The 144,179-nt window shown below is 39.9% G+C and overlaps 5 protein-coding genes and 4 long non-coding RNA genes across 9 annotated transcripts in view; 7 read left to right on the forward strand and 2 right to left on the reverse strand.

Annotated features, from left to right (window-relative positions):
- The first annotated feature begins 36,722 nt into the window (after positions 1-36,722).
- Positions 36,723-38,125, forward strand: LOC309492684. The gene is made up of 3 exons (XR_014203655.1): positions 36,723-36,852; positions 37,147-37,215; positions 37,739-38,125. It is a non-coding gene; the product is annotated as an uncharacterized lncRNA (long non-coding RNA).
- Positions 38,126-38,487: 362 nt separating this feature from the next.
- On the forward strand, positions 38,488-41,480 carry LOC309492945 (uncharacterized protein; the record flags this gene model as incomplete). The annotated part of the gene is made up of 5 exons (XM_082161980.1): positions 38,488-38,690; positions 39,004-39,114; positions 40,721-40,847; positions 40,958-41,169; positions 41,382-41,480. The coding sequence occupies exons 1-5, from the start codon at positions 38,562-38,564 to the stop codon at positions 41,478-41,480; spliced, it is 678 nt and encodes a 225-aa protein (XP_082018106.1). The 5' UTR covers positions 38,488-38,561.
- An 85-nt stretch (positions 41,481-41,565) lies between these two features.
- LOC309482240 (uncharacterized protein) lies at positions 41,566-44,436 on the forward strand. The gene is made up of 5 exons (XM_082147534.1): positions 41,566-41,653; positions 42,510-42,614; positions 42,723-42,908; positions 42,997-43,176; positions 43,939-44,436. The coding sequence occupies exons 3-5, from the start codon at positions 42,878-42,880 to the stop codon at positions 44,028-44,030; spliced, it is 303 nt and encodes a 100-aa protein (XP_082003660.1). The 5' UTR covers positions 41,566-41,653; positions 42,510-42,614; positions 42,723-42,877; the 3' UTR covers positions 44,031-44,436.
- A 9,015-nt stretch (positions 44,437-53,451) lies between these two features.
- Positions 53,452-100,032, forward strand: LOC309492947 (putative C-type lectin domain family 20 member A; the record flags this gene model as incomplete). Its single annotated transcript, XM_082161981.1, has 5 exons — positions 53,452-53,686; positions 79,983-80,354; positions 85,889-86,230; positions 98,345-98,430; positions 99,446-100,032. 5 exons carry the CDS (start codon positions 53,452-53,454, stop codon positions 99,557-99,559), a joined length of 1,149 nt encoding a protein of 382 aa, XP_082018107.1. The 3' UTR covers positions 99,560-100,032.
- A 2,792-nt stretch (positions 100,033-102,824) lies between these two features.
- On the reverse strand, positions 102,825-113,154 carry LOC309492948 (uncharacterized protein; the record flags this gene model as incomplete). The annotated part of the gene is made up of 5 exons (XM_082161982.1): positions 102,825-103,294; positions 108,617-108,850; positions 109,093-109,236; positions 109,433-109,493; positions 112,480-113,154. 5 exons carry the CDS (start codon positions 113,152-113,154, stop codon positions 102,993-102,995), a joined length of 1,416 nt encoding a protein of 471 aa, XP_082018108.1. The 3' UTR covers positions 102,825-102,992.
- LOC309493537 lies at positions 103,732-105,208 on the forward strand. The gene is made up of 3 exons (XR_014203972.1): positions 103,732-104,098; positions 104,604-104,678; positions 104,957-105,208. It is a non-coding gene; the product is annotated as an uncharacterized lncRNA (long non-coding RNA).
- On the reverse strand, positions 112,027-115,415 carry LOC309492949 (uncharacterized protein; the record flags this gene model as incomplete). The annotated part of the gene is made up of 2 exons (XM_082161983.1): positions 114,732-115,415; positions 112,027-114,626 (listed from the first exon to the last, which is right to left on the reverse strand). The coding sequence occupies exon 2, from the start codon at positions 113,161-113,163 to the stop codon at positions 112,027-112,029; it is 1,137 nt and encodes a 378-aa protein (XP_082018109.1). The 5' UTR covers positions 113,164-114,626; positions 114,732-115,415.
- A 22,214-nt stretch (positions 115,416-137,629) lies between these two features.
- Positions 137,630-140,778, forward strand: LOC309492640. Its single transcript, XR_014203628.1, has 3 exons — positions 137,630-137,708; positions 139,201-139,560; positions 140,682-140,778. It is a non-coding gene; the product is annotated as an uncharacterized lncRNA (long non-coding RNA).
- A 130-nt stretch (positions 140,779-140,908) lies between these two features.
- The window catches only part of LOC309483312, a 5,860-nt gene continuing 2,589 nt past the window's right edge, over positions 140,909-144,179 (forward strand). Inside the window, exon 1 of the long non-coding RNA XR_014200540.1 lies at positions 140,909-141,020. This is a non-coding gene — a long non-coding RNA (uncharacterized lncRNA). The remainder of the gene's footprint in view (positions 141,021-144,179) is intronic.

Genomic DNA, 144,179 nt, shown 5'->3' on the forward strand with positions numbered 1-144,179 from the left:
GTACAATTTTTTTTACTTTTTTTGGTCTCTGTGTTTTAGGTGTTCCACGATACAATGTGGTTTTTCCCAAGCATTCTAAGGAATGGGTGGCTAGGAAAATTTACGAACCCACAACCCAGAACTTTAGGGAGGAACTTCTGGTAAAAGTTATGGAGCGGCGCAGTGACCCCACTGTTGTTTTCAAGGACCCAACCTCGCAAGTTGTTGTTCCGGAATTACCACCGAGCATTGCTACAAAACCCAAAATGAACAAAGCAGCAGCAATTGAAAAGCATTTTTCAAGGTTTCAAAAGTAGACAAAAACACTTTTTTCCCGTTTTCTACAATTTTGCAGCACATACGTTTCGAGGTATTTTTGTAGGATACATTTCACAATGTAAAAAAAGAGTGCTGAGAGCACCAGATAACTGCATGTAAATATCTAAATACTTTTACTATGGATTGACTCTGATTGAAGTTGAATCTGCTATTGTAACAAAAGTTTTTGATGTATAGCCTCTAGGTAACAAACTGTACAACAGATAAATGTTTTTTTTATTTATTTTTTATTTAAATATTACAAAAATAAACTGTCCACATAAAGGGTTAGTCTTCAGTAACAAGAAAAATATAAAAATTATTCGAAAAAAATCAAATCAGTCCAAAAGCTTCTTCAGCTTCTTTGAAACCCACATACGTTCCAGATGATGATGGGTATCTTTCACGTATACTCCACACCACACACGATGGCAGAACTTTCCTGTTGTGTCTTCCCAGTTTTTCTCCTTTGAGTATCCACTCCAGTACAACACGGTATGCCACCAGTCTACACTGACTGTAAACGATAAAGAAGATAAATTGTTACTACAATGGTTGTATGTGTAACAAGTCATTGTAAAAAAAAAAAAAAAAAACATTAAATAAATACTTACTCTACAGTTAGTGTGCCACCTGGTCCTTCCGGCCTCGGTCGTTGCTTCCAATTCACTTTAGGTAAGTGAAAAAACACATCTAAAACACTGCGGCTCCGCAGGGGCGGAAAGCCGGTATCCTCCGTTATACAGTGCAATGCAGATGTCATCTCATCTGCTGAATGTTCCACATGTTCCAGCTGCGGCATTACTATGTCCCACTCGGTGCAGCGCAAGCTCTCCAGTTCTGTAGGCATCGTATGGCAATGAAGACATTTACACCACCAGATCTCCATTGCTCTTTGCCTTTCCGAAGCTTGTGACAGTGGTTGCTGCTGTGTAGGAGCTTCTTCCATTGCTCTTAGTTCGTCCGTGTATTTGGGTTCAAATAAATATGGCTGGGCAAAAAAATGCAAGTCTTCCTCTGTGTCGAAATCCTTAGACATGTTTGCGAAGATTGTTTTGTTTACAGCGTGCGTCTCCCTCAGACTGTAAACGAAGCTCGGGCGCACCAGATAACACGTCAGCAGCGTCACTGCGGAGTCGTGAACGTGGATTGACAACAGACCCGGAAGAGAATCCAATGCTGAATAAAGTCGTAGTTTTTGTTATTTTTGGACCAAAATGTATTTTCAATGCTTCAAAAAAATTCTAACTAACCCAATGATGTCACATGGACTACTTTGATGATGTCTTTAATACCTTTCTGGACATGGACAGTAGCCTACAGTACATACATTTTCAATGGAGGGACAGAAAGCTCTCGGACTAAATCTAAAATATCTTAAACTTTGTTCCGAAGATGAACGGAGGTCTTACGGGCTTGGAACGACATGAGGGTGAGTCATTAATGACATAATTTTCATTTTTGGGTGAACTAACATGGAAATCACTCGCGCCAGACGCTCTATTCGCGTTTGGTGTGAATGCAGCATAAGTGACTTTGGGGTTCAAGCTGTTCAAAATCCAGCTGTTCTTGCTTTATACAGGAGCTCCATCTGCTGAATATGAGATAGAAATGTTTTCTTTATAGAGATTATCCATGAGACTTTACTTTATAGTCTAAGTTATACTACGTGCAGTGTTTAATTCCTTAAAAATGCCTCCAAATGTGCAAGTCATTTTAGAAAATACTAATTATAAAGTTAAATTATTGTTTAAACATTTAGCAGTCGCCAAATGTATGTTGCAGGTCACTTTACAAAATTCTCTTGCTTAAACTGTATATAGTGAAATTTGCCATATTTCAAAACACACTCTTAGAAATAAAGTTTCCATGAACAACCTTTCAGTGATCAGTTCTTAAAAGATCCTTTTTGTATGTGAAGAACAATTTTTTTAACTCTTTCCAATATAAAGAAGCCTTTGTGAAATGGAAAGTTCCCACTGATGGTAAAGTTTCCACTGATGTTAAAGGCTCTTAATGGAAATAAGATTCAAATAAAGAACCTTTATTTTTAACCGTAGAATTTAAAAAAAGAAAAAAATGTATGTAATTTGTCAGGCAATCGAGGTAAGCGGCCGCTTTAAAGTGACTGACAGGATTGCATTAACAGATTCCCCCTGAACTTACATTTAAAAAGTTCATAAATATATAGCTGCCATTTTACTAATCATAAACTAATAAATAAATATCCATGATTCCTATCTGAACTATTAAGATTAAAACAATGGTTTAATTCAAAGAATTCAAAGGTTAACTCTTGATAAAACTGACTTATTATTGCATTTTTTAAGGTCATATGATATGGATCACACTTTGCAGACTTTGTTAGAGGAAGTAATTGGGATCATGCCTCTGTTCCCACAGCCCTATGTTCCCACAAATGGCCTACCCCTGACCCCACCCCTAAACCTACCCGTAACTGGGGTTTAGACAAAAAAAAAAAAAAAAAAAAAAAAAAATCTTTGAAATGTGGGAACATAGGGCTGTGGGAACATAGGGCTGACCCCAAGTAATTTATGACCAATTCATGCAAAACCTTGTGTTGTTTTAAAGATGCAAAATGTTTCCATCTGGACACACAGACACTGATTTCCATTCGACTTTGGTTCTTTATTTTGTATTCTGTACAATGTTTATACTTTTATAGTAAGATCGTGACCAAAAAAGCAACATTTAAAAAAAAATTTTTGGTGGCATTTCAGCTTCCTTGATCACACACTGCATGAAAATTGGGATTTCCGACCCCGTAAACGGCCGTAAATCTCCCTAATTTTCGGCAGTTAACGACAATTTACAGCCTGTGAACGTCGCGTTCGTCTGTGCCGAATATTGTCGGAAACGAACCATGACGTATGCAGAGCGCTCGCGCCGGAGGTGTGAATGGCTCTAATTACCATATGAATAGCAGCTCCCGCCAGAGAAAGGCTTGAATTTCCTCACTCACTATTGGTTGAACCCACGTGGTTTAAACAAGAAAAATCACTCGTGATTGGTTGGCAGATCTGTTACTATTGGTCACCCTCGCTCATTATAAATTCAAAAAATTATAATATTCATATAAATGATGATACATAAATTATTTTTTTATATTCATAATATGCTATTCTGTGGTATATTCATGTCATTGTTAACCTATGGACTACACTATTATTACCATCAAGGACATGAATTTATAAAGGAAAGGAAAATTTGCCAGGGACATGCTGTTTATTCAAAGAAAGAGCTTTATTAGCACAAACACAAAACAATATACACCTATGTACAAAGCATAGATCATCTGCACACACAACAAATTGGAAGCTCAGTGTCTGTTTTCATCTTCGGAGCTGTAGGTGACTAGCGGCGTTCTCTCTGAATTCGATCCACTTTGAAAACGTCTGTGGTGCGTTGCCCTGTATTTAGGAGTCGCCTCTAATCTCGACTGCAGCGTAGCACAGAGCTCTGTGAGCTCCTGGCTGGTGGTTGAACTTCATCGGACATCAGATCTATGGTGGCGCACTTCCAAATGCCCACGTCATCCTCACCTAGCACACCGTATCGCTTCTAGCAGCTGTAAAAACAACCAATACAGACAATCAGTACTGTGATGCACTGTGTATGGACACAAAACATCTATTAATGCACTTAAAAAATAGTCACATTGACTAAAAATCTTACCCTCTTTCTTCTCGCTCGACTCCGAGCTGAACTCTTCACAGCTTCGGCCTGCAGTGCCAGATCTGGTTGTTTGTACCTGAAGCTCCTGCGTACTGTCTCGTAGTACGTCTTACAGGCAGCTGGAAAACAATTAAATGAGAGTGATATGAATAAAAACAACGCAAGTCACAGTAAAATGAAACAAGGAGAAAATAGTCAAAGTTACTTATAATGTCGTCATGAAAATCTGGACTTGCAGACATAGCTCGGAGTAAATGTGAGGTTACGCCCTCGTTATGAGGCGAGGTTACTCTATGGAAACAAAATGTATGATTAAGATCGTAAACTATAACGGATCTATTTTCTTATACAAGAGAATGAAAGCATATTCTTTGAATCTTACCTTTAAAATGTTTGTAAGTTTTTATGAAAGTAAAAAAATAAAAGAATGTAAGATTCTTTTTTTTTTTTTACCTTGCTCCAGTTCGTAGCGCCCACAATTTGTCTCAGAGTTGAGAAGATGGCATACTGCTTCCTGTAAATTACAGGATTATTTACAATTATTAAACAAATAATAGCCATCACTCCCATGACCTCTTGCTTTATGATGAAATCATGAAAAACTGAATATTCTTACATTTCACAAGGCCTGACAAAATACAAAAGTGACCGATGAGATGAATACTTACTGGGTGTCAACAGGTCTTTGCTCAGAGGTGCGCTAGCATCTTAAGGGCGAAAAAAACAAAGAATATTCAAAAATGTACAATTATTGAAATCAAACAAAAAGGTAAGAATTGCCACACTCTGCTCTTCTAAGCAAGACTGTCTGAAACATGTCATTAAGCCAATAAAATAAACGGTTACCAAACTTGATTCTCAAGCAGTAAGTAAAGACCAATTTATAGTTATGCGTCGACCTCCCGCTGTAGCTACAGAGTAGGCTGTGTACATAGCGTACCCTTTAGCACACCCTGACGGGCACCTCTCCCAAAATGTAACAATGCGTCAATTTTACGTGGACGGAAGCGCTGTGATTGGTCTAGAACGCCTCCCTCGGGTTTCACAGGCTTCTTTCTGCATGTGTAATTGTGCGTCAACAGGGACAGCAATGCAGAAGTATAAATGAAACAGTGTAGCCTATAGCGTAGAGGCTCGGGCTTCGGTCTGACGCAAAAGTATAAATCAGCCTTAAAGGATTAGTTCACCTCAAAATGAACATTTCCTGATAATTTACTCACACTGAGTGACAAGATATCCATGTCTGTCTTTCCTCAGTGGAAAAGAAATTAAGTTTAAGGAAAACATTTCCATATTTTTAATGGCATATACTTTAATGGCAACCAAAGATCTCAATGTTCCAAGACGGTTCAAATGTCCGTCTCAATGCAGCTTCAGAGTCTCTACACAATCCCAGTCGAGAAATCAGGTTCTTATCTAGCAAAACCATCTGTCATTTTCTAAAATTATATATACACATTTATGTATTTTTTAAACAATTGTTTGTCTTGTGCTAGTCTGCTGGCATTACAGACATTTGAACCTTCTTTGAACATTGGGATTGTTGGTTGCCATTAAAGTATATGCCATTAAAAATATGGAAATGTTTTCCTTAAACTTAATTTATTTTCCACAGGTTGGGGCAACAGATAAAGTGAATACTCACTGGAAATTTCCTTGCGCTGAAATCTGGCTGCACATTTCTCCGGGTCAGAGAAGGCTTCCACAAGACATTCAAAGTTTGACTTAAGAGTCTGAAACACATGAGTCAGCCAGTAAGTACGGTCATGTTGCCTATACTAAATTAATAATGAAATACTGGAGTCATTACTACGCTTAATTAAGAGTGAGAAGAACCTACTCATCTTGAATGGACCAAAAAAAGCGAATGTTTTAGTTTCATCTTTCCATAGAACGTTTGTAAAAGTAACTGAAACTACTGGAACTTCAAACGGGCAGAGGGACGACCAGACTCTGACCATAGACCGCTGCCCGTTTGAAGCTCCAGTAGTGTCAGTTACTTTTACAAACGTTCTATGGAAAGATGAAACTAAAACATTCGCTTTTTTTGGTCCATTCAAGATGAGTAGGTTCTCACTCTTAATTAAGCGGCTTAAATAACTCTGACCAGCACTGTATATATTTAAAATAGATTATTCACAAGCAGTAAAAAACTACTTGTCTTGAATGGAGTGTGACTTTGTGCAGAGCAATGTTTTGTGCATGGGGAAAAGTACTTACCAGGAGTGGACATTTCACTGCCAGGACGCTCCACTTGGCTAGACATGGCACAATCTTTATTAGATAAAACACAAGAATAAGCCTGTGACTTATGTTGTACACAACACAATATTATGTTTAAGTTGTCATCAGTACTCACCAGTATTGTGCAACATGCTGGTGTCCTCAATGGGCTGCAGCTTCCTTCGTACATTATTGAAGGGGGTAACGTAATATCTTGACGCTTATACAGAGGTAATGTAAAATAAAATATATAAAGTTAAAGAATTTAATTTTTAAACTGCAATTATAAATGAAGAGAAAACGATTAACGTTACCCCTGATATTCTCATCCGAATCCAATAATACTGCAAAATGTTTGTATAAAATTTCAGTCCCAATTTGTATCAACCGATTTTATATTTCATCTAATCACCTCATCGTCCTTCTCCTCTGCCTGGTAACGTTGTTACGTTAGGTGTCACATTCACATTTATAAATTAGACAATTCACCTTTAAACCCACCTTGCATCATCTGTGAACCCCGTAGCAAGCTGCTATATGGACAAGCTAACTTAGTTAGCAAAGAGCTAAGTTAGCCAGTCAGACTCAGAACTCTATGCCATGCTGCTATCGGTTTACGTGCAGTTTAGTATCCCAAATTGACATAATCTCTCGTGTACAGCTAAAATAACATGGACACTGAACATGAACCATGAGCAGCAAGCTAACTTAAAAAAAAAAAAAAAAAAAAACGCCAAAAGCTAACGAGAAGTTGTTTACACCGAGAGTGCGCGCGCGCGACCGGCTCTCTCTCTCTCTGGTCGTTCTTTTAGTTAAAACATGCGCCCTGTCACAAACGCAGCCGTTCATCTACATTACTCACCGATCAAATAAGACTTTGGCGGGACAAAAATTCACTTTGGCAGGCGCTAAAACAAGTTCAATGCAGGAAAATTCATGCGTAAGTTTCCATTAGACTCGCACGGTAGCCAGGCAAATGGCGAGCTCAGCTGTTGTTGACGCTGTGTGTGCTTCAAGATTATGACGCAAGTGCTAAGATTCTGATTGGCCAAGAGAAAAAGTGCTAAGATTCCGATTGGCCCAGAGAAATGTAAATTATAAGATTTATCCAATAATGTTTCTCAATTCTAGCCTGCATGGCAGTTTACTGTGAGAATACAGGAATATATAATTGTTTGTGTTTTGTTAGCTTAAGTTTCAGTGTGGATTGTTTGTGTAACCTTTAGACATTAATGAAGATAATTTAATATTTTGTCTAAATCATGCAGAAAACCATCTATCTTTGGATAAAAGCGTCTGACAAATGGATAAATGTAAAATAATATATATTGCCACTGTACACTGTAAGTCCAGATGTTCCTTTATGAACAACAGCCTTTTAAAGTGGATTTTAATGTGGTTATTCAATTTGTCCCATTTTGTCTGTTTAATAATACTGCTATCACAAAAAGGGCAGTAAAAATTTCTGCAACATGTTGTGCATTGCTCCAAAAGTGGTAGCGCTATTCAAACTCCACTGGCTACCTGTCACATTCAGGATTGATTTTAAAATGTTACTATTTGTGTATAAAGCTCTTAACAAACCGGCCCCCCAATATCTGACCAATCTCCTCTGCCCGTACACTCCATCTCGTACTTTGAGATCCAGTGATCACTGTCTTCTTATCGTGCCCAGATCCAGACTTAAAAAACGAGGCGACTGCACTTTTGCGACTGCAGGCCCAAAACTTTGGAACAGTCTACCCCTCTATATCAGACTAGCTCCCTCAATTTCCATCTTCAAAACATCCTTGAAAACTTATTTATTTTCTCTTGCTTTTAATACCCCTTGACTATGATACAACTATTGCCTTTTTTTTATTTTAGTATTTTTTTTATTTTTTATTGTCCTGTTTCTGCCCTGCATTTTATCTATTGCCCTGTACAACACTTTGGTCAGCCTTGGCTGTTTTTAATTGTGCGTTATAAATAAATATTGTATTGTATTGTATTTTTTTTAGAATTAAGTTAATACCTTTTAGTCACCTGGGATAAAACTCCCCCTGCTACCCTCATTTGCATTTGTAAAGCTCACAGCAGTCTCATTTACATGTTAAAGCATTAGAGGGAGGGGGGTCACGGGGCAAGCAAGTCCCACGTCAATTTCCGACAATTTCCGACAGTTTGCAGTGTTGCCTGTAAATTGCCGTTTGCAGTCGTAAACCTGAACTTCCACGACAATCTACAGCGCCGGTAACTGTCGAAAATCCCACTTTTCATGCAGTGACAGTAGCTTGTAACAGTTTAAAGTTTGTAGTTCCTTAAGGATCAAGATATATACAAACAATACACAGCATAAAGGACATCTCCAATTTCGCTTTACACTGCAAAAAAATTATTTGTGTTTTCTAGTCCAAAAATTTGTTTTCCTTTTGAATTAAGTTTATTGGCAGATATTTATTCTTGTTTTGTGCTGAAACTAAGATTCCTCTTAGAAAGGGAACTCGTACTGCATCCTGAGACACTTTGGGGAACGCCTCAGCGTGACTGATGACTGGAGTACTGCGCTTCTTCTCTGGCCATAACCCACCAGCTCTTCCATAGAGCCTTCCATTCCTTCCCGACCTCCACTGTGAGGAAAAACGTACTCGGTTACCTAACGTAACCTCGGATCTCTCTAGAAGAGGGAACGAGTATTGCGCAAGTTGCTTACGCTACGGGTAAAGTTGTCTTTTCTCGAGATCTGAAGCCAAAAAATTATCCTTAATTTTGTATTTATTGTCAACGCAGTGCGGCAGAGAGCAGACCATGGCAGGCTGTATGAGCGTGCTCATTGGCAGTCCTGCGGCAACTGCAGCAGCCTACCAGTGAGCCCTGCGTGACGTCACGCCCAATGAGTCACGCTCCACGCGCCTGGCCCGCCAGAATGGGTGTGGCTAGCGTGTATAAAAGAAGGGCTCACAGGCTGGAATTCTGGTTTTCATAGACTGAAACGAATAAGCTCGTGGCGCGACACGGCAGGTTACGCAATACTCGTTCCCTCTTCTAGAGAGAACCGAGGTTACATTAGGTAACCGAGTACGTTCTCTTACGAGAGGTTCTCTCGTATTCCTTAAGTTGCTTACGCTACGGGAACCCTTTGTCAACGCCGTGCGCGCCGAGCATCAATGCATGATTCCCAGAACCCGGGGAAAATAACATGCGAGAACAGGCGGCCAGCAACGCGGGCCAGCACATGTCATAAGCACTTCATAAGGGTACAGAGCGGCACTGCCAGCAACGCGGGCCCGCACTAATACATCAGCGCATGATGGGGAAAAATACAGAGCGGAACCACCGGTCTGTATAAAGAGACTTTTATCCCTAGTGCAGCTTACCAGAAAAGCTAGTAATACATATGAGTAGTCTGCGCATAATAGATGGGCAGAACATACATCCCGCTTAGACTGATAACAGTTTAGCCTGCAAGGCGGGGACTTCCAGATTATAAAATCTCACGAATGCGGAGGGGGAGGCCCAGCCTGCCGCCATACATATGTCGTGAATAGAAATCCGGCTAGACCAAGCCCACGAAGAGGCCACGCCTCTGGTGGAATGGGCTCTGATGCCCATAGGGCACTGCAGGTGTTTGAATGCATATGCAGCTGCGATTGAGTCCACTATCCATCTGGACAGACTCTGTTTCGAGGCGGCGAGACCCTTGGTGCGCCCACCAAACGAAACGAAAAGCTGCTCGGAACGCCTGAAGGCGGCGGAGCGTGTGATGTACACTCTCAGCGCCCTGACGGGGCATAGGAGGTTATCACTATCATCACTGTCGGATGCAGGCAGAGCCGACAGGGAGATGATCTGCGCCCTAAAGGGAGTGCCAATCGCTTTTGGGACGTAAACATGTCTCGGTTTGAGGATGACTTTAGAGTCATTAGGTCCGAACTCGAGACACGCAGGGCTGACAGACAGCGCGTGTAAATCCCCCACGCGTTTTACTGATGCCAGAGCTATCAGAAAAACGGTTTTAAGCGAAAGGTATTTCAAATCCACGGAATCTAATGGTTCAAAGGGAAAAGCTTTCAGGGCCTCCAAGACCAAAGAAAGATCCCAGATAGGAACCGAGGGGGGCCGCGGGGGGTTCATCCTCCTGGCTCCCCTAAGGAAGCGGATAATGAGCTCATTTCTTCCTATTGCATGGCTGCGCGTCGTCTCAGCGAACGCTGCGATAGCCGCAACATATACTTTGAGCGTGGAGCGTGTAGCAACACTGGGTTGTACATTAATATTAATATTAGCTCAAATGATCTATAGGGAATTGTAATAATTAATCATGAATATGATTAATATTTTGCATATTACAGTTACGTTAATTTATTCGAAGTTGAAAATAGATCGATTTGTATGAATAATCAATCACAACGAATTCTAATTCATCATTCATATATCAATAATCCTATTTCAGATCGATTATGAGATAACCCTTAATGGAAAATTAATGTAATTACCGAACAGTCGTTTGTCCCGCAAACGACCATAAGATTAACTCACCAACTTTCTCATAAAAGTTACCACTTCTTATAATTCCAGAAAGATCAGTTTTCTGGCCATGAAAACTATTCTCCTGTCCTTATAAATTTAGGTTACTAAACCATAATCAAATTGTAAAGCCTGTAGCTAGATCAAACATTTCAGGGACTCGTAATGTGAGAATTATAGACAGGATCAATCAAGTATATAGGTTTTAATACAATTGAACTAATGAATACATAACTACGATTCACACAGAGTAAATATGTATGTATATACAGAACACGTAAACAAATACAAGACTAAACGGATAACAGATGAGAGAGGGAGAGGATGAAAGGGAGAAAGTGAAACTAAAGTTCAGGATGAGAGATCACCGAGATGATCTCAGCATGGAAAAATCACAGGCACTGTAACCTTGAGAGACAACAAGAAATCAGATTACATTAAAAGTTCAATAACTTATCTTGCAAAATGGTTCTCTTTGTTGCTGAAGAACGCCGAGTCGTGTTCGGGCGTGTGTCCTAAGAGCAGCGTGCGTGTTTCTTTAAGAAAGCAGGGCTTGCTTCTGTGAGTGCGGCCGCGGGATGTTCAAGTCTCTTTAAAGTTGAGGTTGCCGGCTACGTTCATTTCACTGAACGTAGGTAGAGTCCGAAGACGAAAATAAAGAAAAGACTTAAAGAAAAGAAAAGAGAAAACGGAGAATGCTCCCTAAAAGGGAGCCATATGGATCTTCTCGCTGACGAAGAGGGTTTGTAAAAGTGCTCGCTGAAGATTTCATGAGTCGGTCTTTTATGGAGAAGATGGGTTCACACCTACTCTGCGTACGCGGACCAATCACCTTAGAGCATCTTGGGCGGTAAGATTTTTCTTTGTCTTGTCAGACACGCCCACTTGAATGAGTCATGAGGAGATGAAAGTAAGCTGTTCAGCTCCAGAAATATGAAAAGTGTAAAACAATGTACATTATTGCATTCTGCTATCGAAATCCGACTCTGTTAGATTGCGAGGTTTACAGAGATATGAAACTTGTCATATGAAGATTATAGGAATACACAAAGTTACATAAGATATGCATAATTACACACATTTAAGGTTTGTTCATTCAAATAAACGTCATAAACGAAGTGAATATAACCTAGGAAAACACTCAGGAGTATATGAAAAATTACATGCTTATATTCTAAGTTTAATGTCCAAAGTTAGTGTATGTGTGTGCGTTAATGTGTGTGTTGGAATGTCTGTCACGTTGCGCTTCCCGTTATCTCTCGCAGAGAAGCTTTGGCTGCAGCTTCGTGCAGGGTCGTAAAGTGTTATCCTCTAGAAAGAGGAGTCGGGTTACGGAATGCGATTCCACTGGAAAGACATTCTTCAACAATACATTTCAGAGCTAGACACTAGAAAATCATATTATATGATCAAACAAACTAATAAAACATGCATAATGTACTTGTACTTATATTAAAGGATATTCTATCCTAATTTTAAACACAAAGGGATGTTTGTGTGTGTGTGGGGGTGTGATGTCACGTAGCAGGAGAAAGTTTCGTTATCTTCTTGGTACAGAAAGGAATGTTAGTTTCAGGTTCTGGAGTGTCTCTGAGGTGCAATTTAGTGTCGTAAAAGTCTATTTGCTCCAGTATCTCTGGAGCCGACGCATGATATATATTTGGGAGTCAGGTGGTTACAAGCTTTAGTAAGCTTAGCAAAGAACGTTTTGGGAAGGAATGTGCTTAGAAAACACAGAGAGTCCGAATTTGTTAATTCAGAATAAACGAACGAATGATTCAAATAGCCCAGTCGCTACAAGCGGGACCTGCCCTTGTCCAACAGCTCTTGTAGGAAGGAGAGCACCCGCGAAACCCCACATGTGCGTGGATCCAGGCTCCTAGTGGCGCACCATTTAGTGAACACTGACCATTTAGACGCGTAGAGTCTTCTCGTGGAAGGGGCTCTAGACTGCGTGATTGTGTTTATGACCCCTTCTGACAATTCAACAGGTATCCGTTGATTACCCACGTGTGCAGAGACCAGCGCTCTGGGTGGGGATGCCATATCGATCCGCCGGCTTGAGAGAGGAGATCTCTCTTGACTGGGATCGGCCAGGGGGGTGAGTGCGACAGCCTCACTAGCTCTGGGTACCAATTTGTTTCCCCCATCGCGGGGCTATGAGGAGCACTGAGTGGCGTGTTTTCCCTGACCCTCTTTATTACCTGTGGTAACAGAGAGATCGGAGGGAAAGCAAACAGCGGGCGGCTGGGCCAGGTTTGGGCCAATGCATCCTCGCTTTTGAGAAAAACCTCGGGCAATGAGCGTTGTCTTTTGACGCAAATAGGTCAACTTCCGCCCTGCCGAACAGGTGCCACAGCAGCTGGACTGTCTGAGGGTGCAGGGACCATTCTCCCGGGGGAATGTTGTACCTGGACAGTCTGTCTGGACCGACATTCAGGTGGCTCTCAGCGAGCGCAACGAGTGGTGAGCCCACACTAGAAGGCGCTTCGTCAGATTGCAGAGATTTCTGGATCTGACACCGCCCTGTCGGTTCACATAGGACACCACAGACATGTTGTCCGAACGGACTAGTACGTGGGGATCCCGTATATGTGGGAGGAAATGCTTGAGTGCGTTTTCGACCGCTATCATCTCCAAACAGTTTATATGGAGGCATTTTTCCTGGTCTGACCACAGGCCAAAGACCGGTTTGCCCTCGAACAGAGCGCCCCAACCTAAGTCGGATGCATCCGTCGAGATAACTTGCGGCGTGAAACGGCTCCCATTATCACTCCCTGCTGGTACCAATCGGCCGCTAACCAGGGTCTCAGCGCTGAAACGCAGCTCTGAGTCACTCTGATTCGTATGCCGCCGGCTGACGCCATATAACCCAGCATCCTCTGAAACGTTTTCAGGGGTACGGCGCTGTCCAGCTGGAAAGACGCGGCCAGGCGCTAGATACGGCGCGCACGCTATATCGACAGCCGGGCCGTCATTGCCACAGAGTCCAGTTCCAAGCCCAGAAAAGGGGTTGACTGACTGGGCAGTAATGAGCTCTTGGTCCAATTGACCGTGAGACCCAAGCTTTCCAGGTGGCTGAGAAGCACAGTTCTGTGGGAGATCAGTTCTTCCTCTGACTGTGCTAGAATCAGCCAATCGTCCAGATAGTTCAAAATTCGCATACCCTGACCTCTCAGGGCATGTGATGTGCAAAAAACGCATCTGCAGTCGCCTTTTAGGGGACTGACAGAGCGAAATGCTTTGACGGATCATATGCTCATAAAAACATTATTTTTATTTGCTGTCAAAGCCCGGATTCAAACCCGGGTCTCTGGCGCGAAAGCCTAGTGATCTGCCACTGTGCCACAGGGGGAGAACACATAAGCATTCAGTAAGCGCGAGCATATAAAAGAGCGTCCTGTTGTGTGTCAGCGTTCGTTTTGCAGGTGTGCGTGTGTTAAACAGGCTCGTTTACTGCAATATTAGTACAGCTAAGGGCAGAATGACCTCCGGGTTCCGATAGCCGTGATGCACGGGCTCGGGAACCTGATTCGGAGGCGCGGGCGCGGTGCGCGCGCTCTTGGTGCTTGAATACGGCGGCTCGCATACAGAGATGGCTGGCCGTTTTACACACATTGTCCCGGTGGCTTGGACAGGGAACATATTGTGCGAGGGACGGCGCGCAAAAGCGGCGCCGGGGGTGCAGTGTTTGTCAGTATGTGTGAGCGCTAGGGGCGGGCACAGGACTTACACACAGCGAGTGGCCGGTAGTGAGGGGCCGTGTAACAGAGCGGGCAGTGGGTAGGTGTGGGCACGGGGCTGTGGACACGTGACCTACATTCAATACTCGAGCGGCTTTTGTCCGCTTTATGAGAGGACTCAAAACACTCTCCCTTCCTAATTCCGCCAGTGATTGAGGCATTTTAGAGGCGGGTTCGCTTTCTGAAGTTAGAAAGCTGGCCGCGAGCTCGAAATGAACAGCATAATTTTTATTTGCTGTCAGAGCCCGGATACAAACACGGGTCTCTGGCGCGAAAGCCTAGTGTTCTGCCACTGTGCCACAGGGGGAGAACACATAAGCTTTCAGTAAGCGCGAGCATAAAGAGCGTCACATTTTGTGTCTGCGTTCGTTTTGCAGGCGCGCGTGTATTAAAACAGGCTCGTTCACTGCAATATTTGTATTTCCAGTAACCTGAACTTAGAGGGGACTGAGAAATGTGCGAGAATGGAGGTTGGCCCGGCCTCAGCGGGACTCAGAACACTCTCTTTCTCCTTTCGCGGGGTGCTGAACATTGCTCGTCGTGACGGCGTTTGTTTGCAGGCGTGCATGTATTTATAACAGGCTCGTTTACTGCAATATTGATGTTACCAGAGTGACGCGCGCGAACGGGGCGCGAGGTAGCTTTCTTGTAACGTAAAGGAAGCTATCCCGTGGCCGCCCGCTTTCTGACATATCTCTTGTGAGCGGCGCCGTTTGCGCGGCTCGAACAGAGGGGAGCTTACAGTGGCGGCGTCCTCGTCCGGCTCCTCTGCCTCATCCCCTGAAGTGGCGGCGGCGCGGGCGAGTGCCGGCGGCTGCGCGGCCGGGAGGGGGGGAGAGGGAAGCTCGAGGGAACGGATCCGGCGAGCTTTTCGTTGCCGCAACGGCCTCCAGTGGTCTCTGGGGGCGGCGCTTATTTCTGCGCAGAGACAGGCGGAGTGACAGCTTGCGTTGAAAGCTTCAAGTCGAGCCCGCAGGGTCGACATTGAGAGCTCTTCGCACTCAGGGAGTGCGGTGGCGGCATGCTAGCGGCCCAGGCAGAGAGCGCAGAAGACGTGGCGGTCTCTGTTGCTGAGCGGCACGAGCCACAGGAAAGACGAGGTATTTTTAGAAAAACGCCTCGTGCTCTTTTAGGAGAGAGAAAATGTGTGACGCAAAGGCGAACACACACAGCAGAGAAAGGATATGTCGCCAGATGGCGTAGCAGGCACGGAGGCTGAAGGCGGCGAAGACGGCCAGCTTCCTCAGACGCTTCCTAGGCTTGCTGGTCGCTTGTTTCAACGGCGGCGGCTCTCAAGATCCAGCGATGCGAAGAGCTTCGCTGAAGACATGAAAATCAGAATTCCAGCCTGTGAGCCCTTCTTTTATACACGCTAGCCACACCCATTCTGGCGGGCCAGGCGCGTGGAGGGCGCGAAGCGCCCTCATTGGGCGCGACGTCACGCAGGGTAGGCTGCTGCAGTTGCCGCAGGACAGCCAATGAGCACGCTCATACAGCCTGCCATGGTCTGCTGTCTGCCGCACTGCGTTGACAATAAATACAATATTATGGATAATTTTTTGGCTTCAGATCTCGAGAAAAGACAACTTTACCCGTAGCGTAAGCAACTTACGCAATACGAGAGAACCTCTCGTAAGAGAATCCGTATTCCTCTCGCATTCACCGCTTCCAACACTCACCTAAAGGATTATTAGGAACACCATACTAATACTGTGTTTGACCCCCTTTCGCCTCCAGAACTGCCTTAATTCTACGTGTCATTGATTCAACAAGGTGCTGAAAGCATTCTTTAGAAATGTTGGCCCATATTGATAGGATAGCATCTTGCAGTTGAAGGAGATTTGTGGGATGCACATCCAGGGCACGAAGCTCCCGTTCCACCACATCCCAAAGATGCTCTATTGGGTTGAGATCTGGTGACTGTGGGGGCCATTTTAGTACAGTGAACTCATTGTCATGTTCAAGAAACCAATTTGAAATGATTCGAGCTTTGTGACATGGTGCATTATCCTGCTGGAAGTAGCCATCAGAGGATGGGTACATGGTGGTCATAAAGGGATGGACATGGTCAGAGACAATGCTCAGGTAGGCTGTGGCATTTAAACGATGCCCAATTGGCACTAAGGGGCCTAAAGTGTGCCAATAAAACATCCCCCACACCATTACACCACCACCAGCAGCCTGCACAGTGGTAACAAGGCATGATGGATCCATGTTCTCATTCTGTTTACGCCAAATTCTGACTCTACCATCTGAATGTCTCAACAGAAATCGAGACTCATCAGACCAGGCAACATTTTTCCAGTCTTCAACTGTCCAATTTTGGTGAGCTCGTGCAAATTGTAGCCTCTTTTTCCTATTTGTAGTGGAGATGAGTGGTACCCGGTGGGGTCTTCTGCTGTTGTAACCCATCCGCCTCAAGGCTGTGCGTGTTGTGGCTTCACAAATGCTTTGCTGCATACCTCGGTTGTAACGAGTGGTTATTTCAGTCAAAGTTGCTCTTCTATCAGCTTGAATCAGTCGGCCCATTCTCCTCTGACCTCTAGCATCAACAAGGCATTTTCGCCCACAGGACTGCCGCATACTGGATGTTTTTCCCTTTTCACACCATTCTTTGTAAACCCTAGAAATGGTTGTGCGTGAAAATCCCAGTAACTGAGCAGATTGTGAAATACTCAGACCGGCCCGTCTGGCACCAACAACCATGCCACGCTCAAAATTGCTTAAATCACCTTTCTTTCCCATTCTGACATTCAGTTTGGAGTTCAGGAGATTGTCTTGACCAGGACCACACCCCTAAATGCATTGAAGCAACTGCCATGTGATTGGTTGATTAGATAATTGCATTAATGAGAAATTGAACTGGTGTTCCTAATAATCCTTTAGGTGAGTGTATGTCCTTTTTTTAATGTTATCATTATCGGCCTGATTATAAAATTTTGCCGATATATTAAAGTAGATAAATAATGGATTACTTCCTTCAGCTGAGACACTTCAGATGCGCACTGTTTGAATTGCGTAAAATATGATTGGAATCACTTAAAAAAAAAAAAATACAGTTAAGTGCCACAGTAGTCTTTCATATCGGCTACATAACATTATTATGAGAACATTATAATTGTAGCAACAATGACAACGACATCCTGCCAGATGGGTTCTGCATCAAGTGAATCATGGGGTTATCAAACAGACCCCCTCCTCAAAATCAACAAACCGCACCACGCGGTGAGCTTCAAACAAATACAAATCACACATCGGCTCCAGCTAGTCGCAACAAATGGTCGTTTCGCGACACTTTATGGCCCTTTTGAGGGTAAACTAGACACATGACACATCCCCCAGCCTTGCAAAGTTTCTGCATTCCAAGCCCCCATTTCTCTCTATGTGCAAAGAGATAACGAAACTCTATGCGACATTCCAGACTGAGAAGTCACCACACATAAACGCACAAATGTCCTTTGTATGAAACTCAGATGTTCTGAATTAGCGAATCATGATTTTCATACACAACCTCTTTTGTCAGAGGAGAAGACAAGAGCTTCTGTTTTGACCACCTTAGGGTTAATTCCCTAGTGCTGAAACCTTCCGCAGCACCGCGTGACTTTACACACACACACACACACACACACGTGTGGACTTTGAAACGGACATTTCCACACATACGATCCAATAGCAATGTTTTTGATATGTATTTTTATGTGTGTATAATTGGCCAGATAATGTCTGAGGTATCTATGCAACGTTATTATGTTAATCAAAATCACTATGCTAGTGATTATGAGGAAATTATGTAACCCTGTATTTCTTTCATGCAAAAACGTCATTCGAGGTGTCAATGCAGGGCTGGACTGGTAATCTGGCATACCGGGCAAATGCCCGGTGGGCCGACGTGCTTTTTGGGCCGATACATCTCATACTTTTTTTTTTTTTTTTACGGCCCATAAAACTCATACATCGGCGGCCCATTCGTTTTGTTTTGTTTAATTGACGGCGCTGGGTTAGTGCCGGTGTAATGCATTGGTCAAAAAAAAAAGTAAGCGTTAGGTTTTTTTTCCACTGACAGACCGGCCCATGAAACGCGTAAATCAGCGGCCCATTGGTTGTTTTCTTGATTGACACTGGGCTGGCCCAATCATATCTTTAAACACCTCCCCCTTTGGGCTTTGAGTGAGCGTGCAATGTCAGTGTGTATCTGTCAAAACAGTCTGAGACATGGAGAAGAAACGTAAGGAATGTGCAGAGAAATAGCGTGAAAAATAGATACAGGCCCTTCAAGCAGACGCTGTAAAATGTGTCAAAATATATGTTTTCTGCAGCAGCAGGACCTTCATCAGCTCCCGTGGCTGATGAGGAGGATAGTGAGGAGGATCAGGAGAGAGATGAGAAAGGGTAGAGTCTGCGGTAAGCAGAACTACGTTCAAAACACTTTGGCTATGAGTGTAGGAACCCATTACCCAGTTACGCATTATTTCCACATCTGCATAGTTGACGATTAAAGAAATTTACTAGAAGTTTAAAGAGACGCGTTTTTATCCATGTTTTCCGCCAAAATAAAAGCTTGATGCAGTTTCCGTCAAAAAAAAGATCATGTGCTTATCTCTTTCAAGTTTAGAAATTAGCACAAAACTAATTATGAAAGTTTTCTTTATTTTTCAGTGCATTTGTTTTACAATATATGGCTATTAGGCTACTCTCATGAGATTAATATTATAATTATTATTATGTAGTAGTGTAATATAGACAGACACTGTTACTGTTGCCTTTGGCTTGCTCAGTTGGGGATATTTTGGGGATATTTAATTTAATTTTATCAATCAATAAATTCCTCTTGAAACAAACTTTGTTGTATTATTTTAATTTAATACTGTGAAGCTGCTTTGATACAATCTGTATTGTGAAAAGCGCTATACAAATATACTTGACTTGACATGACTTGACTAAAAGAAGTTTGATTTTTTCTTTGTTTAATTTGCACACTGAATATGGGTTGGAGCTTTTAATTTCGAACCCTCAAACTGCACCAGATTGATGAATATAACATTAAAATGCACAAAATGTTCTTAGGGGGAGCCTGCCCCCAAACCCCCCTACACACAAAAAAAAAAAAGGTTCTTCAGCGGTTCTTTGCGGTGGTTAAGGTGCTATATAGCACCACTACCATTTAAAGAACCTGTTAAGCCCAGTTTGGTTCTTCAGCGGTTCTTTGGGGTGGTTAAGGTGCTATATGGCACCTCTTATGGTTCTACATAGCACCATTTGACAAAGGTAGGTGCTATATGGCACTTAAAGTGGTTCCCCTATGATTACAAGCCAATGAACCACTTCTAGTGCTATTTAGCACCATTTTTGTTTAGAGTGTAGAAGGACTGAGGTCCACCCACCACAGTTTTACCAAAAATCCTGTGAGAAACACTGGTATTGCTATGCCAATGCAGCTTATAGCTTGTTTTTTGGATGCATCACTGTGGAGTATAGTTCAATTGTATTAATAAATTACAATTTTGTACTTATTTCATCTGTTAACTCTCACTCGTTTATACTCACTCATTACATGGCATTAGTGGTTTTAATGAATAGGAGTTGAACAAAAACATATTCAAGGGCGTGCAAAGATGGATGGTGTTTATGATCATATGTAGTGGGCCAGTCTGGGCCAAAATGCCAGGGCCGATTTTCTGTCCCAGTCCAGCCCTGTGTCAATGTAATGGGAAAAATCTTGACTGCAAAGTACAATAATATGCATTTATTCCAGGAAATACCATATTTCTAAATATGAATGTTGTTTTCGATTTCTCACATGACAGTCAAAGTAGGGGTTTCTTCACAAACAAAGAAACCTCTTCCCGCTTCAGATCAGAAGATCTGATTCGCTGTCGCCACGAAAAAGGGGGCGTGGGACACTGCTCACGGGACACTGATAAAAGTCCAAACTTTCAGTTTGCTCGCTCTCTCAACTCTCAACCCTCACCTTCTTCTCCACGCTTCTCCTCCCAACGCAACCAGCTGGACAGGCCTTGGCTTCTCCTCTGGGACGCATGCCCGCGTCATGTAGAAGCTGCCGTTCTTTTGCAACTAAGTTCCTACTCGCCTTTCCCCTCCACAAGGGAAATGATCGGTAACGTTAAATTCAAGTGAGCTTTTACATCGTCTTGCGAAACGACCCAGAAGACGAAGCTAGACGCAAACCAGCCGGACTCGCGCACACGCGCACCCCCTCTTCAGCACCACACTGAAAGAGCACAGAATCTTGCAAGTAACGTTTTCTCTCTAAAAGCTGATTTCAGGTGTCCAGCTCTTAGGTCTGTGAATTAAGTTACCCTCTATCTCTTCTCTCTATTTCTCTCTTTCTTTCTTTCATTTCATTGTATTCTCTCTATCACGTTATGTTTTATGTTCTTGTTTTGGTTAAATGTTCGTTTGTTTTATTGTGTGCATTTTTACGTACGTTTATATTTGTAGCTCATATAATCTCTCTAGTGTGCATTTATTAAAAATCCATTTATACTTTAACTGTCTCTGTGTTTGAAAACCCACCTAATAAGTCAATGAAATCAAAGATCTAAGCTACAAGCTCGATATAGACTACCTTGAGTAGTTTTAATTCATAAACTCAGAAAGTTTGATGTTCGTGGCCAGAAGATGAATCTTTCTTGGAGTTTGTAAACAGGGATACTCCTTCTTAACTGATAATCTTACATTTATTCGCTGGACGAATGACTGATGACGAGACCAGTTACAGAACAAGGTATTTCTGAAAATTTATAAAGTAATGTATATGCGATTTATGAATTATGACCATGAGTTATGATTAGTAATATTTCCCAAATTCCCTATATTCTTGAGCTAATTCGCATTGACCCAGAGTCGTTTACGTTACATAATTGTGTGTTTGGGACATAGTGAGACTTTTGTTTTTGTAATCAGGCTCTCAAAAATATAAATTTTCTTTCCATTTAATTTTTTTTTTTTTTTTTTACCATCATCATGTCCCATAGTTTACCTATAAATAGCTTAGATTTATAGCCTCAAGCCATCAGATTCATCCGTACTGAAAACTGGCAATGAAGAACTACTCACATAATGACCAGAGCAATGCAGGTTTGAGAGGTGGCGCCCGACAAATCTCGCGAGAATCACGACTTGCTTTACGGCACGACGTCACACACATCAACAACATTTGAAGCAGCCTCTATGGAAGACACTAGCACGCATTTCAGACGTGGATCATGGCAGAGTCGACGAAGAAAGCGCGGTCGGAAGAGTGCAGAGACGGCTCTGCGCGAGTGGTTTTTACGACAGTAACGTTAAATACAAGACTCTAGGGGGCGCTGTTTGAGAAAAACGGAAACTGCATAGTGTGCCTTTAAGGGAATTATTTGGTTTTATTTGGTTCTTTAATTTGGCACAACTTAAGTTCCTTTTCCCTATAATTGTTGGTATGTTCTTTTTCCTTCTGTGTGTTTTCATTTACATTATACATATCTCTTGCACTGTATCTAGTGGCTTTGGGTTTTTGTAATAAATGATCACGTTTCCAACACTTAGTGTTTTCTATTCATGGTTCTTTCTGCTGTACCCAATCTACCAGCAGTAGTGTGATATCTGAATGTTGCGTTCCATCTCCCAGACCTTTAAAGATTGTAACAGAGAGTGTGTGTGTGTGTGTGTGTGTGTGTGTGTGTGTGTGTGTGTGTGTGTGTGTGTGTGTGCGTGTGCGTGTGTGTGTGTGTGTGTGCGTTTGATTTATATTACATTGTGGGAACCAAATGTCCCCACAAGGATAGTAAAACCTGAGATCACCTCCATTGTGGGGACCAGCCAGCGGTCCCCATGAGGGGAATGGGTAAATAAACATACTAAATTATATTTTTTTGAAAATGTAAAAATGCAGAAAGTGTTCTGTGATGGGTAGGTTTAGGGGTAGGGTTAGGCAAGGCAAGGCAAGGCAAGTTTATTTATATAGCACATTTCATACACAATGGCAATTCAAAGTGCTTTACATAGAAGAAATTAAAATAATGAAAAGAAATAAGAATAATTAAAACAGTTTAGAAAAAATAAAATAAAATACAGTACTTTTAAAAAATAAAAAAGAATATTTATTATAGATCTTTCTTTCAAAGGATTCCCTTAAGACTTAAATCTTTCAACCTTCTTTTAACCTTCAATCTTCTTACGACTTCCATCTATCAACTTTCCTTTAACTTTCTTTTCTCCCTCATTTACTCACACGTTCTTTTCACTTTCTTTAGCACTGCGTTCACATTCTTTCTCAGACGAAAACTTTAATATCGTCATTTAAATACTGTTCTACTTTCAAACCCACATTAATCACTTTCACATTATCACCTTCTGAGTGGGCATTTACAGTTTCGGGCTAAATGCCCTGCTGACATAGGAGAAATTAAAATAATTAAAAGAAATAAGAATAATTAAAACAGTTTAGAAAAATAGAGTAAAATACAGTACAGTACAAACAGTCGGACGAACAGCGGCACAGTGCTCATTCAGTAAATGCACAGCTAAACAGAAGTGTTTTGAGTCTGGATTTGAATGTGACCACTGTAGGAGCACATCTGATCTCTTCTGGAAGCTGGTTCCAGCTGCGGCTGGCATAATAGCTAAAAGCAGACTCACCATGTTTAGAATGAACCCTTGGTATTTCTAGCTGATATGATCCTAATGATCTGAGTGATCTGTTGGGTTTATATTCAGTGAGCATATCTGCAATGTATTGAGGTCCTAGGCCATTGAATGATTTATATACCAGTAATAATACTTTAAAATCAATCCTAAATCTAACTGGGAGCCAGTGTAAAGACCTGAGGACTGGTGTGATATGTTCATATTTTCTGGTTCTGCTCAGAATCCTGGCGGCAGCGTTCTGTATGAGCTGCAACTGTCTTATGGTCTTTTTGGGAAGGCCAGTGAGGAGTCCATTACAATAATCCACCCTGCTGGTGATGAAAGCATGCACAAGTTTCTCTAAGTCTTGTCTGGAAACAAAGCATCTGATTCTTGCAATATTTTTCAGATGATAGTATGCTGATTTAGTTATTGCTTTGACATGACTACTGAAACTAAGGTCTGACTCTAGTGTCACACCAAGATTCCTGACTTGATGTTTAGTTGTTTTACCCCTAGAGTGAAGGTATGCGTTCACCTTGAGAACTTCATCTTTGTTTCCAAACGCAATAACTTCAGTTTTGTCTTTGTTTAATTGAAGAAAGTTTTGACACATCCAACTGTTGACTTCGTCAATGCATCGGCACAGGGAGTCAATGGGGCTGTAATCGTTAGGCGATAGGGCTAAGTACAGCTGTGTGTCGTCTGCATAGCTGTGGTAAGCAATTTGGTTATTTCTCATTATTTGGCTCATTGGGAGCATATACAGGTTGAACAGGAGTGGCGCAAGAATTGAGCCTTGAGGGACTCCGCATGTCATGGATGTCCACTCAGACTTATGGTCTCCTATACTCACATAATAACCTCTCCCATCTAAGTATGACCTGAACCATTTTAGGACTATCCCAGAAAGCCCCACCCAGTTTTCCAGCCTGTCAAGAAGTATGTTGTGATCAACAGTGTCAAATGCAGCACTGAGGTCGAGTAGTACCAGCACTGATAATTTTCCTGAATCAGTATTTAAGCGAATATCGTTTATTATCTTTATGAGCGCTGTCTCTGTGCTGTGGTGCGGTCGGAAACCAGATTGAAAATTGTCAAAGTATCCATTCGAGCTTAAGAATTTGTTCAGCTGATTGAAGACAACTTTTTCAATGATCTTGCCTATGAAAGGAAGATTTGAGATCGGTCTATAGTTGCTTAATATGGTCTTATCCAGATTGCTCTTTTTCAGGAGGGGCTTGACAACTGCAGTTTTCAGGGAGTTTGGAAAACTCCCAGAGAGAAGTGAGGCATTTACCACTTCTAGAAGATCTGCTTCTAAACTGTTTAGCACAATTTTGAAGAAAGATGTGGGAAGTGTGTCAAGAGCGCATGTTGATGTTTTAAGGTGTTGTACGGTTTCTTCCAAAATTTTGCCATCAATTTCTTTGAAGTCAGACATAGTAACTACTTTCTCAGGTGGTCTGATCTGTCTGACCCCAGTGCAACTCAAGGATGTGCTGATCACCTTTCTGATATTATTGATTTTCTCAGAGAAGAAAGAAGCAAACTCACTGCACTTGCTGTTTGAGAGCATTTCACTGGGAATCTGGCTTGGGGGGTTTGTCAGTCTCTCTACAGTAGCAAAAAGAGTGCGTGTGTTGTTTAAATTGCTGTTTATAATATTTGAGAAGAAAGTCTGTCTAGCTTTGCCTAGTTCCATATTGAAAGCATGCAGGCTGTCTTTGTAGATGTTATAATGGACTACAAGTTTTGTCTTCCGCCACATGCGCTCTGCTTTTCTGCATTGTCTTTTCATATGTTGCACTGCTGTTGAGTTTCTCCAAGGTGCTTTTTGTCTGCCACTCTTCTTCCTGACTTTAACAGGAGCAATATCATCAATTATATTTTTAACTTTTGAGTTAAAAGAATCAAGGAGAAAATCAACAGAGTCAGCAGATATGCTTGGTGTTAAGGATATAGCCTTCATAAATAGTACACTAGTGTTCTCATTTAAGCATCTCTTCTTGACAGACACAGATCCAGCTTCAGTGGCAGGAGAGATTAATATATCAAAGAAAATACAGAAATGATCAGACAGTGCTACATCCTTTATAAAAATCGATGAAATGTTTAGACCCTTACTGATAAGTAAATCTAGAGTGTGTCCATGATTGTGTGTGGGTCCATGTACATGCTGAGTCAGATCAAAAGTTTTTAAAACAGTTTTGATTTCTTTTGTCATATTGTTTTCTGCATTATCTATGTGAATGTTAAAATCTCCAGCAATGGCAAAACAGTCAAACTCTGAGGTAATTGTTGATAACAGTTCTGTAAAGTCCTCAGCAAAGGCTGGAGAATATTTTGGAGGCCTGTAAATAATGATAAGTAAAATGCGAGGAGCACCTTTTAACACAGTACCCAGATATTCGAAAGACGGGTAATTCCCAAATGATATTTGCTTACATTGATAGATATCTTTAAAAAGAGCAGCTAGACCCCCACCTCTCTTTACAGCTCTGCAGACACTCATAAAAGTAAAGTTAGGAGGGGCTGTTTCATTGAGGATTGTTGCACTGCAGCTGTCTTCTAGCCAGGTCTCATTTTGAAGCATAAAATCCAGGTTGTTTGTGGTTATTAAGTCGTTGACTAGAAGTGATTTATTTTTAAGTGAGCGAATGTTTAAAAGTGCTAACTTAACAGTCTTACTTTTTGTCCCCACAGCAATCTTAGTTTGACATGTAGTAGGCACCAGATTAGTTGGGTTTGCTGTACGGCTATTGAAGGCCTTAGACTTTCTATCTTGTAATAGAACAGCAATAGAGAAAGATACAGGCACACTGGGTTCCCGCTTGTTCTGTAAACATTTGAGAAAGTTACTGTTATCATAACAGGAACCCAAAACACATCACTGAGAGCTGGTATCAGTTGTTTTTGGTTCACCTCGAGCAGATGGAGGAGGGTGTGGGCCCTGGCGTTTTGGCCGAAGAGGCCGAAGAGCTCTCACAGGAGGAGGGGGCGGGCGAGCTCGGCGCGCAGGCTTCGGTGTTTGAGGTGCCTGACGATTTTTGGTTGGTATCTGGGGGCTTGCAGCAAAAGAGTGGGATAGTCTGGTTCCAGCATGCACTAATTCTTCCATTTTCTGTGAGAAGCACAGGAGTGGAGTCGCTGGCGAGAGTGAGAAAGTATCTGGTGAAAGGGGCTGTTGCTCAGGTGTTATAGGAGGCTGTGATATGCTGTCCTGGCTTCCCTGGCTGTTTTCCAGGAAGTCGTCCTTGGGTGCTGAATCTTGGAGCAGTTCTAATATGTCTGTCTGTGGTGAGCTCTGTGGGCATGGCTCAGCTGAGATTGTGTCCGTGAGCAGAGGTTGTTGTGGCTCAGTGGTGTTATCATTGTCCTTGTGTGATATGTCAACCGCATGTCCATCTTGTTGCTGAAGTGAAGTCCCGTGTTCATTCATACTGTTTCCAGGTGTGTGTGTGTCGTTCAGATTGACACACACTGCAGAAGGATGATTGAGGGAGAAGTCGATATTGTCCTTTAACACTCTTGAACCAAGTTTGTTTGGGTGATGGCCATCCCGATGAAATAGTTGTCTCTGACTCCAGAAAAGATTGAAGTTGTCAATGAAGTTTACTCCTTTTATATTGCAGGTTTTTTGCAGCCATGTATTAATCCCAAGCAGCCGAGAAAACCTGTTTGTTCCTCTTGCTGGGAGTGGTCCACTGATGAATGTTTGAACTTTCAGTCTTTTAAGTGTTTCAAAAAGTTCATTGAAATCCTTCTTAAGGAGTTCTGACTGCTCTTTATGAATATCATTCTTCCCCACATGAATTATGAGTCGATTTGCAGTCTTATGTTTCATCAGAATGTTCTGAAGTTCCCTGTTTATATCAGAAGTTGTTGCTTGTGAAAGGCAGCATGTAGTTGTATCCCTGCTGCTAATGTTTCTGATTATGGAGTCTCCCACTATCAGAGTCCTGGGCTCGGCTGTGCTCTGAGCTGAGTGCCGCTGTCTGCTCGACCTTGAGCGCCAGTTAGCATCAGTGTTAGCTACTGGCTGATACAGTCTGTGTTCGATCACATTCATCACGTTTGGGGATTCCTCATTTACATTCATTAGTACTTCAAATCTGTTCTCAAGATGTATAGGTGTTGGTGGGAGACCAGTGTTTGCCATCCTTGTCAGAGCTGTATCTGGGGTAGAGGATGCTACTGCGGCAATATGTGGGGCTCGTGACAATCTGATGTCTCGAGTGCCTTTGGGTCTCGCTCCCTGTTTGTGCCATCGATTTGTAAGTCGATCGGCTTGTTTCTCTACCTGTCGAGGAGCACTAGTTTCATGGGACTCACCGGCTATATGCTGAGGGTGTCCATGACGAAGCTCTATTGTGTGTTCCGTCTGGTTTGGTGGTCCCGTAAATAACTTTGTTTCAAGAACTGCAATCCTTTGTAAAAGTCTGTGGCAGTTAGTGCAGCAAGTAGATTCCAGAAGAGGCATTTTCTCTCTTATCCTTGTAGGCAGTTGTGTTTTCCTTTCCCCGGAATGTAAGCTGGTCGGGTAGAAGAATTCTGCGTTTTTGTGGTAATCCAAACTTTGTCGTTTGAGCACTGTGCTGATTTGCTGAAGTTAAAATTAGGTGATAAAAGGAGCTAAACTATAAAAATATAGAAGATAAAATATAAAAGCGATAGAGCAAAGCGCGGAGCAGTAAGCAAGAGCGTCCGAACGGTAGCTGAGCTGAGCAGGAAAAAAGCTCAGCTACCGGTTAGTGTAAGGGGACAGAATATACAGTTTGTACTGTATAAAAAACATTAAGTCTATGGGGAGTCCCCACAAAGATAGTGAACCAGACGTGTGTGTGTGTGTGTGTGTGTGTGTGTGTGCGTGTTGTGGTGATATGTCACATATGCAGTATATCTCACAACACACAGAAACGCTGAAGTGCAAAATAATCCAATATCTCGAATCACACAATCAGACTCGTCTGGACTCGGGTTCATTAGAGAGTCACAGATGAACATTCGGACCGTCTGCATTAGTTTTAGACCTGAAGACAGCAGATTTGCAGATCAGAAGAAGGGGAAACACAATTCAGCAAACACTGGAGTGGATCAGGATCCTCCAGGATGGGTGTCTGCCGGTTCTGCTCGCTGGGCTCCTGTGTGTGACGGGCTTCAGGGTTCAGGGCCAGAACGGGAAAGCGTTTAGTGGTGTGTGACTCCGCTCCCACCTCGGAGCTGGCCGGGAACACGTTGGGAATGTCAGTGCGTTCGGGAAAGCGGACGGGTCGCATACTCAGCTGTCAGGAACAACAACCACGAGCCCTCGGAGATGAGCAACCGCACCATGACCATATACTTCGACCAGGTAGAGGGAATATGTGAGCCTGGACCACAAAACCAGTCACATGGGTCATTTTTTTTAAATTGAGATTTATGCATCATCTGAAAGCTGAATAAAAAAGCTTTCCATTGATGTATGGTTTGTTAGGATAGGACAATATTTGGCTGAGATAAAACTATTGAGGAACTATTTGAAAATCTGGAATCTGAGAGTGCAAAAAAATTGAAACATTGAAAAAAATCACCTTTAAAGGAACATGCCGACTGTTGGGGACTTTAGCTTATTCACCGTATCCCTGAGAGTTAGAGAAGTCCATACATACCCTTCTCATTTCCGTGCGTGCTGTAACTCTGTCTGACGCACCCACCGCTAGCCTAGCTTAGCACAAAGACTGGAGGTAAATGGCTCCAGCTAGCATACTGCTCCCAATAAGTGACAAAATAACGCCAACATTATCCTATTTACATGTTGTGATTTGTATAGTCACAGCGTGTACGAATAACAAGGTCACATGAGACACAGCCATCTAATAACCATATACATACTGGGAACTATATTCTCAGAAGGCGAAGCTAAGCTAAAGTCCCAAAAAGTTCCCTATGGTCCTGTTGCATGTTGGGTATACCTTATTTCATATTTATTTCATTGCATTCGGGCAACTTATTATATATCGTAGTATTTCATTTTTTAGATATTTCAAAATGGTATTACTGTAGAAATGTAGCAAATTTGAACAGTTTTGAAGAGTATGTAAACATGTGCAAATTGTCCTGTAGGTTCATTGAGTTTTGGCTGTGTTTGTGTTTGACTAGGGAAAAAAGATTTGATGTCATTTGAACAACGTCGTCACTGAATGTATTTTGTGTTGAAGCAAAGATAAATGATCCATAGATTAGCTCACAAGTTTTGAAAAAGTTATATTGAGAAATGTGTCCTAGCCATTGTAAACAAAAAAAAACCCAAAAAAAAACCCTGGAAATATTGTGAAATATAATATTACAATATCATTATGAGTTCGCTTAGGAAAGTTTTGAGTATTGCGAGTAAACTACTTGGTATCGCTCTAAGAGGTCTAGAACAAAGTCATCAAACCAGATGCCTAAGTAAAGCTGCAAAAATCATATCAGACAATAAGCATCCTCTGTTTGATAAATGTGAGAGATTACCATCGGGTCGGAGATTTAGGCCAGCGATTTTTAAAAACATGGGAGAAAAATCCAGTCAAATTCTTAAATGAAAGGTAGTGTTGTTGTTTACTGAGCGGGTCTCAGTTATGATTGTTTTTTGGGTGTTTTTCGTGTTTTTATATTTATGTACATTGTTGGTTCTTTGTGTGTTCGCATGTTGAAACACAAGCAACAAAAATGTCCCCATGGGGATAATAAAGTAATCAATCAATCAAGTCCTAACCTTCTGCCAGTCCGCCCAGGGGAGTCTGGTGTTGAACGGTTGGCCGGTGTTCTCAACGCTGGTCTGGTGACCATGGAGAGAGGAGATAAAGCCTCGCTCAAACTGGAGAGAGGAAACCTGATGGGCGGATGGAAATACTCCACCTTCTCGGGTTACTTGTTTTTCCCCTGTAGAAACAGAAGTTTGTGTGGAAAACACTGACAGAGACACTGATGAAAGAACTCATTCAGTAGAAGGACGTTTGTAGGAGTTCACAAGTGTGATGATTCTTCAGCCTTTTCTTTTCATTTAGGTCTACATACTTTCGCTGATGGACTTCTTCCTCTGCAACCTTTCTTTCTTTATGCATGAACCTGCTTCTTAATACATGATTAACAGGGCTATATGTAGAATTCAGAAACCCTTGTTATTAGCGACACCGGTGGTCATTACGTGAACTGCAGCAGCAACTTATTGTTCGCACTCGTAACAAATGTGATTCAAAGCCCTGATATACAGTATACACTGCAAAGTCTATTTTGTTCTTCTCTTAGAAGTAAAAAAAGTTGGAAATACATTTGTAGCGATATGCTGTTAACGAAAATCCCGACGCCGTCCACTGCTGAGAGATTTAGATGAATATGTGCTGCAGTTTTTCTCTCGATAACATAATAAACACACAACAAAAATGAGAAACAGCAGTTCAGAAAGTATGTGGATGTTTGCAGCAGCTCTGAGATTCACCGGCATCACGACGACAGATGAGGTTTAATTATTTATATATATAATTATTTATTTATCTATATGTAGAAACCCTTGTTATTAGCGACCCCGGTGGTCATTACATGAACTGCAGCAGCAGTCGCGCTCGTACTCGTGCACACGTAACACACAAGAGACTGGACGTGATTCGATATGCCGATATACTCATAGTGAAGGTCTTTTTTGTTCTTCTCTTAGAAGTAAAAAGATGTTGGAAATACCTTTGCAAGGATTTACTGTTAACAAGCAACCTGTCGCCGTCCACTGCTGAGAGCGAAGTTTAGATGAATATGTAAACAAGTGCTGTGCGCTTTCCTCTCAATAACAAAATAACACAAGACAAATAACAGCAGTGAGAAAACAGCAGTTCAGAAAGTATCTGATCGTAGAGATGTAGAAATGTTTGCAGAAGCTCTGAGATTCACCGGCATCACAACGACAGATGAGGTTTGATTATTTATTATAAAGTATATGTGAGACTATAGACTATATAGATCTGTCTCTGTGAGACTGTAGTTTGAATGAATCCCTTTTATTTGCATGGCACATTGACATTACAGTACAGAACGGCTCTTTCTGTGTTATCCTGAACATTGTATAAGCATTCGTTCGTTTTCATGTGTCATTGATTGGAGGAGAGGCTCTCGGGAGCGTAAACATCACATCCTTTTAATTTTCCCGCCAAAAACATCCCAAGTCCTTCACATAAAAATCAATCTACAGGCTTTCAAAGAGACACCGGGGAAGGTCTCATTTTTTCATATTTTTTCTTGCAAGCTGTTCACGCATTGGCATTAAAAAGCAATTAATACGTGAAAATTCATACATATTGCCCCTTTAACATGTTACATTGCACTTTCAGTGTACAAAATGGGATACAAAAAAAATAAGGATTAGTTTCACAAAGATGTCAAGACCTTCAGAAAAAAACAAGCTTCTTGAGAAACATTTACTGTTTTGGCCGGTTCATCTGTGACTTTCTGACTCTGGGATACTGAAACAACAATAAAAATTTGAGTAACAACTTCCAGTGTTTTTTACTTGTTGGAACTTGAAAAATGCAGCTTGACGAGTGACGTCAGAATAACCTCTGCGAGTTACAGTAAACACTCAGTTTGCTTATAAGGAAACAAACATCTTTGATCATAAAGGTGCACATGCAATTTTTCTCTGATTTAAAACAGCTACAGTATGTGCATACCTAAAGAAATGAATATAATGTGGTTTAACAACTATGATTATGTGTATTTCATAGCATCAGTGTCCAAAAAAAAGCTGTTTTATTCTGCATAAAACATAGTAGAGCAAAGTTTGTCCAAATCAGACTTAAAATGCACTTTGGTTATGTTGATTTAAACATGATGAAATACATATAACCAATTTAACTTGGCCAATTTACTCTTCTGAGAAATTATATATATATATATATATATATATATATATATATATATATATATATATATATATGACAATTACCTTCAAATAATTCTGTGTTTACAGTTTTTTCGATTGCTAAACGACAGTGAGCACAACTGGAGCTACATGTGCAAAACTCTAACTACAGTCTGCACTACCAACAGTCACCTGAGCTAAACAGTTCACATCACCTGCAAAACTCATTCCAAGCAACACAACTCTTAACACACGGCTCAAAACAGGCTCAGTGCAGCCAAACACTACACACAACCCTCACTGAGATAACACACACTGTCACACAGAACACACTGGCCCTCATTTATCATTCTTGCGTAGAAACGGGCGTATATGTTGGCGTAAGATTATGCTTACACTCCTCTCACCGCCTGATTTATGAAGCTGTGCGTACCTTTGAAATCCAGGAGTACGCAATACCTGCCCTTGATAAATGCCGCGGCTGAAAACGATCGTCATTAGAATAACACGCCCCTTTATATTCAAGTCTCCGCTTCCCCCACGCCCTATGGCAAGCCGTTTTAACATTTAATCATTTAAACCGACTAGTCTCTATTTTCATGCTACTAGTACTTATTTTTTAGATACTAGTATCTATTCCATTAAGTACACTGAAAAAAATTATTCTGACCCCTTGTAAATGTTGCATGTTTTTATCTGGTTAATTTCACTGATTTTAATGTGTTATTTAATCCTACTTATTTTGTATTATTAATTTTCAAATTCACTGCCCTTGTTTAAAACAAATTAATTTCATTCTATTAAAAGTAATTAGAAAAAAATAAGTTTAATTTAATTTCCATATACACTGTAAAATGAATATGCTATATCTACTCAGTAAAATTGTGCATATTACAAGCAATATTATTAATGAAATGTAACACATTAGAATTGAGTAATAATTAATCAAATTAATTCCTTAAAAGTTAACCATTTAAAAAAAATGTAAACAAAAATATCTGAATAACAGACAGACGTCAAAGAGGAATTAAGAACTCTTTATTTTGTACTGCCAACATTGAAGACACCTGATGTTAACAAGCAGAATCACTGAAGGAGAAAACCGTAATGTTAAAACCGTAATTTTAAGTTACCATCATGGGGATTAGTGTGTGTTTTAGTTGGGCTCTTGACCCTTAAATCATTGACTTTAGATTTTGTTTGGCTGCTGTACCTGAGTTATAACAGCTAGATGAACAAATAGAAAAGGTGATCTGATAGTGTTGGTTGTGATTTAACGTTATCATTATTTCACAATCATTTGAATCACTGAACTCATATAGAGCCCAAATTCTGAGTTAGGTTTACTTTATTAATTATAGCAGCACTGGCCTTGTACAGCATAATATTTTTTAGCCTTTTCAATGAAATCCAGGATCAAATCAATAATAAAAAAACTTCAAAAAAAGTTTTTATGTATGCACACACAGACATCAAGAATTTGCGTATGAATCTCAGAAATGGTGACAAACAGATCACCTCTGATCATAAGCTCATTATTTATTCATGCAGCAATGCATGATGGGAGCCATGAATGAGTTTTGATTGGTGGCACCCAGAATGCACTGCAACATGCTTTATAATTGTCACCATTGTTGAGATTCATAGGCTGATTCTTGGAAAAATTGAGTAAATTCAACTCAAAATAGTTTAGCTAAAATTATGAATAAAATTAATCTGAAATTACTTATAAAATATAAGTACAACCAATTTACAAAATATAAGTACACTCAAATTAAAAAATATATCTGGATTTAGATAAATTTATTTTGTGCAACCCCTTGACATAATAAAATTAAGTAAAGTCAACATAACATTTTTTTCAGTGTACTAGTGCTTATTCATTAGCTACTAGTGCTTATTCTTTAGATACTAGTGCTTATTCTTTAGATACTAGTGCTTATTCTTTAGGTACTAGTGCTTATTCTTTAGATACTAGTGCTTATTCTTTAGATACTAGTACTTATTCATTAGATACTCGTACTTATTCATTAGATACTAGTACCTATTAAATAGATACTAGTACTTATTCATTAGATACTAGTTCTTATTTATTAGATACTAGTACTTATTCATTAGTTACTAGTACTTATTATTAGATACTAGTACTTATTCATTAGATACTAGTACTTATTCCAATAGTGACTAGTAACTATTCGTTTGTTACTAGTAACAAATAACATTTTTTGCCATTGACTTCTATGGGGATCTGTCATTCGAGATATCAACTATTCAGTTCTGACTAGTATGTATTCCAATTGTGACTAGTACATATATATTAGATACTAGTAGTTATTCATTAGGTACTAGTAGTAGTTATTCATTAGGTACTAGTACTTATTTTTTAGATACCAGTACCTATTACTAGATACTAGTATGTATTCAATAAACACTAGTACTAAGTCATTAGATACTAGTACCTATTAAATAAATACTAGTACCTATTAAATAGATACTAGTACTTATTCATTAGATACTAGTAGTTATTCAGTAGATACTAGTACTTATTCATTAGATACTAGTACTTATTCAGTAGATACTAGTACTTATTCATTAGATACTAGTACTTATTCATTAGATACTAGTACTTATTCATTAGATACTAGTACTTATTCAGTAGATACTAGTACTTATTCATTAGATACTAGTACTTATTCATTAGATACTAGTACCTATTAATTAGATACTAGTACTTATAAATTAGCTACTAGTACTTATTCAATAGATACTAGTAACTATTTATTAGATACTAGTATTTATTCCAAATGTTACTAGTAAGATTTTTTATTTTACTAGTAAGATTTTTAATTGAACAGTCATAACATAAGACGAGTAAAAAAGCAGTTGTGACTAGTAAAATAAAAAATCTTACTAGTAACATTCGGAATAAATACTAGTATCTAATAAATAGGTACTAGTATCTATTGAATAAGTACTAGTAGCTAATTTATAAGTACTAGTATCTAATTAATAGGTACTAGTATCTAATGAATAAGTACTAGTATCTAATGAATAAGTACTAGTATCTATTGAATAAGTACTAGTATCTAATGAATAAGTACTAGTATCTAAAGAATAGGCACGAGTACCTAAAGAATAAGCACTAGTATCTAAAAAATAAGTACTAGTAGCATGAAAATAGAGACTAGTCGGTTTAAATGATTAAATGTTAAAACGGCTTGCCATACACGCCCTCATTTTACGCCATGGACACACGGAAGACGGCAAAGAAGAGAAACTTGGATGAGCAAATGACCTATCACAATGCATTATTTTACAGCACGTGTTTTGAAACAATTAGCATTTAATTTCGTATCACGTCACATGTATTGGGGTGTACAATAGTGATGATGATGTGATGTGGAGTACCATTCATTCACATTAATAATTCCATGACAATTTGTAATATTCTTCTTCTTATTATTATTATGATTTTTATTATTAATGACGCTTATTGTTATTTAGAAGAAGAATGTCGTTATTATTATTATTTGTAGTATTGTTATTATTATTATTATTTAAAAGAAGAAGAATGTCATTTTTATTATTTTGTCAGTCTGAATAATTTTTTGGTCATTGAAAGCCTTTCATTACTGAACCCAGTCCGTGCGCACCTGCCGGGCCTAACCCTGGCCTAACCATCGTTTCAAAGAATAGTACAACGGCGAGCGCGTCGAGAATAAACGCCTCGTCAGTTTGGGGAGGTGCGCGCGCAGTCTGCGGAGACTCGTGCTGCGGAGCCAGGCGAAAGTATAAACAAGGCTTGAAACGTCAGGTAAAGCGCACATGCTCGCAACTGAAGGAATACATATGCCTACAAATCAAATGCTTTGGTAAAGTCACACAAATTAAACATTGAAGTCCATGTTGCACAAAAATAAACACTGAAGTTTATAATTACTATATTGTTGTTGTTTTTTTCAGTGGGTCATAATATATCATATCTTTTAGTTTGTCAGTGCGTTTTGTGGTGTTAGGAATTGTTTTTTCAATTCCTAACCTCCTGAGCTGGCGTAGGATTTGAGCGTGCCGTACGCCAACGTCCATATTGATAAATCTCAAAGTCACCGTGGTTTTAGGTGTACGCCAGGTGTACGCTGGAAATTTGGTGTACGCACTTTTGATAAATGAGGGCCACTGAGAGTAAAAGCACTAGCATCAAACACCAATACAGAAAATACTAACTTTTCATCTTTACAGTTTGAACAATTTCAGTGACTTCATACAAAGTAATATTTTCTTCAAAGAAAAGAGTGACATTCTTTCACATGATTTATTTAAATTTTTTGAACATAACAATTCTTTAAGGTAAATGAAAATTAGCAGTTTGCTTCAATAGTCTGTAGTAATTTACGGAATTACAGTAATGAGAAAAAAAAGGTAGGAACTAAAAGTACTAAAATGTGTGTGTGTTCACTAACAAGTCTAAAACTAGACCCCTGCTTAGCCTTTCAGCTGAAATTGCAATCATCAGTGTTTGAAAGGCACAAGGCTGAAATCTATTCTGTTTTGAATGTGTGGTTCACAGTTTTGAGTACAATTAAGTACAATGTCAAGAGGAAATAAGAACAAACTAGAAGCTGTTCTTCAGCTCGGGGATGCATTTGTTGAAGAGATACAGGCAAGTTTCATTCTTGTTATACACAAATGTGTAATTAATGAACTCCAGTTAGTTAATGCCTATGTTTCACCCATCTACTTTTCATTACATGTGCATAAATAAACGTAACACAGAGTTACAAACTCAGAAGGCTGAAGTCACAGGACAATCTAAAGTGACCTGGTGGAAGAGGGACCGTGATGGGCAGCGTGTGACCACCAGCAAACGGAGGAAAAAAGGTTAATCTGCTGGTTAGTGTACATCTTATCAAATTGATGTCAAATACTTTAAATGGAGAGTGATGATGTGTGATTTAGAGTAGGTGCTGGTTTGATAATGCTTTTGTTACTCAATATTCTGTATGCTTGCACATTCATAATGTAAATGACATTATAATGCCAAATACATTTAGGTTTGATAGTTTCCATGTTGCAAGTTTGCCAAAGGTTTCAGCTTTTATTTTTGTACATCTGGCAAAGAGTTTGAAAGAATTGTACTCTAATAAGAATTCTAATGTGGTTTATGTTATTTTTACTTCCAAACAGTTGGTACCGGTACTTCTCCATGTGCTAGTTCCACCATCACAACTTCATGTACTAGCTACCAAGATCCTGGTAAGTAGAAAAACTACTTTAAAAACACTTTTCATAATATGGTATGCTTCAAATGAAAACAAGGAGTTACATAAAAAGGAAGCCTCATTATACCTGCACTTTTGCTATGTTTAGTAACTAGTCATCTAACGATGTTCCTTTTCTAAATGCTTTTTCCACAGTCCCCTAACATGCCTCAAATATTAAAGTTACCACAATTTGGTGCATCAAGCCCTGTCAACATGACAGAAATAGGAACACTTTAGACAATAGCATCACTGTTTCTCAGCAAAATCACATGGTTGTTGTTTAGTTTCACAATTAAGTGGGCAACACTACTGACAGCCAGCACCTACACAGAATCTTAAGGGTCATGGATTTGATTGCCCATTTCCAACTATCCTTTCACCCTCTGCCTTCTTTGCTATCACTGGACTGTCCCTGTATTAAAAGCAATGGAAATGCCTCAAAAGAAGTCAGTGGTAGTGGAATTGCAATGTTGGATTTCTAGTATGTTTTTATTTTTCTCTTTCTCTCTCTGAAGATTTTAATATGCAGAGGCTTGAGGACCTTCTACGGGATTCAGAGAGCATTGATGGGCAAGATTTTGCTCAGCAGCCATCTTTGTCCAGTTGGTGTCAAAGACAGAAAGGGGTCCAACATTGTTGGCAACAGGCGAGGCCACAAAACATTCACAACTTGTTGTCAGCTGAGAACATTGTCCAGATGAAGTGCAACCACTGTCACGTGACAGAAGCCATCATCCGTTGCAGGGAATGTTTGCCCTCAGAGTGGTTTTGTGCAGAGTGTGATCAATTGGTACATAAACGCCACACTCTGCACAGTAGGCAGACCACCATGTATGGCTTTTATAAATACATTCCCCCAACAGAGTTTGTGAAACTCCATGATGATAAGTACATCATCTGTGAACAAGTTGGGTGTCTCTTTTTCAGCTGATTTGCATTTTTTCATCAACACACAACATTATTAAATGATTCATTATGTTTTCCAAGTACTTGCTAACAATCCAAACATTCTTTAATGTCATCCTGATTGTCCTTTGCTCTTGCTCTTGCAGATTGTTTGCTGCCAACAGCCTTTCCTCAAAATATATGCTCCTGTGACACTGGTGATGTTGCAATCTCTGTTGGTAGATCCATCATACTGGTTTGCATAAATGGTAGGATTGAGTAAAAAAATATTGTTTATCTAACATTACTTTAGTTCCTTGTTAGTTATTTGTCTTTCATGCGCTGTCAGGCCGTTATAATCTTCACGTTCCGGTGCTAACATGCAAACATTGCAATAAGCAATGGGCTCCAGAAGTCAGTGACTTTGTAAGGAGTGGTTACTGGCCCGCTACCATGCAAGCACAGACACTTTTCCACCAAGATCTGTTCCATTCCTTTGAAGCTATGAAGACAACAGCTCCAGGAATGTCAGTGAAAGCCTTCACAGCAATGTTGGACCAGAGAACTAAGCGGTTTGGAAGAGTGAGTAAAAATTTGAAGCTGAAAGACAAATGCATTCGTTATTATTATAAGTAGCTGTAAGGCTGGACAGTATGGCAAAAAAAGTGTTCGAGTCCAAACAGGGTGCAAATTCAAATATACCCACATATGAAGTCAAGGTCCACAAGTGGCTGTAATATTTCAGGTTACTGAAATTAACTGAACTGAAGACCATATTAGACAGCATTGCCAATTGCATCCTTTCTTGGGTTTGAAAAGGTATATTGACAAAACATAAATGGGGTGACCTTGTAGTTCATTGTCATTTAAAGCTGTTCTATAAATTGTTTTTCAGACTGGCAAAGTGAATGCAGATGCTTTTCAGAGGAGCTTTCTGCAATTTGTGTACTGCAACTCTGAAGAGGACCAACTTCTGGAAAAGGAGCCATTTGTCTATGTAGTTAATGTATGTACTTGCTATTAACATTATCATAATAATATAGTTCTCATTTTGTTATTTAAAATTAAGCTGTTGATACTGTAGCGGTTGAATATAATGTCCATGTTAGACTTTGTAACCTTGTTTTAAAAAAAAGTGTCATATAAATACAATTATTATCATTTATTATTATTATGTAAAACTTCTTACTACAGTGGTTATCCAGAATACATTGTGTTGTAGGAGTGAAGAGCCAGGGTTCTTTGATGGAGTATTTTTATCCCAAGACTCTGAGGTGTCCAGTTTTGTTGAGGAAGTCCAGGGGGCTGTCAAGAGTGTACGTTTTCAATCAGGCTGAGCAGCGGGTATCTCTGGCTTATTTTATAACTAATTGGAAGTAAAGTTGGAAACACTGTAGCCTTATTTGGTGTTCGGATGAGGGAATCTTTGATCTGGGGCCTCATTTATAAAACTTTGCGTAGGATTTGCGTCAGAAATGGCGCACGGATGAAACATAGGACGTGCGTACGCACAGAAATATTCGGATTTATAAAACCGTGTGCACGCACATCCTATGCAGTTTTCCCTTAATAAATCACAATCAATTCTAAATGTAGCGCAACTTTTGCGGCTTCATGTCACGCCCATAGTTGCCCATAAATTGTCCGTGAAACACCCACAAGTTAATATTCATCGATTGCGAAATCATGGCAAACACAGAGAAGAAAACCAAGAAACGTAACTTTCATTACGTCATTACACATTGTGATGGCATCATGGCATTTTATTACCATCCATTTGATTGCATCTGACAAGCTACAGATGTGTTATGAGGATGAATTACATAACATGCCAATATTATTGCAGGACATACTTCACTTTTCTTTTTGCAAATATGTGTTCATTTGCATTTCTGTTATAATCTTCGTTTGATTTTGTGTGTTTTACACTGCAGATCGATCAAACGGGTGTTCGTGTAGGCTGTTAATTGTAAGACTTGTTTTGTGAAGTCTTCATGTTATTTATGAGAGGCAGTATTGCCATTTCTTTTACACAACGGTCTACAGTTTCACACACTTTCACGTGTTTCTTCCCTCTGCCAAAGGGTGTCGCCATTTCTCATTTCACCCGTTTTTGTGCGTACGCCTGGGTCAGAGTTTGCGTGAAGGACCGCACATTTTCCCGTCAAGTTTGCTTTTTATAAATACCAATTATTGCGTAGAGAGCAGCGTACGCCTTCTTTTGTGCGTACGCAACGTTTATAAATGAGGCCCCAGGTGTTGAGATGGCAATGGCAGGTTGCTGACGTTAGCAATGCAATCGGACTTTCACAAAGAGTGAAGTTGCAGAGCTGGATGAAAAAAATACAACTAGATTCTAATCCAGAGAGCACAGTATATCTATAGTATTGGTTGCCGCACATACAGTATATCTGACACAATTTCTGACAAAGTTAGACTATTGCAATTATCCTCCTCCATGCTAAATGGCAAATGATTTCAATTGGTTTGTTATACTCCAGGGAGTTGCAGATGGAAGATGGGTCAGGCAATCAAAGACAAAATCTAATCAGACTGTAATTGTTTGTGTGTGTGAGTGTGCAGCCCTGCTATTTAACTTTTCATTTTGGTAGACGGCAGGAAGAGTGATGTGTGGGGACTCCCACTGGACCGCAGCAAGAGAGACATTGAAGCAGGCCAACAAGTTGGATGAAGAAGGTGTAGAAATTGCTGTGTGCAGGCATGGATTCCTCCTCAAAGGTTGGTATTGGTCTTGATAAATTGCGATGAAAAATATTTGTAGATGAAACATCTGAAGCCTATTCTTCAGTGTGCAATGTGCTCTCTACTTATTTCTTTTTTTCCAAAAGGTCTGAATATGTATAGAGGAGAAATCTTTGCATATCCAATGTTTCTCCAAAAAGAGTTCCAGGGTGCTGCATTTTTGGCCATGGATGTGACCTGCCGTTATGTGCCATACCTGGAGAAGGTGTCAGAGGCCCTGACTCATCTGCAACCTCTTAAGAAAATGAAACATTGCTTGTCCGTGATGCATGCCAAAGCCCACAATACAAAATGCGAGGTGATGCTTTTAACTACTTTTACATCTCAGAGTGACGTAGCCAACAATTAACGTAAAGTACCACAATGAATGATGTTGTGACGCAAACAACAACCCAGGATTGTGTTTTGAGTTGTACATGAGCCCCTATGTGCTGTCCTCTACATCAATATTGCATCAATATTGATCACCCTGTTGTCCACCCTGTTTAACAAGTCCACTGCTTCCTGTAGATTCTGTGGAATGCAAGGAACCAGGAAGGTGCCGGAACCACTAGTTTTCTCTCCAGATGTGCCCTGACCACAAAGTACATGTCCAAGTCAGGTTTGTAAGCTTCTTTACCCCCTGCTCCCCTGCAAATGTACACATTAACATTTTACAATTTATTGTGATTTTTCTATTGTTCTTTACAGTAAGAACTTATATGCTTACTGTCCATGCTATTGGGTGGAATCAACGTAAAGAGGATGGCCTCCACATTGCCTTGTCTTCCAGATTCAAAAAGGTATGTTTGTACCCTGACGTGCACCTCTCCAAAAATATAACAACGTGTCAACTCTATGCGAACGCAAGCGCTTTGATTGGTCTGCTAGAACCCCTCCCTCGGGTTTCACATGCTCCCTCTGCATGTGTAATTGTGCGTCAACACGGACAACGACGCAGAAGTATAAATGAAAACCAACGCGTAGTCTGTAGTGTAGTGGCTCCAGCGTAGCTCCGACGCAGAAGTATAAATCAGCCTTAAGGCTCCATGTTTGCAGCATTCATGCATGCTCCGCTTGTAATTCTGATATTTTCAAAAGGCACTTGTTGGTTCTCATTATTGGTGCAAGTATCTCAGTTTTCTACAGATCTAGTTTCTGTTTCCAATGAGAAGCTATGAACCTAAGGATTTCACTTTTTGTCTTAATCCGCAAGAGCACCACGTGTTACTTCTGTCAGGTCAGAGGATATCTGGGTTTTTTTCATCTTTGAAAGTTTGGCCTATTGGTGGAGCTACAATAAAGGTCATGGGGTCACCAAATTCGATGTGTGGAATGGATAGGGGACATAATCCCCCATCAATGACTTTCATAAAGAAAGACTGTGGACTATGGACTCTCATAAACACAGACTCTTGAAAAGTGATGATAATAAAGATATCACACAGATTAGATGCCTATGCCTCTTGGCCTATGTTGCTTGGTCCCTAATTGTTGCTGAAACAGTGTCCAGTACGGTATGAGAAAAACATACGAGATAGATATCTCTATCCAAATTAAACATTGTCCTAAAGTGTGTCTGTTGCTGCTGTACTATGTACAATTAAGAAAACTTAAATGTGTTTGAAACATTTCTCTTTCTTCTTAACTTGAATTTAGGAAATGCAGCAGCCAGTTCTGTTGATGCTCGTGGTTTGCAGATCTCCATCGACGCACTCTTTGTGAGCATTTGTCAGAAGAAGCACTACCTTTATAGACAGAATGGTATGTATTAGTAAATGTATGTGATGTAGATGGAAGTTATATTGTTTCTGTTCATTAAATGCCATGGCAGCTCTTTTGTAATACCATTGTTTTTTGCTCTTATTACAGATCGCAACAAAAGGCGTCAGAAGATTACTCAGAAGATTGCCCAAGAAAAGAAGCGCTTGCTAGATGAGATCCAGAGATACAACCAACAACCTGATGGTGATCCTGTGGACACACACTCAGTTGTGCAGAAACTCTCCAACAAAGCTGCAGAGAGCATGATCTGGCCTTGGCAGGAACAGAACACAGGTGTTGTATTAATATTTAACTTTGTGTTTATTTAAAATGTATCATCATCAAATTAGTTTATTAATGTATGATCTTTTCATTCATTCAGATGGTATAGACATTCTCGCCAAGAAGAAGCTTTTTGACCAACTAATGCTGGTCTCACGACTGACAGAAGAAAAGCAGATCCTTGTGAAGGAGATGATGCAGCACTGTCAGTACCTTAAGGACTCCGTTGCAAAGGTCCAGACACTTATAGCCACCATTTCAGATTGCATAAAAACAGGAAGTAAGTGTAAATCAAACTATATGGCTTTATGCACTTTAAAATTCATAGGTCAAACTATTTTCAAGTGAAAAGCAATCATGCTAGTATTGGCTCAAGAACTAAGGATGGCCTTCAAAAATTATTTTATCCAATTATTATTTTCCAATTTGACTTGTATTTAACATTTGTTCTAACATAAATAAGCTCTCTCTAGCCCCTTTCACACAGAGATTCCGGAAAATACACGGATAAAGTGACCCGGGATTTGACCCGGGTTCGTTTGATTTTGGTCATTCACACTGCCAGTGATTTTCCGGAATCAGAGAGTGCGTTCACACACAACCCGTAAAAATGCCGTAAAGACACGTGACATCGATGTGACTTGTAATCTCAGCAGCGTCTTAAGTTTGCTTATGAGCTGCGATCTCTCTCTCGAGAAACCACGCCTGTGCATTTGTTTCTCTGATTCGATCATAAACTTGCGCATTACGTACCGTTTCACAGCTGGAGAACGAGCCCGGCTTCAGCGTCATCACTACGACACGGCATTGTTACGGCTTTTGTTCACACAGCGCGCGTTCCGGGACTGAACACGGCAATGTTACTAGGTCCCGACCCGGCATCGATCCCGGCTTAAATCCCGGGTCGAGTTTGCGTTCACACAGAAGGCGCTCTGGCAATTTGCCGGCAATTTGCCGGGTTCAAAGCGCTGTGTGAAAGGGGCTTCTGATAAAATGTTTAGTGTGACGGTAATTCCATTACTCTTCATGTGTGAACTTATAGGCTATCCCAATGGATTCACAGAGGAGACGTCCAAGGGCCTCATCAGTCTAAGAGAAGACTGCATAACTTCAGACTCAAGCAGCAGACTGTAGCATGCACATACAGAGGCATTCTCCAACCAACTCCTAGGCTGGTGGAAGAAGATGAAGTGGAAATGGAGGAAATGGACTGGCAACGTGACCTCAGCTCTGATGATGATGATGATGAGGAAGATAATGATACTGAGGTGGTGACTCAAGTCACTTGATTTGGGACTCAAGTCACAGTTGTAATACCTTTTGCTTTGACTTGTACTTTGACTAAAAAAAAAAAAAAAAGGTTTCACAAGGTTTCTAAAGTCTTGACAAAAGATCCTGTTTTTGTAAGTGAGTTAGATTCAAAGTGACTGACTCATAAGTTGTTTGTTCCTGCAGTTATCCATATTTTGCTACATATGCTCTTAGATTATACTTTTTTTTTCTTCTTTTTTTTATGTTACTGGAATTGTAATAATCAGGGTTATGTTTGCAACTGATAATGTCTGTAAATATTTGCTGATACCTATATGTGTATGGAAACAGAAATACAAATTTGATTTGTCATCAGACTATTGAGTTGACTTTGGCTCATCACACATCAACCCTTACAAAAAGAGAGAGCTGGGAGCTTTCAGATTCAACCTGAACTGCCAACATTTTGAACATTAGAGGTCACAGTCACACCAGGTCACATATTAAGATAGATATGTGAAACTTAGGCCTACATACTGTACACTGATAGTTACTGGCAGTGTAATATACTTCAATATTGACTATGTAAAACCATTGTAATTATTGTCTAAATATATATCAACAATATAATTAACCACATGTTATAGATATGATCGGTTAGCAGGGTTGGGTCAGATTGCTTTGAATACAAACAAAATGGCAATATTAATAATCAGTTATGCAATTTACCTTTTAGCAACAGCCCAACTTGCAATATCATTTTAAGAAACTCAGAGGAACAAGCAACATTTAAGATGTGGAGACTGTTCATAACAGTGTCATCTTCAGAGATACGTGTAGGAAACTTTATAAACAGGGATATTGAGGCTACTACATTATATAATCCAGACCATGTAGGAACATTCAGGTGGTTTGGAGGAGCTAAAGCATGCCAGAAGGAGCATATAAGACCCCATTATATGCCCCTGTGTCAATGGTACCTTCTCACCCATGCCATGGGCACTGATGCACAAATATCCTAACTTTTCTGGAAATGGGGTTTGCAGTTTCTCACTGTGACAGGTGTTGGAAGGGAGAAAATGTAAATAGAAAACTATTTGCCCTTTTTTGTAGAGATCAAAAAAATCTTTAAACAGAAATAAATGCAGAGGATACAACAGGGCCAACAGTATGTGTAATGAACTCTTGTTTTTAAATACCAATAATAATTTTACAAGTACAAGAGGAGACGACTACCCATCATAGACCCTGGTCTTTTAGTGTGCGTTTTTTTTTTTTTTTTTTTACCATCATAGCAGCATTAGCATAAATAGATATTCATATAAGCCGTGTGTGTGTGTACTTGTACATCTATCTTTGTGAGGACCAGTTTGAGTTTTAGACCATCGGAGTGAGGACCAAGAGAGTAAAGTGAGGACATTTTGACTGGTCCTCACTTTCTGAGAGCCTGTAAAGGTCAGTTTGAGGGTCAAGAGCTGGTTTTAGCAGGTTTAGGGTCAGGGTTCAGGTCAGACACTTAGTTGTGATGGGTAAGGTTAGGGTAAGGACCTAGAGATGTCCTCACAAAGATAGATACAAACGTGTGTGTGTGTGTGTGTGTGTGTGTGTGAGTGAGTGAGTGAGTGAGTGAGTGAGTGAGTGAGTGAGTGAGAGAGTGTATGAGTGAGAGAGTGAGTGAGAGAGTGAGTGAGTGAGTGAGAGAGAGAGTGAGTGAGTGAGAGAGTGAGTGAGAGACTGAGGGTGTACTCACACTAGGCACGGTTGCCATGAACCGGGCCCGAGTACGATTGGAGCGTCGCAAAACCGTGACGTCACGCGTCCTGTTCCGTGCTCCAGCACGGTTAGCGCTCACACTGCATGCGAACCGCGCCCGAGTCCAACTGAACCGTGCTCTGGCCCACCTCTTCCAAGCGGGCCAGGGCCGGCTAATCGAGCCGCGCCCGGGCACGGTTCGGAGCACTCACACTAGTCAAACGAACCGTGCTTTGGTGGTCAAACGCACTCGGGCACGGTTCAAACTGGCTAGTGTGAGTACACCCTGAGTGAGTGAGAGAGTGAGTGAGTGAGAGAGTGGGCCGCAGATGTTGGTCAATTGGTAGAGCGATGGCGGCTATGGTGGCCACGGAGAGACATATGTGGGTGAACTTAGCGAGCATCGGGGAGAAAGAGAAGGCCTTTCTCCTCGATCCCCCAGTTTCACCTTCTGAACCTCTGGGACCTTTTCGGGACCTCTGTTAAAGCCTTAAAAGTTCCGGGAGGCGAAGGCGTGCTCAGCCGCCTACAAATCTTATATACCGCGCCGGGTCGAGTCCACACACAGACAGCCTGAGTTGTGGTGTCCAGGCCTTTGAGCTGGCTCTGGGTCAAGTCCTTCGTGTGAATCACAAAGGTGTTTCCTCATTAAAGCATGAAGCTCGGGCAGTGGCCGTAGGGTGTAGTACCAGTAGGGGGATTTTACTCTGTGTTAAATATTTTTGTGCTTGTCACAGCCATTATTGGCAAACATCCCCTTAGCATGGCAGTGTGGGTATTTCGTTCCTCAATGTGTCTCAGGACGCACTGCGGTTTTAAATACAAGTAGCCAAAGCAATACAAAAACTAAAAGATAATGACTTGTTTCAAGGTCCTGAAATAATCAGGCCTCTTAACATCTCAGACCCCAATGGGAGAAAAGAGCAGGGAGATGCTGTTTTTACAAGCATGTAAAAATGATCCATTTCCATGAGGATGATATCAGTTACTGGTTATTTTCATGCTCTGCGATGGCATTTAAATTAGGATCCTTATAAGTCAGTCTCGGCGTCTCCACACTGAAGTTCCCACTGATGTTAAAGGCTCTTAATGGAAATAAGATTCAAATAAAGAACCTTTATTTTTAACCGTAGGATAAAAAAAAGAATAAATGCATGTAATTTGTCAGGGAATCGAGGTAAGCGGCCGCTTTAAAGTGACTGACAGGATTGCATTAACAGATTCCTCCTGAACTTACATTTAAAAAGTTCATAAATATATAGCTGCCATTTTACTAATCATAAACTAATAAATAAATATCCATGATTCCTATCTGAACTATTAAGATTAAAACAACGTTTAAAATAAACAAGAATTCAAAGGTGAACTCTTGATAAAATTGACTTATTATTGCATTTTTAAGGTCATATGATATGGATCACACTTTGCAGACTTTAAAAACATATGTCTATAGTTTTACATATTTTCTGTTGTCTTATTGTTATAATGTAATTATATGTGTTCCAGTGCAGTTCGTTTGGTTGTAAACAATATGACCAATTAATGCAAAACCTTGTGATGTTTTAAAGATGCAAAATGTTTCCGTCTGGACACACAGACACTGATTTCCATTCGACTTTGGTTCTGTATTTAAATGGCATCGCTGAGTATGAAAATAACCAGTAACTGAGCTCGTCCAGGTGGCGATGTTAACTATATTGCTTTTGTCTATTGTAACATTTGCGTGTGACCTGACAGATCTCCTCCGTGTTGCAGCTTTTTTGATGAATTATTAGCTGCTGTTAATGGTTTATGTTTGCTACACCCTGAAGTGACACAATAGTTACAAGTACAGAAGCAAAAAGCAATTCAGTGTTTATACTTTTATAGTAAGATCGTGACCAAAAAAGCAACATTTACAAAAAACGTTTTGGTGGCACATTTCAGCTTCCTTGATCACAGTAGCTTGTAACAGTTTAAAGTTTGTAGTTTCTTAAAGGTCGAGATATATATACAAACAATACACAGCATAAAGGACATCTCCAATTTCGCTTTACACTGCAAAAAAAAAGATTTGTGTTTTCTAGTACAAAAATCAGTTTTCCTTTTGAATTAAGTTTATTGGCAGATATGTATTCTTGTTTTGAGCTGAAACTAAGATTCCTCTTAGAAAGGGAACTCGCACTGCGTCCTGAGACACTTTGGGGAACGCCTCAGTGTGACTGATGGCTGGAGTACTGCGCTTCTTCTCTGGCCATAACCCACCAGCTCTTCCATAGAGCCTTCCATTCCTTCCCGACCTCCACTGTGAGGAAAAACCCGTATTCCTCTCGCATTCACCGCTTCCAACATTCTAACTATGTGAATGTGGAGGGAATGCGCAAGCATGGGTGTGTGTGTGTGAGACAGCCTGAGTTGTGGTGTCCAGGCCTTTGAGCTGGCTCTGGGTCAAGTCCTTCGTGTGAATCACAAAGGTGTTTCCTCATTAAAGCATGAAGCTCGGGCAGTGGCCGTAGGGTGTAGTACCAGTAGAGGGATTTTACTCTGTGTTAAGTATTTTTGTGCTTGTCACAGCCATTATCGGCAAACATCCCCTTAGCATGGCAGTGTGGGTATTTCGTTCCTCAATGTGTCTCGGGACGCACTGCGGTTTTAAATACAAGTAACCAAAGCAATACAAAAACTAAAAAATGTTTCAAGGTCCTGAAATAATCAGGCCTCTTAACATCACAGACACTAATGGAAGAAAAGAGCAGGGAGATGCTGTTTTTACAAGCATGTAAACATGATCCATTTCCATAAGGATGATATCAGTTACTGGTTATTTTCATGCTCTGCGATGGCATTTAAATAAGGATCCTTATGATGCAGCAAAGTCAGAACGGGAATCAGTCTCGGCGTCTCCACACTGAAGTTCTGATCCGCAGGAGGTTTTTCATGAAAGGTAATGAATAAATAAACATTTATATTAGGAATAAATTGAGAATGCTGAAAATAAAAGCTTTGAAAGAACACAGAGGCATAAGAAATCTTCAGTCTGTTAATGCAGAAAAATCCAAATCTGCTGTGATATTTATCATATTGTCCTCGTTTGTCTCTTCTTTATTTGTAAGTATTCAAGTCAAGATTTTTGATCTGACCTTTAAGATTGAATTGGTCGACAATGTGGTTACAGATGCATTTTTTTTTTTTTTTTGATAAATTGCCATGACACTGCAAACATTTTTACATTTTTACATTATGCTATACTGTATTAATCTTATAATTGCTAATTGCACAACTTTTTTAACATGGCACTGCATTCCTGATGTCTCTTTTATTATTAGGGCCCGAGCACCGATGGTGTGAGGTACATATTGAGGTACAGGTTACATATTGTGAGTACAATATGTAAACTAATTAAAACGTTGCAGATGATACCAATATGTCACAGAGATTATTCTAATGCTGAAATGTGTAATTTATTTATAAACAAACTATATTATGCTCGGACACACTCGGTCTCTCTCGCACACTGTTCAGCGCGCTCTCTGCGTTCACCTTGCTTTTGTCCAGTCCGGCGCCTCATAAACACACAAACACACACACACACACACACACACAAACACACACACACACACACACACACCAGAGAAAAACTTTGCAGGTCCTGTGGCTGAGAGACAGTCTACTCGGATGAAAACCGCTTCAGTGAGCTCAATTATAGTAATTTCTTATCGCTCACATACAGCCAGTTACATAATTACTTTAGTTTTGAACTGGATTTAGATGGGAAATGTATGGAACTTGTTTCTGCCACAGAATAAAAAAAATAAAATAAAAAAAATGTAATTGCGACTTTTTGTCTCACAATTCTGACTTTTTTTCTAGAAAGTCGCAATTGCGTGTTATAAATTCATAATTGCGTGATATAAAGTTGCAATTGTGTGTTATGAAATTCATAATTGTGTGATATAAAGTCAGAATTGTTTGTTTTAAAGTCGCAATTGTGAGTTATAAAGTCAGAATTGCGTGATAAAATACAAGCTAGAAGGTTTATCTAATAAAGAATTGCAAAAATATGATTTTTCATATTTGCCTAAACAGGGTGGACTTACTGAGGTTGACCACATCAAATTTGAAAGATTAAATTGGTAAAAAAATAGACAGTTAAAATAATCGAGGATCTCACTCACTTTCCCAAGTTTTTTTCCCCTCCAAAGAAGTGATGACTGCTTTATGATATGATGTCATTTCATTTTTACAACTTTAATTTAAAGGGAAAGTAGTCAAAAATATCAGGGTGGACAATCAAGCTAAAAACCTCGATTATAATTGTCAAGTCAAATGGTGTTATTTATGATCTGGGGACACAAAAGGCTCTGAATCCCAGGAATGACCCAAATGTAATTCTATTTAATTCTATCTTCTATTTAATAATATAAAGTATAAATCTCTTCAAGTTAGTGTTTTAAGCATTTTTACATTTATTCCAAACTAAAATTTTAACAACAGGCTATATTTTGTGTGAACTAAAGTTCAGCTTTTCTTTTTAATAGTCAACTTATTTCCATCCGTCATCAAGCTCGGTAAACACAGACACGAGGATGTACCTTTAATTTCCCCAAAACACCACAGTCCTCATGTTTTCAAGTCATTTGAAGTTTGATTTTGCCATAACATAAATCGTTAAAAGATCGCAATCTTGATTCAAACACCCACGCGATCTCATTCCTAAATGACCACGATTCTGCTGGGTCTATTAACCCTCTGGGGTCTGAGGGGTTTTTGGGGTCCTTGAGATGTTCTGACATGCCCTGACATTTGTGCTTTTTTCAGTTGCTTATAAACATATTAATGGCAAAGGTATAATTACACTCTATTTAGCACAAACAGGGCTACCATAATATGTGAGCAACATGCATGTACATGTTTGTATTTTTGAGAGAATAATGTTTATGCATGGTTATTGAAAAAACTAAAAACTAAAGTTTCTGAAATAATGCCACAAAACACATACTAAATATGTGTCAATAGGACTTTTGAATAATGGATGTCGTCGCCTAGAGTTTTTTCTTCAAAATGATGTGAAAATCATCCTACCCTTATCATTCACATAACACAATACATTGATTTAAATCTTGTAAAACACTTTTTGTTTGTAAAGGCCATATGCGCAAGGGGCGTCAACCATTCAACACCATTATTATTATTTAAAGAAAAGGCTTATATTTACCTTTTAAAATTTGTTTACATCTACCTTGTAAATATATATTTTTTATTAAAAAGGTTACAATTACAACAACAATTGAAGTGTAATCTTTCTTTGTAAAAAATAAAGTATACATTTTATCATACATATTTCAAAGTTAAGGATTCATTACTTCGAATATAGCCTACATTGACAAAACATACTATATTTAACATATTAGCAAAAATTGGCAAACAAAAGCTTATTTGAGGTGGCAGATATTTTACAGTAAAAATGTCTGTAACATAGGTCTTTCGTTTTTATTATAAGGAATATAAATGTTAATTTGCAGTTTAATACGTTGCTTATACAAATACATTTTATTTCAACATATTTCAGTCGATTTTTACTCAGTATAGCAAAATAGTTTGCTAAAAGCAGTTCATTCATTCACACACAGAAAACGCGATTTACTTGAGAATGAAAAAAAAAACATACTACAGTATTCCATCCGTTGCTCCTCGAAATACCAGCACTTCTGAGGTACATTTTCCATTATTATTATTCCTCACAGCGCTGCGAGACAGTGTAAACAAGTACAATGATCTGAATAAACTTGATGTGTTTTCTCGAGCTGATATGTGGGCGTTCACAGTTTGTATGGGATCGTCTCAGTCATTTGCGTTTGAATAGCGCGCGCTCTCCGTGGGCGGGGCAGATTAAAACGTAATGAGCTGAGATGAGAACGACTGACATCTCTCTCTTTTCATAAAGATTACATAAACAGAGAATTTTTTTTTTTTTATATAAATTACTTCATTTAAAAGAAGAGAATTCAAGCTTCATGCCTGTGTGTCTGTATGCCTGTTTGACTGAGTATTCGCTGAGTTATTTTTCATTTTCGGACGCGTTTCAGAATGGACTTCACTGACAGAGAGAAGGCAGAACTCGCTTCGTGTTTATTTTTCTTTATTTGGCGAAAAGCACAACACTTTGTTTTTATTGTGAGTATACACAAAAATAATACACATTTAACAGAATCGATTGATGTATGAAACTTGTTTGTAATATCAAAGTCAACAGAGCAAAATGAATCTCTTTTGAACTGATAAAAAAAAAAGCGAGCTGGTATCGCCGGCGATACCGCCGAACCCAGGGGGTTAAACCTTTGACAGAATCACACCGGAACATTCAAGTCAAGTCAAGTCATCTTCATTCATATGGCGCTTTTAACAATATGGACTGTTTCAAAGCAGCTTTACAGTGATAATAGGAAATTAAAGTAACAGAGATTGTTCCTTTTCGTTCGGTCTCTCCTACGTCACGTTGGTAGGAGTTAACAACGAATTGGGATCCCTAACAAAACGCCATGGTGCTGGCCCCTTCCAGCGCCCTGCTTAAGCTTCCGGCTGACAGTTTCTTGATACTTCTCTCTTTTTATGGGCGGAAGCTTAGCTAGGAAGAGATCACACTGCTGTTCCGCAAGACCCGCTCAGTGGAATTGGATAACGCTGGGAAAGCGTGCCCAACCGTAGGAGGGAACGCTGCGGAGCCACAACCTGCCCGAACGGAGGCACTAGGAAAACACATGTGCACTAGCCCGTGGGGTAGTGGACACATGGCAGTCTCTGAGGTAGTCCCAGCCCAGAGGGTGGGAGCGTACTCAGCAGAGATGACAGAGCGGACTCTGTCGAGGGGAAGACACTGGCTAGCCCGGGGGGTAGCCGCATCGTGGAGAAACACATATGGGGTCGCCGTACGGACCGCTGACATATGGAACCCCAGCTTAATACCAGCTCATCAGTGACAGGTAACAGGCCTGGCGTCCGGCGATCCGCCTCGCCTGGCACCGGAGGGGTGACGGAGGAACTCACGAGGTTAGCCGTTTGTTGAGCCGACACTAACCTAATTCCTCGCGCTACTGGCCGTAGCGAGTACACGGGAGGAAACAGGTTCTACATGAAGGCTATAAAACCTAGCGAACGTGTTAGGTGTCGCCCAGCCCGCAGCTCTGCAAATATCTGTCAGCGAGGCGCCGAGCCGGTAAGCAGATTGAGGGGGTTGCACCAACGGCTGGGTGGAGGCAGCAGATGGTCGTCGGGGCAGGATATGTTTTATCGCCTCAGTCTGCTTCTGGGCTGCCAAGAACTGTTGGGCAAAGTCCTCAACAGCACCGCCGAAGAGCCCAGCCTTGGATATGGGGGAGTTGAGAAAACGGGTTCTCTCAGCCTCCTGCATATCAGCCAGGTTGAGCCACAGATGGCGTTTCTAGACCACACATGTGGAGATCACCTGGCCCAGGGATCGCGCAGTGACCTTCATCCCGGTGAAGGTTGGTAGCAGCTCTTGCATGAGCCGAGGATCAGCCCTGCCCTCATGCATGTCCCTGAGCACTTTCGCCTGATGGACTTGAAGGATGGCCATGGCATGCAGGGCAGAGGCGGCCTGCCCCACAGCTCTGTAGGCCTTCGCCACGAGAGTGGCAGAGAACCTACAGGCCTTGGAGGGGTGCTTAGGGTCACCACGCCAGGTGGAGGCGCTCTGTGGGCAAAGCTGCGTTGCAACAGAGCACTCCACCGGAGGGACCCCAATGTACCCTTTGGCCGCCACGCCATCAAGGGCAGACTTCCACGACCTGGTGACTTCCTGATGGACTTCCCGTCACTCCTCTGTTCATCTCTCTGCACTGGCTACCTCTCGCTGCTCGCATCAAGTTCAAGGCACTGACGCTTGCTTACAGAACTATCACAGGCTCAGCTCCCTCCTACTTTCACTCACTCCTACGAGTCCACTCCTACTACCAGACACCTACGATCGGTCAACGAGCGACGTCTCGTGGTTCCATCACAGAAAGCCACAAAATCACTTTCCAGAACATTCTCATTCACAGTTCCATGCTGGTGGAACGCTCTCCCCACCCTCATCCGGAATGCAGAATCCCTGACAACATTCAAAAGACAGCTGAAAACCAATCTCTTCCGTGAGCACTTAACCTTATAGAAAAAAAGAAAGAAAAAAAAAAAAGAAAAAAAAATGTCCTTTCCCTTTGAAACATCACTTATCAGGCTTATGCTACTCTGAATAATACCTGAACTTCGTATTTTGAGCACTTCTTGCGTTGTTGTTGCTTTTGCCTCTTTATGATGACTCGCTGAATTTTGTCCTAATTTGTAAGTCGCTTTGGACAAAGGCGTCTGCTAAATGACTAAATGTAAATGTAAATGTAAAATGGACTTCCGGGAAGAAAGGCACTGGGGGCGGGTGCTGCAGTGCTCTACCCCCAGGGAGGTCATTGAGTCTTGATCTAAGCACCACGATACCCATATTCCCACAATGAAAACATGACTCATCCAGGAGCGCTGCCTGAGCGTGATTAAAGCCTAAACAAGCGAGGCAGCGCTCGTGACTGTCAGGCGAATGGACCATGCGCCCACAACCAGAAACACACGGACGAGACATCTTTGAAAAGACTTGCCCATAAAGCTCTTTTGGAAGAAAAGCTCTTTAGTAGTGCTGAAGCGCTGTTGGAAAGTTTTCTTTCATCGAAGCAAGACCAGGAGACGTTGGGATAAGCAGAAGTGATTTATTGGGATCTTCGCTGTGTGTCGTCTGTAGTGTTCTTCCAAGTCTAACTAAGGGAACTTTACATGGTATTTTTATATACATTCCCAGGGGGAGGGATTACATAGAGGTGGAGACAAATCAAGACAAAGCATAGGCATGATTTGATTCAATCAAGTCAAAACCAGTTTGACAGGTTATCCGGCTTGCTCAAGAGAGACAGAACTAATCAGCATAACACTATCATTCAAATTATCCAATCAGCCTGACGGTATCACCCATACCTTCACATGATCACAGAGACAAAAGCACAGCTGTACATTGAGCTTACTGGTCAGGAAATGCATAAGGACAAAGGGTGAGGGTGAGAGTCTCAGGAATTGACTCATTTAGAGAAACAGGACTGGCCGGAATCTCTTGATATAATCACCATAACCGCTGCTAAACTTTCTCAGTCTATATTGGAATCTAAATTAAAACCTCAAATGCTAAAATCAGTATTCTTCACCGTGATGTTATGTAAGGAAGCATATCTGAAATAGATTCTTAAAATTTGTAACCCTTCAGCGCCCAGGGGAGAAACACGAGCCGCGTGCAAGCCACTGCACAGACCAGCAGCAGGATCGTGAATCCACTTAAATGCGCCGTCACACCAAAACCGACTGAAGAGCGCTCGTAGCCTGAAGAAGGCGAAGGAGAAGCACATACACACTTCGGCTCCGAAACAAAAACATAATGTGAGATTGCACTCGCGGCTCCTTTTATACCCACGCGATGCAAACTCTGCAGACCCATGGTATTTTCATACCATTGTCTCGTTTTCTAATACTCGAAGGTGATAGGGCTCTCTAGCGAAACCCCCATTAAGTTTACACTTTCTCCTCTGATTAATAATGTTGTAATGACAATTCCTTTAACAGATTGTATGGATGTTTTGTTATTAATCTACTCACTTTTCTGAGCATCACCTCTTCTTGTTGTAGATAGACATGTCATTTTACTAATTTATTTTCTTATATTTTCATGATTTGGCTGCACAGCAAAGAACACGTTGATAAAACATGAAATGATGCACTTTTCCTCATTCAAATACATTTAACCTAAGAAAAATCAAGAAAATGTGTCAACTTAAATGCAAGATATGTATATTAGTGAACTAATTAATTTGTTTGTATTTGTACAGTTTTCCAGTGACAAACTCTCTGGCAAGATGATGGACCAATTTTGTCTTCATCTGCTTTCTCTTTCAGGTAAATCATTATGTAAAACATTAAAATAACATTACAAAAAACCAAATAAAAACAGAGAAATTACACCAAATGATTTGCATATTTGTTCCATTTACATACAGTGATATTACGACAAACTGTTCTGTGAAATATCCTACAAATCTTTATAGAGGAGAATGAGATTTGTCCACATGGAGAATTCATGTCCATCTAATACAGCCAATAATAATTCAGGTCTGTCACTAGCGGCCGATTATTCTGAAGGTTAATCAAGTAATAAACTTTAATGAACAACAACAACAAAAAAGCAGCCTTAACTTAATATATACACACACACAATTTGGGAATAATGACAAAAAAGGAACAAAATAAGATATAATATTATTGAACAACACTGTTAAATACAATGTATATTGCAAGTGATATAGTTTATGTTATTTTAAATCATTAATTGTTATGATTGTTTATTATAATAATAACATTGTGGATGGACTTCTTAACCAGAAAACATTAACACACTGCAATTGTTGTTTTACACTTTAAAGAACAATATTAAAATCAAATCCTTATTTAATCTTGGACAAACTATATTTTAAGTGCGCCTATTATGCTATTTTAATTTCCTCATAATACACGTAGCTATTTTCTCTAGATGAGAGCTTCTCTGCTTTGATTGATCAGATGACCAAGTCTGCTCTGATTGGTCAGAAACGAAATGCTCATTATCATACACTGAAAAAAAAAATGATTCATTTAATTTATTTTTTATTTTTTTATTATCGTAAGTGGTTGCATTCAATTGATTTTACCTACATTTAAACAAATGCATTAAAGGTGAACTAAGTAACTTTTTTTACCTTAACTGAACAGCTTCGGAGTCATTGGAATGGTTATATTACTTATTTCGGGTTGAATGGTGGTCGTTTCGCACCCCCCTGGTGCCCGTGAGCGTAAAATACGCACTTGCAACTTTGAGCCGGCGGGCCGCCGGCCGCTGCGTCAGGAAGTCTCGCGTGATATCAGGTCTCGCGATGTAAACAAAAGAAATCTGCTAAAATGCTGTCATTATTGCGCTCCCTCACGCTGTCCGAACCCGAATGAAGAAGACGTTTTAAAGAACGTCCCATCTGCTTTGATGTCGTTGATCTATAGCCTCTGGTGTCTGAGAATCACCAACGAGTTTTTACAACAGTGTTGTCAAATATCTATTCCGAAGCTGTGGGGGGAGCTCTAGAGAGAAACCTGCGAGCAAAAAGCGAGAATACAGCGAAGAAGTCCCGAAGCTACTGAGTGCTGCTTTAAAGGGATACTCCACTTTAAAATGAAAATTCTATCATCATATACTCACCCTCATGTTGTTTCAAACCTGTATGAATTTCTTTCTTCTGCTGAACAGAAAGGAAGATATTTAGAAGAATATCAGTAACCAGACAGTTTCTGGTACCATTGACTTCCATAGTATATATTTTTTCCTACTATGGAAGTCAATGAGACCAGAAACTGTCTGGTTACTGATATTCTTCTAAATATCTTCCTTTCTGTTCAGCAGAAGAAAGAAATTCATACAGGATTGAAACAACACAAGGTTGAGTATATGATGACAGAATTTTCATTTCAAAGTGGAGTATCCCTTTAAGTTGAACTAAAATTGATTAAGTTCAACTTAATGCATTTGTTTAAATGTAGATAAAATCAATTGAATGCAACCACTTGCGATAAAAAAATTGATTAAATTCAACTAATAATTTTTTTTCCCGTATGGGGGCTCGTCTGGGATTTGGCTTTGGCAGTGGCTCCCAGTTAATTTCAGGGTCCAGTTTAAGGTTTTACTGTTTGTTTTTAAGGCCTTGCATGGCCTAGCTCTTGAATATATTTTAGATCTTCTCCAGGTCTATCAGACGACAAGGCTATTGAGGTCATCTCAAACATTACTTTTAAAGATCCCTAAATCTCGTATATTAGATTTTGTACTACATCGGGAGTTTTTAAATCACGGTTGAGGGCACATTTACTTGCCCAGGCTTATGGTTAAGCTAGCGGTTGAGTATATCTTGTTTTACTTTTGTCTTGCATTTTAGTTGTATTTTGGTTTGGCGTGGTGTTTAATGTTTTTTGGCTATCTATGCTGTCAGAATATTGTTTAAAGGAAAGCATTTTGGCCAACTCACATTGGTTTTAAATGTGCTATACAAATAAACTAAACTAAACTTGGCAGCAGAAAACAGTGTCTTCTCGTCATGATCAACACAAACCAAACTCTTCCAATCTCAGATAAAATACAGTGTTTGAGGGCGGGGCTAAGAGACGCTGTTCAGCCAATCAAGACCACAGGCTGGCATTATGCAAATTAATTACAAACCTATGCAGGTTCAGCAAGAAGTGAGACTGGAATTACTGATGACTCGTTTCAGTTCAGAATCGACTCTTTCGTTTAGTAGACAAAAACGTTGATCTTTGCAGAGCTTTTACATTCACAAACAGCTCTATTACACACAGTATGAAAGGGAATACCTGAAAAAGCTTAATAGGAGCACTTTAAAATCAAGATGTCCTATCAATCAATCTCCAATATTTTAGCACTGCTTTACAACAGAAATACTACATATACTACTAATACTGTAATTTCTTAAACGGAAATCAAAATCGAAGACAAGAACTTGTTCAACAATGATAATAAAATAAAATAAAAATACAGACAAATAGAAACAAATACATTGAGTGGAACCTTTAAGAAGGACACTGGGGAAAATAATATATATATGGAAGTAAAATAATGTCAAATGTTTTTGAAATAAAAAAGTCTGTTGTATTGCACTACTTGAAAAAAATAGGCATTGCATTAACCCTGCTTGCATTTTAATGCATTGTATTTTTAGGGCTTGCATTTTTATGGGCTGAAATTCAACATGGTTGAATATTTAAGCTGTTAATATTTCAATAAAAAAACATTTCAAACACATTTTCATTATTAAAAATTCAATAATCCATATTCATCTTTCATATTTCACTTCCAAAATATTCAAACTGTTTAAAAATACAACCTATAATATTCAACAGGCAATTTTTGGTCCATTTTATTTCTCTTTGCAAATTCGCTTCCACAAATTCAGTGGTTCAAATTCGACAGTAAATTCAACATTGACATCCAGGAACTGCAGGAAAAGCAGTAGATTGCAGAGCATACTCTCCATCTGCTGTTAGTCGACCTCACCAGCAGGAGGTGCAAAAGTGCGTGTTGTTGACTAAGACCAGCAACAGTTAGAGCAAGTCATTCATTCATAAAACTCATTTACAGCAATGTAAGTGTATTTGTCATTATTATGACGGCTGTTTTATGTTAAATTCAGTGTCTTCACGGTTACTTTTACCCAGGGCCGGCGCGTCCATATAGGCGAACTAGGCAATTGCCTAGAGCGGCACTTTTGTAAGGGCGGCAAAATGTGTGCCAATCGGGAATGAACAAAATAGGCTATATGATTTGCTGAGCTGCCGCTGCGCCGCCCTGCGCCGCCCCGCCCCGCCCCGCCCCGCCCCGCGCCGCCCCGCCCCGCCCCGCCCCCTGCTCTCACGAGTCATGACTCATGACTGAGTGATGGGAAGTTCGGATAATTTTACTGACTCTCTTGTTCGATCTCGTTCATAAAAATGAACGAATCTTTATTTGAGTCATTTCGTTAATTTAAGTGGCTTTAAATGTTACACAGCCAAAATCCCCGATAACATCCACCTACGCATATAGTATGTATATATTTGCTTCCTCTTGGCCTAAAGTGTTCCTGCAACGGGAGTGTTCTCTGGCTAGAGCGCAGAACAGCGGAGTTTGTATGGACAGAAGTGCATGCCTGAGCTTGTGTTTTGGGTTAAGCTGCGTTGCTTTGACATTGTGGAAAATATAACAATAGAAACAAAATATAGGCTATTAGCCTTTTTACCCATTATTATCAATCTAAATTAATCTCGATTTTAATCTAACTTAATTTCGTTTTTCTTTATGTAAATTTCGTTTTTCTTTATTTAAATTTCGTTTTACTTTATTTAAATTTCGTTTTACTTTATTTAAATTTCGTTTTACTTTATTTAAATTTCGTTTTACTTTATTTAAATTTAGTTTTTTCTTTATTTAAATTTAAAATTTAGTTTTTTCTTTATTTAAATGTTTTTTTTTCTTTATTTAAATTTAGTTTTTTCTTTATTTAAATTTTACATTTAGTTTTTTTCTTTATTTAAATTTTGTTTTTCTTTATTGAAATTTTGTTTTTCTTAATTTAAATCTACCCTTTACTGTGTCAGTAATTTGTTAGTCAGAAAAATATAGACTACCTTAAAGTATTGCTTAATTTAACAGACATGTGTGTGTGCGTTTTATATTGCTAGTGTAGCGTGCGTCAAGTATATAAGCCCTGCCCGCTTGAGGTGCGCCGCTTCCCGCTCGAGGTGTTCTGTAGTTTACTAAAAGTTTATTAATTCTGAACGTGTCGTGTCTCGCGTGTCCATCTATATTGCACCATCAAATGCTACACTGCACTCCCTTGTGAAGTCGATTGGATGAACGGTTCTCGAAATAATCAAAATGCAAACGGACATATAGACACATAGAGATTCCTGCCTTTATTAGAGAGAAGAATATGTTCAGCACCCTCTCGAAGCTTTGAATATTCGATGTTCATTACTACCGCAGCTTCGAAGCTCAAAAAATGGTATTCGGACCAGCCCTAGGGGCGCCACAAATGTTTTTCGCCTAGAGCGGCAGAAGTGCACGCGCCGGCCCTGCTTTTACCGTGAACGAGCTTAATGTTATTCCCTGATGCGGATGTACAGATCCAATGTTACATTTTTGAGGTTGACATATATTTCTCTTGGTTGTTTAGTGGCCTTAACTTGATATTGTGGTGATGTGCTGCATGCAGGCAATTAGGGTTTCCCTCAATACTTCAGGATTCCCCTGCTGGACATATAAAACGCTTAACATAGCTTAATGGACTACAGTGATATAAAAGACCAAACTCGCAGGCAAGCAGATGGAATCAGAATAACGCGCAAAGCTTAAAGGGCACCTATTATGCAAAATTCACTTTTACATGGTGTTTGAACATAAATGTGTGTTTGGCAGTGTGTGAGCAAAACCACCCTAGAATGATCCACCAAATCCACCCAGTGTTTTTTTTACAATCTCAATAAATCATAAGCACTGTCTCAGAATAGAGACAGAGCGTATTTAGGCCACACCCACACCCGGGGGGAAAACAATCCAACCGTCTCCATTGACTTTGCATTGCGAGAGGCTGCCTCCTTGTCATTTCTTGCTTCTAACAAAAGACAGAAAAATGCCTAAAAGCTGCTGTGTGACAATGTGTACAGCAAACAAGCTAAAAAACCCAGAAATACGTTTTTATTAGCTCTCGACCCCAAAAAACGAGTGTTTAGGACATAAAAGTGGATACAGGCAGTAGAGACAGAGCGTCACGTGTCTCATTACTCTGAGAACTAACGTACGCCCGCTGGAGGAGACTGTAATCGGCAACACAGGATAGTTTATCTTACAGAAATATAATATATAAAACTGACATTTGGATATTTGACTCAACAGTGACCAAATGTTTAACTTACTGCACACGTAGTGTATTTTTAGTCCATACTGAGTGTCAGGATCCCACAATTTACCCATTCGTTCCAGCCTTTATCCACTTTTATGTCCTCAAACGCTCGTTTTTTTGGGGTCGACAGCTTTTGAAAACGTATTTCTGGGTTTCTTAGCTTGTTTGCTGTACACCTTGTCTCATAGCAGCTTTTAGGCATTATTCTGTCTCAGGGCCGGCCCGCGGCATAGGCAAATTCTAGGGGCGACACTCATCCATAGGGGCGCCAGAATGAGTGAACGAGTGAATTTTATTTTTTTATAATACTATTTTAAAACCATTAATTCGAAATATTATCAAAAAAAGCTAAAAAAAAGTCAGGCACATCAATCTTCCCCATTTCCGGAATGATCTTCTGCACTCTGCACCGCCCGCCCGCCATTTTTAAATTCCGAAGATCAGTGAAGAGCCATGGAAATAGACCAAGTGACTGAGAGATTGCTTGAAGAAGTGCGGAAATACAGCCATCTGTATGACTCCTTCAGTCGCCATTGCTCGTAGAAACCTAAACTCAAAACAGCCGTGAGGAATGTAAACACAGTGGAACATTAAAACCCACCCGCGCCAACTAGCGTTTCGGCGGTGTAACTGCAGAGCAACACAGACATTCGCAGAAGTATAAATGCTCACGACGGCGTCGCCTACGTGCGTAGCCTACGACGTACACTACGGCGTACACTCAACGCAGAAGTATAAATTGGCCTTAAGATACTATAATTTAATGGCAGTTATTTTTACCTTAAACTTTATGCTAGCAGTTGTTCTGAGTTCTCCAGAGGCCCCAGACAGTGTGATTTTGTAACAATCATGTCAGTTTTAAGACGCATTTTTTATTATCACTTTTTTTATTAATGTTTTACTCTACAGTTGTGCAGTTTTGGGGGGGATACAGTACAGGCCAAAAGTTTGGAAACATTTTTTAATGTTTTTGAAAGAAGTTTCTTCTGCTCATCAAGCCTGCATTTATTTGATCAAAAATACAGAAAAAAATGTAATATTGTGATATATTATTACAATTTAAAATAATTGGTTTTCAATTTATTATACTTTAAATGATCATTTATTTCTGTGATGCAAAGCTGAATTTTCAGGATCATTACTCCAGTCTATCACATGATCCTTTAGAAATCATTCTAATATTCTGGTTTATTATGAGTGTTGGACACAGTTCTGCTGCTTTAGGTTAAAAAGAACTGCATTTATTCAAAATAAAATAATATAAATCTTCTTTACTATCACTTTTTATCAATTTAACACATCCTTGCTGAATAAAAGTATTTATTTATTTCAAAAAAAGAAAGAAAAAAAATGACTGACCCCAAATGACTGACCAGTAGTGGATATTGTTGTTACAAAAGATTTCTATTTTTAAAACATTTTCTTCTTCTTCTTTTTTTTTTTTTTACTTTTTATTCATCAAAGTATTCTAAAAAAGTATCACAGGTTATGAAAAAATATTAAGCAGCAGAACTGTTTCCAACTTTGATAATAAAACATCATATTAGAATGATTTCTAAAGGATCATGTGATAGACTGGAGTATCCAAACTTTTGGCCTGTACTGCATGTACTGTATATGGCATTTTTAAAATTTATTTGCCAAAATTAGTAATGATATTTATTTACAGGTTTATTAAAAATAGCAAAGTTCACATTAAATCTGTATTGTAAAACGCGCTATAAAAGATAATGGGGACTTGACTTGAATGCTAGATGTAATGCTCTTGGTATTTGTGTTTAGGCTGTAATGTGTGTGTGTGTGTGTGTGTGTGTGTGTGTGTGTGTGTGTGTGTGTGTGTGTGTGTGTGTATATATATATATAGGCTAAATAATCATGAACACAATGAAGGGGTGAAATAGGCTTTAATGCATGGGGCACCAGGTAAAATCTTGCCTAGGGCAGCAAATTGGTCAGGGCCGGCCCTGTTCTGTCTTTTGTTAGAAGCAAGAAATGACAAGGAGGCAGCCTCTCGCAATGCAAAGTCAATGGAGACGGTTGGACTGTTTTCCCCCCCGGTGGGCGTGGTCTTCAGATTATGACGCGTTGCGCTCTGTCTCTATGAGCTGTTCTAAGATTCTATGCAATGTGACGTAGAATTGCACAAGCCCCACCAACGTGGTTTGATTGACACTGTGTTTTTTGCATAGACCCCGCCCTCGTTGATCTGTACACCATCCGCCATGTTTCAAGGACAGCCGGTAATGCCTCCTAAGAAATGTACATTAGGTGTTCTGTTGTCGGATGTAAGGATGAACATAGCAGTCTTCATTTACTCTCATTGTTACTCGAGGATGGATCTGTACCAACTGTTCGTGATCCAGCTTACAGTCTCCGGAGTGACAGGCCTAACGTTGCTGATCACGGCAGACATGAAAGTGAGAGCGCGCACTTTATGACAGCTCATCGAATAGTTTTACGGATATACAGTTTACCAGTTTATTAAGCACAGACTGAGAAGGTGTGTATTACTGTTACTTGTAATGAGTGTTTTGTGTACTTCGCTGTGTATGTTCCATGCTAATGAAAGGGAGAGAGAGTTTATGGATAAGACTTTAATGCTCACATCTTATACTGTGTTTATTTAGCTGTTCTTACAGTGATTTTCTGGAGTAAAACTAACGCTTCATCTTTTGTGTCATGTACAATAAACTTTATTGAACTCGTCAGTATATTTTGGTCATCATTCGGACGAGGTCTGCTACAGCAGGCTTGTATTAATGGTGGATAAAAGCAGATGACAAATACGTTTTAACCATAATTAAGCTAAACTATACCTGTTTAATCTCCATACAGTATATATTCTCTGGCTCTGTGGGCATTATTGTCCTACTCCGAGTCGAAATGAACACCGCTACTGAGAGTTTCTGTTTTGATATTATCCAGGGGGGCAGGGTTTCATATTATTTTGAAGTTTCCCCGGGCGCCGCCATTGGCTAGCGGACCATCACCTGCTGTTAGCATCCCATTGACTCCCATTCATTTTGGCGTCACTTTGACAGCGAATAACTTTACATCTGAGGCGTTTAAAGACTGTCCATTATTTATTTCTAAAGAAACACGAAAATGTATAAAAGGCTCCATTACCTTGTATCTTACGTTATGGCCCCGTAGAAGCAGTTTTTGTAAAAATAGGCTAACGATTGCGTCATAACCACGCAACTCTCTGTCGCACAGTAGAGAAATTACCGTATAGACAGGAGGAGAAGCTTGTGCGCAATCGGGGGGACGTGGAGGCAAAATGACAAAGTAATTAATCAGAATACTTAGCAAAAGTTGCTCCTGCTCCTAGCTCATGGACACCTCCTACTCACACTCTCCGTCTCTGCAAGTTTCGGAAGGGAATGATTCAGATTTCTCTTGGCACAGCAACTAGAAGACAGACGGGTTGCTCACGTCACATCTACGTCATCAAGCTCAGTTTGAGTCTGCGCAGTACGCTCAGCCATCAGGAAGTTAGTGCTTCTAATTGACTTCACTTGTCTCCGTTGAATCCAATGGGGGCGCTGTGTCCAGTTTATATACTGTCTATGATATTATCAGATGAGATTGTCCTGGCTCTGAGCGCGAGCTCATGAAGCCCCGCCCCCTGTGTCGTGCAGCAGCAGTTCATTTGCATTTAAAGGGCACACACTAAAACGGCACGTTTTTCTGAGCCCCCCAAAAATGACAATTTAAATATGCTGTAAAAAAATATCTGTTGGGTATTTTGAGCAAAAACTTCACATACATACTCTGGGGACATCTTGTGAAAAGGGTCATAATAGGTGCCCTTTAATGCTGAGCGTTTCCCAGTGATAGAATGGCATAAAGTTTACTTGACGTTGGAAAGTCGCACATTTAGGGACCGTCTCTAAAGTGTATACGACTTTAGAATACACGTTTCTAAAGCCCCTTTCACACAGCGCTTTGAACCCTGGAAATTGCCGGCAAATTGCCGGAGTGCCTTCTGTGTGAACGCAAACACGACCCGGGATTGATGCCGGGATCGATGCCGGGTTGGGGACCTAGTAACATTGCCGTGTTCAGTCCCAGAACGCGCGCTGTGTGAACAAAAGCTGTAATAATGCCGTGTCGTAGTGATGACGCTGAAGCGCGGGATCGTTCGCCAGCTGTGAAACGGTACGTAATGCGCAAGTTTATGATCGAATCAGAGAAAAAAATGCACAAGCGTGGTTTCTCTCGAGAGATCGCAGCTCATAAGCAAACTTAAGATGCTACTGAGACATTACAAGTCACATCGATGTCACGTGTCTTTACGGCATTTTTACGGGTTGTGTATGAACGCACTCTCTGAATCCGGAAAATCACTGGCAGTGTGAATGAACCAAAATCAAACGAACCCGGGTCAAATCCCGGGTCACTTTATCCGTGTATTTTCCAGAATCTCTGTGTGAAAGGGGCTTAACTTTGATAGCATTTGAATAGAACGACTTACAGTCATAAAACCAACTGTAAAGTGTTCATGTAGTGTGAGGCATAATGCGCACCCTTTAGATTTTGTAGCCTACAGCCTACATCCCCAATAAGGTGCGAGTTTGGTCTTTCATATCACTGTATTAGTCCATTAAGGTACGTTAAGAGTCTTGTCCCAACGGAAGGGGAATCCTTGAGTATGAGGTATTGAGAGAAACCAATTATAATCCTGTTCATGGTAGAGAAAGCTGATGACATGTAGGCTACACAGGGAAAGTAACAATGAAGTTATTGAATGAAACATAAACACAACTTCTGTGTCTTTATCATCTTTTCCGCATATATACTGACACCAGTGGCGATTTCTTTAAGACTGCAAGGGAAGCTTGGCTTTCCCTATAATGTCAAAAAAATGAATGGTCAAATATGTACTATTGTATTAACATTTTACTGACTAAAATGCGTTAGAAAACGTTCGTCTCAAAGACTGGAGCTGTAGTAGACTCGTAGGCTACGTCAGATGAGCGTGACGTGATGACGTGATGAGGGGACAGCAAGTGAGATCTAACATGGCGGTACATTGATCTTCCAAACAAACAACTCTCTTTGATATTTCACTTTAAATCTTACGTCAAACTCATCTGTCATATTGGATAACTCATCTCCTTCAACTCTGGATAATCTCTTCACATTCATCGATAATTATTTCTACAACCTGGACGTCATGTCAACACAAGAAAGGAAGAAAGCAAAACGGGACTGGTCCACTGAAACCGACGACGGACTCATAACAGTTGAGGTCAGTGTACTCGACTCTATCAATGCAAAATTGTCTGTACTGGAATTACTCCGTGATGACATCAGGGAGCTTAAAGCCAGTCTTGAATTCTCACAATCTCAGATTGATTCGCTTGTACAAGACAATAACGAACTCAAGGGAACTGTTAAAACACTATCTACTCAAGCAACGCAACTTATCGACGAAAACAACACTATTAAAGCTACTTTGCTCGATCTTCAGTGCCGCAGCATGCGTGATAATTTAATATTCTCCGGCATACCTGAACAGAACCCCGATGACCCAGAGGGAGCACTGAAAGAGTTTATGGAAACATCGCTGAAACTCTCCAAACAGACCGTCGATCAAATAACATTCCACCGAGTTCATCGTCTCACTTCTAAAATCAATAAAGCGAACAACCCGGCGCCAATAATAGCCAAATTCGAGCATTACAAGCAGAAAGAGATGATTAAAAGCAGAGGTAAATTCCTAAAAGGATACAACTTTGGGATGAATGATCAATTCCCTAAGGAAATTCAACAACAAAGGAAAATACTCATCCCTATAATGAAAGACTTTCGCGAAAAAGGAAAGCGAGCCACACTATCAGTGGATAAACTCTATGTTGACGGAACGTTATTTCGTGACCGTAAGATCACTACTTGGCTGTAGGCTATCCTAGCCTTTTCTTTCATCTGCCAGTAATGCACATCCATGGAACTTTAACTCTACTTTAGCTGTTTCTCCAAACATGTTGGTACATAATGTATCAGTTACAAGCTCAAGAAGCACTGCTTTCATTTTTTCTTTTTTATTATATTCTACTCTCTGTTGTTCTTTTCTCTTCCTCTCTATCTGTCTTTGCTCTCTCTAAATCTCTCTATATGTTCAATGTTTGTATGTTACTATATGTTAAATGTTTTTATGTTACGTCTATTTGTCTCTATGTAATCCCTATACATGTTTTTCATAGACTCAGGCCCACATTTTTTTGTAAACCCAGGATAATCTGGGGATATCATACCAGGTGCACATCCTGTAGTAATTCAATTATGAGAATACTCTATGGCTCTTTACTGTATGATACAATGGTTGTTTTCTTCAAATCTTATGATTTCGTTCCTTTTAACACAAACACACACATAAGCACACACACACACACATTGTCGTTCTTTTTTTACCCCCTCTTTTTTTTCTTCTACCCTTAATCTCTCATCCTTTCCCATTTTCAGACCCCACATATATTAATTATACCATGTATATCATACACTTATGTAGAACATACACTTATGCATCCACTTAAACTGATAACATGGAACATACGTGGCTTTCACACTCAATCCAAAAGAATCAAAGTAATCAATCACCTCACAAAGCTGAAGGCTGACGTATGCTTCTTACAAGAAACACATTTAACAGAAACTGAAATCCCATTTCTTAAACTTAAGCAATTTGATAAAATATTTTCATCTACCTTTAATAGCAAACAAAGAGGTGTCTCAATTTTGATAAACAAAAACATCCCTTTCATTCTCAATTCATCAGTTAGTGACCCAAATGGAAGATTTATCATCATTAATGTTACAATTAGTCACACAACTCTCACATTAGTTAACATCTATGCACCAAATAATGATGATCCTTCCTTTTTCAATAACCTCTTTTCTCTCCTTCTCAATTCCTCAAATCTCATATTAGCTGGGGATTTTAATACTGTCCTTAATCCCTTATTGGATCGCTCTGGTAATCATAATAAAACACGGATCTGGCATTCATCAGAAACAATTAAACAATATATGACTGATTATGGTCTTGGTGATACTTGGAGAACAAGGAACCCATTTCTAAGAGAATATTCATTCACATCTTCTGTTCACCAATCCTCCTCAAGAATAGATTTTTTTCTGGTCAGTAACTCCCTTTTTCAGCAAATCTCAGAGAACACGATTAACCCTATTGTCATTAGTGACCATGCACCTGTCTCTTTATCCATATCGTTGCAATCAAATTTCAAACCTTCTGCTAGATGGCGTCTAAATACGTCTCTCCTAGAGGACAAGGATTTTAACACATTAATTAGAAGAGAGTGGGCATCCTTTCTGGAGATGAATGATTCTCCAGAGATCTCTCCATCTATACTTTGGGAAACCGGTAAGACCGTCATCAGAGGTATAATCATATCATATTCTACACACAGGAAAAAGCAACAAAATAAATTGGAAAATACATTAGAACAGAAAATCAAACATTTGACGAACCAATTATCTCACAGCCCTTCAGATGACATACAAACCGAATTAAAACATTCACAAAGACAACTGGATAGTATCATTCAAAGGAAAACACAGTTCTGCATCCAGCAACTCAAATATGAACAATTTTATTTCAGCAATAAAGCAGGAAAATTCTTAGCTAATATGCTACAACATCAGAAAGATAAATCAGTTATTCCATCTATTCTCGACCCCACAGGTAAACCAACCCAGGATCCGCACGAAATAAATAACAGCTTCAGACATTTTTACAGTGACTTGTATTCTGCCGGTAATCAACCCACTCAAACTGAAATAGATCACTTTTTCAACTCTGTCCACCTTCCCTCACTATCCAAGGATCAATCACATTTGTTAGATCAACCAATTACAGTTGAAGAACTCTTCAAAGCACTCGAAAATATGCCAAATAACAAATCACCTGGATTCGATGGATTACCGGCAGAATTTTACAAGCATTTTTGGGATATCTTATCACCATTATTCATCCGATTAACTGCTGATATTAAAAATACTTCATCCATACCAACACATATGAACACAGCTGTTATCACCCTTTTATTAAAACCCAATAAAGATCCAACCTATCCATCTAGTTACCGCCCTCTATCTTTGATTAACACAGATCTTAAAATTATTACCAAAACTTTAGCCACAAGAATAGAAACAGTTATGACCACTATAATTCACCCGGATCAGACAGGATTTATAAAGAACAGGTATGCCTCTGATAACATCCATAGACTCTTCAATCTAATGGACATATCACAAAAACAGGAGAATAATACCATCATTGTGTCGCTGGATGCAGAAAAAGCATTTGACAAAGTTAACTGGACCTTCCTTCTTACCACTCTCCACAGATTTGGCTTTGGAGAATCATTCATTCATTGGATAAGAACACTATACACCTCACCTAGAGCTTCTGTTGTCACTAATGGGATCACTTCACAAAGCTTCTCACTGCACCAAGGAACCAGGCAAGGATGCCCACTCTCTCCATCCCTATTCGCCATATTTATTGAACCACTAGCAGCAGCAATACGACAGAATAATAAAATTCAAGGTATCCAAAATTCCAATTCAGAACACAAAGTTAGTCTATATGCCGATGATCTGTTACTATATCAACAATCTCCTTGTGTCTCACTTCAAGAAACCTTCAATGTTATTAATAATTTTTCTAAAGTCTCCAATTACACAGTTAACTGGAATAAATCAACGATATTACCCTTATCCGAAAACAGCTGGGACTCTGCAGTCCAAGATCCCACCTTTCCCCTTAACACTGGCTAAATCAAATATTTGGGTATTGTGATTTCCGCCAGGCTGTCAGAGCTCTTTAACCTTAATCATATTCCATTATTACGAAAGATTGAAGATGATTATAAACGCTGGAATAAACTCCCACTTACTCTAATTGGTAGAATAGCAACAGTCAAAATGAAGACCCTCCCTCAAATTAATTATCTCTTTTCAATGATTCCGACTACTCCCACTGATCATTGGTTCAAAACTCTAGACTCACTTACAACTCACTTTTATTGGAAAAACAAACCTTCAAGAATCGCACTTGCTACTCTACAGAATTCCAAACAGCAAGGTGGTCTAGAAGCTCCAAACTTCCACCATTACTTTCTTGCAAATCAGTTACAATATCTCCTTAAATGGACACAAAAGCAAAATTCCCACCCGTGGTTAGCATTAGAACAAAATCTAACAATCCCCATCTCAATTGCAGATGTACCATTTTTACCACAAACAGTTAAAAAAATGGACTTTTTCAAATACATCACTATTAGCACCACTCTGACCGCCTGGTGGAAAACTAACAGAATCACTAAATCGACCATAACACCTTGTAGACTCACTCCCATATGGCGCAATCCTGACTTCCTACTATGTAAGACACCGATCCACTTCCCCAAATGGGAATCTAAAGGTATCACCCACCTCGGCCACTTATTTGAAAATAACCAATTTTTATCTTTTCACTCAATTGTCCAGAGATACGGGGTTGAAAGGGACCAGTTCCTTCATTACCAACAATTGAAAGCAATAATTAAAACCAAAATTAATAAAAACAGCACACTGGAACTTACAAACACCTTTGAACAGCTATTAAGAATTGCAGACCATCCTCAAAAAACAATTTCTAAGCTCTATAAATTGATTGCCTTGACAAACTGCTCCATAACACTCCCAAAAGCAAAATGGGAAAATGACCTGGCCCTTCTTCCAGCCCCAGATTTCTGGACAGATATTTGCAAGAATATATTCTCTATGACTTCCAACACCAACTTCCAACTCATACAATATAAAACCATTCACAGGACTCACTTTACCCAAAGTAAACTATTCAAAATGGGAATAGCCGACACAGACATCTGCCCTCACTGCACGTTGGGGAGCACTGATACATATTTGCATGCCACTTGGTCCTGTCAGCCTGTCAATTACCTATGGACATCAGTCACAAAGACACTCTCTACCATTTTGGACTGTAGAATCCCACTCTCCCCCACACTTTGTCTTCTGGGAGACACCACTTCCATCTTCATTCCACAGAAATTTAAAAATCCAGTACTTGTCTCCCTAACCATCGCTAAGAAAATAATCTTTCAAAACTGGAAATCTAGACACTCTTGCCATATAAATCATTGGATTAATCTAATTTCAGAATATATCCTTACAGAAGAGCTCTCAGCTCAAAAGATTAACAAAACATTAGCCTTCAAAGACATCTGGAACCCTTTCATAACCTTTCTTCAAACTTCGCAATAGCTGTGCCATTTACTCTCCTTATAACGCCGATACTTAACATCTGAACCCCTTCCCCCGATCCCCCCCTCTATCCCCTCCCTATCCCCCCTCTATCCCCTCCCTATCCCCTCCCTATCCCCCCCCTATCCCCCCACTCCCCACTCCCCACTCCCCACTCTTCCCATGGTTATTATGCTGATATATATAACTCCTTTCTCCCTCCCTATTTCTTTCTCTGCTTTTTCTCTTTTCTCTCTTTCTCTCTGTTTCTCTCTCTCTATCTATTATCTTGCACACACTCTCAATCGCACACACACACACACACATACATACACTATCACCAGCCCTCTCAGCAAAATTATTATTATTATTTTTTATTTTTTATTTTTTTTCTACCAACATAGTAATACTGTATCCATATATTTGCCTGTCCATATGTATTGGTCTGCCTTTCTGTTCACTTGTTCGTTCATCCGCATATCAGTCCGTTTTCACCCATTGATCTGCTTGTTTGTATATTAGGCAAGGCAAGGCAAGGCAAGTTTATTTATATAGCACATTTCATACACAATGGCAATTCAAAGTGCTTTACATAGAAGAAATTAAAATAATGAAAAGAAATAAGAATAATTAAAACAGTTTAGAAAAATAAAATAAAATACAGTACTTTTAAAAAATAAAAAAGAATATTTATTATAGATCTTTCTTTCAAAGGATTCCCTTAAGACTTAAATCTTTCAACCTTCTTTTAACCTTCAATCTTCTTACGACTTCCATCTATCAACTTTCCTTTAACTTTCTTTTCTCCCTCATTTACTCACACGTTCTTTTCACTTTCTTTAGCACTTTAGCACTGCGTTCACATTCTTTCTCAGACGAAAACTTTAATATCGTCATTTAAATACTGTTCTACTTTCAAACCCACATTAATCACTTTCACATTATCACCTTCTGAGTGGGCATTTACAGTTTCGGGCTAAATGCCCTGCTGACATAGGAGAAATTAAAATAATTAAAAGAAATAAGAATAATTAAAACAGTTTAGAAAAATAGAGTAAAATACAGTACAGTACAAACAGTCGGACGAACAGCGGCACAGTGCTCATTCAGTAAATGCACAGCTAAACAGAAGTGTTTTGAGTCTGGATTTGAATGTGACTACTGTAGGAGCACATCTGATCTCTTCTGGAAGCTGGTTCCAGCTGTGGCTGGCATAATAGCTAAAAGCAGACTCACCATGCTTAGAGTGAACCCTTGGTATTTCTAGCTGATATGATCCTAATGATCTGAGTGATCTGTTGGGTTTATATTCAGTGAGCATATCTGCAATGTATTGAGGTCCTAGGCCATTGAATGATTTATATACCAGTAATAATACTTTGAAATCAATCCTAAATCTAACTGGGAGCCAGTGTAAAGACCTGACGACTGGTGTGATATGTTCATATTTTCTGGTTCTGCTCAGAATCCTGGCGGCAGCGTTCTGTATGAGCTGCAACTGTCTTATGGTCTTTTTGGGAAGGCCAGTGAGGAGTCCATTACAATAATCCACCCTGCTGGTGATGAAAGCATGCACAAGTTTCTCTAAGTCTTGTCTGGAAACAAAGCATCTAATTCTTGCAATATTTTTCAGATGATGGTATGCTGATTTAGTTATTGCTTTGACATGACTACTGAAACTAAGGTCTGACTCTAGTGTCACACCAAGATTCCTGACTTGATGTTTAGTTGTTTTACCCCTAGAGTGAAGGTATGCGTTCACTTTGAGAACTTCATCTTTGTTTCCAAACGCAATAACTTCAGTTTTGTCTTTGTTTAATTGAAGAAAGTTTTGACACATCCAACTGTTGACTTCGTCAATGCATCGGCACAGGGAGTCAATGGGGCTGTAATCGTTAGGCGATAGGGCTAAGTACAGCTGTGTGTCGTCTGCATAGCTGTGGTAAGCAATTTGGTTATTTCTCATTATTTGGCTCATTGGGAGCATATACAGGTTGAACAGGAGTGGCGCAAGAATTGAGCCTTGAGGGACTCCGCATGTCATGGATGTCCACTCAGACTTATGGTCTCCTATACTCACATAATAACCTCTCCCATCTAAGTATGACCTGAACCATTTTAGGACTATCCCAGAAAGCCCCACCCAGTTTTCCAGCCTGTCAAGAAGTATGTTGTGATCGACAGTGTCAAATGCAGCACTGAGGTCGAGTAGTACCAGCACTGATAATTTGCCTGAATCAGTATTTAAGCGAATATCGTTTATTATCTTTATGAGCGCTGTCTCTGTGCTGTGATGCGGTCGGAAACCAGATTGAAAATTATCAAAGTATCCATTCGAGCTTAAGAATTTGTTCAGCTGATTGAAGACAACTTTTTCAATGATCTTGCCTATGAAAGGAAGATTTTAGATCGGTCTATAGTTGCTTAATATGGTCTTATCCAGATTGCTCTTTTTCAGGAGGTGCTTGACAACTGCAGTTTTCAGGGAGTTTGGAAAACTCCCAGAGAGAAGTGAGGCATTTACCATTTCTAGAAGATCTGCTTCTAAACTGTTTAGCACAATTTTGAAGAAAGATGTGGGAAGTGTGTCAAGGGCGCATGTTGATGTTTTAAGGTGTTGTACGGTTTCTTCCAAAATTTTGCCATCAATTTCTTTGAAGTCAGACATAGTAACTACTTTCTCAGGTGGTCTGATCTGTCTGACCTCAGTGCAACTCAAGGATGTGCTGATCACCTTTCTGATATTATTGATTTTCTCAGAGAAGAAAGAAGCAAACTCACTGCACTTGCTGTTTGAGAGCATTTCACTAGGAATCTGGCTTGGGGGGGTTTGTCAGTCTCTCTACAGTAGCAAAAAGAGTGCGTGTGTTGTTTAAATTGCTGTTTATAATATTTGAGAAGAAAGTCTGTCTAGCTTTGCCTAGTTCCATATTGAAAGCATGCAGGCTGTCTTTGTAGATGTTATAATGGACTACAAGTTTTGTCTTCCGCCACATGCGCTCTGCTTTTCTGCATTGTCTTTTCATATGTTGCACTGCTGTTGAGTTTCTCCAAGGTGCTTTTTGTCTGCCACTCTTCTTCCTGACTTTAACAGGAGCAATATCATCAATTATATTTTTAACTTTTGAGTTAAAAGAATCAAGGAGAAAATCAACAGAGTCAGCAGATATGCTTGGTGTTAAGGATATAGCCTTCATAAATAGTACACTAGTGTTCTCATTTAAGCATCTCTTCTTGACAGACACAGATTTAGCTTCAGTGGCAGGAGAGATCAATATATCAAAGAAAATACAGAAATGATCAGACAGTGCTACATCCTTAATAAAAATCGATGAAATGTTTAGACCCTTACTGATAAGTAAATCTAGAGTGTGTCCATGATTGTGTGTGGGTCCATGTACATGCTGAGTCAGATCAAAAGTTTTTAAAACAGTTTTGATTTCTTTTGCCATATTGTTTTCTGCATTATCTATGTGAATGTTAAAATCTCCAGCAATGGCAAAACAGTCAAACTCTGAGGTAATTGTTGATAACAGTTCTGTAAAGTCCTCAGCAAAGGCTGGAGAATATTTTGGAGGCCTGTAAATAATGATAAGTAAAATGCGAGGAGCACCTTTTAACACAGTACCCAGATATTCGAAAGACGGGTAATTCCCAAATGATATTTGCTTACATTGATAGATATCTTTAAAAAGAGCAGCTAGACCCCCACCTCTCTTAACAGCTCTGCAGACACTCATAAAAGTAAAGTTAGGAGGGGCTGTTTCATTGAGGATTGTTGCACTGCAGCTGTATTCTAGCCAGGTTTCATTTAGAAACATAAAGTCCAGGTTGTTTGTGGTTATTAAGTCGTTGACTAGAAGTGATTTATTTTTAAGTGAGCGAATGTTTAAAAGTGCTAACTTAACAGTCTTACTTTTTGTCCCCACAGCAATCTTAGTTTGACATGTAGTAGGCACCAGATTAGTTGAGTTTGCTGTACGGCTATTGAAGGCCTTAGACTTTCTATCTTGTAATAGAACAGCAATAGAGAAAGATACAGGCACACTGGGTTCCCGCTTGTTCTGTAAACATTTGAGAAAGTTACTGTTATCATAACAGGAACCCAAAACACATCACTGAGAGCTGGTATCAGTTGTTTTTGGTTCACCTCGAGCAGATGGAGGAGGGTGTGGGCCCTGGCGTTTTGGCCGAAGAGGCCGAAGAGCTCTCACAGGAGGAGGGGGCGGGCGAGCTCGGCGCGCAGGCTTCGGTGTTTGAGGTGCCTGACGATTTTTGGTTGGTATCTGGGGGCTTGCAGCAAAAGAGTGGGATAGTCTGGTTCCAGCATGCACTAATTCTTCCATTTTCTGTGAGAAGCACAGGAGTGGAGTCGCTGGCGAGAGTGAGAAAGTGTCTGGTGAAAGGGGCTGTTGCTCTGGTGTTATAGGAGGCTGTGATATGCTGTCCTGGCTTCCCTGGCTGTTTTCCAGGAAGTCGTCCTTGGGTGCTGAATCTTGGAGCAGTTCTAATGTGTCTGTCTGTGGTGAGCTCTGTGGGCATGGCTCAGCTGAGATTGTGTCCGTGAGCAGAGGTTGTTGTGGCTCAGTGGTGTTATCATTGTCCTTGTGTGATATGTCAACCGCATGTCCATCTTGTTGCTGAAGTGAAGTCCCGTGTTCATTCATACTGTTTCCAGGTGTGTGTGTGTCGTTCAGATTGACACACACTGCAGAAGGATGATTGAGGGAGAAGTCGATATTGTCCTTTAACACTCTTGAACCAAGTTTGTTTGGGTGATGGCCATCCCGATGAAATAGTTGTCTCTGACTCCAGAAAAGATTGAAGTTGTCAATGAAGTTTACTCCTTTTATATTGCAGGTTTTTTGCAGCCATGTATTAATCCCAAGCAGCCGAGAAAACCTGTTTGTTCCTCTTCCTGGGAGTGGTCCACTGATGAATGTTTGAACTTTCAGTCTTTTAAGTGTTTCAAAAAGTTCATTGAAATCCTTCTTAAGGAGTTCTGACTGCTCTTTATGAATATCATTCTTCCCCACATGAATTATGAGTCGATTTGCAGTCTTATGTTTCATCAGAATGTTCTGAAGTTCCCTGTTTATATCAGAAGTTGTTGCTTTTGGAAGGCAGCATGTAGTTGTATCCCTGCTGCTAATGTTTCTGATTATGGAGTCCCCCACTATCAGAGTCCTGGGCTCGGCTGTGCTCTGAGCTGAGTGCCGCTGTCTGCTCGACCTTGAGCGCCAGTTAGCATCAGTGTTAGCTACTGGCTGATACAGTCTGTGTTCGATCACATTTATCACGTTTGGGGATTCCTCATTTACATTCATTAGTACTTCAAATCTGTTCTCAAGATGTATAGGTGTTGGTGGGAGACCAGTGTTTGCCATCCTTGTCAGAGCTGTATCTGGGGTAGAGGATGCTACTGCGGCAATATGTGGGGCTCGTGACAATCTGATGTCTCGAGTGCCTTTGGGTCTCGCTCCCTGTTTGTGCCATCGATTTGTAAGTCGATCGGCTTGTTTCTCTACCTGTCGAGGAGCACTAGTTTCATGGGACTCACCGGCTATATGCTGAGGGTGTCCATGACGAAGCTCTATTGTGTGTTCTGTCTGGTTTGGTGGTCCCGTAAATAACTTTGTTTCAAGAACTGCAATCCTTTGTAAAAGTCTGTGGCAGTTAGTGCAGCAAGTAGATTCCAGAAGAGGCATTTTCTCTCTTATCCTTGTAGGCAGTTGTGTTTTCCTTTCCCCGGAATGTAAGCTGGTCGGGTAGAAGAATTCTGCGTTTTTGTGGTAATCCAAACTTTGTCGTTTGAGCACTGTGCTGATTTGCTGAAGTTAAAATTAGGTGATAAAAGGAGCTAAAATATAAAAATATAGAAGATAAAATATAAAAGCGATAGAGCAAAGCGCGGAGCAGTAAGCAAGAGCGTCCGAACGGTAGCTGAGCTGAGCAGGAAGTGTCATTCCATATTAGTGACTGTCTGTCTATTATTTGTGTTTGTTATTGTTTTTTTATTTTTTTATTTGTCTGTTTGTTAATGTCTACTTGTCTATTGTCTGTATATGTTTGTCCTCCTGCCTGTTCATCTATATTTAGTTTAATTCTGTTATCTGTCATCAGTCACAAGTACACCTACCTCTACCTTATAGTATTAGGGCTATCACAGTATTATGGTATGGATATAGGTTTGTCTGGAGTAACCATTGTTTGTACTTATTATATAAATTGAATTAAAAATAAAGTTGTCCTCCGACGAGGGGGGGTGGTGGCGGGCTAAAAAAAAAAAAAAAAAAAAAAAAAAAAAAAAAAAGACGAGTTCGTTCAGAATCAGTTACATACAGCAGGTCGGCTGACTCGATTTCCTTCTCATACATTCCCGTAGCGTCACAGTGCATTTCCCTGTTGAAGCCCAGCGTCAGTGACATCAATGGGGCTGCTTCGAACAGTTTTTTTCAGCGCTTCGAGACTAGACGGTCATTGGATAAATGCTGCGATTATGTCCCGCCCATGGAAGCTCAGCTTCTCTGGGGGTGAACGGGGAGTGGGCTGGCCTGGACTCCGGCTTCTGCGTGATGATTGGAGGGTCTGTCGAAAGGCTGTGTCTACTTTTGATTGACAGCGATTTCATACAATAAAAAGTCGCTGATGTTGAAGCTGTTCGAGCTCAGTCCCATCCAGGCGGGTAATATATCGACCGGAAGTTGAAGCCGGCCGTGTGCCGCCATCTTGTAGCAGAACTTCACTTGCGTTAGCATTTCCATTGACTCCCATTCATTTTGGCGTCACTTTGACAGCGAATAACTTTACATCTGAGGCGTTTAAAGACTCCATTTGTCCATTATTTATTTCTAAAGAAACACGACAATGTATAAAGGGCTCCATTACCTTCTATGTTACATCTTTGCTCAAGCTCGCCGTCTCTGCAAGACTAACGTTGGCAGTTTGCACGCACAGCTACTAGAATATTTACATCTGTCAGACAGGTTGCTCACGTCATCAAGCTTAGTTTGAGTTGGTTTGAGTCTGCGCGTCAGGAACGGAAGTGCTAAAAAATCGCTAAAAATGGGCTTCACTTGTCTCAATTGAGTTCCAATGAGATGGCTCTGTCCACTTCTTATACTGTCTATGGTCCCATCGCGGATTTTTCAAAGACAAACTGCTGCAACCTATTTCTTGGTATTTGCTTGTCAAAATTGCTAGCCAATTTTTATAATACATTTCACACAATTATACATTTATACCTTTATTATATTATTACTTATTATATTTTTTATATTATTATTATTAGTAATAAAAAAATAAAAATAAAAAAAAATCTTATTATTAGTAGCATTATTATTATACTTTATTATATTATTATTTATACCTTTATTATATTATTACATTCATTTTTCACAGAACATTTTCTTGAAAAGGAACGTAGAATTTACGTAAAAATAAATGAATCTTTTTTATGATGTAGGCCGAAAATGAGCTTTCCCCTCTTTGAAAGACCAGCAGCCGCCACTGACTGACACAGATAATCATTTTCATTTTATGAATGAGAGAAAGAGAGAGAGAGAGACATCCGCATCAGGGAATAACGTTAAGCTTGTTAACGGTAGAGAAAGATGCATGTAGGCTACACAGGAAAAGTAACCGTGAAGACACTGAATTTAACATAAAACAGCCATCATAATAATGACAAATACACTTACATTGCTGTAAATGAGTTTTATGAATGAATGACTTGCTCTAACTGTTGCTGGTCTTAGTCAACAACACGCGCTTTTGCACCTCCTGCTGGTGAGGTCGACTAACAGCAGATGGAGAGTATGCTCGGCAATCTACTGCTTTTCCTGCAGTTCCTGGATGTCAATGTTGAATTTACTGTCGAATTTGAACCACTGAATTTGTGGAAGTGAATTTGCAAAGAGAAATAAAATGGACCGAAAATTGCTAGTTGAATATTATAGGTTGTATTTTTAAACAGTTTGAATATTTTGGAAGTGAAATATTAAAGGTGAATATGGATTATTGATTTTTTAATAATGAAAATGTGTTTGAAATGTTTTTAATTGAAATATTAACAGCTTAACTATTCAACCATGCTGAATTTCAGCCCATAAAAATGCAAGCCCTAAAAATACAATGCATTAAAATGCAAGCAGGGTTAATGTAAGGCCTATTTTTTTCAAGTAGTGCAATTCAACAGACTTTTTTATTTCAAAAACATTTGACATTATTTTACTTCCATATATATACAAATCTGGAAATGAGTGTATTCTGTCGACAGGATTCCTGTCACTGACTCTGTGTGATCAACACGAGTATGTTCTGATCCGAGAGTCAATGCCGTGGGGAAAAGCTCAAAATTACTGCAGGGAAAACCACATCGACCTGGCCACGGTTCAAAGCGATGAAGACTGGACCACTCTGCAAGAAGTCGAACATGAAGAAAATTTTTATACATTTGCCTGGTTTGGACTCTACAATGACATCAACAGCTGGCGTTGGTCTTATCAAGACGAGAGTGTAGTGTTTCAGTACTGGGAACCTGGCCAGCCGGATAACGCTGGTGAGGGAGAGGAGTGTGTCGCAATATATAAACCTGGATACTGGTATGATGACAGCTGTGCTGTCACTAGATATTTCATGTGTAGCGACGGTGAGAAACACTCTTTATTGATTATTTCAGTTTGCATTTATTACATATCCATCTATTTATTTATTTATTTATTTAGCAGACGCTTTTATCCAAAGCAACTTTCAAATCAGGAATATGGTATGCATGAAGACATTAATATAATGGCAGGATTTAGGATTTCCTGGAGTATTTAATTATAATAAATGTACATAATCAGTTAATAACACAATGACCTCAACTGGAACTCTAGTGGCTGCACTGGGATTTCACACCATTTAAGTACATGTCACACAATAAATATTTTAATTTTATTAGGGAAGCACTATATATCGGCCACCATATCGGTATCAGCTGATGTATGTCCTTTTTTAATGTTATCGTTATTGGCCTGATTATAAAACTTTGCAGATATATTAAAGCAGATAAATAATGGATTACTTCCTTCAGCTGAGACACTTCAGATGCGAATTGCATGCAATATGATTGGAATCACTTAAAAAAATTACAATACAGTTAAGTGCCACAGTAGTCTGTCATATCGGCTACATAAAATTATTATGAGAACATTATAATTGTGTGTTTGAGACATAGTGAGACTTTTGTTTTTGCAATCAGGCTCTCAAAAACTATATACAAATTTGGATTTAGATTTATCAGCCAATATATCGGTTATCGGTTTTCAAATATAAAGAATTATCGGTTATCTTACGAGAGGTTCTCTCATATTGCGTAAGTTGCTTACGCTACGGGTAAAGTTCATCTTTGCTCGAGATATTGAAGCCAAAAATTATCCTTAATTTTGTATTCATTGTCAACGCAGTGCAGCAGCATGCAGACCTAGAGCAGGCTATCTAGCGCGCTCATTGGCTGCCCTGCGGCAACTGCAGCAGCCTACCGCTGAGCTTGGCGTGACGTCACGTCCAATGGAGGCGCGCGCGCCTTCACACACGTCATAGCCCGCCAGAATGGGCGTGGCTTTAGTGTATATAAGCGAGGCTCAGAGGCTGCTACTCTGATTTTCATCTCTTCAGCGAGCTCTTCACATCGCTGGACTCTGAGAGAAGCCGCCGTCGAAGCAAGCGACAGCAAGCCCAGGAAAGCGCCTTCAGCAATCCGTGCCTGCTCCGCTATCCGGCAAACAGTATCCTTTTCTGTGCTTCCACTGTGTGCTCGCCACCGCGACACACTTCACAAAAGAGCACGAGGCGTTTGTTGCAAAATGCCTCGCATTCCTATGGCTCTTACTGAGCCCCGCCCAGTGTGAGAGACCGCCACGTTATCAGTGCTCTCTGCCTGGGACTAGTCACTGCGAAGAACTGTCAATGTCGACCCTGCGGGCTCGACTTGCCTTGTTCGACGCTGAAACTGTCACTCCGCCCGTCTCTGGCGGGTCGCGCAAAATAGCGCCGCTCACAGAGGCCACCGGAGCCCGATGTGCCCTCGAGCCTCGCTCTCTCTCCCCGCCTCCCTTTCCGACGCGCAGCTGCCGGCTCCCGCCCTCACTGCCGTTGCCTCAGGGGATGAAGAGGACAGAGATGCCATTGGCGACAGCTGTTACCTCGGGGCTAGCTCTCTTTACGTTACAAGTAAGCTACCCCGCTCTCGCCGCGCGTCACTCACCGGCGAAAGGAGAAAAGAGAGTGTTTTTGTCCCGCCGAGCCCGGACCTACCTCCATTCTCATGCAATTATTCAGGTCCCTCTTAAGCAGGCTGCTGGAAATGCCTATACTGCAGTAAACGAGCCTGTTGTAATACACGCACGCCTGCAAACAAACTGGCTACTCGCCTATTATGACCCATCTTCCCGCTCTCTCTCCCTTTGTTGTGCCGCGCAACGCGCCGTTCACAAGGGATGACAGGAGCGGACGGTCACTGAGCTAGTTTTCTTTACGTTACAAGAAAGCTATCCCGCCCGCGCGCTCCGTTCGCACGCGTTTCTCTCCCTTTGTTTGAGCCGCGCAAACTGCGCCGTTCACAAGGGATGTCTGAAGTGGACTATCACGGAGCTAGCTCTCTATACGTTGCAAGAAAGCTATCCTGCCCGCGCGCCCCGTTCGCGCGCGTCTCTCTCCCTTTGTTGAACCGTGCAAACTGCGCCGTTCACAAGGGATGTCAGAGTGGTCAGTCACGAGCAATGTTCATCTCCCCGCGTTCAGGCGAAAAGAGGAGAGAGTGTTTTTAGTCCCGCTGAGGCCGGACCAACCTCCAATTCTCACACATTTCTGAGAAAAAATGTATATTGCAGTAAACGAGCCTGTTTTAATACATGCACGCCTGCAAACAAACGCCCACACAAATATGATGACGCTCTCTTATATCGGGCCGGAGACCCGTGTTCGAATCTGGGCTCTGACAGCAGATAAACATTATGCCGTTCGAGCTCGCGTCCAGCTTTCTTACATACAGAAAGCGAACCCGCCTCTCGCACCCTCCTGAAGGTGCTCGAGTATTTATGAGTGTCTAAACATATTAGCCTTCAAAGTATTTCACTCTGTCAGTCCCCTTAAAAAGGCTACTGCAGGAGCGTACACCGCAGCCAACGAGTCAGTTACACAACTCGCTCGCCTGCACACAATCGCCGTTTCCACGGCGACCCAGAGAAATCTCAAAAGAGTATAATGTCTGTCTATCCGGCTCACGCCGACTGTGTTTTTAAGTGTAGTAAACGTGCCCACATCCCAGTGCTCACTCCTACACACAAGCACAATCTCCCCTGTGTCTCTCACAGAGCCCACTTGCATAAAGCGGGCACGCGCCGCTCGAGTGCTGAATGTAGTAAATGTGCCCACGAGTCAGTGCTCACACCTACCCACTTCCCGCTCCGTCACACATCTACCCCAGGGGTTAGATCCCGTGAAGCGCCCACACACTGGCCGTGTTGTGATTGTAAGTCCCGTGCCCGCTCGAGAGCGCTCACACTTACTGACAAACACTTTTTCCCCGACGCCGCTCCCGCGTCGCGAGCTTCGCGCCATAAAATGTTCCATTTGAGTGCTGCCCAGCCAGTCACCGCCGCTTTCAGCGAGCCCCCGTATTCGAGCATCGAGAGCGTGCGGCGAACGGAACCCAGAGGCCATTCGACCCCTAGCTATGCATGTGAAAACATGGGAAGCTATCCCGGGCGTGTCAAATGGGTGCTTAATACTGTGAAACAGGGCTAGTATTCGCTACAATTCGCTCGCCGGCCCCCGCGCTTTCGAGCCCGGACCGAGACGACAGTGAATGTGTCACCTGCTTCGAGCAGAAATAGCAAAGCTGCTATGCAAAGGGGCGATAGAACGGGTGCATCCTTCCCTGAGCGAGTCAGGCTTCTACAGCCGTTATTTTCTCGTTCCCAAGAAGGATGGAGCTCTCAGACCTATCTGAGATATTTGAACAAAGCTCTCATGAGACGGCCGTTCAAAATGCTCACAACCAGACAAATCCTCGCGCAAATTCGCCGAGGGACTGGTTTATTTATCTCGATCTGAAAGACGCCTACTCTCAGATTCAGATTATACCCCGTCACAGGCCATTCTTGAGATTCGCCTCCGACGGTCATGTATATCAATACACCGTCCTTCCGTTCGGCCTATCGTTAGCACCTCGTCCATTCACAAAGTGCACGGACGCGGCCCTCGCTCCCCTGAGAAATCAGGGCTTGCGAATTTTGAACTATTTGGACGATTGGCTGATTCTGGCACAGTCAGAGATAGAGCTTATATCTCACAAAATAGTGCTTCTCAGCCATCTGGAGAGCTTGGGTCTCTCGGTCAACTGGACCAAGAGCTCATTACTGCCCCGCCAGTCAATTTCTTTTCTGGGAATAGATTTGGACTCGGTGGCGATGACGGGCAGATTGTCGATCTCAAACCGAGACATGGATATGTCCCCAAAGTGATTGGCACTCCTTTCAGAGCACAGGTAATTTCTCTCTCAGCTTTGCCGGCATCCGGCAGCGAGACTGATAGCAACCTCCTCTGTCCCGTCAGAGCGTTGAAAATCTACATCACGCGCTCCGCCGCTTTCAGGCACTCGGAGCAGCTATTTGTTTCGTTTGGTGGGCGCACTAGAGGTCTCGCCGCCTCGAAACATACTCTATCCAGATGGATAGTGGACGCTATTGCGGCAGCTTACACGTCTAAAGACCTGCAGTGCCCCTTGGGCATCAGGGCTCATTCCACCAGAGGCATGTCCTCATCGTGGGCTTGGTCCAGTGGGATTTCTATTCATGACATTTGTACAGCGGCGGGATGGGCATCCCCCTCTACATTTGTTAGGTTTTATAACCTGGAAGTTCCCGCCCTGCAGGCTAAACTTCTGTCAGTCTTAGTCGCGTGTATGCCCTGCCCAGTATTCGTGTGCGGGCTACTGATCGATTTAGCTCTATAAACCTGGTTGAGCTGCACTATAAGGGCTGTTTAAGTGAGTTCAGACCGGCCGCGCCACTCTGTCTCCCCCCACTAGGTGCTTATGAAACATGTGTCGGCCCACTCTGTTGGCCGCCTGTCTCCCATTTATCGGTGTTCCCCGGGTTTCCCCTGGGACTCATACAGTGGATGCTCGGCGCGCACGGCGTTGACAAGGGAAGTTCCCGTAGCGTAAGCAACTTACGCAATACGAGAGAACCTCTCGTAAGAGAACGTACTCAGTTACCTAATGTAACCTCGGTTCTCTCTAGAGAGGGAACGAGTATTGCGTAACCCGCCGTGCTCGCGCAACGAGCTCACTTTCGCTTCTGCGATGAAAACCAGAGTAGCAGCCTCTGAGCCTCGCTTATATACACTAAAGCCACGCCCATTCTGGCGGGCTATGACGTGTGTGAAGGCGCGCGCGCGCCTCCATTGGACGTGACGTCACGCCAAGCTCAGCGGTAGGCTGCTGCAGTTGCCGCAGGGCAGCCAATGAGCGCGCTAGATATGAATACAAAATTAAGGATAATGTTTGACTTCAATATCTCGAGCAAAGATGAACTTTACCCGTAGCGTAAGCAACTTACGCAATACTCGTTCCCTCTCTAGAGAGAACCGAGGTTACATTAGGTAACCGAGTACGTTATCGTATCGGCCAAAATGTTCATATCGGTGCATCCCTAAATGTTACACTTTAAATATTCTCAAAATAGACATATAAAACTCAAAATGGGAGAATAAAGGGATAGTTCACCCAAAAATACAAGTGTTTGTCAATAACTGACCATCATGTCATTTCAATCTTGTATTAACGCTTTCGTGGAACACAAAGGAAAACATTATACAGGTTTTAACACTGAAAATATTTGGTGTAAGATTTACAACTTTCACTCAAAAATTGCTAGTCAATTTCACAAATAATTACAAAGAAATGCCAAGTAAATTAAACATGATATTTTGAAGTAGAATAACTGAAAGGGAGTATAAAGGGATACAAAAAAAAAAACACAAAAAAAAACCTCCATATGGGAGGAATATAATTCCTATGGACATATAATTGAAAAACTGATTTCTACAACCAAATTTTTGGCAGGTTTAAGAGGCTCACACTCGTTAAAGAAAATGATTAATGAAAAATTAAAAAATTGACTCTGTTTTTCACAGAAAGAACCAACGCAACAGAGAAACTGGTTTTAGTCACAATTTTAAAGATGTGGCTTGACGCCCAGACGTATTGCAGAGAGCATTACACAGACCTGGCCACTGTTAGGAGTCTAGAGGACAACAATCAGATCGTCAGCTTGATAAATAATATGCATCAGCCCTGGATCGGACTGTACCGGGACTCGTGGAAGTGGTCAGATCAGGCCAACTTTACTTCCTCAACCCAACTCACTGCTCAGAGACTCAACGGGGGGAGCAAAAACTGTGCCGGTGTATATTATTTTAGTAATTCTATTACCGGTTACGATTGCACTGGACTGTATTACTTCTACTGCAGCACTGGTAAGTCCTTTACTTTCCTTATTTTTTTGTTTTGTTCATTTAATATGAGTTTCCCAAACTGGAGGTTAATGAGAGAACTGTGAAAAGCTAATAATGTATTAAATCATAAAAATATAAAAATATAATATTAATATCATACATATATTTTTATAAAAACACAAAAGCTAAAATGTATGAATACAGGGATGCACTCCAAAACCGTCCGAAACCCGAAAATAGCTGTTTCGGCCGAAATGTTTCAGTAGTCGAAATTTTGGTGCAAAAAATAGGATATAATTCATAATAATAAAACAACACATTCACATGTTCACAGTTCTCTGATGTTGGTTAATGGCCACGTGACATGCAGATAAACAACTAAAATATTGAATCTCTTTCTTAGTAAGTGTTTTATTTTAACACTTATGATTTAATTATATACACCCATCTTAAAGTCAGTTCCGCATTTTTGGTTGGGGAGCTCCGATTGGTCGTCCACTGATCGCTATCGGCCGATAATGGCTTTAGGAAGTTCGTCTTCACATCAGCACATTATGGCAAGCCGTTTTAACATTTAATCATTTAAACCGACTAGTCTCTATTTTCATGCTACTAGTACTTATTTTTTAGATACTAGTATCTATTCCATTAAGTACTAGTACTTATTCATTAGCTACTAGTGTTTATTCTTTAGGTACTAGTGCCTATTCTTTAGATACTAGTGCTTATTCTTTAGGTACTAGTACTTATTCAATAGATACTAGTACTTATTCATTAGATACTAGTACTTATTCATTAGATACTAGTACTTATTCATTAGATACTAGTTCTTATTTATTAGATACTAGTACTTATTCATTAGTTACTAGTACTTATTATTAGATACTAGTACTTATTCATTAGATACTAGTACCTATTAAATGGATACTAGTACTTATTCATTAGATACTAGTACCTATTAAATAGATACTAGTACTTATTCATTAGATACTAGTACTTATTCCAATAGTGACTAGTAACTATTATTTTGTTTCTAGTAACAAATAATTTTTTTTGCCATTGACTTCTATGGGGATCTGTCATTCAGATATCAACTATTCAGTTCTGACTAGTATGTATTCCAATTGTGACTAGTACATATATATTAGATACTAGTAGTTATATATTAGGTACTAGTACTTATTTTTTAGATACTAGTACCTATTACTAGATACTAGTATGTATTCAATAAATACTAGTACTAAATCATTAGATACTAGTACCTCTTAAATAGATACTAGTACCTATTAAATAGATACTAGTACTTATTCATTAGATACTAGTACTTATTCAATAGACACTAGTACTTATTCATTAGATACTAGTACTTATTCATTAGATACTAGTACCTATTAATTAGATACTAGTACTTATAAATTAGCTACTAGTACTTATTCAATAGATACTAGTAACTATTTATTAGATAGGCTTACACCCAAGCAGATTCGGAGCGGCTCTTCTGTCAGATAACATCTCTAAAAAGTTAAATACCCTTTGACTAGTAACCAAAAGTCCAAATCATCTGCTGCTCCAATTCAACTGATATAAATACTAGTGTAGAACATTGCATAGAAACCGTGTCTATTCCTCGTTTAGTGAGATCAAATAATAAATCTAATGCAGGATCTAGGAAAAATCTAATTGTTATTAAAACAGAAAATGTTGCTATTAGTAAACAAAAACTATTTCTAAAGCTAGGTCTTCTAAACATTAGATCACTCACACCTAAGGCAGTTATTGTAAATGAAATAGTCACAGATAATAGCTTCGATGTACTTTGCCTTACTGAAACCTGGCTTAAACCAAATGATTATTTCGGTATTAATGAGTCTACTCCTCCTGGATACTGTTATAAGCATGAGCCCCGTCTGATTGGTCGTGGCGGAGGTGTTGCAACCATTTATAGAGATATTCTAAATGTTACTCAGAAAACGGGTTATAAGTTTATTTCATTTGAAGTACTTGTACTAAATGTTACGCTCTTAGATGTTAGAAAAACATCACTATTATCTCTAGCCTTGGCTACCGTATATAGACCGCCAGGGCCTTACACTGATTTCCTAAAAGAGTTTGCAGATTTTCTCTCAGACCTATTAGTCAATGTCGATAAAGCATTAATTGTTGGAGATTTTAACATACACGTAGATAATCCAAATGATGCGTTAGGAGCTGCGTTTACAGATTTATTAAATTCATTTGGGGTCAAGCAAAACGTCATCGGACCAACACATCGTCTTAATCATACACTCGATTTAATTATATCACATGGAACCGATCCAACCGATATAGATATCATTCCACAAAGTGATGAAGTCACTGATCACTACATGGTAACTTGCATATTACGTACTGCTGTAATATGTCATGCGGCGTCGCGTTATCAACCAGGCAGAACAATCCTCCCATCCACCATAGATAATTTCTCAAATTGCTTATCTAATCTGTCTCAGCTGCTGCCTGAACCCAAACAAACAGATGAACTAGAAGAACTAACTAGCACTATGAGCACCATTCTCTCTAGAACATTGGATGTGGTTGCACCTATTAAATTAAAAAAGGTCAGAGAGAAAAATAAAGCACCATGGTACAACAATACTACGCATGTTCTAAAGAGAGAAACCCGTATTTTAGAGTGTAAATGGAAACAAACTAATTTAGAGGTCTTTAGAATCGCGTGGAAAGACAGTATGTCACGTTATAAAAAGGCCCTAAAAGCGGCCAGGGCTGAGCACCTCCGCAAACTAATAGAAAACAACCAAAATAATCCAAGGTTTTTATTTAACACCGTGGCTAAACTAACAAATAAACAGACGTCACCCGAACAAAATATCCCGTTACAGTTCAGTAGTAATGATTTCATGAACTTCTTCACTGAGAAAATAGAAAGCATCAGAACCACAATTGTAAACGTTCAATCTTCAATCGCGCCTTATAATTCAGCTTCAATTATCACCCCGCAAGAACAATTACAGTGCTTTACAACTATAGAACAAAAAGAGTTAAATAAACGTATCACTTCATCTAAAACAACAACATGTTTATTAGATCCTATACCAACTAAACTACTGAAAGAAGTGTTACCTGTAGTGGAAGAGCCTCTCCTCAATATTATTAACTCGTCTTTATCTCTAGGTCATGTTCCAAGAACATTTAAACTGGCAGTTATAAAACCTCTCATTAAGAAACCACAATTAGATCATAATAATCTAGCAAATTATAGACCCATTTCAAATCTTCCATTTATGTCTAAAATATTAGAAAAAGTGGTGTCCGCTCAACTGGGCTCTTTCTTGCAACAAAATGATATCTATGAAAAGTTTAAGTCTGGATTCAGACCGCATCATAGCACTGAAACTGCGCTCGTTAAAATCACAAATGATTTACTTTTAGCTTCTGACCAAGGCTGTATCTCAATACTAGTTTTACTTGATCTTAGTGCTGCGTTCGATACTATAGATCACACAATACTCTTAGATCGACTACAAAATTATACTGGTGTTCAAGGACAAGCACTAAGCTGGTTCAAATCATACCTATCTGACCGCTACCATTTTGTCTATTTAAATGGAGAAAAATCGATCATAACTCCAGTAAACTATGGAGTGCCGCAGGGATCTGTATTAGGCCCTCTGTTATTTTCAATATATATGATGCCACTTGGAAATATTATAAGGAAACATGGAATTAGTTTCCATTGTTATGCTGATGACACTCAAATATATATTTCATCAAGGCCGGATGAAAACGCTAAATTTTCCAAATTGACAGAGTGTGTTAAAGATATAAAAGATTGGATGACGCGTCATTTTCTTTTATTAAATCCAGACAAGACAGAGGTAATACTTATCGGTTTAAAAAACCGCCCACAAAACCTCGCACAATACAACTTTAACATCATAGGATGTCCTGTTACTTTATCCTCTACAGTAAAAGACCTGGGTGTTATACTCGATTGCAACCTGTCTTTTGAAAATCATATTTCATATGTTACAAAAACAGCCTTTTTCCACCTTAGAAACATTGCTAAGCTACGTAATATGCTATCAGTTTCTGATGCAGAAAAGTTAGTTCATGCATTCATGACCTCGAGACTGGATTACTGTAATGCCTTATTAGCTGGTTGTCCTGCATCCTCAATAAACAAGCTACAGTTAGTCCAAAATGCCGCCGCTAGAGTTCTTACGAGATCAAGAAAATATGATCATATAACACCGATTTTATCATCACTGCATTGGTTACCTATAAAGTTCCGTATTAATTACAAGGTATTGCTACTGACTTATAAAGCCCTAAACGGCTTAGCTCCAGTCTATTTAACGGATCTTCTATCGCCCTATAATCCATCGCGCTCTTTAAGATCACTAAATTCAAGGCTTTTGGTCATACCTAGGATATTCAGAACCACCAAAGGAGGGAGAGCATTTTCACATTTGGCTCCAAAACTCTGGAATAGTCTTCCTGATACTGTTCGTTGCTCAGACTCGCTCTCCCAGTTTAAAACTAGATTAAAGTCGCATCTCTTCAGCCAGGCATTCATATAATCCCACAGTTCAAACTACAATCCGGCCTCTAGCTCATAAATGCCAGAGGAGAACTGGCCCCCGACTGAGCCTGGGTTCTCCCAAGGTTTTTTTTTTCTCCATTAGGTCACCTTATGGAGTTTTAGGACACCATTAGGTCACTTGATGGAGTTTTTCGGTTCCTTGCCACTGTTGCCTTTGGCTTGCTCAGTTGGGGATATTTTGGGGATATTTAATTTAATTTGATCAATCAATAAATTCCTCTTGAAACAAACTTTGTTGTATTATTTAAATTGAATACTGTGAAGCTGCTTTGATACAATCTGTATTGTGAAAAGCGCTATACAAATAAACTTGACTTGACTTGACTTGACTATTTATTCCAAATGTTACTAGTAAGATTTTGGATTTTACTAGTAAGATTTTTAATTGAACTATCCAGTGGCCGTTCTGAGTCATAACATAAGACGAATAAAAAAGCAGTTGTGACTAGTAAAATAAAAAATCTTACTAGTAACATTCGGAATAAATACTAGTATCTAATAAATAGGTACTAGTATCTATTGAATAAGTACTAGTAGCTAATTTATAAGTACTAGTATCTAATTAATAGGTACTAGTATCTAATGAATAAGTACTAGTATCTAATGAATAAGTACTAGTATCTTTTGAATAAGTACTAGTATCTAATGAATAAGTACTAGTATCTATTTAATAGGTACTAGTATCTATTTAATAGGTACTAGTATCTAATGACTTAGTACTAGTGTTTATTGAATACATACTAGTATCTAGTAATAGTTACTAGTATCTAAAAAAGAAGTACTAGTACCTAAAAAATAACTACTAGTATCTAATATATATGTACTAGTCACAATTGGAATACATACTAGTCAGAACTGAATAGTTGATATCTGAAACACTAGTATCTAAAAAATAAGTACTAGTAGCATGAAAATAGAGACTAGTCGGTTTAAATGATTAAATGTTAAAACGGCTTGCCATAGTAAAATAAAAAATCTTACTAGTAACATTTGGAATAAATACTAGTATCTAATAAATAGGTACTAGTATCTATTGAATAAGTACTAGTATCTATTTAATAGGTACTAGTATCTATTTAATAGGTACTAGTATCTAATGACTTAGTACTAGTATTTATTGAATACATACTAGTATCTAGTATTAGGTACTAGTATCTAAAAAATAAGTACTAGTACCTAATGAATAACTACTAGTATCTAATAAATATGTACTAGTCACAATTGCAATACATACTAGTCAGAACTGAATAGTTGATATCTGAATGACAGATCCCCATAGAAGTCAATGGCAAAAAAAATTATTTGTTACTAGTAACAAAAGAATAGTTACTAGTCACTATTGGAATAAGTACAAGTATCTAATGAATAAGTACTAGTATCTAAATAATAAGTACTAGTATCTATTGAATAAGTACTAGTATCTAACGAATAAGTACCAGTATCTAATAATAAGTACTAGTAACTAATGAATAAGTACTAGTATCTAATAAATAAGAACTAGTCACTATTGGAATAAGTACTAGTATCTAATGATTAAGTACTATGGCAAGCCGTTTTAACATTTAATCATTTAAACCGACTAGTCTCTATTTTCATGCTACTAGTACTTATTTTTTAGATACTAGTATCTATTCCATTCAGTACTAGTACTTATTCATTAGCTACTAGTGTTTATTCTTTAGGTACTAGTGCCTATTCTTTAGATACTAGCAGAGATGTAGTGGAGGCTAAACGCACGTAAACGCCGTTTACGCACCTCCCAAAATTTGGAAATAGCGTTTGCCCACCTCCAAAGTGCGTTTATCCACCTCTACATTGCGTTTATCCACCTCTAAATTTCACGTTATTTGAGCGGACTTTGCCTTTCCAGTGCGTGATCGCCGATCGGCACATGATTCGAGCATTTGGGCCGTTAACTACAGAGCAGAACGCGCAGCGCGCAAACACGGAGCAGAGAGCGCAGCGCGCCGACACACACACACACACACACACACACACACACACACACACACACACACACACACACACACACACACACACGGAACAAAGAGAACGGCGCACACACGTAGCAGAAAACACACGCTCGTGAAGTTATTAAACAAGCTGCGCGAGAATGAAACTTGATCGCAGCCGCAACAGGAAATCATTAAAACGATGCAAAAAAAAGTTGTTTATTTTTTATTCATTACAGGCAGCTGATTTAATATAGGGAGCATGTCAAAACCCAACTGTAGGCTACAAGAGATTCAGAGGGAATCAAGCCTGCACCAGGTTAAAGACTTTTCCCTCTACAGGGAAACACTGATCCACATTTTTCTGATAGACCAAACAACTAATCAATTAATCGAGGAAATATTCAACAGATTAATCAACTATGAAAATAATCCCAAATCCCTATCATTATGCACAAGTGCATTGCATTGGAAGCCCTGGATATAAGCCTCCCTCTCGATCTCTCTTAAATATTTTTGTTCTCTGTTTTGTCATTTAGTAAACTTGATAGATTTCAACCATATTATTCCTTTTTGAGTCTCTTTAACAAGAACTTAGATTAATGTATGAATTGAATAGTGATTGTGTGACCTATGATGAGGGAACAACCAGTGATACCCTTGGTAGTACCATCAAATGATAGCCTATAGGCTATAGCGATGTCATCAGGATACACATACACCGGTAGGCAGTGGCCCACCTTACCGGGTGATCAAGTTGTGGTCCACCAGAATTTATAGTTTACCCACCTCTTTTTTTACCACTACACCACTGGATACTAGTGCTTATTCTTTAGGTACTAGTACTTATTCAATAGATACTAGTACTTATTCATTAGATACTAGTACTTATTCATTAGATACTAGTACCTATTAAATAGATACTAGTACTTATTCATTAGATACTAGTACTTATTCATTAGATACTTGTTCTTATTTATTAGATACTAGTACTTATTCATTAGTTACTAGTACTTATTATTAGATACTAGTACTTATTCATTAGATACTAGTACCTATTAAATAGATACTAGTACTTGTTCATTAGATACTAGTACTTATTCCAATAGTGACTAGTAACTATTCTTTTGTTACTAGTAACAAATAAAAAAAAAATGCCATTGACTTCTATGGGGATCTGTCATTCAGATATCAACTATTCAGTTCTGACTAGTATGTATTCCAATTGTGACTAGTACATATATATTAGATAGTAGTAGTTATTTATTAGGTACTAGTACTTATTTTTTAGATACTAGTACCTATTACTAGATACTAGTATGTATTCAATAAATACTAGTACTAAGTCATTAGATACTAGTACCTCTTAAATAGATACTAGTACCTATTAAATAGATACTAGTACTTATTCATTAGATACTAGTACTTATTCAATAGATACTAGTACTTATTCATTAGATACTAGTATTTATTCATTAGATACTAGTACCTATTAATTAGATACTAGTACTTATAAATTAGCTACTAGTACTTATTCAATAGATACTAGTAACTATTTATTAGATACTAGTATTTATTCAGAATGTTACTAGTAAGATTTTTTATTTTACTAGTAAGATTTGTAATTGAACTATCCAGTGGCCGTTCTGACTAGTCATAACATAAGACGAGTAAAAATGCAGTTGTGACTAGTAAAATAAAAAATCTTACTAGTAACATTCGGAATAAACACTAGTATCTAATAAATAGGTACTAGTATATATTGAATAAGTACTAGTATCTATTTAATAGGTACTAGTATCTAATGAATAAGTACTAGTATCTAATAATAAGTACTAGTAACTAATGAATAATTACTAGTATCTAATAATAAGTACTAGTAACTAATGAATAAGTACTAGTATCTAATAAATAAGAACTAGTCACTATTGGAATAAGTACTAGTATCTAATGAATAAGTACTAGTATCTAATAAATAAGAACTAGTCACTATTGGAATAAGTACTAGTATCTAATGAATAAGTACTAGTAACTAATGAATAAGTACTAGTATCTAATAAATAAGAACTAGTCACTATTGGAATAAGTACTAGAATCTAATAATAAGTACTAGTAACTAATGAATAAGTACTAGTATCTAATAAATAAGAACTAGTCACTATTGGAATAAGTACTAGTATCTAATAATAAGTACTAGTAACTAATGAATAAGTACTAGTTTCTAATAAATAAGAACTAGTCACTATTGGAATAAGTACTAGCATCTAATGAATAAGCACTAGTATCTAAATAATAAGCACTAGTATCTAAAGAATAAGCACTAGTATCTAAATAATAAGTACTAGTATCTATTGAATAAGTACTAGTAGCTAATGAATAAGTACTAGTATCTAAATAATAAGTACTAGTATCTAATGAATAAGTACTAGTATCTATTGAATAAGTACTATGGCAAGCCGTTTTAACATTTAATCATTTAAACCGACTAGTCTCTATTTTCATGCTACTAGTACTTATATTTTAGATACTAGTATCTATTCCATTAAGTACTAGTACTTATTCATTAGCTACTAGTGTTTATTCTTTAGGTACTAGTGCCTATTCTTTAGATACTAGTGCTTATTCTTTAGGTACTAGTACTTATTCAATAGATACTAGTACTTATTCATTAGATACTAGTACTTATTCATTAGATACTAGTACCTATTAAATAGATACTAGTACTTATTCATTAGATACTAGTACTTATTCATTAGATACTAGTTCTTATTTATTAGATACTAGTACTTATTCATTAGTTACTAGTACTTATTATTAGATACTAGTACTTATTCATTAGATACTAGTACCTATTAAATAGATACTAGTACTTATTCATTAGATACTAGTACTTATTCCAATAGTGACTAGTAACTATTCTTTTGTTACTAGTAACAAATAATTTTTTTTGCCATTGACTTCTATGGGGATCTGTCATTCAGATATCAACTATTCAGTTCTTACTAGTATGTATTCCAATTGTGACTAGTACATATATATTAGATACTAGTAGTTATTTATTAGGTACTAGTATTTATTTTTTAGATACTAGTAACTATTACTAGATACTAGTATGTATTCAATAAACACTAGTACTAAGTCATTAGATACTAGTACCTATTAAATAGATACTAGTACCTATTAAATAGATACTAGTACCTATTAAATAGATACTAGTACTTATTCATTAGATACTAGTACTTATTCAAAAGATACTAGTACTTATTCATTAGATACTAGTACTTATTCATTAGATACTAGTACCTATTAATTAGATACTAGTACTTATAAATTAGCTACTAGTACTTATTCAATAGATACTAGTACCTATTTATTAGATACTAGTATTTATTCAGAATGTTACTAGTAAGATTTTTTATTTTACTAGTCACAACTGCTTTTTTACTCGTCTTATGTTATGACTAGTCAGAACGGCCACTGGATAGTTCAATTAAAAATCTTACTAGTAAAATTAAAAATCTTACTAGTAACATTTGGAATAAATACTAGTATCTAATAAATAGTTACTAGTATCTATTGAATAAGTACTAGTAGCTAATTTATAAGTACTAGTATCTAATTAATAGGTACTAGTATCTAATGAATAAGTACTAGTATCTAATGAATAAGTACTAGTATCTATTGAATAAGTACTAGTATCTAATGAATAAGTACTAGTATCTATTTAATAGGTACTAGTATCTAATGATTTAGTACTAGTATTTATTGAATACATACTAGTATCTAGTAATAGGTACTAGTATCTAAAAAATAAGTACTAGTACCTAATAAATAACTACTAGTATCTAATATATATGTACTAGTCACAATTGGAATACATACTAGTCAGAACTGAATAGTTGATATCTGAATGACAGATCCCCATAGAAGTCAATGGCAAAAAAAATTTATTTGTTACTAGTAACAAAATAATAGTTACTAGTCACTGTTGGAATAAGTACTAGTATCTAATGAATAAGTACTAGTATCTATTTAATAGGTACTAGTATCTAATGAATAAGTACTAGTATCTATTTAATAGGTACTAGTATCTAATGAATAAGTACTAGTATCTAATGAATAAGTACTAGTATCTAATGAATAAGTACTAGTATCTATTTAATAGGTACTAGTATCTAATGAATAAGTACTAGTATCTAATGAATAAGTACTAGTATCTATTGAATAAGTACTAGTACCTAAAGAATAAGCACTAGTATCTAAAGAATAGGCACTAGTACCTAAAGAATAAGCACTAGTAGCTAATGAATAAGTACTAGTACTTAATGGAATAGATACTAGTATCTAAAAAATAAGTACTAGTAGCATGAAAATAGAGACTAGTCGGTTTAAATGATTAAATGTTAAAACGGCTTGCCATATAAGTACTAGTATCTAATGAATAAGTACTAGTATCTATTGAATAAGTACTAGTAGCTAATGAATAAGTACTAGTATCTAAATAATAAGTACTAGTATCTAATGAATAAGTACTAGTATCTATTGAATAAGTACTAGTAACTAATGAATAAGTACTAGTATCTAATAAATAAGAACTAGTCACTATTGGAATAAGTACTAGTATCTAATGAATAAGTACTAGTAACTAATGAATAAGTACTAGTATCTAATAAATAAGAACTAGTCACTATTGGAATAAGTACTAGTATCTAATAATAAGTACTAGTAACTAATGAATAAGTACTAATATCTAATAAATAAGAACTAGTCACTATTGGAATAAGTACTAGTATCTAATGAATAAGTACTAGTATCTAATAATAAGTACTAGTAACTAATGAATAAGTACTAGTATCTATTGAATAAGTACTAGTAGCTAATGAATAAGTACTAGTATCTAAATAATAAGTACTAGTATCTAATGAATAAGTACTAGTATCTATTGAATAAGTACTAGTATCTAATGAATAAGTACTAGTATCTAATGAATAAGTACTAGTATCTAAATAATAAGTACTAGTATCTAAATAATAAGTACTAGTATCTATTGAATAAGTACTAGTATCTATTGAATAAGTACTAGTATCTAATGAATAAGTACTAGTATCTAATGAATAAGTACTAGTATCTAAATAATAAGTACTAGTATCTATTGAATAAGTACTAGTAGCTAATGAATAAGTACTAGTATCTAAATAATAAGTACTAGTATCTAAAGAATAAGCACTAGTATCTAAAGAATAGGCACTAGTAGCAAATGAATAAGTACTAGTACTTAATGGAATAGATACTAGTATCTAAAAAATAAGTACTAGTAGCATGAAAATAGAGACTAGTCGGTTTAAATGATTAAATGTTAAAACGGCTTGCCATAGAGGATTAAAAGAATTCTTTAAACAGATATCGGTAAAGGGAATAGATATCAGTGATCGTATCGACTCCAATAATCCTGATCGGAGCACCCTTGTTTTTGGTCAAAGGGGTTCGGCTGACAAGAAGTTTGGGAATCCCTAATCTACATATTCATAAAGTATGATATAGTAAAACACAAAGTAAGATATTACGTGTGTTGTCCTGCAGTGAAGAGAAAGCAGGTGATCCGAGTGCAGGTCAAAGCCAGTGAGAATGCGGACGACGCTACATTGAGTGCACTCGTCTTAAACAAGGTGGGTTTTATAACACTCAACAGCCTCAAATTAACCCTCTGGTGCTCTTCACTCATTTTTTGTTTTGTTTTCTTTATCGGAATGGTACGAAACTTGGCAAAGGTTTTGGCACTTGCTGTGTGAAAAAAAAAATCATGGACATCATTTGAACAGATTAAATGGTCCTGAAAAAAATAGTTACACTTGTATTCCTCGCGGTCAAAAATGAGCGCATTGGGAAATTAAATGGGAGTCAAATTTCCTCTAGTGGAAGCGTTTGGAACTGCAGCCGAACACAATCTCACTGAAAGCTCATTTTTTGAGATATCAAACTTGTTTAGATTTATAGCTCACAGTTTTAGAATAAAACATGTACATAAAAATTTAAAATAGTATTTTTGCAAGTTTTTCATAACAATAAACTTAAAATTCTGTAACTTTTTTTAAAACTTTAAAAAGAGATCAAACTAAAGTCTGTGCTTTAAAGCACTCAATATTTACCACAGTTTAAGTTGGAAATTTAATTGTCAGGTCAATATGCTCAAAAGGTGAATAAATGGATTATAAATACAGTGTAAATATAATTTAGTTTCTATAAAATCTCCAAAAAAATAAAATAAATTAATTAAAAAAACATTATCAAACTAAAATATAGTACATTCATTTCATTGTAAATAAAAAATTAATTTCTGTAATTTTGACCGTCACGCGAAGAACTCCAGTAATGTATTAAAATTCTGTGCTGGCTTGATGATTTCCATTCATGTATGACAGTAATGAGAGTCTAATGAGAATCATCACACATGTATTTTTATTAAGACCTTTTGCGACATTTGTTTTTGGTGACGAATGTGTTCAGATTTGGAAGCATTTGTTCAATGAGTTGGTCAGTCCTTCGCGTAATGACAAAATATTGTGTATGTGTTTTGAGCTTCGCCAGTTTTGCACTTTCGGCAAGATTTGTAAAGTATAAGATGATAATTTTGAGGAGAAATACATCACACTTGTTTAATGAAAGCCTGTTTTTGTGGTTTAGTTACAGCAGATGCTGAGCGATCAGGACGTCACACTTACATGGAGGAAACAACCGAACGGAAAAATCTTCCAGAAGAAAAAGACCCCCAGTAATGCCAGTGCTCCAGTTTGCTGAAGTCATGTTCCTCCATGGAGTGAAACTTCTCAAACCAATGCTTCATTTCATTCTTAGTTACAGATATCTGAATTAAACTAGATGAATTACAACTTACAGGTAATTAGTCAAAAATAAATGTAGATCTATTCGTTTAGCATTTCTTCATTTAGCAGACAGATATGTACACCTGAATATGAGCTAACAAATGTAAACACTGTAAAATCGCCATGAAGAATAGCCTAAATAAAGGCCTTTGGGACGATATAAAAAACTGCATCAGATCTTCTCACAATAAAAAGCACTACTGAATTAAACACTAGTGAACTTCACACAAATGCACTGTATACAACTATACGCTAATAAACACAGTCCTTTGCATTTGTTCTCTGATTCAGATACACGTGTGAATGCGCATTTTCATTTACAATAACAAGAGAGACTATTACGCCACAATGTTGATTCACAAATGTAAGTGGTTTGATGGTTCTGACACAGTGACTGTTACCACAATTACTCCATAGTCTATGCATTAGTTTATTAATTATCTAAAAAGGAGAAAAAATATATATTTAGAAAACCCCTAGAACTCAAAAGTTTTGTGAGCCGACGCAACATTTCTCTGGGTAACGCAAACATTTTGCAAGCGAATGCAAAATGAATGACATGTAATTTTTCTTTCCATATAATTTTTTTTTTTTACCATCATCATGTCCCATAGTTTACCTATAAAAAGCTTAGATTTATAGCCTCAAGCCATCAGATTCATCCGTACTGAAAACTGGCACTGAAGAACTACTCACAATGACCAGAGCAATATTCCCACTCGAGCAAATCGTAGTTTTATGCTTCAACTGCTTAGAGGGGGAAAAAAACGGTAACACTTTTTATTTTGATGGTCCCCCTATAGATAGTCTATTGATAGTCTGCTGACTATAACTTACTTTATAAGTACTTATCTACTTACAGTACTCTCATCAGGGTAGTATCTGTACATTTACATTTAGTCATTTAGCAGACGCCTTTATCCAAAGCGACTTACAAATTAGGACTAAATTCAGCGAGTCATCATAAAGAGGCAAAAGCAACAACAACGCAAGAAGTGCAAAAATAAGTTTTTTTTTTGTTTTTTTTCTATAAGGTTAAGTGCTCACGGAAGAGATTGGTTTCCAGCTGTCTTTTGAATGTTGTCAGGGATTCTGCATTCCGGATGAGGGTGGGGAGAGCGTTCCACCAGCATGGAACTGTGAATGAGAATGTTCTGGAAAGTGATTTTGTGGCTTTCTGTGATGGAACCACGAGACGTCGCTCGTTGACCGATCGTAGGTGTCTGGTAGGGATGTAGACTCGTAGGAGTGAGTGAAAGTAGGAGGGAGCTGAGCCTGTGATAGTTCTGTAAGCAAGCGTCAGTGCCTTGAACTTGATGCGAGCAGCGAGAGGTAGCCAGTGCAGAGAGATGAACAGAGGAGTGACGTGGGCCCTCTTGGGCTCGTTGAAGACAAGACGAGCTGCAGCATTCTGGATCATCTGTAGGGGTTTGGTTGCACATGCTGGAAGTCCAGCCAGAAGAGCATTGCAGTAGTCGAGCCTAGAGATGACCAGGGCCTGGACGATAAGTTGTGTTGCATGCTCAGTTAGGAAAGGCCTGATCTTCCTGATGTTGTGCAGTGCAAACCTGCATGATCGAGCTGTCTTTGAAATGTGATCTGTGAAGGTCAGCTGGTCATCAAACGTTACTCCAAGATTTCTGACCGATCTTGATGGGGTGATTAATGATGACTCTAGCTGGATGGTGAAGTCGTGCTGTAGAGATGGATTGGCAGGGAGGACGAGAAGCTCAGTCTTTGCCAGGTTGAGCTGCAGGTGATGTTCCTTCATCCATGTGGAGATCCATGTCCGCCAGACAGCTTGAGACCCGTGCAGCTACTGTGGGATCATCTGGTTGAAAGGAGAGGAAGAGCTGTGTGTCATCAGCATAGCAGTGGTAGGAAAAACCGTGTGCCTGTATGATGTGTCCCAGTGATGTGGTGTAGATGGAGAAGAGGAGGGGACCAAGAACTGAACCCTGGGGAACACCTGTGGTCAGCTGATGTGCTCTGGATACCTCACCTCTCCATGCGACCTTGAAGGATCTACCTGTGAGATAGGACTCAAACCAGTGGAGTGAAGTTCCTGTGATGCCCAGTGATGAGAGGGTGGACAGAAGGATCTGATGATTCACAGTGTCGAAGGCAGCAGACAGATCCAGGAGAATGAGGACTGAAGATTTGGAAGCAGCTTTTGCGATCCGTAGGGCTTCTGTGACTGACAGTAATGCAGTCTCAGTTGAATGTCCTTTCTTGAAGCCAGATTGGTTGACATCCAGCTGGTTGTTTAGAGACAAGAAGGATGTTAGTTGGTTGAAGACAGCTCTTTCAAGTGTCTTCGCAATGAATGGTAGGAGAGAGATAGGTCTGTAATTCTCTACAAATGATGTGTTTAGCGTTGGTTTTTTGAGCAGTGGAGTAACCCGAGCCTGCTTGAATGCTGTAGGGAAGGTGCCAGTATGGAGTGAATCTGTAGATTGTCTATTAAATGTTTGTTGCAATCATTACACTGTATGCAACATGTAAACTGCTATTAAACATTCTGTCAGTAAAGTGTTACCAATGTGTTATCAATTTAGGTTGTAGATGTTCAACAGCATATTTGTAGACATGCAACAAATCCTCAACAGGTTCTCAATAGTACTTTAAGTAGTCAGAATGTAGCTATTAACCAATGTATCAACAGACTTTCAGTTAACATGCAGTTGTCTATAAGTAGCAACACAACATCATTTCAAATGAACCTTAAGTATATATCTGATTAGTTACACTTGATATTTTGCTTTCGCAAGGATTTTCAGAAGTGCTCTACTAACTGTTTGTTGCATATACATTACCTTTCAGTAAACTGTCATTTTACTTTGAGGTAAATTCATATATTCATCTGTTGCCACATTTGGCCCATCAAAATGAAGTGAAAATCTAAGAAATGCTGTTGAATGACTCTTACAGGCCAGCATCACAGGTTAAAGTAAGTTGATTTTCAGCAGACAGTCAATAGATAGTAAGTACAGACACTGATGAGTATTTGGTTCAAGATTAAGAAAATAACAGTACTACAGTAAAAGTACATATCTGCCAAATGGGAAATAAATACCAGAGTCATTAGTTTGTCCAGCCAACTGCTTTTAATGAAATGACGTAAAAAAAAAAGTAACGAGAGAGGACCTAAAGAGAGGACCAAACATGGATTCAAAAAAGATTCTGTTTTCAGTAAACTGCTTAGCCTAGAATGACAAAAAAAAGTTTTTGTAACAATAAAATGTTACCTACAGGTCACTGTAGAATCACTGCAAATAACATTTAACAAGGAAATATAAACATTCTCCTAGTGAACATAGCAAACCAACTTTGGTCTCTAACATGACTTATTTAGGCAAAAAGGCAAAAGTGAACCTTTTATTTTCATTGCTAGGACTTTTTTTTTTTTTTACGTCCCCCACAATGTGTTCTCTGCACTTCTCCGCGAACTCGGCTAGCTTCCCTGGGGTGAAGGTTATGCTGTTGAACTGGACCCTGTCCGCAAAGTACAGCTCCGCGATAGGGGCGAGCTGAGCCACTGCATTCCGAGAGACACCTTCTTTTCTGAAGGCTTTGGTCATGGTTGCTCCACGTCGCGTTAACTTCAAAAGCCTTTTGTATCGACGTATAACATCACGAACATTGTTGGCTGAAAAACAATCAAAACAAACAAAAGTGAATACTTCAATGAGAGAGATCCCCCCCTAAAAAAAAAAAAAAAAAATTGAAAAGAGTTTAACCCATTTAACCCACTGTGGAAGAAATTTAATCTTTAATATGTGTGTGACCATCATACTGTATGACAGTAAAAGAGCACACACAATAGTTATTCTAGGGGGGAATGGTAAAGAGTTCTGGTATGTTAGCCTCCACTCAAGGATCAAATATGAGGAACAAGTCTAAGGGGCTGTTTACACGACACTGTTTTCAACTAAAAACGGAAAACTTTTTATGCCGCTTTGGCCATTGGTTTACACGACTACAGTGTTTCTGGAGCCTGAAAACACAAACTTTTGGAAATTGGTTTCAAAGTGCAAGTTTTTGAAAACGGTCTCCGTGTAAACAACAAAAATGGCTGTGTTCCAAACCGCATACTTCCCTACTATTTAGTATGGGAAAAAGAGTAGGCGAGCGAAAAAGTATGTACGAATCCAAAAGAGTAGGCGAGAATTACCTGGGTGACGTATTAATTATCGCGAGATTCGGGCTTAAGTGCGTTCGAATATGCCTACTTTCCTACTATATAGTAGGCGAAAATAGTACGTGAAGGAAGCAGTACGTTCGAAACATCAGTGTTCATAAAAGAGTAGGCGAGAAGTTCCCGGATGGCTTACTGCTTCCACACAGATTTTTGAGTGCTGATCCGTGGATACTCTTCTATCCCAGGAGGCCACGCGAGAGGATACGTCATTATCAAACATAGCAGAGATCAGCGACGCGGGTGCTTTCAAATGTGAGTAAACACGGTTCCTTGCGTTAAAATTGCATGTGTTGAACTACGGTAGAGTAAACTGTTGAATTGTTGAAGGTGTAAAGACGTTACACAGTGTAGTATAGTTGTGATTTTGCTGTAAAAACACGTTTTATTATGTATAACGTTAGCTAACAGGGGAGCTCCAGTAAGGACACGTAAGTTACGTCTCTAAAGTGGATTTACATAAACCATATATATCTTAAAGACGCTTATTTTAAATGTCTGTTTACATCTGACAGGAAAATCTTCAATAAGTATTGCAGAAGAGCACATCACAACATGAAATAGACATCTGAGTGATGAATGTGTGCTAGAACAAATCTATAAAGTAACTAAACATAAGTTATCTATTTTATTTGTCCATTATGTTGATAAATTGAGGATCATTTATGTTGGATAAAAAGTTAAAACAACCTCAACATGTAAATGTAGTGTTGAGCTCATAAATCACAGATGTAACGTGAATCTTGTCTGGATGTTACAGGGACAGATGAACAGGTGTGTGTTTATCCAGTGGAGAGTGGCTCATGAAGCTGAATGCTGCCATCAAAGGCTTTGAGTGAGTATACTACAGACATGAATAACAACAACTATTTAAATATTAAGTTGTAGTTTATTTTAATTATTGTAATTTCAGACAGAGCTATTACAGCACTTTTCTGATTCTTGATTTCTGTGCATTTGCTGCACAGCTTTTGTGGTGGAGCAGGACCTACAAGGAAAGATGATGGCGGCATTTGTGGAAAAAAAACAAAGTTTTTGTCTTCTAAATAATACTGAAATCAAATGACAAATCAAAATGACTGTTTTTTGTGTTATGTTTGTGCATTTTTGTAGGATCTGAAATGTCAGCAGGCTGGTGTGAGCACTGAGGATGAGGAGCCCAGAGCTGAATCCTAGAGATCGTGCCATGGATGAGACCTTCCATCACTCCACCTGCCCTTACGAGACCCTCCATCACTCCACCTGCCCTTACGAGACCCTCCATCACTCCACCTGCCCTTACGAGACCCTCCATCACTCCACCTGCCCTTACGAGACCCTCCATCACTCCACCTGCCCTTACGAGACCCTCCATCACTCCACCAGCCCTTACGAAGACCCTCCATCACTCCACCTGCCCTTACGAGACCCTCCATCACTCCACCTGCCCTTACGAGACCCTCCATCACTCCACCTACCCTTACGAGACCCTCCATCACTCCACCTGCCCTTACGAGACCCTCCATCACTCCACCTGCCCTTACGAGACCCTCCATCACTCCACCAGCCCTTACGAAGACCCTCCATCACTCCACCTGCCCTTACGAGACCCTCCATCACTCCACCAGCCCTTACGAAGACCCTCCATCACTCCACCTGCCCTTACGAGACCCTCCATCACTCCACCTGCCCTTACGAGACCCTCCATCACTCCACCTACCCTTACGAGACCCTCCATCACTCCACCTGCCCTTACGAGACCCTCCATCACTCCACCTGCCCTTACGAGACCCTCCATCACTCCACCTGCCCTTACGAGACCCTCCATCACTCCACCTGCCCTTACGAGACCCTCCATCACTCCACCTGCCCTTACGAGACCCTCCATCACTCCACCTGCCCTTACGAGACCCTCCATCACTCCACCTACCCTTACGAGACCCTCCATCACTCCACCTGCCCTTAATGCCTCAGATTGTGAAGAACAACACATCACACAACAACCTCAGGCACGAAGGCACGGCTCACCTCTGGCGGTCAGCTGATTCATCAGAATAAAGCTGCAGAATGGGAACCGCTGTGTTGAGATGGTAGAAGGATGTGGGGTTCAGCGCCTGTAGCCTACATACATGATTGTAGTTTGAATAAAGCTTTGTTTCATGTGTTGATTTATTATACATTTGTTTATTGTGTGATGGTGACTTTGATTCATTCTTTTACTAATTTATTAATATGTCTCATTGTTGTCAGTGAATAAAATATAATTATTTAATTAATGCTTTATTTATTGTTTGAATGAAAATGTAGATATGTTCACTATATACACATCTAGAGTGTATTCATATGTCATATGACACATTACATTTTGTTTGTTTTATTGAATTATTTTCAGTAAAAAGTAATATAATTAAGTATTGGTCAGAATTTATCGTTGTTATTATTGTATGTTTTGGGGTGGGATCGCAATGCAATTCATTCTGGGGTAATATTCATTTTTAATATTAATGATATTTAAATTTTTCGAGTATAAAATCAACAGTTTTCTCTAAAGGCGAATCTTCACACAGCTGCCCATCTCCTTTGTGCAGACATTACAAACGCTGGAGAAAACCGTTCTGGGTAGGGCTGTCGAGTTACTGATGTTATGAGGTGTGTGTGTGTATATATATATATATATATATATATATATATATATATATATATATATATATATACACACACATATATCAATCATGGGTTTGCATACATAATATGAGATTTTATACACAGGAAAAAAGAACCTACAAGGTTGAATATCGTAATATATATTTTCTTAAATAATTAGTTATAATACACTTAAAAAAATCATTTTTTTGTTATTTATAGGCCTGAGGGATGAAACGAGAGTTAAATTCATCAAGAAAAAGAGGAAAACATAAAGCAGTTAGCCACTTTTGCTTGTGGCTGAAAATGTATGGATATAAAATAAAGAAATTAACAACATATTCAAGAGATGACAATTTTGGGATTTTGTAATAAAAATAAATAATATCGTTAAGGATAAAACGGTGGGTCACATTAGTAGGGTTAAATATAAGAACTTAAATCAACCCTAAATGTATTCACAACATAAACGGGCAGCAGTTTCTTCAAAAAGACCACAAAATGAGCAAGTTTAATCAATATCAAGATATTTACAGATAGATGAATTAAACGTGTCGTTCAAATTTTTCAAGTTGTTGCGTGTGTGATAACGCGTCGTAGGTCACATGATAACGTCAACATGGCAGATGTCCGGTTCGCATTCATACTCAACGAGATCTGGCTATAAAGTACCTACTCTTTTAGCGCTCGTTAAGTAAGTACTTATTGAAATTAAGTACCTACTCATTGAGTATGCGGTTTGGAACGCAGCCACAGTGAATCTCTGAAAACGATGACATCATGCACGTCTATAGTGTTTCATTGCCATCTAATGGCCTGGCAGCAGAATACAGCGTTTTTAATCGTTTTCGCGGATCTGTGTGAATGGGGATCTCTTTGACAATGGTGTCGTCTGTATGCGGAAAACTCAAAGAAAAAACGTATCCACTTTAAGCATATCGTAGTCGTGTAAACATTACCCTAGAATGCTCCATCATTGACCTAGAGAGATAACATTCTGGGAGTCAAGACTATAAAGGATGAAGGATGTCCTCCCCTCACCGTCACACTCTGCAGACACTCTGTGTGACTCTACGACTGCTGGCCTTTTATTGCAAGAAAATACACCTCATCAAAGACAGTATATTTGTCTCTTATTCAGAATTGATTATTGTTTATTTGGTTTATTTTTCCAGATAAAGTTAAAAAGTATATTATCCATTTGTAAACATATTTTTAGGGGCACTAAGCTAAGAAAAAAGTACTCAGCTGTTGAGACCTGATTAAAACTCCTCCATGTATAGAAAGATGTTTGAATATTGTTCTGAGAGGTAAAGCTGATAGGTTTTCTTCATGACTTGATAAAGATTTGATTGAGTACTTGTCTCCTGGATATTTTATACTGCCATTGTTTAATTAGTTTGTTTTAATATTTTTATGACCCAAGAACTTGAGTCTAATTTGCTCATTAAAGAAACTGTTTTGGAGTGTGACGTTGTTCTGACAGGACAACCAGTAGCCTTCATCCAATCTGAACCAGTAGCCTTCATCCAATCTGAACCAGTAGCCTTCATCCAATCTGAACCAGTAGCCTTCATCCAATCTGGACTAGCAACTAGATTAAAGACTCACAAGGTTTTTCACTCGGCACTGAAAATGTTGAGGAATTATATTAATATCGCTCCCACTTTATATTAGGTGTCTTTAACTAAGTACTTAAAAATATTAATGGTTAGGTACAATGTACTTATTGTGTTTCTGTTGCATTGTAAAACACGTTTGCTGCTATTGAGGTGGGACACGGACAATAATGTATATATGAATATAATATATATGTGTATTGTCATATGCTATTTTGTTTGTTTGAAATGGTTATTACAGTACTTGTCAGTGTAATACTGTGTAACCTAGTGAGTTCAATCACTCTGAACATATTTGGAACAAAATTATTTGATGGTTTACTAAATTATTTAAATTACTGTCTTTTCGCACGCAAATATATCATGACTAATGTACTGTAAATGACTCAAGTCCTGGAATGTATCACATCACTCCTGCATCCTTTTTGAAGCTTGGAAGCTCCAGCCCCCCTTAATTTTAATTGCATGGAAATCAGCTTCCAGTAAGTGAAACAACTATCTCTATAAAAAACTTTGTGTGAGCTGTGTTTACCTCGTTTTATCTTGTCGTATTCATTCTTGTCCATCCTCTTGTTCTTCTTATGTTTCTTGCTTTTGTTTGCTCTTCTTTTTTGACGAGTCCCTTCTGAACTTGAACTTGAAGAGGAGTCATCACAAGATTCTTTTGTGACTGATGATTCTACATCGGTTGATGTGTTCCCATCACTAGATAGGTCAACACCGCCAGTGTCTTCATGTGCCACTGATGTTTTAGGAATCAGATCATCTGAAAGAGGAAATATAACAAATATTGCATCAAAATCAATACAAATGCAATATGCATTTTCGAGATCCTTTTGTATGCCATTGTATGATACATACAAGGAAATTCAGGTACACTATCTGAAACAGTGCTCAAAATAAATTTTAAGAATACAAATATGGAAACCACACATCTAAAATATATAATCTATACAATCCAATGTATATATTAGTGTAAAGATTATACAATGAATGTTGAGCCGTTACTTTGCTGTGCTGAAAGCTCCACTACTTGCTGCCGAAGCTCACTGTTCAGGGCTTCCAACTCATTCACTTTATTTTGTAATACTTCCACCTTGTTCTGCCACATCAGTGTTTCTTGCTTTATTGGCTTCATTGTATTCACTGGAGCTAAAACAACAACAAAAACACAGTGATAACACGTTTATGTAGTTTACAGAGTTAACAGCACTATACAGAAATAACGAAGTATATAAATATATTAAGAGAAAACAGATTTCCTATACATTGAAGGGCATAAATAAAACTAAAGAAACCAGTGTAGCAAGTGTAAGAACTGCTATTTGCTGTTTGACAAATGACTTACCTTCACATTCATCCTCTAGACTTTCTACGTTGCGTTTTTTACGGGTGTTGTAATGTGACATCTAATAATCCAAAAAATAAATACATTAATAAATCATGTCACATACAGTAGCATGCATCCAATCAATGTACCAATGTTCAGGGTAAGACCAGGCCAATTGCATAAACAGTCTTTATGGTAAGAACTAGTCTGACCAACTAGCAGTTAGCCAAGGGCTCTTACTTTGGTCTTAGATTTGACCCAAATTTTTATGCATTGACTTAAAATAGTTATAACAAGTCTTTGAAAAAATAGATGACTAACTTTTAATAACTAAGCAGTTTGTGCAACAGGCCCCAGTCTTCCTGACTAATGACTAAATGACAAAGTTTATTTTTAACACTTTATCATTGTTATATTTATGATATAATTGTATGCAAAAAAAAAAAAAAAAAAAAAGAATTATGCTTTTAGGCATAAAAACTAGTTTACTACAAGTGATTACAACATATAACACAAATATGTTCTATTTCATAGAAACAAATAAAGCCGATCACTTTACACTAAATGACATTGTAAGTCAAAAACGAAATAAAATACCTTTTTCCGCAGTTGTTAAGACGTCTGGAGCGTTACAGCGTTCGATCACACCGTGCGGGAGTTCAGTTCAAAAATGGCTTTTCTGCCGTTAACCCTCTGGGGTCTGATGTGTTTTTGGGGCCCTTGGGATGTTCTGACATGCCCTGACATTTGTGCTTTTTTCAGTTGCTTATAAACATGTTAAGGGCAAAGGTGTAAATTAACTCTATATAGCACAAACAGGGCTACCATAATATGTGAGCAACATGTATGTAGATGTTTGTATTTTTAAGAGAATAATGTTTATGCGTGGTTATTGAAAAAACTAAAAATGAAAGTTGCTGAAATAAGACCACAAAACACATACTAAATATGTGTCCACAAGACTTTTGACTAATGGATGTTGTCGCTTCGAGTTCTGGCTTAAAAATTATGTGAAAATAGTCTTGCTTTATCGTTCATATAAAACAATACATTGATTTAAATTGTGTAAGACAGGTTTTGCTTGGAAAGCCAATATGCGAGGGGGGCATGAAGGAGTGGTTTACACCTGAGAATACAATGTCCCACCCATTATGCGTAATGACTTGCATAATGAGCCATTCATTCAGGTGTGACACTGACTGAGCCACAAGAATGAATGGAAGGACAAACGATATATTTAGAAGAAGACTTATATTGACCATTTAAGATTTTGCTTACATCTATCTTGTAAATATGTTTTGCTATTTTATTAAAAAGGTTAAAATTACAACAATAATTACAATTTCAACAATATTTCAAGTGTACTCTTTCTTTGTAAAAAAATGATTATAGGCCTACATTTTATCATATGTATTCATTAGTTTGAATATAGCCAACATTGGAACAGCTAACATCTTAGTTGATGACTTTATTTTTGACAAAAATAGTATTTTATATATATATATATATATATATATATATATATATAAGAACATATGAGCAGAAATTGCTAAACAAAAGCTTATTTGATGTGGCAGTATATTCTACAGTAAAAACTGTACCCAAATCTAGTCAACAATATGTTGTCTTTCATATTTCGCCTGACTGTAACGTTGTTTTTATGAAATATTAGGGCATATAAATGTTAATTTGCAGTTTAATACGTTGCTTATACAAAGACATTTTATTTCAACATATTTCAGTCGATTTTTACTCATCTCAGTATAGCAATATAGTTTGGTAAAAGCTAAACTAGTAAATGTGTTCATGTAAAAATAACATTTACTAATGTAAGTGCAAGTGTGCGCTGTTGTTTACAGCTGTAGTAGGCTAACATCTGTGCTGTTCATTCATTCACACACAGACACGCGATTCATATTTAAACAGTCCTTTTGCAGTTTACCAACACTATTTCATATCGCGATTAGAACAAAGCACTTAAGAATAAAAAAACTTACCACAGTCCTCTGAATAGCTGGAGCCGTTGTTCCTTGATGTGAAACTAAATTATTCCTAAGTATTATTCCTCTCAGCGAAACGAGACGACATAAAGTGCATGAGTCGCGGTGTGTGTTATCCAACTGATGTGGGCGTTCACAGGTTTGTGTGTATTGCCTCAGTCATTTGCGTTTGAATAGCGCGCGCTCTCCGTGGGCGGGGTCGCATTAAAGTTAATGAGATGAGATGAGAACGGCTGACATCTCTCTCTTTTCATACAGATTACATTAACTGAGAATATTAGTTTTTTATATAATTTACTTCATTTAAAAGAAGAGAATTCAAGCTTCATGCCTGTGTGTCTGTATGCCTGTTTGACTGAGTATTCGCTGAGTTATAGTTCATTTTCGGACGCGTTTCAGAATGGACTACACTGACAGAGAGAAGGCAGAACTCGCATCATGTTTATTTTTCTTTATTTGGCAAAAAGCACAACACGTTGTTTTTATTGTGAGTATACACAAAAAAAATACACACTTAACAGGATCGATTGATGTACAACGCAAGCATGTAATATCAAAATCAACAGAGTATTTTGAATCTCTTTCGCACTGATAAGGAAAAAAACGAGCAGATCACGCCGGCGTGATTGCCGACCCCAGGGGGTTAAGCAACAATTTGTGAGATAATGTCCCAAAGGCATCTCTGAAGTCCAGGAATATGGTATAGAGTTTACATGATTCATGTTTGAAATCATCAATTCCAGTTTTCAGGCAAAACACATGTTCGTTCATACCCTGTCTGTCTATATAGGCTTTCTGTTTGGGTGAGAGGATGCCTGCATCCACAAGCCATGGGAGGATTCGGGCAAGCAGGCATTTCATAAACACCTTGTAAACAGTGGGGAGGAGAGATATGTCTCTCCATGTAGATGGATCACTTGGGATATTGTCTTTCTTTGGAATTCTATGGACAAGGGCCCCCTTCCATGAATCTGGTACTTTCCCATTAATCAAACAGGTGTTAAATATACAGGTGAGTATATGGGTAGACCAGGGTTTTGTGGCTTTCAGGGTCTCATATTTTACCCCATCATATCCACAGGCTTTGTTATTTGGCAGGTGGGACACAACTTTGTCTACTTCGTCAAGAGTGAAATGAGCAGTGGATAGGTAATGGACTAGAGCAGTTGTCTCTATGTTGGTGGACCAAGGGGGCGTGGCCAATGTATGAGACGGGAGTGATTGGCATTTGGCCATGTAATACTTATGCACGTTACTGGTGTCATTAATAACAGGTGGAGGGGAAGGAAATGTGCTATTATTGAGAATGATCTCAATAGCTTTGGACCTGCGGTGCTGCCATAGGTGTGAAAGTTTTTCTCTGCTTACTGTCCTTGGCTGTTTGTGGCGTTCCTCAGTTCCCCTTCTGCTGAGCGATGGCTGGATGACGTCTCTCGCGAAGATCAGCTGTTTCTCAATCCAGGAAGTAATGGAGACTGATGTTAATTCCGCTGGATGTTTATCGCTCAAGGGGAACTTTTTTAGGATGCGTGACACGTATTTCAGGAGTGGCAATCCAAACTCTTTCCCGTTGGTACGCCTCATTCGAAATAATCCGTTTTGGAAGAATACTCCGAAAAGGATGGATGCGACTTTACTCCATTTCGCCGGGTCACCGGAGCAGGCAAAGTTCTTTCTTGGAGTAGCTTGGTATCCAATGATTTCCTGAAGTGTCTCTCGTGGATCTCGAACTTTTTCCATTCCTGACATTCAAGTTGGCGCACATAGTTGTTAAAATCGAAAGGGACATCCTCACCGCCCAGTGATGTTTGCGGGACAGGGTCATGGGTTTGCCGCTGTTGTTTGTAGATGCGGCCACTGGACAAGGCTTGTTTAACGCATTAGAGGAGATCCATCTACCTCAGCCCTTTGTGGACATCATAACGGATGTGTATAGGGGATCTTTTTTGCAAGTCATCTGTGGTAAACAACTCACAGAGCCTATATCTCTTAAGGTGGGGATTAAAACAGGCTGCCCCTGGAGTGCTGTTAACTTCATCCTGGCCATCAACCAGTGGATGAAATGGATCTGCCAGTGCGCACCACCACATACCAGATCCCCAAACCCTGTCCAGGGGTACGCTGACGATGTTGAGGTGTCCTCCAGGGAGAAGAATATCATTCAAAGCATGCTGGCCAGAACGGATGAATTCCTACAGTGGTCTAAGCTGGAGGTGAAACACACCAAATGTGCAGCATTTTACGAACGGCGACGCGGTGGAAACCGCTGGTACAAATCTAAATCTGACAAACCCCCCTCCTTTACAATAATGGGACAGCCTATCAGGGTCTACTCTCATCATGAAACATACACCTATCTTGGCCATAATTTCAACATTGCAGGTGAGTGGGGTGAACAGGTACAGGAGTTATCCTGTGCCTTTAAGAACAGGATCGATCTGATCGACTCCTCCCCCCTACCTGTAGCCATGAAACTGGAGGCCATTAGAGAAGTAGCTCTGTCAAAGATACAACACCTCTTTGCAAACATTCACATCCCACAAAATGTCCTATGGGACATGAATAATAAAACAGTTGAGGCCGTCAGGAAATGGCTGGGACTGAACTCACATTCCACCAGGGACATAATCTTCCTCACATTCAAGGAAGGGGGTCTGGGGGTCCCACATGTGGAATGAACTTACTCCACTACAAGACTAACACACCTCATCAGCATGCTTAACAACGATGGCGCTGCAGTCAGAGAGCTAGCCAGAGCTTCCCTCTTATTGGGCCTCAGGAACAGAAAGGTCCCTTTGGCCACAGGCAACCAAGACAGCTTCCTAGGCTTCATGAGGAAAAGCAATGGTAAACTGGACACACAAGCCGCAGGTTTCGGAGTTCGTTCAGACTGGCCGGACCTAAACGACCTGTGCAATAGACTGGCAGTTAAATTACAGTGGACACAAAGCAACACACACACTGCACCAGAGGTATCTGACGCAGTGGTCACAGACCCATCTGTTACTGTGGAGGCCACAGTCTGTCACAATGAGACACAACACACACTACAGAGCACAACAGCAAGAAGATCTTTACTGAACATCAAACAGATGGACACAAAACAACACTGGACTGGACTAAGAATGCAGGGAAAGTTGGCATGTCTTGACTTTGCTGACCACTCTACCTCTCATTCTATGTACAGAAATGCTGCAATAGGGGAGGATATTCTTTGCTTCACTGTCAAGGCCAGACTACAGGTGTTAGTTTACAGGTGTAGGCCAGCATTATGGTACACTGAAAATCACTATCCACACTGTTTAATGCATTCTAACTCTGATCACCTTGAATCAGTTGCTCATATTGTAAATGGCTGTAATATGTACAAAGGGTTATACACAGCACGCCATGACCGTATTGTAGATCTCATTGCCAGTTCTGTTCAAGACATATTTCCCAAAAATATGCCTATGTATAAACACTCACGAGTAATACCAGACTGGTTCAACAGCTCTGATGATGTGTTTTGTAACATCCCTAACACCCCTGACGTTGTGCTCGTGGATACAGATAGAAAGGAGGTGCTAGTCCTTGAAATAGGTTGTGTTTATGATCTGTATATGGACATAGCCTTTTTTGAAATAATGACTAAATATCAACCCCTCCTTGCAAAGATCAGTGACCTAGGCTATGCATGTAAGTTTGTGGCATTGATATTTGGCAGCCTTGGACATGTCCACAAATTGACTGTTAGTGGACTTAGACTGGCAGGGCTACCAAAAGGAAAGTCTAAACAGCTGGCAAAATTCTGCTCCATATCAGCTGTGATAGGCAGCCTTGCTGAGTGGCGTAAGCGATGCTTTATGTACCCTTGAATGTCAAAGCTTTGTTATCTCGGAGAATATTTGAATCCTTTCTGTAAGAAATTTGATTGGCGGATTCAAATAAAGAAATCAAATGTGTGTGTGTGTGTGTGTGTGTGTGTGTGTGTGTGTGTGTGTGTGTGTGTGTGTGTGTGTGTGTGTAACGAATATTGATTTGTAACTTGTTTTATTAAAAAATATTATTCACACAAAATCCTTATGGTTTCTGTTGGAAATTAATATGCATATGTGAGATAAGAAAAAAAATAAAATAAAAATAATTTCTTAATGAATTTTGCGTTCGTCGCTGTTGTGACGTCATTGGCGCGTGGTGCGCTCTTGCTTCAGTCCGCGGGAGGTCTGAGCAGAGCGAGGATCAGGCTTGATTACTCAACCTTGATTATATGCAACGATTTAACTGCATTTTCCCAACTCATGCAGATAAGAGAAGCACTGAACCAGCAATTCGACTCCAGTCTTTATTCAGCATCACACCACCACACAACACTGAGACGTGGCGAAAGACACATGCGCGCGTCCAGACCGGCTACATGTGCGTGTGTGTGTGTGTGTGTGTGTGTATGTTGCGTTCTATACGTGTTTGTTGTTGTGCTTTTGTTTTTGTTTTCCCCTCCCTCTTTTGTACGCCTCCTATTCGCTCTCAGGTTCCTGTGATAGGCCGTGTCAGCTGTCAATCATCAGGGCGGCTCTTCTGCGTCCAATCGGCTGTCGGCCCGCTGCTTTAAAAGACTTCCAGCGCGTTTCGTTTGGCAGCAGCGTGTGTTTGTTCAGTGTCCTGACTCCTGAGATGCGTACTTTGTATCAGTTTAATCGAATCCCATTTGTGTATGTGTAGTCTAACATTAATTTCCTTAGTGTTATTTGAGATTTACGCCAATGTTCTGAGTTTAATGTTCTTTAGGTCTCTGTGGGAAGAGAACAGGTCAGTAGATCACGCATTGCGCTCGTAGTAACGTCAGGTGTTAGACACAGTTAAGAAGTGTGCGCCACCCTTTGTATTTTTGTTTTCTTAGTTAGAGAAGGATTTGTAGCAACAATGACATCTGCTTTTCACATTAAGTGAATCATGTGATGTCGAACACATCTTCTTTGTCCAAACAGCGCTGGTTAATAATTCCCCACGGAATAATTCACCAGCGCCGGGGTGTCTGTCGCCCCCCCCAGTCCAGCGCGGACTCCCTGTGACTTTTACAACTTCACAGACTCGTGACATTCCAGAACACACACACACATACACACACACACACACACACACACCAACATCCTTTGGTGTTTAACTTTTAATGTGTGTAACTCAGACTTGTATCTGAACTTCCTGTATGTATGTGTGATTAATGTTGTTTTGATCATATAGTTATGATCCTCGCGTGTTTGGATCTGAAATGTATTTTTGAAGAATGTTCTCCCAGTAGAATCGCATCCCGTAACCCGAGCTCATTGGCAGGTCATAAAATTTGACCACAGAGCTATCCAGCCCTATGCATGAGATAACAGGGTCGCAACATTCCAACACACACACACAAACACACTCTGGACTTTGAAACAGAAACCCCCTACAGAAAAGGACTTTTACCCATAAAGTCACTCTTAAATGTACTAAATATATATATTTGTGTGTTAAGAGGTGTGTGTAAACCATAGGAAAGCATACATGTCCTATTTGTAACATTAATAAGAACTACTATTGCCTATACAAATGCATAATAATGTATCTTTGCATGGCTACAAAGCCTATATTCTATTTTTGATATCTCTGTAATCCTCTCCAGCTAACGGAGTTGAATTCCGATAGCAGAATTCAGTGATGCGCATTGTTTTATAAGTTCATATGTCTGGAGAAAATCCTCTCAAGTTAAAGTCAATCATGACTCATTCGAGTGGGCGTGTCTAACCGGACAAAGGAATCTTCCCGCTCGAAAAATCTCGACAGCTGATTCGTCCTACACGAAGGAGGGGACGGCACATGGGACACTGATAAAAGTCCAGACCTTCAGTAACTCGCTCTCTTATCTCTTCCAACTCAACTTCCTCTCTTCGGACCTTCTTCTCCCCGGCGCAGCGTTTCTCCAAGGAACATCTGAAGGAGGCCCTGGCCTTCTCTATCGACGAACACATGTTCGAGTCGTAGCTGCGTCCTTTGCAACAAAGACTGTAAACCTCTCCCATCCCGGGAGATGAACCTTATTTTCCGGTAACATTAAATTCAAGTGAGCCTTTACATCGTCTTGCGAAACGACCCAGAAGACGAAGCTAGACGCAAACCAGCCGGACACGCGCACGCGCGCCCCCTCTTCAGCACCACACTGAAAGAACACAGAATCTTGCAAGTAACGTAACGCTCTCTAAACGCTGATTTCAGGTGTCCAGGTCTTAGGTCTGTGATTTAAGTTACCCTCTATCTTCCCTCTATATCTTTCTTTCTTTCATTTCATTTTCATTCTGATCACGCTATGTTTATGTTTTTGTTCGGTTAAATGTTTATTTGTTTGTTTGCATTTTTACGTACGTTTATGTTTGTAGTTTATATAATCTCTAGTGTGTGCCATTTTATTAATAAATCCATTTATACTTTTAATTGTCTCTGTGTTTGAAAACCCACCTTAAGTCAATGAAATTGTAAAAGATCTAAGCTACAAGCTCGATATTGACTACCTTGAGTAGTTTTAATTCATAAACTCAGAAAGTTTGATATTCGCGGCCAGAGGATGAAACTTTCTTGGAGTTTGAAAAGAGATACCCCCTTCTTAACTGTAATGATCAGACAGTACAGAACAAGGTAATCTCGATAATTGATAAAATAAATGTACATGCGACTTAAGAATTATGACCATGAGTCATAAATATTAATATTGCCAAAATTCCCTATATTCTTGAGCTAATTCACATTTACCCCGAGTCTTTATTGTTATATGTATAGTGGAGTTATTTTGGGCAGTTTCAAACTTTATTTGGTGGACAAATTCAGCTTCAGTTGAATGTGTATTATGGCTATTTAATAATTGTACGCGCGTTTTGAATTGTGAGATAAGTCGCTAAGGCGAACTCACCCAGCTGATCGCGGGCACAAAGCCAGCTCAGCTCTGCTAAAACTGCAGCTCATGATATTGCATTTGTCCCTGTAAAGACGAAGCAAACTCTTTGCAGGTGGTACATGTAATATGATTTAAACCGACTAAATAAAGACGAAGAAAACTCTTTTTTTTAGTGCGAGGACGTAAATCTGAACTGAGCCGATCCTCAGTTTCAGTCGTAATAGGCCTTAGTAATACGTTAACGATAAACTCCTGGTCAGAAATTGGTCTCGCGATCCAATTTTGAAAACCTATGCATTATCATAAAGTGCTATTTTGATTAATGTTTATGGGAGGTGGAACAGATGCAATAATTCCTGTTCACAGCTGTATTAAAACAGAAGAAATAATTCCTGTTCACAGATGTTTAATTCCTGTCCTGCTCACAGCTCTATAAATTAAAACAGAAGAAATAATTCCTGTTCACAGATGTTTAATTCCTGTCCTGCTCACAGCTCTATAAATTAAAACAGAAGAAATAATTCCTGTTCACAGATGTTTAATTCCTGTCGTGCTCACCGCGCTATTAAATTAAAACCAGAAGTTTTAATTCCTGTTTTTATTGTAAGCCATATATAATGTGTAATTGGAGACCAGTTTTATGAATTAAGAAAACAGATGATAATCCCTGTTCTTCTTCTTTAAACCGTCTCATGTGTATAATGTATAATGTGTAATTCCCATTCCATGTTAGTCACATGTTGTGAAACTCGCGTCATTTTCCGCATGCAACAGAGCGCAAAATGCTCGTGATTCCACAGAAAGAAAAAAAAACTGCTGAATCACGCCACTGACCAACACTAGAGGGCAGCCTTTAGGTGTGTGGCAGTTCTCAAATTACGCGCCCCCAACCGACGTCATCCTGCGTGAGCGTCGCCTCCCACTGACGTCAGCCTGCACGAGCGCAATTACGCCATCTGGTGGACGCTCTCAGATAATACCGGCTTTCATTTTTCTGCTAACAATTTTCCTTTTTCTCTCCCCCGAGGATGGAATGAATGGTTTGACTCTCAAATATTCACCTACATTCAAAGCTTAGCTTATGCTGATATTATTTGGAGTTAGACAATTCTTCTTTTCTGTTTTTGACTGTCACACTTTAAAGTGAAGTTCGAAAACTTGGGTTTGATTCACTCAGTTAATTGATAGTCCACCTAGGAGGAAGCACGCCACCGTGTGGCCAGCTTGGGTCGACGTATCAATATCTGTTTCACCCCCAGTCTGCAGTGAAGTGTCTCAACATTGCTACCCTTCTCGTTTGATTATTTTATAATCAATACTAATAACTTCAGTGTTATTGTAAGGATTATAGGAAGTCATTCTGATTTTGTTTTTCAGTTTAATTATTGTATAATTAGTATTGATACTCCACTGTTATCATTCTAATTTTCTTTTCTTCTTTTTATTATTGGGACCTCTCCTTGCATGCTTATTTGAATTTTAATTTAAACTAGTTTGAATTTTAATTTAAATTGTGTTCACTAACAACCAGGTGGACCACGGAGAAGGAATACGCCCCTTTCCCTTTTGGGACTAACCCACTGCAGGGCCTATCCCTCTGCCTGCGTCCCAAGCCTGTGTTGTTTATTTGAATTTTATTTCATTGATAATTTTTTTTTTCTCTTTCCCCAGCCTTTTCAAAGGGGGGGTAGGTTATTCCGATAATTAACCATCGGTTATCATAATTCCTTTGCATTGTATCATTATTTTAGTAAAGCCTTTGCCTCTGACCCCTGCATACATATTTACTCAATTTGATGAAAACAGAAAGCCTTAATTCACTTTAAGTCTAACCTCTTAATCCCTTATTGTGTATCTATTGGCAGGACTCAGTCAGTGCACTGTGGTGATCCGAAAGTCGTCTTTGGTGATTTCCGGTGGGCGGGGGTCATCTGTCCGGCGTTACTGACACTGCGCTCCGTCTGGTGTTGGGACCGTCGGAGAGTCTGACCGCGCCCGCTGGTTTCCACCTGGATGACCTCTATTCACCCCAGGTAAACTGAAATTTGATAAAACCCATCTTTCGAGGTCCTGTCCCGATAATCCACGCATCTCCTGGCCCTATCAGGAACTCTAGCAGCGTTAATAGGCTTAGGCCTCTTTACTTTCTAAATTTTTTTTTTTTTTTAACACTCCCCGTGTTATTGTTTGTGACATTTCATTGCAGACCAATTCACTTCCTTGTGTTGTGTTTCCCTCTGATCTTCCCTACCTTCAACCTTGTCTCTTTCTCCACTCTGTTGTGATTTGTTTCTTTCATTTCACTTAGACACAGAACCTAAGAGAGACCCCAGGAAAGCTGAATAATAGAGTGACGATCAAAGTGGGCGTCGCTAAAACGACCCCCAGGCTACCGCCTGTCCAAATCTCTATTGTGGGTTTTACCCATACCCACGAAATTGGCTCCGCTAACTGTTGACATCAGTTAGCCCCGAAATTCTCATAAACGGCATAGCCCGTATGAGTATAGCTCATTAACCCTAAAACAAACTTGCATTGTGTCTCTTTTTGTGTGTGCTGTGCTTCTCTCACCACAGTGAGCAGAGATGTCGAGCTAACCCAGTCCCACAGTACCTGGACCAGTTTGAGACCTACGTTCCAACCCAGAAGCACGACCACGAGCAGCTGGCCAAAATCTTCGGAAAACTCGCACTCAACCTCGTCACCAAGGCCCGGGCCAGCGAAAGGCTCAGCCTCGACATGGAACAGAAGGCAGCCGCACTACAGCTCCAGGCCACAGAAGCCCGGAAGGACCGAGCCCACACACAGAGTCGGCTAGACCAACTAATCTTCCTGACCGAGGAAGAGGACGAGACGGACACAACGCTACAACAGGAAGTTGAAAGACTTCAAAAAGCCCTGGACGATCTTCATCGGCACACAGATCAAAGACAGCAGTCGGAGGAAAACACCCGGAAGGAACTCAACGAAAGGCTCCAACGGGTTGAAGCTCTCCTTGAGAGAGCAGAGACTAAAATCCATCAGCTCATTCAGCAGAGACACGATCTCAGAGACGAACTTGACATTGTTCGCAGAGAACTGAGACATTCTTACAGACTTAACAGTGACCGGGAAGGGGAAGAACATCTCACACCATTTCCCCCTTCCAGCGAGTCCACGCCTGTCAGCCAAACACCAAAAGCTAAAGGGGGCGGAGCTGCAAAGGGTCAGAATCCTCTCCAGACGGATTGGGCCCCCAGCAACAGCTCTCCTCCAACAAGCCTTGACAAGCTGGCCAGAAACATTCCTACGTTTGCCGGAGACTGCAGTGTTCATGCGTACCTTCAAGACATTGACTTTCACCTGCAAACTGTCGCCAACGCGACAGCTTGGGACAAATTGTACCTGGTAAGAATCACCTCAAGCAGAGATGTGCGTAGTTTTCTGGATCGCCAACCAGAGCCTGTCAAAGCAGATTACAAGCAACTGCGACAAGCTTTGATCCGTGAATTCTCTGACCCAGAATCAGACCAAGGGTTTATCACGGCATTTGACGTCAAACAGGCCCGACTTGAACACCCACACTCCTACTATGGCCGACTCCGACAAACGTTCTTCGGAGCAATCAACACACCACATATGGAAGAAGATATAACCTTTAGAACTTTGTTTCTGCGGAATCTGCATAGCACCGTGAGTAAACATCTCGGTGTGCTCGTCTGCCCACGAACCATGTCTATTCGAAAACTCAGAGACTTAGCCCACAAGGCTTACACCAAGCAAAGGGCTATGGATGAAAAGACTGTAAAAACACACACAATCTACTCCGTCTCTGAGCACTGCTCAGAGTTAGACACAGAAATTGTCCAACAACCCCTCAGTCACAGACCTTACCATAGAGAATCAACACCGTTCCAGGCCAGCAGATGGCAGCACGACGGTGACGGTGCTCATCCAAAGCATCGGACCGAGCGCTCGGAAAGATTCTGGAACCAGCACCACCCGCCGTCCAGAACTCCAAGCCCAGACCGTCGAAACTGGAACCACTCTCCCCAGAACACTGGTGAGCCCGAGTCTTCTTACACAACAGATGAAGACAGTGCAGCCACGTCTGACACAGACACAGAAAACGAACACTAACACCGACTGTTTCAAGGTCATGACTGAACCGCAGCTGAGTAACCAGACCAAATGTCTGCGCCACATACAGACAACCCACCCACCCACCCTAACGATTGCAGTGATTACACAGCACAAACGAACTTTACCAACTACACTGCACGCCTCAGAGCCGCTTACGCTACCTCCGCTGTGTACAAAGAAAGTCATGCGGGCCTCTGATGAACAGACTTTTCCTATGCCACCACTTACCCCTCCACCACCCTCGCAGGCCATCCGAGCTCACTGACAACCAGTGCCTCAGACAGCTGTCTGCCACCACGCACATGTTGCGTTCACAGGACTTCAATACGCATTGTGCACCTGTTGCCATCACAGCGCCACAGCTTGTAAGCCCACAAAGCACAAGGGGGGGGGGCCAGGCGTAACAATGACGCCACATGTGCCAAAAAGCCATGCATGGGACATCAAAGCATGTGGCATACCAACCTCAGCGAACCAAAAAGACTGCCCTAAACCAACCAAGGACGACCCTCGCTGAAATTTTTCCTCCCTTTCTCTCTCTCTCTCTCCCTTTTGCCTCTAACAGGATGCTGTGGTGGTTCGCAAGAAAGCAGCCACGATCGGACATCACCTCACCAGGTCCGGCATCCGGCATCGCATGGAGAGACCAGCCCCGACTCCTGACTACCAAGGCAGGACCCACACTCAGAAAGTGTACGTTCGACTCAAACCCAGCAACGTCGAAAGAGCACACTACCTCAACACAGCAGACATAATCACAGTAAGACGACCTGTGGCCGAAATTCAGACCGAACTTCCACAGCTAAAAGAGCAACCTACCACGAAAGCGACACACAACTGTACTCGGTTCCAAACCCGCACGTGTATACTTTGACTAAAGACATTCATTATCTCTGCCCTAGCAACACCTTCCTCAGAGACACAAGCAGAGATTGTAGGTGAGCGATGGCTTGCTAACACACCTGCGCACACAGCCACTGTAACTCACGACCAGCATGACACTGCCACACGTGTCAACATGCTCAACCAGAGTATGTCGATTCAAGTACCAACAGGTGCCATCCCACACCTTGGTGACCTGTCATGGTACCATCTTACGAAAACACCCTGAGCCAGACAGCACTGGAACTCCCATCCTCCAAGAACTACAACTTCACCTTAGATCCAGAACTGGACCTCTGGTTTGAGGAAAGGGGGGGGGGGGGGTCCCAACTCATGAACATGGCTCCTGTCAACACAGCCCTCCAAGCATGGGCAACCGCCCAGCCTGAATACCTCACCTGTGTCCAAATCTGGACCACAGCTGACACGGTGCTGTGTCTCTCCACGGTCACCGACCACGCCCCGACACTCGTCTTGGCTTTCATCCTGTACAGGACTCAACGAGATGTGAACATCTACAGCCAAGCTCACGAAAGCCGTGTCCAAGGTCTCAGAGGGAATCCCCGGAAAGGGGGTGCCAAGTCAGAGACCACGCCGAACCTCATCGAGCTGAATCCTCAGCTTCTAAGGACCACCTGCTATCCTACCATCATGATCCACCTGCTACACGACCATCAGGATTCACCTGTCATCCATTGTGCTAATTTGTTGTTCGATGAAGTCCATCCCCGGTCTTCATCTAACAAAAAGGGGGAATTATGTAGCAACAATGACATCTGCTTTTCACATTAAGTGAATCATGTGATGTCGAACACATCTTCTTTGTCCAAACAGCGCTGGTTAATAATTCCCTACGGAATAATTCACCAGCGCCGGGGTGTCTGTCGCCCCCCCAGTCCAGCGCGGACTCCCTGTGACTTTTACAACTTCACAGACTCGTGACATTCCAGAACACACAAACACATACACACACACACACACACACACACACACACACACACACACACACACACACACACACACCAACATCCTTTGGTGTTTAACTTTTAATGTGTGTAACTCAGACTTGTATCTGAACTTCCTGTATGTATGTGTGATTAATGTTGTTTTGATCATATAGTTATGATCCTCGCGTGTTTGGATCTGAAATGTATTTTTGAAGAATGTTCTCCCAGTAGAATCGCATCCCGTAACCCGAGCTCATTGGCAGGTCATAAAATTTGACCACAGAGCTATCCAGCCCTATGCATGAGATAACAGGGTCGCAACATTCCAACACACACACACAAACACACTCTGGACTTTGAAACAGAAACCCCCTACAGAAAAGGACTTTTTCCATAAAGTCACTCTTAAATGTACTAAATATATATATTTGTGTGTTAAGAGGTGTGTGTAAACCATAGGAAAGCATATGTCCTATTTGTAACATTAATAAGAACTACTATTGCCTATACAAATGCATAATAATGTATCTTTGCATGGCTACAAAGCCTATATTCTATTTTTGATATCTCTGTAATCCTCTCCAGCTAACGGAGTTGAATTCCGATAGCAGAATTCAGTGATGCGCATTGTTTTATAAGTTCATATGTCTGGAGAAAATCCTCTCAAGTTAAAGTCAATCATGACTCATTCGAGTGGGCGTGTCTAACCGGACAAAGGAATCTTCCCGCTCGAAAAATCTCGACAGCTGATTCGTCCTACACGAAGGAGGGGACGGCACATGGGACACTGATAAAAGTCCAGACCTTCAGTAACTCGCTCTCTTATCTCTTCCAACTCAACTTCCTCTCTTCGGACCTTCTTCTCCCCGGCGCAGCGTTTCTCCAAGGAACATCTGAAGGAGGCCCTGGCCTTCTCCATCGAGCGAGCACATGTTTGAGTCGTAGCTGCGTCCTTTGCAACAAAGACTGTAAACCTCTCCCATCCCGGGAGATGAACCTTATTTTCCGGTAACATTAAATTCAAGTGAGCCTTTACATCGTCTTGAGAAACGACCCAGAAGACGAAGCTAGACGCAAACCAGCCGGACACGCGCACGCGCGCCCCCTCTTCAGCACCACACTGAAAGAACACAGAATCTTGCAAGTAACGTAACGCTCTCTAAACGCTGATTTCAGGTGTCCAGGTCTTAGGTCTGTGATTTAAGTTACCCTCTATCTTCCCTCTATATCTTTCTTTCTTTCATTTCATTTTCATTCTGATCACGCTATGTTTATGTTTTTGTTCGGTTAAATGTTTATTTGTTTGTTTGCATTTTTACGTACGTTTATGTTTGTAGTTTATATAATCTCTAGTATGTGCCATTTTATTAATAAATCCATTTATACTTTTAATTGTCTCTGTGTTTGAAAACCCACCTTATAAAGTCAATGAAATTGTAAAAGAACTAAGCTACAAGCTCGATATTGACTACCTTGAGTAGTTTTAATTCATAAACTCAGAAAGTTTGATATTCGCGGCCAGAAGATGAAACTTTCTTGGAGTTTGAAAAGAGATACCCCCTTCTTAACTGTAATGATCAGACAGTACAGAACAAGGTAATCTCGATAATTGATAAAATAAATTTACATGCGACTTAAGAATTATGACCATGAGTCATAAATATTAATATTGCCAAAATTCCCTATATTCTTGAGCTAATTCACATTTACCCCGAGTCGTTATTGTTATAGATTTTAGGGAGTCGAATACGCTGAAGAATTCGGTTTATTTTTCACATTTTATTTTATTAGTTTAGAGGTTGTGGTGAATAGTTTAAGGAAATTATGTTATATTTGGTTCTTTAATTTGCCGCCATTGTAAGTTCCTTTTCCCTATAATTCCTGTTTGTATGTTATTTTCCTTCTGTGTGTTTTCATTTACATTGTACATAGCTCAGTCACTGTATCTAGTGGCTTCGGGTTTTTGTAATAAATTATCACGTTTCCAACACTTCGTATTCCATATGGTTATTATCTAGGGTGACCATACGTCCTGTTTAACCAGGACATATCTGGCCAGGATTTCGAGATCGCCCAAAATGCCCGGGATTCGGCTTTTGCTTTCTACAGTCACCATTCATCATTATGTTTACATTATTACATTATTTGACACTGACACGTACGTGCCAGCTTTGCAGGTTATGCATTCTGCTTCACACGGATCCCGATCGAGACGAAAACACAGGAATTTTCTTAGCAATGCTAAAACGCACATCAACCGATCACTTGTTTAGCGTTCATGTAAACACTACATTCAGATTCACCAATCGGAATTAATTCAGTCCTACTGAATCAGAAGGTGCAAATGTAAACAAAATGAATGGCGACGAGAAAGCAAAAGTCGAATCCCGGATATTTTGGGCGATCTCGAAATCCCGGCCGGACATGTCCTGGAATATGGTCACCCTATATTATCTATATCTGAATGTTGCGTTCCATCTACTAGACCTTGAGAGAGAGAGAGAGAGAGAGAGAGAGAGAGCGTGAGAGAGAGGGAGAGAGAGAGAGAGAGGAGAGAGAGAGAGAGAGAGAGAGAGAGAGAGAGAGAGAGAGAGAGAGAGAGAGAGAGAGAGAGAGAGAGAGAGAGAGAGAGTGAGTGAGAGTGTAGGAATGTTGGGAAGCCTGATGAGAAGGCAGATAGTCTCCTCATGAGGGACGTCTCGTCCAGATGGTGTGTGTTTGTGTTTGTGTGTGTGTGTTGTGGTGATAGTCACATATGCAGCATATCTCACAACACACAGAAACACTGAAGTTCAGCGGGTTCATTAGAGAGTCACAGCTGGACATTCGGACCGTCTGCATTAGTTTTGGACCTGCAGACATCTTTCATATTCAAACACTCGAGCAGATCAGAAGAAGGGGAAACACACCTCAGCAAACACTGGAGTGGATCAGGATCATCCAGGATGGGTGTCTGCCGGTTCTGCTGGCTGGGCTGTGATGGGCTTCAGGGTTCAGGGCCAGAACAGGAAAGTGTTTAGTGGTGTGTGACTACACTCCCACATCGGAGCCGGCCGGGAACGCGTTGGGAATGTCAGTGCGTTCGGGAAGCGGACGGGTCACATTCTCAGCCGTCAGGAACAACAACCACGAGCCCTCGGAGATGAGCAACCGCACCATGACCATATACTTTGACCAGGTAGAGGGAATATGTGAGCCTGGACCACAAAACCAGTCACATGGGTCAATTATTTATTTATTGAGGTTTACACATCATCTGAAAGCTGAATAAATAAGCTTTCCATTGATGTTATGGTTTGTTAGGATAGGACAATATTTGGCCGATAAACAACTATTCGAAAATCTGGAATCTGAGGGTGCAAAAAAATCGAATCCCTATGCATCGCTTTCTGCCAGGACTTTTACGGGCTTTTCCCAAATCTCGGAAGTGACCTCGACGTCCGGGTTAGCAGTAGCAAGAGCCGTCAGGCAAGTGTTATTTAAATAAACTCCTGATGTACTTACACACTTTCCAATGCCTCGTTTTATGAGTACAGAACCTATGTGTACAACTGTAGAAGTTTGGTACCATTCTGGGTTTTATTAGTGGGGTAATTTACAAGAACCTTGGATCCGTTAGCGCTGCACTAAACCATCCGGCTGATATCTCTAAATAAGCTCTAACTTTAATAGCTGGTGCAAAGAACCCTATAGGTTGATTTTACTCCAAACCATCCCTTTAAATGATGTAGTCATTGAAGTTAATTCACATTTATTTATATAATGGTTTATACAGTACAGATTAATGTAAAATTCATCAATTATGAAACAAATTCAAGTTCAACTCTAAAGCAGCTCTACAGAAGACAAGAGTGTTGTCATTCAACTCAATTTGGTTCACTGTCATTCAATTCAGAAGCAGTTTAATGATGCAAAGTTGATCAATTATGACATTAATTAAATTGAAACTTTTTAGTGACCAAAGTAAAAAAAAAAAAATTTTACAAAAAAATCTAAATCTTCCGTCGCTAGGACACATTTCTGGATGTCGTTTTTTCAAAACTCTTCATACATTTCTCATAACCAGCTTTCAGCTTCACACTAAAAAATGCGCTAAAACTACCAAAAAACTACCACTACCACTTCATTCTTGTGGCAAATCAACCGTGGCAAATTAGCTTAAAAGGTAAATATGAATAATTAAATAAAACTTGTAATAATTAATGATAAATATTTGGTTCAGTTAAATCGATGTAGCTAAATTAATATGACAATAAATGAATCTGTTTGTCCAGCGAACACTCGGTATTGATCATCTATCAACTCTCAGAAAGGATTTTTTTTCGTGGCAACAGAAAAATGTCAGTTCCCTATCGTAGCGAACTCAACACTGCGTCGTTGAAAACAACACTTTGGGGACGCTCCCTTAGCGTGCGCCTCTGAAGTATGAATGAAACTAATCCAATCCTAATTGGTGTTGCGTCATGACGTAACATGTGACGGCATAACCGGATGCATAAAAGTGACGCCGGCACACACACACATTAGCTTTCGCTCTTCAGCAAGCTGTAAGATTAATGTAGTGATTCTGACAGGTCAATTTAGCTCAAAAGGAATTATTAATTAATTTATAGGGAATTCGAAATAATCACTTATTACGGCTGAGCAAATGACTCGTCCAGGGTTCATTTGAACCGGCCGTAACTATCAGCTCTGCAGCGGATATAAATATCCAAACTATAGTGAAACACTATTTGTTAGCAAGGTAACTTAGATCAGCAGTTTAAGACATTAAATTCGTAAGCATATAACACAAGTAACACTTCTCTTTAAAATACAAACAAGACTTTATTGATTATTCTAACACATAAAACTAATATCTAACACAAACACACACACACATTCATACGAGTTGCAGAAAGAAAGAGAGTGAGGAAAGAATGAGTTTTAAGAGTAAGATGATGAAATCCCAAGTTTCTATATGCACTAATAAGACATGACCGGAACGAACCATCAGTCATTAATTTAACCCTTCTATCGTTTCTTAGGCGGGTTATTAAATATATATCAATGCACCAGTTCAGTTTAAGAGTCTGGAGGCTACTTGCTTTTCTTTGCTTTTTGGGGATTCCCTTCGTCGGTGTCAAAGGGGTTTCCCGGGTTCGTTGGTGTCTCCTCGTGCCTGGATAACGTTAGATGTCTGGGGCGGCCAATGGTGTGCTGGCGGATGGATGGAAAGTCTTTGAAGCTTGAAGCGGGCTTTGCAGTCGAATCGTGGACCGAAACTTTGCCACAAAACTTAACTTAACTGAACCGAGACTCACAACGAAAAAGAAAAGAAAACTAAGAAAAGAAAGAAAATTGAGACGAGAGTAGTTAGATGGCTTGAATGAAGCTGTTTAACCCATGTTCTTCTGATCTTGATTTGGGTTCTTTCGTCTGCTCGTCTACATGGTTACTGGTCTGTCTGGTTAATCCGTCATGGCTTCTCCATGATCGATTTTGAATCTACTCTTCTTTTCTTCTATCTTCTCCATCCAAAGCTTTGTTCGGGTCCTAAGATTTTAAACTCAAATGTTTGTCCAGCCTCCTGGATGAGTTCTCACCAATTAGACACAGACAAAATCTTAGTAGATGTTGTAGAAGAATGGCAACGCCTTCCGAATATATCTATATGGGTCCTGAATATTATAAAATATGGGTACAGACTGAAGTTCGGTCACCGACTTCCCAAGTTTGCAGGGGTGGTACCGACTGCAGTGGTTCCAGAACAGGCTCGGGTTATGGAACAAGAGGTACAGACTCTACTGGATAAAGGGGCCATAGAAAGTGTTCCCCTACCAGACAGGGAGTCCGGGTTTTACAGCCGGTACTTTATAGTTCCAAAAGAAGGATGGCGGGCTGAGGCCGATTTTAGATCTAAGGCATTTGAATCGTTCTTTGAGGAGATTCAGGTTCAAAATGCTTACTATTCCCATTATCGTGAATCAAATCAGATCCGAGGACTGGTTTGTCACGATAGATCTAAAAGATGCTTATTTTCATGTCTCCATCCTTCCATGTCACAGGAGGTTCCTGAGGTTCGCTTTCGGGGGCGAAGCTTACCAATATCGGGTTCTTCCGTTCGGCCTAGCACTCTCTCCCCGCATGTTCACTAAGTGTATGGATGCAGCGCTGGCTCCACTGAGGCTTCAGGGCATCCGTATACTGAATTACATCGACGACTGGCTCATATTGGCCCAGTCTCGAGAAATGGCAGTTCGGCATCGAGATGTCATCCTTGGCCACATTCAGAACCTGGGGTTGAGACTTAACACTAAGAAAAGTGTGTTAGAACCAGCTCAGAGAACTACTTTTCTGGGCGTGGTATGGAATTCGGTTACGATGCGGGCACGTATGTCTCCCGCGCATATCGAATCCATCCTGGCCATGGTGTCTGGGATAAAGCTAGGCCAGGCCATCACTGTAAAGCAATTTCAAAGACTGCTGGGCCTCATGGCAGCGGCATCAAACATAATTCCTTTGGGCCTTCTTCACTTGAGGCCCCTTCAGTGGGAATCCGTTCCGTATAATAAAGGTTACGCGCAGATGCCTTCGTTCCCTATTAATATGGAAGAAACCTTGGTTATTGTCCCAAGGGCCAGTGTTAGGGGCGTCATGTCGCCAGAAAACCGTTTGGACAGACGCTTCCCTCACTGGCTGGGGCGCGGTCATGGACGGCTGCTTTGCCAGGGGTCTGTGGCAGGACCATCATCACTCTTGGCATATAAATTGCCTAGAGATGTTGGCTGTGTTCAGGGCTCTGAGGAGCTTCCTCCCAGACATCAAAGGTTACCACGTCCTGATACGTTCGGGCAATACATCAGTGGTAGCTTATCTGAACCGACAAGGGGTACTCAGATCGCGCCCTCTATCCAGATTGGCACATCAGATTATTTTATGGTCCCAAGGGAAAATATTATCTATAATATATATATATATATCCCGGGGGTTCAGATAACCGCGTTCATTCAAGAATATTTTTAGAGAAAACTGGTTACATTCATTCAGAAGATTCCAAATGTGTGTCATCCGTGTTCTAGAGGAAACTAGTTTGCATGTGGAGTGTGTGTGGTGAAATACGTATAACCAATTTAACTTGGCCAATTTTCTTTTCTTTTTGTTCTAAAAAAATATATAATAATTACCTTCAAATAATTCTGTGTTTAAAATAAAACTGATATACACAACTGATATCTGGCTCAAAACCCAGCTTTTATTGCTTTATACAGGAGCTCCATCTGCTGAATATGAGATAGAAATGCTTTCTTAACAGAGATTATCAATGAGACTTTACTTTATAGTCTAAGAGTTATACTACGTACGGTGTTTAATTCCTTAAAAATGCCTCCAAATGTGCAAGTCATTTTAGAAAATACTAATTATAAAGTTAAATTATTGTCTAAACATTTAGAAGTCGCCAAATCTATGTTGCAGGTCACTTTACAAACTTGCCATATTTAAAAACACACACTCTTAAAAATAAAGTTTCCATGAATAACCTTTCAGCGATCAGTTCTTAAAAGAACCTTTTTGTATGAGAAGAACAATTTTTTAAACTCTTTCCACTATAAAGAAGCCTTTGTGAAATGGAAAGTTTCTACTGAGGTTAAAGGCTCTTAATGGAAATAAGATTCAAGTAAAAGTACCTTTATTTGTAACAGCGTGAATAAAAAAAAATAGGAATCGAGGTAAGCAGGTCGCTTTAAAGTGACTGATAGGATTGCATTAACAGATTCCTACTAAACTTACATTTAAAAAGTTAATTTAAATATGTTTTTATAGCTGCCATTTTACTAATCATAAGCAAATAAATAAATATTCATGATTCCTATCTGAACTGTAGATAGAAGTGAATTATTGCATTTTTAAGGTCATATGATATGGATCACACTTTGCAGACTTTAAAAACATATGTCTATAGTTTTACACATTTTCTGTTGTCTTATTGTTATAATGTAATTATATGTGTTCCAGTGCAGTTCGTTTGGTTGTAAACAATATGACCAATTCATGCAAAACCTTGTGTTGTTTTAAAGATGCAAAATGTTTCCATCTGGACACACAGACACTGATTTCCATTCGACTTTGGTTCTGTATTTAAATGGCATCACTGAGCATGAAAATAACCAGTAACTGAGCTCGTCCAGGTGGTGATGTTAACTTTATTGCTTTTGTCTATTGTAACATTTGCGTGTGACCTGACAGATCTCCTCCGTGTTGCAGCTTTTTTGATGAATTATTAGCTGCTGTTAATGGTTTATGTTTGCTACACCCTGAAGTGACACAATAGTTCCAAGTACAGAAGCAAAAAGCAATTCAGTGTTTATACTTTTATAGTAAGATCGTGACCAAAAAAGCAACATTTACAAAAAACGTTTTGGTGGCACATTTCAGCTTCCATGATCACAGTAGCTTGTAACAGTTTAAAGTTTGTAGTTTCTTAAAGGTCAAATTATATAAACAATACCAAGCATAAAGGACATCGTCTCGGTTACGTATGTAACCCTTGTTCCCTGAAGGAGGGAATGGAGACGTAGTCGACGTGTCGACTGATTGGGATCACGCTAGGGAGCCTGTCATCTTCGAGTAAAAACGAGCCAATGGACATTGGCGTGCATGAATCTCATCACACGCCCCGCAGCACGGGTATAAATACGGAAGTGGATGCACTCACCAGTTTTTTTCGCTGAGGAGCCGAGCGGACCCCAGTCAGCGGTGGTACAGCAATAGTGGCTGGGGGACTACGTCTCCGTTCCCTCCTTCAGTCGTAGTCGACGTGTCGACTGATTGGGATCCCTATTAAGACACCACTAGTGCTGCCACCTTCCAGTGCCTAGACAAAAGCCTCCTGATCTTCACGCATATTGAGGCGGAATAGGACAGGGCCACTGGGAAGCGTGCCTTTCGTTGGAAGGCATACGCTGCGGAAGCCACATCCTGCCCGAAGGAGATAACATGTGGAGAATACACACATGGACTGAGCGAACTTAGCGGGCAGGACAACATATGGCATGTCACTGAGGTGACTCCAGACGATAACAGGGGGGAGACGCAACCGGACAGTGACGGCAGAGCAGGCTCTGCCAAGGGAAGACATGGGCTCGGCGCAGGGAGTCAAACCATGGAAGAATACAAATATAGGATCACCTATACAAGTACACAAGCATACGAGTGATAGGTCTAGCATCGGACGCTCCGCCACGACCAACACCGACGGGGTGAGGAGGAACTCAACAGGGTTCGTAAGAGGGAACTCAACTGGAGCAAAAAGGCGCACTTATCCATTCCATAGGAGGGGAATGGTGCAGCCTACACTACAAACCGGGCTAAGATGAAGCTGGCTTCATGTGAAGGGAGCCCACGGAAAGCAACCGGCTCGACACATAGGCTAATTTCCTAGCGAATTTGCTGGTGTCGCCCAGCCCACAACTCTTAATCTGTCAGTGAGGAACTCGTGTCAACGCCCAGGAAGGAGCTACACTCTCTTTTTGGAGGAGCTCACTACCCAGGTGGATGATGGCAACCACTAATTTTGTTAGTAGGCCAACCTCCGCATGGAAACCGCCTTCCCTTCAGCTGGTTTCCGCAACAGACAAGAGCTGGAGAGGTCCTGAGACTTTGCATTCTGTCCTAAAAAAACGCACTAGCGGGAGGAACAGAGAAAAGTCAGGGCTGGGTCTGCCTCCTCCGGGGCAGCGCTTGCCGGCTCACCACCTGGTCCCGTTTTAAGGGAGAGATAGGAACCTTGGGCACAATCCAGGCTGGGGTCTCAATAATGAGAGTTAGCCGGCCCGAAACCAGGCACGATTCGTTGACCGAAAATGTGTGCAGGTCCCCTACATTCTCGATAGAGTAACCAAGTAGGAGAACTGTATCTTTAAAAAACAGATTTTTAAACTCAACTACCTGTAGTGCCCAGGGGAGGTCTCAGAGTGCAGTAGCAATGGCCAACAATGGCATCGATGAACAAGGAATACCCACGCGGTTCACTATAACCCCGGAGTAAAATGTGACTCAACAATCTTCAATCAGCTTCTCCATACACTCCATACAAGAATCAATTTAACGCTTTTCTGCTTTTCAGAAGGTTTTCTCTTAACTATATTCCTTTAACTTAGATCGCAAAGATCAGCTCATGTCTTTTCTCCTCTATCATGCTAAGCTTTTTTCCTTCGTTACGCAGGCGCGTCCACACACACACACACACACACACACACACACACACACACACACACACACACACCCAGGGCGCGTGATGACAGAGCACTCTCATTGGTCAATCACAAATCAACTAAATAACTTAAAACTTCGACTTTTTTTTTTTTCTTAAATCACTTTTACACTTCACTTTTCAACCGTTATTAGGGAAATAAGATGTTAATAAATTGTTAATAAATTAAACGTAATTCCCTTTTATTTAACCGGGGTTAAATAGCACAAAATAGCACAAAGGCACAAGAGGATGACCAACTCGGTTTTAAATACAAGTAGCCAAAGCAATACAAAAACTAAAAGATTATGACTTGTTTCAAGGTCCTGAAATAATCAGGCCTCTTAACATCACAGACCCCAATGGGAGAAAAGAGCAGGGAGATGCTGTTTTTACAAGCATGTAAAAATGATCCATTTCCATGAGGAAGATATCAGTTACTGGTTATTTTCATGCCATTTAAATAAGGATCCTTATGATGCAGCAAAGTCAGAACGGGAATCAGTCTCGGCGTCTCCACACTGAAGTTCTGATCCGCAGGAGGTTTTCCATGAAAGGTAATGGATAAATAAACATTTATATTAGGAATAAAGTGAGAATGCTGAAAATAAAAGCTTTGAAAGAACACAGAGGCTTAAGAAATCAGTCGTGTTTGATCTTCAGTCTGTTAATGCAGATAAATTCAAATCTACTGTGATATTTATCATATTGTACTCGTTTGTCTCTTCTTTATTTGTCATTATTCAAGTCAAGATGTTTTTCCATTTAATCTGACCTTTCAGCCTGGTCTCATTGTTAATACATAGGTATTAATACGTAATTTTCAAAGATAGAAAACTTACTTTTTGTACGTTTGGATAGATGCTGAAACGTATGATAAGGACATATCTGCAACATTTGAACGTAACATTATTACGATTAACATTATTACAGCAACAAAACGTGAACTATTTACGAATCTTTCATATCATAAAGATATCTGTATAATTTCCCTTAAAGCTGCAGTTGGTAACTTCTGTAAAAATGTATTTTTTACATATTTGTTAAAACTGTCATTATGTCCTGACAGTAGAATATGAGACAGATAATCTGTGAAAAAATCAAGCTCCCCAGGCTCCTCCCAGTGGTCCTATTGCCATTTGCAGAAATACACCGCTCCCGGTAAGAAACAACCAATCAGAGCCAGGAGGAGTGTCTTAGCAGTGTCAATCATGCTTGTGTACGCGCTGATCATCACCCCCCTCTCTCGCACAGCGCGTACCGTCGTTCAAAATCAAGATAGCCGGTGTGCCGCGCAGCTGTGCTAATGGCGGACAAACAACTAAAACTGCCAATTTCTCGAGTGGCACCAGCTCATGCAACAAAGACAGGTAAACGGAAAAAGACCGATGACGATAAACAAGCCCGTCGGAGCCCATTGACTCAGTGTCAAAACTCTGGCCACGTAACATAGGCTACAGATAAAACGTCACGCACTGTGCAAAGCAACAATAGAAACCTGCTAATTCACTGGCTTGTCATGTTGCTGAAATAATGTACTAGCAAACCTTGAATGGAAATAATGAGCTGTCTTTAAAACAGTCGTGAGAGGTCTACAGACACTAGATTTTTATACTTTCTTTTTCAGAGTACTTACATTTTAATTATGTATTGATATATAAATAAAGTTTAAATAAATTTGGAAAATAAGTTTTTTAGACCATTCCTACCTACCCAACCTTTAATACCATTTTATAGATAAATGTAAGATCCCTTAACCCTAATCCCAAACCTACACATACCATTTTATACAGAATATAAAAAGGATAAAATGAATAAATACATAAATAAATATGCAAAGAAATGTAAAAAAAAACAAAAAAAACCACTATTTATACTTTTATTTCCCTATTTATGTATAATTATATATCTTTCCACATTTATTTATTTTTTCATTTATTTATTTATGCATTGATTTATTTCCACTTTCATTTATTTTCACATTTATATATATATATATAATGTTTTTATGTCTACATTTATTTATTTATACATTTATTTATTTATTCATTCAAGTCACACTTGTGATGTTCCCGGTCAAAAATGACCGGCCTACAAAAAATTGCTTATAAATCTCGTATCACACTATATTATCACCCAATATTGATTTCAATCTTTTTGTCAACTTGTTCTCTTTCAATTAGGACTGGTTTTATATTTCTATTTGCATCCGATTAATCGTAGGCCTCGTTTATCTGAGAGTAGGCATCTCATTTTTTGAGTAAAAAAAGCATTATTTATGAATAATTTTCACAATATTAATATTAATATATTACATCAAGCTAATAAAATTGATGTCTTTTGTGAATTTATGTTGTGTTTTGGTGTATAATGGTTCTATAGGAGAAAACGCCTTTTGTGTCTCATGGTAAATAAACTAAATATAACAAAAGGGTTAAACGATTAAAGAAGGTAGGTCTTAAAGTGTAGTCTTGTTTAACACCATCTAGGCTAATCGTCCGAAACGAGTTTGCAGCAGAAGGCACAAAATGTTATTATTTCTTAAACTGTATTTAATAAATGCGACTGAAAACGTTATTGATAAGACAAATGCAATAGAGTCAAAACATTAATGCCACGATTTTAATATGCATAAATAGAAATACGCATAAATTTGTATGTCGGTAGAGTTATTCATACGTAAATAATTTACGTTTTTGTGCTGTCAATACGTATATATTTTAAGTTTTAGTGCTGTAATAAAACCTGTGTGTATAAAACGTAAGTAAATGTGTGATAGAACTACACTTTACGTAAAAACACACACGTATTCTCATGAGATCACAAATGGCTGCACAATGTGGTTACAGATGCATTTTTTAAAGATAAATTGTCATGAAATACTGTATATTTTTGTTACATTATTAGGCAATATTATTCTTATAATTGCTTAATGCATATCTTTTTTAACATGGCACTGCATTCCTGATTTTCTTTTTTTTTTTGAGACAAGACGTACTTTTCAGTCTGGCACACTATGAGAGTACTTCACGTTTTTAAAGTAAAAACAGAATAATATGCATTTATTTATTCCAACCTTTTTAAAACCTGCTGTTATTTAATCATTATTTTTGTCCCCTTTGTATGTATCTCATACAGGTTTCATTTATTTCAGTGAACAAACCTGTGACAACCAAGACGATCCAAAAAATGACTCATCTCCTTTTTTTACTCGGTGAGTTTGATACTGACTGAATGTCATTGTTTATTAATTTAACTAGTTAGTATTAATTATTTCATATTTAACCACTTAATAACAAGTAATATATGTCCTGGATTGGATAATGTGATTTGCAGAGTTATCAGGCACCTAGCCACAGTTTGTTTTATAAACTTCAATGGTAAAACATTAGGTAACGCTTTATTTCGATAGTCCACTTAAGTCATTCGACTAACTATAAGTAACTTTGCAACTACATGTCAACTAACAGTCATTATAGTATTAGTAGACTGTCACCTTAAAGGGGTGGTTCGGGATTTTTGACATCGGACCTCATTTTTAAGTCAGCCTGGTTGTTATTCATCAGTGGAGAATTTTTTTTTTCAAAATTATCCAGTCCTTATATTTGGATAGTTAGCCGATGCTAGGCTAGCGCGAGTCAATGGTATATGTTAGCCAGCCATTAAAAACCGTTTTACCCACTCCACAGTGCACCAAACGCAAATCAATTATAACACTAGACTATCGATGCAAATGTCCGTTGAGAGAATAATGTTAGAAATCAAACTTACCTTTCATCTCAATGATCCCAAAGGAACTAGTTTCTCAGCAGCTGTGGAATTTTACTTTGCTCCGGTTAGTAATGCGGCAAAAAGTAAACACAGAACAGAAGCGCACTGTAATCAGTGTACCAGCGGCAGGTAAATACACTTGCGTCATGTGTGTACCGGCTCACTCGGTTGCCTAGGTAATCAATATCACTCCGCTGCTGCTGTAGACAAGGCTTATGATTACAGGGAACAAATTATAACTAATGCAATGTGATGAAAGGTAAGTTTGATTTCTAACATTATTCTCTCAACGGACATATACATCGATAGTCTAGTGTTATAATTGATTTGCGTTTGGTGCACTGTGGAGTGGGTAAAACGGTTTTTAATGGCTGGCTAACATATACCATTGACTCGCGCTAGCCTAGCATCGGCTAACTATCCAAATATAAGGACTGGATAATTTTTTTTTTTAAATGTCTCCACTGAAGAATAACAACCAGGGTGACTTAAAAATGAGGTCCGATGTCAAAAATCCCGAACCACCCCTTTAATATCTGCTAACACTTTATTTTGATGTTCCTCGACAGATATTCTGCTGACTATAAGTACGTTTTGCTACTACACATCAACTTATTCTACTGACCCGAACCCTGACCCAACAGTCTACTAACACTCTGGGAGTTAGCTGACATGCAGTTGCAATTTAATGAGAGATAGTTGACGTTTTTGCAAATTAATGAGCGGTAACTGACATGTAGTCGCTGCCATTTAGTAGAACATCTAAAATGGACTATATTGAAAAAGTGTAACCAAACTGTTAAGTGTAACCAAATACTGTAGCAAGAACTAACAAAAATGAATACAAATGTTTAACCTCAGTATCTGTGCTGATTTAAAATCAGATTACTTCCTTCCAGAATAAGTGTTTTAATTGAATACTGTGCTGTCGACAGGACTCGTCTTGGAGACCTCGTGCTACTTCATTCTGATCCAGGAACCAAAGACCTGGACTGAAGCCCAGTCCTTCTGTAGGGAGTATCACCAGGACCTGGCCACGGTTCAGAGCGCTCAGGACATATCTAACATGCAGGAGATCACCAGCTCAGTGAGTTTTGATAGAGGCTGGATGGGACTGTACGGTGGCTTATGCGCTTGGCGCTGGTCCTACCAAGATCAGGACGTAGTGTTCAGGAACTGGGGGCTCTCAGAAGACACGACCACCAGGACTCAGAGGAAGTGTGGAGTGATTAGAGATAATGGAACCTGGCACACCGCCTCTTGTGATGAACAAAAACCCTTTTTTTGCTACAAGCGTAAGTTTTTTTTATTTAATTTTTTATGGGGTTGTAATGAATTGTCATTTTCTAAAGCCTTTTCTCATTTTGCAGCTGATTTGCATTTGTAAGCATCTTTTGCATTTATTATCGTTTGGCAGATAAAGTGAGTTGCACTGCATTGGAGGTACAAAAGTTTGGAATTATAATTTTTTTTTAATGTTTTTGATGTCTCAAATGCTCATCAAGACTGCATTTATTTGATCAAAAATACAGTAAAAAACAGTGAAATATTATTACAATTTAAAATGATGTTTCTATGTAAAATATTATTAAATTAAATTTATTCCTGTGATCAAAAGCTGAATTTTCAGCATCATTACTCCAGTCTTGAGTGTCACATGACCTTTTAGAAATCATTCCATTATGTTATTATGAATTATTTTTGGTGCTTAGTAATTCTTATTATCAATGTTAAAAACAATTTTGCTGCTCAATATTTTTGTGGAAACCATGATAAAAAAAAAATGTGTACACTACCATTCAAAAGTTTTTTGTTTTTTTAAGACAATACTTTTATTCAGCAAGGACATATTAAATTGATTAAAAGAGAGAGTAAAGTAAATAAATAAAATAAATAAATAAAAATAAATAAATTAAGCAACAAGAAATAAATGTTTCTCACACAGCGAATCTGGAACATCAAAAATAAATGAACAGACAAATAAATACAATAATAATACAGGAATAATTTGTGGTATTTTAAGCTTTGGATGAATTGGTTTTGGAGGGCATAAATCATTGACATTGAGTGGAGTTTATTTACCGTTTCTCCAGTGGCACGCCTATTAGTCTACGTCTATTTTATGCACAAAACACAGAAAAACTACAAGTACAAATGCTAGAGTATCAAATTGTAAATTTGAGAGGCGGCTTGTTGCCGAAGAACATTATGAGTGGTTTAATTTAACACCTCTTTAATTACCAAAACTTTATCTTCGGTATGGGCTAAATGGAAGTAATGTCCGTGCTTCTGACACATTTAATAGGCCTACTAAACATTTCCCTCATAAATGCCTTGAATTGCAGAAGCTGACTGTTATCAGTGTGAGCGTTTCTCATGCACTTAACATGATGTTTCTCTGTTCTGACAAAAACAGTTGGAGGAGACAGATTTATTTTATTTGCGGAAAAACTGACGTGGCGTGATGCTCAGCTTTTCTGCAGGAGGGACCACATCGACCTGGCCATCATTAGTAGCCTCTCTGACAACACATACATAGCAAATTTACTCGTTACATACAATGTATATGAGGGCTGGATCGGCTTGTCCATGAACTTGTGGCTGTGGTCGGACCAGAGCAAAGTGAGCTGGCTGTCACTGAAATGGTCGTCAGGAGAGCCTAATAATGGAGTTGGGAATGAAAGGTGTGGGTTTATCAGAAGGACCGGATTGATCGGGGATGACACCTGCCTGAATCCGTTACCTTTCGTCTGCAGTGAGTGTTATTTCTGATATAACCTGGATTTCAGTCAGTTACTGTAAAAACAACAACAAATACAGATATTAAAATATACGTTAAATATTGACTGGATTTTAAAACACTGAAAAGTAATTTATTTCAATAGAATGTAATTGTCGCAATTAGATATTACAACTTAAAATTTAGCATTAGATTACCTTTCTCAGTTTGAACTTAACTTTACAGCAACATCAACACTATTTATTTATGCAGTGAATACTGTATATTTTTACTATGCATCAATGAATGCAAGATCATGTTCAGGTAATTATTGGTAAATATAATATATTATCTGTCAAAAACGTCTCGGGTTACGTATGTAACCCTTGTTCCCTGACAAAAAGGAACGAGACACTGTGTCGGTGACAGCACTATGGGAACGCCCTTCAACGCAGCATGTCTGAATTCATGAATGAAAACTAAACCAATCCTATTGGCGTTGCGTGATGACGTAGCGTGTGATATACGGATGTGTACAAAAGCACGCCGGCACACAGAAAAGTCAGCTTTGCTATGAAGCAAGTCGCTCCAGGCGGGGTAAGGCGTGGTGAGCCCTTTCGAGGGAACTCGAACTGCGTCGGTGACAACACTATGGGAATGAGTTACCCACTATGCCACAACGAAACCCGCCTGTCCCAGTGTGAAACTGTCTTCAGGCACAACTAGGACGAGAGCACTCGTGCGCCGGGTGTAGAGGGAAGGTCCAGACTGTAGAATCTCATGAATGTGCGCGGAGTGGCCCAGCCAGCCGCTTCACATATATCATGGATAGGTGCCCCTGAAAGGAGGGCTTTGGAGGACGCCATGCCTCTAGTAGAGTGAGCCCTCACGGCCATAGGTGAAGGCAAATTGCGCACCTGGTAGGCCAGGGAAATAGTCTGAACGATCCAGTTGCTGATGGTCTGTTTAGAGGCAGGGAACCCTTTCTTGGGGGACCCGAAGCACACCAGCAACTGGTCCGCTTTCCTCCACTGTGAAGACCTCTGAACATAAATCCTCAGTGCTCTGACAGGGCAGAGCAGATGAAGTCTTCCGTCTTCTGCCGTCACATGAGGTGGGGGATGAAACGTCTGCAGAACCGTAGACCTAGCCATAATGGCCGGCACCTTAGGGACGTAGCCCAAATTGGGGTGCAGGATGGCCTTGACTCTCCCAGGAGCATACTCCAGGCACTGAGGAGATACCGAGAGTGCTTGGAGATCTCCCACCCTCTTAAGAGAAGTGATGGCAAGGAGAAAGGCCATCTTGAGAGTCAGGTTCTTGGCCTCTGTCAACTCCAGGGGTTTGAAGGGGGCCTCAACCAACGCTTCGAGGACCACTGCCAGGTCCCAGGTGGGAACCCTGGTGCGAGTCACAGGTCTCATCCTCCAGGCTCCTCGGAGGAAACGTACGACCAGCTGATGCCCATCACTCAGAGGAGCGTGGAAAGCCGCAATGGCAGCCACATAAACCTTGAGCGTGGACGGGATAAGCCCAGAAGAGAAGCGGTCTTGGAGAAACTCCAGTACTGAAGCAACCGAGCAGTTAACTGGGTCCAATTCACGCTCTCTGCACCAAATGGAAAATACATTCCACTTCAGGCCATACAATTTCCTCGTGGAGGGAGCTCTGGAAGTAAGAATAGTCTCAACCACTCCCGCTGATAGGCCGGCTTCTAGGTACTGTGCCTCCTCAGGGGCCAGACCTACAGTTTCCACAGCTCGGGCCGAGGGTGGAGAACTAAGCCCTCTGCCTGGGACAGCAGGTCCCTCCTCAGAGGGATCTGCCATGGCGGGCCTGCCAGGAGTGATATGATATCCGAGAACCATACTCGGGCCGGCCACAACGGGGCTACTAATAGTAGGCTGACCCCATCTCGATGGACCCTTTCCAGAACTCCCGGGAGCAGCGCGATCGGGGGAAAGGCATACAGACGTAGCCTCGGCCACGTCTGTACCATAGCATCCAACCCCAGCGGGGATGGATGCGTCAGGGAGAACCACAGTGGACAGTGAGTCGTCTCTCGAGACGCAAACAGGTCCACATCCACTGGGCCGAACCTCTCGCATATCAACTCCACCGTGTCGGGGTCTCCATTCCCCGGGCCTCAGCCCCTGCCTCGACAGTATGTTGGCTCCCTGGTTCTGGTCCCCCGGGACATACATCGCCCTCAGAGACGACAGTCTCCGCTGGGACCACAGGAGGATCTGATGCACCAGTCTGCACAGAGGGCACGACCTCAGACCCCCCCTGGCGGTTTAAATAGGAAACTACTGATGTATTGTCGGTTCTCACGAGAACATGGTGACAATGGAGGTCTGGCAGAAAACTCCTCAGAGCTCGGAACACTGCCAACATTTCCAGGCAATTTATGTGCCATGAGGAATAATGGTCCTGCCAGAGACCTCTCGTAAAGCGGCCATCCATGACCGCGCCCCAGCCTGTGAGGGAGGCGTCTGTTGAAATCATTATTCGGCGACATAACGCTCCCAACTTGGGACCTTGGGACAGAAACCAAGGCTTCTTCCACATTGATAGGGAACGAAGGCATCTGCGCGTAACCCTTATCATGCGGAATGGATTTCCCCTCGGGGAAAACCCCTTGGCTTTCAACCACCACTGGAAGGCTCTCATGTGCAGCAGGCCAGAAGGTATCACGCTGGACGCTGCTGCCATGAGACCCAACACTCTCTGGAAGTGTTTCACTGTGATGGTGTGGCTTAGCTTCACCCTGTTTAGTGTGGTCAATATGGACTTGATACATGCAGGAGACATTTGTGCCCGCATCGTTTTCGGGTCCCATACCACCCCCAAGAACGTAGTCCGTTGGGTGGGTGTCAACACGCTCTTTTTTGTGTTGAGCCTCAACCCCAAGCGCTGAATATGGCCAAGGACTCACGATGATGGGAATAGTGAGCATCTTGAACTTGAATATCCTCAGAGACCGGTTCAAGTGCCTTATGGTGCGTTCACACCGGACGCGAATAGCGCGTCAGGCACGAGTGATTTCAATGTTAAGTCAATGCAAAGACTTTTTACTCGCGTAAGAAATTCCTGCAGCGCGAATGAGGCGTAGAGCACGGCGCGGTAGACGCGAATACGCCTCATTCGCGCGTCAAGTTTGCGCGAATGGCGCGAATTGAGCGTCTGGCGCAT

This window comes from Leuciscus leuciscus, assembly GCF_965113295.1.
Source record: "Leuciscus leuciscus genome assembly, chromosome: 2".
Taxonomy (NCBI): Eukaryota; Metazoa; Chordata; class Actinopteri; order Cypriniformes; family Leuciscidae; genus Leuciscus; species Leuciscus leuciscus.

Coding starts and splice junctions, on each gene's coding strand:
- LOC309482240 (XM_082147534.1), top strand. CDS start 42,878: ATGATCTGGCCTTGGCAGGAACAGAACACAG. Junction 42,909..42,996: donor TTGGCAGGAACAGAACACAG/GTGTTGTATTAA, acceptor TCATTCATTCAG/ATGGTATAGACATTCTCGCC. Junction 43,177..43,938: donor AGATTGCATAAAAACAGGAA/GTAAGTGTAAAT, acceptor GTGAACTTATAG/GCTATCCCAATGGATTCACA.